This window comes from Schistocerca serialis, chromosome 2 (genome assembly GCF_023864345.2).
Source record: "Schistocerca serialis cubense isolate TAMUIC-IGC-003099 chromosome 2, iqSchSeri2.2, whole genome shotgun sequence".
Taxonomy (NCBI): domain Eukaryota; kingdom Metazoa; phylum Arthropoda; class Insecta; order Orthoptera; family Acrididae; genus Schistocerca; species Schistocerca serialis.
The window spans coordinates 681,116,559-681,244,549 of NC_064639.1; the positions used below are offsets into that span (position 1 = coordinate 681,116,559).

The window sequence follows — 127,991 nt, forward strand, 5'->3', positions numbered from 1 at the left end:
TTAAAAAATAATTCGAATAACTGATAAAAGAATATTTCCTAGATACATGCTGCTGCGTTGTAAGGCTTACAGTTGGTGGCATCCCCCTAGGAAAATATTCCAGGGTTGAAATAGTCTCCCATTGGTTCTCCAATGGGGAGCTGGTAGAAACCGACCTTGGGAAAGATGAGTTCGGGTTCTGTATACATGTAGGAATATGCGAGGCAGTTTTGACCTGTCGAATGACCCCAGAAGATAGACAGATAAATGACAAATCTACATCTTCATCTAGAAAACCTACATCTAAATCTACAACTTCATACACCTTCAAAAAGCTACCATGTGGTGTGTGGTGGAAGGTACCGTGTTCCACTTGCAAACAGGGCGAGGGAAAAACCATTGTCTATATGTCTTCGATGAACCTTATCTTCATGGATCTTAATGCGAAATGTACGTTGGCAGCAATAGAATCTTTCTACAGGCAGCTTCAAATGTCAGTTCTCTAAATACTGTCAATAGTATTCCTCAGAAAGAAAATCGCCTTCCCTCCAGCGGTTCCCATCTGAGTTGCCCAAGCACCTCCATAATACTTGTATGTTGTTTGAACCTAACAGTAGCAAATCTAGCAGGCCACGTCTGAATTGCTTCAATGTCTTCCTTTAATCCAATCTGGTGCAGATCCCAAACACTGGAGCAGTATTCAAGGGTGGCTAGCATTAGTGGCCCATATGAGTTCTTCTTTAAAGATGAACCACACATTCTTAAAATTTTTCAAATAAACTGAAGTTGGCCATACACCTTCCCTATCACAACCCTTACAAGTTCGTTCTATTTCATACTGCTTTGCAATGCTACATCTTGATATTCAATTGATGTGGCTGTGTCAGACATCACACTATTAATTTTGTATTCAAACATTGTGTTTAGACTATTTGCAAGCTTTTGGAAATGTCGACTGGGTTAAACTCTTTAGAATTCAGAAGGTAGCAGGGGTGAAATACCAGAAGCGAAAATTTTTCCCTGACTTCTACGGAGACCAGGCTGCAGTTTTAAGAGTCAGTGAACATGAAAGAGAAGCGGTTGTCGAAAAGGGAGTGCAACAGAGTTGTAGCCTACTATCAATGTTATTCAGTCAGTGCACTGTGCAAGCAGCAAATGAAACCAAGGAGGAAACTGAAGAGGAAATTAACGTTACAGAGAAATATTAAACACTTTGAGGTTTGCTGATGACATTTTAATTAAGTCCCAGATGATGAATGATTCTGAACGGAACTGATAATGTCTTGAAAAGTTATGAGACTTAACAAAAGTAGAACAAGGATAGTGGAATGTAATACAATTAAATCAGATGATACTGAGAGTATTAGAATAGCAGACACTAAAAGTAGCAGATACGTTTTGCTATTTGGGTGGCAAAATGATGGATGATGACTGAAGTAGAGAGCATGTAAAAACTCTCTTTCAATATTGCCATGTTCCCAATCTCTACTACATAATTCCGCTTTTACATCCTCTCCCGATTGCTTCCAAATTACATATAAGCTACTCTTCTTCTTGTCATATGTACTCACCTCCTCATTCTTACTGATGATAAATACATTTACTTTCTCCTCTTCCGTTGTGCCTATACCATGGTTATAGAATTTGCAGAAGCCTCTGCTTCAGTAATTTCAGAAATTTGCTCTTCTCCTATATTATTTGCCTGCAAACTACCACATAAGAGAAATGCATCTCCTTGTACTCCTTCTTCCTCTTCACTACAACCACTCTCCTCACTTTCTTCTCCCTCACTTTAAACACTTTCAATTTGCATTATATTACCTTCCTTTTCTCCATCTCCCTGTACCCCTTCATAGTCTTTAATTCCTTCATATATATGAGAAAAAATTTAAATACACGAACCTTCTAATTCTACAACATTTCTACCATTAACTTTGAGCATTTTCCTTCCAATCACCAAGTTCTGACTTTCACACCTCTTATCATCATGATTAGCATTATCCATATTATACATCACTAAACATCTTGCCTCATCGTGACAGCTTGCAACATCAGTGGACCCAGACATTCAACCCACCCCAACATGGGCCCTTACTGTTGTGGGGCACCATTTTCTGCATGAGAATTTCCCAACTACCATGACCTCTGTTGTTGTTGTGGTCTTTAGTCCAGAGACTGGTTTGATGCAGCTCCCCTTACTACTCTATCATGTGCAAGTTTCTTCATTTCCAAGTAACTACTCCACTCTAAATCCTTCTGAATCTGCTTAGTGTATTCACCTCTTGGTCTCCCTCTACGATTTTTATCCTCCACACTGCCCTCCAATACTAAACTGGTGATCCCTTGATGCCTCAGAACGTGTCCTACAAACTGATCCCTTCTTCAAGACAAGTTGTGTCACAAATTCACAAATTCTCCACAATTCTATTCGGTACCTCCTCATTAGTTATGTGAGCTAATCAGACATGATGTTCTGTACTTTTCCTCATATGTTGACACTGTGGAATTGTGCTGAAGACTTACTGGAAGTCTGGGAACAGGGTATCTACTGTCTTTCCAAGATAAGATTCCACTTAACAGGTCCTTACACAAACAAATTCCTAAGACTAAACGATTTTACACGTAACAGTACTCTAATTTTAGAACAGGACTGCATCCTATCGCGCTAGAGGAATGTGATGCAATACTTCTGACAGTCCACAGCTGGCATAGCCTAAATGCCTCTCTGCAGGGTGCTATTCTATTGCCATAAGATACACGTTTGGCGCGAGCTAAATACGGTTACTTGATGGTGTCATAGCATTCCAGTGGCTGTATGATGACATACTTAGCGCAGTTTGTGATCTTTGTTGGAATATGGTTAACAGTTTTTACACAGATGAAGCCTGGTTCAGATTCGGTGAAAGTTAACTCCACTAATGACAGATGTCTGTATTATTCTTTAACTATGATTGCGTTTTATTGTATGTGGATAGCACAAGTGAAGATCTGCTTAATAACTTACTTTTACATCGAATATAGCGATGATTCTGAGTGACCCAAGCCTTTTTTTTTGTTCAGGACTATTTGACGAGCATACAAGATTATAATTTCATCTCTCTGTTCGGAGATGGTGATGCAAGAATGTAGTACATCTATTCGGCCTATGATGACTATAAGAACCTATCCATAGTGCTGACAGAATTTTGCCACTTCCTGTTACTGACTCAGAGTCGCTATAGCTATGAAACCGAACGATTTGGCTTATTCCAAACTACCTACAGACATAGACAGAGTAGACTCTTTTAGGAGTCCAGTACGGCTTTTCACGGTAGGACATTCCCTGCAACTCACAGAACACAGCTCATCACAGAGGACTGCAAATGTCCCACATGTCGATGTACATTAGGTATACAGGGTGTTACAAAAAGGTACGGCCAAACGTTCAGGAAACTATCCTCACACACAAAGAAAGAAAATACGTTATGTGAACATGTGTCCGGAAACACTTACTTTCCGTGTTAGAGCTCATTTTATTACTTCTCTTCAAATCACATTAGTCATGGGATGGAAACACACTGCAACAGAACGTACCAGCTTGACTTCAAACACGTTGTTACAGGAAATGTTCAAAATGTCCTCCGTTAGCGAGGATACATGCATCCACCCTCCGTCACATGGAATCCCTGAGCGCTGATGCAGCCCTGGAGAATGGTGTATTGTATCACAGCCGTCCACAATACGAGCACGAAGAGTCTCTACATTTGGTACCGGGGTTGCGTAGACAAGAGCTTTCAAATGCCCCCATAAATGAAAGTCAAGAGGGTTGAGGTCAGGAGAGCGTGGAGGCCATGGAATTGGTCCGCCTCTACCAATCCATCGTTCACCGAATCTGTTGTTGAGAAGCGTACGAACACTTCGACTGAAATGTGCAGGAGCTCCATCGTGCATGAACCACATGTTGTGTCGTACTTGTAAAGGCACAAGTTCTAGAGTATCCCGTATGAAATCATGATAACGTGCTCCATTGAGTGTAGGTGGAAGAACATGGGGCCCAATCAAGACATCACCAACAATGCCTGCCCAAACGTTCACAGAAAATCTGTGTTGATGACGTGATTGCACAATTGCGTGCGGATTCTCGTCAGCCCACACATGTTGATTGTGAAAATTTACAATTTGATCACGTTGGAATGAAACCTCATCCATAAAGAGAACATTTGCACTGAAATGAGGGTTGACACATTGTTGGATGATCCGTTCGCAGAAGTGTACCCGTGGAGGCCAATCGGCTGCTGATAGTGCCTGCACGCGCTGTACATGGTACGGAAACAACTAGTTCTCCTGTAGCACTCTCCATACAGTGACGTGGTCAACGTTACCTCGTACAGCAGCAACTTCTCTGACGCTGACATTAGGATTATCGTCAACTGTATGAAGAATTGCCTCGTCCATTGCAGGTGTCCCGTCGTTCTAGGTCTTCCCCAGTCGCGGGTCATAGGCTGGAATGTTCCGTGCTCCCTAAGACGCCGATCAATTGCTTCGACGTCTTCCTGTCGGGACACCTTCGTTCTGGAAATCTGTCTCGATACAAAAGTACCGCGCCACGGCTATTGCCCCGTGCTAATCCATACATCAAATGGGCATCTGTCAACTCCGCATTTGTAAACATTGCACTGACTGCAAAACCACGTTCGTGATGAACACTAACCTGTTGATGCTACGTACTGATGTGCTCGATGCTAGTAATGTAGAGCAATGAGTCGCATGTCAACACAAGCACCGAAGTCAACATTACCTTCCTTCAATTGGGCCAACTGGCGGTGAATCGAGGAAGTACAGTACATACTGACGAAACTAAAATGAGCTCTAACATGGAAATTAAGCGTTTCCGGACACATGTCCACATAACATCTTTTCTTTATTTGTGTGTGAGGAATGTTTCCTGAAAGTTTGGTCGTACCTTTTTGTAACACCCTGTAGACATAACGTGAAACATTTCCAGGTGATATCTAAATCCTTTCTGACGAGCGCCATCTAAGATCGCTGTTTTGTAGCTTGACAGAAGTAGCGTGAAAGTCTTCTACATACACACAGGGGCTGCAAATAGCACTAGATAGCGGTGGTATGTATAGGGTGCTCAACAGTGGGGTCATCAGCATCAGTACTGAACCAACAGAATACAAAAAAATAACATTAGATTCATTGATGACGTATCTTTCAAGTCTCTGAAAATCTCGAGGATGGTGCTTCATCAGTTATACACACAAAAAGAAGACACATGTAAGGCATCAGCGTCTGACATCCTAACTTAAGCATTATGCTACACTAACGCCGTGAACAATAACAGAAGGCTGGAGTACCTCAATCTCTCTCTCACACAATAAATGTCAAGCAAATGGCTAGCGAAATGGATGCATAGAGCTGACAGAACCTCACTACTTCCTGTCACTGACTTACAGCCTCTACAGCTATGAAACTGAACAGCTCGATTTATATCAGATATTACAGGGAAATGGTGTACTTCACATCATCCCACATACATCTTTGTGAGAGGGACTCTAACATATAGTGGAAATGCAACTTGGTTTATAAGTTTTACGTCAGAAACAAGAAATTTTACCTCGTCATTGGTTTTCCAGTAGTTTCTATCTAACCTAAGGCAGTCACGATCCACATAGACACTTTCCTAAGGTTTCAGTTTCTAGCTTAACAGAAGTAGCATAAATATCTTGTACTTACAAATGTTGGAAATGGTTCTAGACATGACAGCTTGGTTTGGACTGTGAACGTCTTGCATTACAATATTCATCAAGCGTTTCCAAGATATTTTGGAATCATTTCCGATGAACTTCAAGGGGTGCTTGTACAGGAAAATGTGCTGCAATGGTTCATACAGACATTTAGTCAATGCAGCTCGGTTGGTAACTAGTGGTTGTAACAGTATTAGATTCAATAGATTCAAACAGTAGGCCTCATGACGAATTCAGCAGATTTATACAGGCGAGGTTCCCAGCTAACTGTAATAGTAGACTCCTAACCATGGAGTCTCAACTAGCTGTACCACAGTCCTCACACTCTCTTTTGATAGGTGACAGTGTTATTTATTTATCTGACACTGGTTTTAGCTGTACGTACATCTTGGTGTGATTGAAATTTGATATTGATGCAGACAAAACATCAAACTACAACTGTCTTTCCTATAAATAGAATGTGACCTAATTTCAGGCTGGCACTGCATTTTTGAGTCATTCCCCAGATAAATTATAAATGCTTTACGTTGTAAATAAGACATCTAACATCTATAGCAGATTTCTAACTACCACATACCACTAGCGTCCACGCCTACTAACCATCAAGAATATATTAGAGGAGCATGCAAAACTGTTTCCAGACACAAAAAATTAAGCAATGTGAAGTGTCGGACACTGGTGATGGAAGAATACCTGCTTCAAATAGCCTTTACAACATTTTTTTTACTTTGTTTAAATTTTATATTTTGTCTAGTGGAGCATATAATAAAGAAATATTGAATCATAATTTTCTAATGAAAATAGCATAATTTTATTCTCAATTATGGGGCATTTGATACAGACATGTGAAATAAATTATATACATCAGTAACACACTAGAAAGAATTTTCACTCTACAGTGGTATGCGCATTGAAATAAAAGATCCACACAAATTAAAAACAGATTAATCTGCCTAGAAGTTTAATCAATAACACATGTGCATTTTTATGCTCATTTCCCCACAGAACGAAGAGAGAAGAAATTAGTGCATATTAGCAGTAAACATAGGAGATATGATGAGGAACGAATCATTTTACATTCACATCAAAGATTACTTTGTAAATATGGCTACATATAGAACATTTACAAGCTTTTCTTTACAATATGAGTACAGCTGTGAGTAAGTAACTCCTACCCACCACCTTTACACATGAGAATAATACAAATTCTTCTACAGAATAGAAAGAGTTGTCAATGAGAAACTTTTACAGTTTATTTTCAAATTTTACTTTGCTGTCTGTCACTGGATAAGTGATCAAAAATGTTGGTTGAAGCATAGTGCACTCCTGTTTCTGCCAAATACGACCATAACATGGTGTAATGAGCATCATTTTGCATCACATTTGTAAATATGTATACATAATTATTCCTTCTGAATGGCAGTTGATTATTTATTACAAATCTCATGAGGGAATATATGTACTGTGGAGCAGTAGTCAAATTACTGAAGTTCTAGAACAGATGTCTACAAGATGATTGTGGCTGAACATAACATATTATTCTTACAGCACATTTTTGAGCAATGAATACTTTCTTTCTGAAAAGTGAGTGACCATAGAACATTTTTCACATGAAATTATTCAATGAAAATATGCAAAATATGTTAACTTACTGATCTGTCTCACCCTTAGATTTGCAGTGATTTTAAGTTCAAACATCGCTGAACTAAGTTGTTTTAGGAGTTCCAAAACGTGCTTTTCCCAGTTTAAATTCTCATCAATATGGACACACAAGGAGTTTGAAGTTTCCACCCTATTTATTATCCCCTCACCATGTTTTACACTGATCATTGGTATAATACACCTACATGTCCAAAACCGAATATGTTGGTTTTTAAAATTGAGAGTTAGACTATTTGCAGAAAACCTGTCAATGATACCTTTAAAACCATTGTTTACCATTTATTCTGTTGCTATATGTATACCTGGATTGGTTACAATACCAGCGTTATCCACCAAAAGATGAATTTCACTTGTTGTATGTTAGATGGAAGATCATTTGCATATATGAGGAACACTGGCAGACCTAAGATTGAGCCATGGGGAACCCCATACATGATACTTCAGCAGTCAGAGGAATATTCCATGATTACGTTGGAGGAATTACTTACTACAACTTTCGGCATTCCTTTGTTTAGAAATAACATTATCTGCTGCTTGGCTATACCATCGGTTCCCTCAATCTCAGTTTTGTGATTCACACAGTCAAATACCTTAGCTAGGTCCAGCAAATTCCGACTGGTGATATTTTGTCTTTTGATGCTTGTAAAACTTTGAGAGGAATTTGTAAATGGTGCCCTCAATAGAGAAACTCTTCTGGAATCCCAAGTACGATTTACTCAGAATGTTGTCGTTGCACAGATGGGCTCATATTCTAGAATACATCATTTTCTCAAAAATTTTGTCATATTACTCTAGTAGTGGATATTGACATCTCTCCTATCATCATTCAAATGTAGGGATTTAACAACAGAATTTTTCAATCTTTCTGGAAAAATGCTTTGAGATTGGGATGCATTACATATTGCAGATAAGACTTGCCTCATTATATGAGAACAAATCCTTAGTATTCTATTAGGAACACCATCGAATCCAGATGAACTTTATCTTCAAGAGACAATGTAATTTTCTTAATTTCAGAGAGAGAAGTTGGTGAGACATTCATATGATTGAATTGTAGGAAAGTTGATTTCTCAGCATTCTGCTGTGATTTTTCTCTTGAACTGTTTGTCCTTATATTTTTTACTATCTTTAAGAAACGAATATTAGATACTTTTGCTACCTGTCACTTATCATTTATAGTGCTCCCATTTAAAGTAGTAGTGACATATTCTATTCTTTGGTCAGTTGTCCTGTCTCCTGTTTCACTACATTCTTACAGCCCTAAGGCTCTTGTCAGATAACCAGTTTCTGGGATAATGTGCATGTTCCTTGATTTTTAATAAGTTTTCTTAGCAATTTTGAGTAGTTATTGTTGTGTGCAACTCATGTAGGACCTCTACTTGTTCTTGCCAACAGATACATTTCCCTTTTCCTTTCACAAGATACTTTAATCCCTCTAGTAATCCATGATTTTTATATGGCTCTGTTCATTTTCTCTTGTGCTACTCAAGAGTGGAACGGTCGATAAATAGTTTGAAAGGGGTTCTATGAAGCCTCTGCCAGGCACTAGGATGTGAACTGCAGAGTACTGATGTAGAGGCAGAGAGATGGCAATCTGAACATTACCCTCCCATATATGAATTAAGTGTCTTAACCATTGTACCATTTCACTGTTGACTTATATAAATATACAGTAATGTATTTAACTGACTTCATTTTAATTGCAGAGTAGATACTACTACTACTATTAGGGCGAATCAGAAAGTCTTTGCCACTACTTTTTTTTTAGGCAAATTACAGCTGTAAATGCGAAGTCAATACATTCATTTCCAGCAGTGCACCTTTCTTGGGCTGTCCTGGCCTTATCTTCCAGTAGATCTGTGGCTTGGCGCTGCTGCCAGTTGTTGAAGATGGCAGTTGTGTTTCATGTATACATGGTGCATGAGTAACGAAGATTGGTTCATACCCTACAGAGACAAATGCCCACTGAAATCTCCATGTACGGGAAAATCTGTATCGCTTTGAGAAGTGTGAGGCGGTGGTATTGCTGTAAAAGGCTAGGAATTCTTTGATGACAAGGAGCATTAGGGAGGTCCCATTTGTTGCGGACGGACAACATTTATGTGTGGATGTATCGATAAAAGCAGATCAGCGTGTGCACCTCATGGGGCCTTAGTGTACTGGTCAGTTTCTTGTCTGTGGGTCCTTAGCAGTTGGATGATATGATGAAAGACAAGCGAATGATTGCTTCACTGAATCATCTGCAACAGTGCGCTGAGAAGGGTGATGGTTTCTGGGCCACATTGTTACTGGTGATGAAACTGGCATACTGCATTTAATGGCAGAATCGAAACGTCAGAGTGTGTTGTGGAAACATCTGGGTTCAGCTGCGGCAAACAATTTTGCTCAGTACCTTCTGATGGGAAAGTGATAATAATGGTCTTCAGGGATCACCGTGGACCACTCCTGCTAGATTTCATGCCACTAGGGGCAATCATCAATGCTAACAGTTATTGTGCCACACTGTCATACCTGCAGATTGACATAAGGAAGAAGCATCACGAGATTTCCGATTTGGACAACATAGTTATCCTCCTCGAAGTGTAAGGCCATATGTGACAATCAGAACTGCTGACACACTCTGGTCTTTTCAGTGGGAGAGTCTCGACCACCCACCACATAGTCCAGACCTCACGCCTAGTGATTTCCACAGTTTTAGCCCGCTGAAGAAGTTCTTGGCAGGACAGCTATTCATGTGCAATAATGAAGCCAAGGCAGCAGACTGACTGTGGTTTCACAGTCAGCTGGGCAAACTGTACTACAGGGGCATCTCAGATATAGTACTGTGATGGGGTGAATGTCTGAAATGGTATGGGAACTACATAGAAGAATATTGTAAGGTATGTAGAATAGCACAGTCTGTTCACAAGGAAAAGAGAAAATTCTGCGGTGGGTGTGGAGAACAGAGTAAGCAAGCTCCACCCACTGAGTCTCAGCACATAGGGTACCATGGGAAGAGGGGCACATGGAGGGAAGAAGCCACACTAACATCAAGCAGTGCTGGCAATGGACTTGATTCCACATACAATTTGTGCTCCGAGTGGCACTGACATTGCTATTTATTAGCTGCAGCTGTAACAGCTGTCAACTGCTATGTACTGTGCGGCTACAAAAGTAAAAACTGAAACAGGGACGAAATAAAAGATTACAGGATTTGAGAAATCGAAATTGATACTTTCATATTGAATTGTGGTGTTTGTTGCTACTGATTCCGTATCAGTTTTCATAAGCAATTCTAAGTTAAAAAGAACCACTAGTAAAACATACATTGTGGCAATAAAAAGAGGATGCAGAAAATTTTGAACATTTATTCACACATGCAACACTGAACTTCATTTACATATAAATCATTCAGAATCAGTCTCAGTGTGATCCTCTTGTGGGCATAATGCATCATAATGCATTGTTGTTGTTACTGTCTGATTCAGCAGTGTTAATAATGATTTCGTCTATTGCAAGTTCGACGATACCTTCTCACTTCCAGTAATCTTCTCCCAGTTGTTGAACTCTCCTGTAGTACCCTTCCCAGTCATCAGCAGTCATCAATAGAATGATTCCTTTGCAATCATAAATAGATTGCCTTTGAATATGTCCGCTGAAATGTTGCACTCCATAAACAACTGTTTTTCTTTTGCCCATGCCAGTTCTACTGCACTCAAATCACAGTTATACAGTGGTAAGCAGACAACTATGTGGCCTTTCCCGTTTGCAATTTCATCGATCGCACACGTTTTTAACAGGCTATGTTCTTGAATTAAAGCGAACAGGACTGCTCCTTTATGTTCTAATTACAGGAAACTCCCCCCCCCCCCCCACCCTTGGGAAGACATTCCAACACCCCCACTTTGGTATCATACTATGTGGGTGTTTTGTCTGTTATGGTATGGAGTATTGTCCATTACAGTGACTAACTTGGGAGGAGGATTTGGGAGAACCATGTTGGCAAACCACCTTTCAAAGTTTCCAGAAATCATTTCACTATGGTAATCACATTTTGTGGATATTGCCCACAATTTTAACTGCAGATTCCTGACAAACCCTTTCCTCAATCCAACACTTCCAATATTAAGTCTTCTAAAGGAGGTTCCCCATCCCATAACGCTGAAAATATCATCCTTCTGCCACCATTAAAAGTGTCATCTTACTGTCTATCCAAGTTTCAAACAATGATTCAAATGGCTCTATGCACTATGGTACTCAACGTCTGAGGTCATCAGTCCCCTAGACTAAGAACTACAAAACCTAACTAACCTAAGGACATCACACACATCCATGCCCGAAGCAGGATTCGAACCTGAGACCGTAGCAGCAGTGCGGTTCCAGACTGAAGCGCCTAGAACCGCTGGGGCACAACGGCCGGCTATCAAAGTTTAATCCACATAAAATATTTCAGTGGCTGCATTCCTAATATGTTCAGCTTCTACAATATAACACGACCACTAATCAATTAACGTTTCCACATTCTAGCAGTAAACTCCTCTCATTCTGATTTTTTTCCCATTTGAATCCCATGGACAACAGAATATGCCAGGGAAATGTATCATCTCCAGTCCAGTCGATCTTTTGCTTGAGCATTGGTCGAAGTTTTCGCACATTGTTAACAATCTTCACTATCAAGCAGAAGTCTTTGATTGTCTATCTCAAGAGACCCCTGTCGAAATTATCCAACTAGATTTTCTCCGTAGATCTTGGCCTAACGGAAAGAGAAGTAAAGAAAATGTTAGAAAGCAGAATTCCCTTTTATGCAGACCATATAGTTAATTACAAATTACAAGATGAGGTCTCCATGAGAAGGATCAACTTTTAAAACCACTTATACAGTAGTGAAGGTTATAGTCCCAGGTACCACGGGGCGCAGCCACAATTAACTGAATAAAAATAATGAGGTATTCATTTCTATTACGATTTAAAAAAAAATTGACACATAACAGGACTTAATGTCCATCACCTTCAGCACACTATCCAAGTCTCCTAACGATTCACTGCATGAGGGTTTCTGAATAACTGACTTTGTTACTGTATTTTCAGCCACCTATTGGGTTACATGACATAAGTTTACACACAAAAACAAAATGATCGCTTTAAAGTAACTCAGACAAAGAAGAAGGCGAGTTCAAAGCTCTGTGGAACAGAAGATTTTGAATTGAAATTTACCTCTTTTTTCCGGGAGTTTCTGTGGAGTTCAGAGAATTATCTTTACAAAACGTGCGAATTCTTTCCACAGGGCTGAAGTTTGCCGCTGCGTGTGTCATTGTTCGTCCTGGTGGTGGAGAGAGAGGTTGAAGTAATTTTTATTTTTGCTCTCCTGTTCGCAACATTCACTCCGTGATGTACTACCCCTCGCCCTCCTGCAAAGAGTGGAAGAAGTATCTGGCGTTGCCTGTGATGGGGCAGGAATCGTTTCGTCACTCATCAAAAGATATAGTACTTTACTACGGAACTCAACAGTCACTTCCCTACATAAGCAAGGTTCTGGGTTAGATCGGAGATGTTGGCAGCGGCCGGACGCAAAACGTAAGCGGATCGAAGTCGAGCGAATCCTATCAACATATGCCAATTCAGATCCAGAGGGCTCTCGCTCTCCTCTTTGTGGACAAACTGTACGTATATTTGCATTTACCTTATTTCGGCTAATAAAAAACAGGGGAAAGACTTTCTGATTCGCCCTCGTACTGCTACCTACATGCTGCTTCCTCTAGTACAGATATGTGTTATTGCATGTGTTTCTTGTTCATTCATTCATCGTGATCCATAGATCCTGTTGCTAAAAACCTTGAGGAATATGAAACAATGCAAAACTACTGTTTGAAAGAGAGCAGTCGCTGACAGAAAATAATTTTAGAGGCTATATTAACAACGAGTTCCTTTGTTACGACAGGTTTTTATTTCTAGGCATATCATATGTGTAATAATTCTTCCATTTTATTATAAGCCTACTATTTATTATGCTGTTATATTTATATTTATTATTTATGAAACTTTTATTAATTATACCGTTTATTAAATTTATATTTTATTATACAGTTTATGATACTGTAGTATTAATTAAACAATTTACTATATTTATATTTTACTATACAATTTCCGTATTTTTTTACACTGCATTCTTATCTGTGGACATCAGTTCATGTTATTGTTGTTCCTATGATACCACTTGTGCGTAATCACCATATAAGATACCCGTCACACACGCACATTACTTATTGCACAATAATGAATATTGTGCAACAATACTGACTGTCTTGAGATAGGTGTTGACACTATATTGAAGAAGACTGCAGAGCTGTAAAAATAAGACGTTCGTTTAATATTGTGTACTTTGTAAGGGTGGTGTAGCGACGCTGCCGCGCGCTAATTCAAGCTCGCCGGTGTGTGTGTGTGCTGTGCGCGTGTGGCAGTGCAGTGGTGTGCGGTCGTAATTACTTTACGCGACGTTTGTGTAGTTCCGCGCCCAACCTCTAGAGGCGCTGTGTTTTCTAGCTTTTATATACGTTCTGTTTATTATTATTCCTTGTTTTTTGAGTTAGTGAGTAGTTCCGTGCCTCCTGACTTGTGTGGACGAGTACTGTTTTCTCTCCTAACTACGGAAGTTTCCGAGGATTAAGGGTCCCCTGTATAGGCCGGAAGCAAATTTTATAGCTCCGATCTGTCCATGCATGCCGGGCGTCGTCAGATACGCGCTCGCAATAAAGTTATTGTTGCTCAACTGAAGGTCTTCATTCTTCTGAATCACGTTAAGCAAAGGTCGGACAGCCACCAGTTTAGCTGAACCCGACAAGTGGTGACCCCGACGCGATTCAAGCAGAGCCTTTGATATAGTACATGGATTGTGCCATCCCGGGGTACGCCCGACATTCCGCCTAGTATCGCAACGTTTCATGTGGCCAGGCATGCAAAAAGACTGCCGCGAGTGGGTCCAATCTTGTCTTCAGTGCCAACGCTGCAAGATTAACCGCCATGTACATGCACCGATCGGCGATTTTCCGGATACCACCGCCCGCTTTGCCCACGTTCATTTAGATGTAGTCGGACTACTTCCACCTTCGAACGGGCAAAGATATCTGTTTACAATGATCGACCGTTTTACGCGTTGGCCGGAGGCAGTGCCGGTGGATAATATCACAGCAGACACATTAGCTTCCGGTCGGCAAGCGGACGGCAATTTGAATCAGACCTGTTCTCACAGCTGGCCAAGTTTTGTGGTTACACCCACCATAAGACCACAAGTTATCACCCAGCAAGCAACGGAATGATCGAACGCTGGCACCGTTGTTTGAAGGCCGCGCTGATGTGCCACGAAGAAACCTGGACAACCGCACTACCAGTGGTCTTGTTAGGCTTACAGACGACTTTCAAACCAGACCTGGGGTCGTCAGCGGCAGAACTGGTTTATGGAGAAACACTGCGCCTTCCTGGTGACTTTGTAGACGCTGATGCCACAGAGACAGTTGCTACTGGCCAGCCGAGGGTCAACAGAAACCTCCGATCTTACTCGTCTGCTTTGACCCGTGACGTAAGCGTGTTGTGGTGTGTGACGTCATTACGGCGCGGAGTTTAGTCTTGTTTTTGTTTGTGGTGCTCTCTGGTGGTGTGTTCATGGTTTTCGTTTGTTTTAATTTAATGCTCATTGCTGTATGTCGGGTGAGCTTGTTATTGAGTGTATTTGGTTGTGGTTTTTTGTTTAGGAATGGATATGAAAGACCGCCTTAATAGTGTTCGGTTGAGGGCGATGATGGGCGAGACAGCGTTAGAACTTATCAAGTTCTTACAACTATTCGGTTTAATCGCCGAAGTTGTTAAGTGCTGTGGGTAAAATGTATAGGCCGAAAGTGGTTAGTTAGGGTGCATTTGTGTGTGATTGTGGTGGCCAATCTAGTTTGTGGGGCTGGAACTTTTTTGAGGTAACTTCCGTTTTTTTTTTGTTTTTGATGTGTGTTTTGTGTCAACAGAAACATCCGATCTCACGCGTCGGCTTTGACCCGTGACGTTAGGGACCTACACATTGATCTGTAGCGTAGGGTCAACAGAAACCTCCGATCTTACTCGTCTGCTTTGACCCGTGACGTATGGTGGCATGACAATAAGGGGAAATATCGGTCCTACTTGTAACAGTCCTAGAATTGACAAATATGATCAGGTCAGTTTTCCTACGAGCCGTTTTCCTGCAATAGTAGTCACAGTGCACACATAAGGACAGTCAAACTTTAAGTCAGCATAATTGTTTAATCTCGTTTGTAGCAGTTGTTACAGTAGAGAACGACATGGAAAACAGCATACGTACGTGATGAATTATGCTGTTCATTTGTTTAATCTTTCTTTAGCTGTTATTGTGTTTTACGAATCAGTTTCCCTGAAAGAGCCTATGGTCCACTAATATAACCACAGAAAGCGGCTCAGGCTTTTACGTGTCATATGTTGTACCTTCCTCATAAAACATCCGCATTGATTTGGCGACTAGACGTTTTGTTGATGGACGTAACAAACAGCTTGGACATGACGGAAGCAGAATCATATCTGCGTGTCACAATGTAGAGATATTTCTTCCCTATGCTGCGTGTCCATGACTTCTTTCCAAGGCGAACATGGAGGTAAGAATAAATTTTCTTACCTCCATGACGGCGAATCACAGGAGGTGGCGTAGCTTGTACTATCGAACAATCATTGGGGCGGCGGTGAAACATGGCTCGTAATACAAAAATTGGAATCTCAGACGCCGGGTGGTATGCATGCCGAAGGTTTTTCCAATGGGGCGAATACAGCAGCTTTCAAAATCCGCAATCGCTTGAAAAAAGAATTCTAATAAATAAAAGTTAATTTCTTTTGGAAAGAGGAAAACACTAATGTATTTGTCCCGTACGCTCTGTTTGTCAGGGTCGTGCTTTATCATTATCACTTGCGACTAGCAAATTCACCTCCTTTTTTATTGCGTAACGATTACATTCTCCATTTTCAGTATAGCATCAAATGATTTTATCGTTCATTAGTGCACTGCAAGATATATACATCGGAAGAAAGATAAGTCACAAAGCGTATGTGCTAATACCCCGATGCCAGCTCCGTGTGTTACATAGAAATAATATATTTAATCGAACGTGAGTACAGCTACATGGTTTATACGTTACCGGTCACTTTACGCTGAATGACCTTCGTTATAGTTTGCAGTGAGGCGTAGCTGGCTATGTTTTTGAAGGTGTAGAATACTGTATGTAAATGGAATATGTTTTGAAACAAGTACATAGCTACAAACTTTTTTTATTCATTTGTCAATCCATTTAGGCCGCATCAGTAAAGAAAACCTCATTTCGAGGTTATGTGGGAAATAAAGCCATCAGGCATTCTTCCGAAGACCCAGCTCAATGTCCGCATTCTTACCTATGAATCAGTCGTTATTGTGATTCAGATTCTCCGCCCAGGACATTAACTATCAAAAGAAATGTAGTAGAAATTATTTTTATCTATTAACTTATATTTTGGTAGGTTGGTCTAAATCTCAATTTCATGCATTGCAGCGAAGCTGAAACATCAGTGTTACACTCTCATGTTCACACGTTCAGTGAAAATGCCCATGGTTTTTACTATATTTTAAAGACAAGGGATCTTTTAGGGTACTTGCAATGAAGACGTGAGCCTGCACGCAAACAGATGCAACCTGGCGCTCCTGCGCCACCAAGAAAAGACACGTGAATTACCATAGGCATTCAAAGTTGCTAGTAAACCACAAAATAAAGTACTTATTCATTGCCAGGTTCTGTGTACATTATATTTCGTTAAAATAAATTAAACGAATTATTGTCTTGAATTACGTCACAAAAGCCTCATTTGCAAAGTTATCAATAGGCATTTTTTCATTATAGTTCGTTAGGCACATCACAGAACCTTTCTGCCTGTGACATTTCAAATTCTCAGTGATAAAAATGTGTGCGTTTATATTGGATAAACAGACAGTGATATTCACTGTAAACCGTGTGTTGTGCAGCAGAACAAAAATTGTAATATAATTTATGAACAGCTGTAAAATGCCGCTGAATCATCCCATAAAATCTCCGTCATAAATGAACTTTTTCTCTCTAAATACATGTGTGTATTTATATACATTTACTTGTATTAAGGTGACAGATCCTGTATCATACAGTTATTATTGGACAAATAAATTACAAGTACTAACAGCAATCACAAAGTGAAATTTCCAATTAAAAAAAAATGGGAATGGTGCTGGGCTCAGAGGTACTGTGTATGTGCTGTTTTCAGTTACTAGCATCTACACATGTTGGTGGAGCTGGGAAATTCATCATTTATGATGATGGATATAATACTTCTCTTATACTGTACAATGCTCCCCCAAAATTTCCATTCTAAGCCTAAATTTCCCTTTTGTTAATATACTAACTGAACAGAAGGCATGTCTTTCATGCTGAATTAGAACATGAGAAATTCGAACTATATAGGTGGAAGGGAAAAAAGATTTATGGAAACTGAGTAAAGGTAACAAGCAGTGGGCAAAAGGGGGAACATCTCTTCAACTTCTTCATCTATATTTGAGCTTTTATTATTGAGTAAGTTTGACTTTTTACCTGAAATAGGAGGTGAAGTGCCTCATCCATATGTACATCACAATAGACTATAGCAGAGAATCTATGTGTAGTTTGATACCAAAAAAGAGTAGGAGGAAAAGATTATTACTGCTAGGTAGTGGCCATGACCAAACAGTACAAGACAAATTAGAAACATGGTACCAGGTTGCAAGTATTGTGAAGCCAGGTGCAAGCCTTAGCCAGATGACAGAAGGCATAGAGAATTTGTGCAAAGATTTTGACAAGGAGGATCAGGTTATTGTAGTAGCTAGAATGAGGAACAGCATTAGGGGTGACCTGGATGAAACAGGAGTAGCAACTACACACATAAGTGGAGTTTTGAGGAAGTCCTGCAGCACCATGACAAACCTTGGATTAACACAGTTGTGAGCTGTGTGAACACTAAAATGAGCAAGCTGTTGCTGATTGAAATGTAACCTCATATGGGTGCAGTGCCTGTTTCTGCAATTGGGTGGTGGGGTTGTACTGCAGATAATATATGGGGGTGCCACCATCACACATAGCAAGATCCCTGTGGTTACTAGTGTCAGAGATGTATCTAATTTTTAGTTTAGAATCAGAATTTAACCATCCTGTTTTGAAAGAAGTCAAAATAACAGAAGAGCCCCCCAAAATACTTAAGAATGCACATGAAAGTAACTTTAGATTATTTCATCAGAATATTAGAGGAATGAGTAATAAGATAGAGGAGCTTGTTGTCTGTTCGGTGAATTTAGTGAGCTCTGAAAAGGTAGACATACTGTGCTTATTTGAGCACTAGATGACCACAAGGTTAGATAAGTTACATGTAAAAGATTACTGGTGCACTTTAACATTCTACTCCTTTGAACTATTATGGGACAAGGAGGAGTTATATATATTAAGACAAAACATGAGGTCAAAATCATCGAGAAAAGTAGATTTTGTAGTAATCAGCACATAGAAGTGTATGCTTGTGAATTAATAGTGGACAATAATTCACTTTTAATTGTAACTGTATATAGATCCCCCGTGGGAAGTTTTGTACTATTTATGAGGAATTTGGAGTCCTTAATGTGCTAGCTGTCAGACAGCAGCAAGCAGTTAATATTCTGTTGTGACTACAGTGTAGATTTTTTAAAGGATTATTGTAGAGAAAATTATGTGGACACCTTGGAAACTACAATTTAATCTCAATAATAAACTTAACACAGGTGGATAAAGACACTAGGAGCCTAATTGATAAGTTTTCCTATGGTGAAGGTTAAAGTAAGAAAATAACTGTTCACCCAGTAACAAATGTTCTCTCTAATCATGATATAAATTTAATTAGGATAGATGATATAGCACCTTACAGTGTACATACTCCTCAGTGGAAGTCAGTCAGAATAATTAATGACCCTAGCACAAATGGTTGTAAGAATAGTTTACAAGATATTAGTTGGGATGAAATTTATAGTGAACCAAATGATTACAAAAAATCTAATCTATTCCATGATAAATTCACACCATTATTTGAAAACAGGTTTCTGCATAACCTAATCACAAAGGACATTAAATAGCCATGTAAAAAATCATGTATCACTAGAGGAGTCAAAATATGTTGTGAAAGAAAAACGTATCTGTTGGCTCGTACAGATCCTGCAGTTGTTGCACACTATAAATAGTACTCCAAATTACCAAGAAAAGTTATTAAAATTCAAGGAACATGAGCATAATGACAGAAATCTATAATTCCAACAGCAGACTCAAGACTATATGGAATGTTGTCTAATGAGAAATAGGACAACCAGCCACAGAATAGGATAACATCACCACCAAACTGAATGGAAGGACAATAAATGATGTGTCACAGCAAATATATTCAATAATCTTTCCTTGAATATAGTAGAAAATAAAGGGACAAACATATCAAGAGAAAGATGACAGTTGTATGTTGAAAAAGCAATTCTCATAAAATTCAGTCATATGAATGTATCACCAGCTTCTCCCTCTGAAATTAAGAAAATTCATATTGTCGTGTAAATAAAACCTCATCTAGATTTGATGGTGTTTCCAACAGAGTACTAAAGATTTGTTCCTATATAATAAGCCCTATCTTATCTGGAATATGTAAGGCACCACTAACTCAAGGCATTGTTCCACATAGGCAGAAATATGCTGTTGTTAAATCCTTCTTTAAGAAACATGATAGGAAAGTGGTCAATACTGACCTGCTTCTCTACTGGCATCATTTTCCAGAAATTTTGAGAAGGTGATGTATTCTAGAATAGTATCTCATCTGAGCAGCAATGGTATCCTCAGTAAATCACAGTTTGGATTTCAGAAGATTCACTACTGTACTGAGAATGCCATTTATATGTCCACTAACCAAATTTTGTAAGCATTAAATAATAAAATAGCATCAGCTGGTATTTTCTGGACCTAGTTGAGGCATTTGACTGTGTGAATCACAATATGCTGCTAGATAACCTGAGGTTATATATAATTGATGGTATTGCCGACCAATCACATATGTCACACCTAAATAAAGGAATGCAGGAAGTTGTACATAGTGATTCTACCAATGTAATCAGAGGAGGTTCTTCTTTTTTTTTTTTTTTTAAAAAAAAAAAAAAAAAAAAAAAACATGCGGAGTTCCCGAGGCTGTCTTATGTCTGCCACTGTTCCACTTATATGTAAATGGTCTGCCATCCAATATACAGTGAGCAAAAGTAGTTCTTTGGCGGATGACACTATTATTGTAATCAATCCAGGCATACATACAGCAACAGTAGAAATACTAAACTGTGTTCTTGGTGTTGATTGGTTTCCTGTGGATGGTCTCACTCTCAGTTTTATTCTGCGCATGTAGAGGTATTACACCAATGTGAAGTGTAACGTGGTGAGGAAATAATAAACGGGATTGAAACATCAAAATTTGTAGGTGACTGTATTAATGAGAATTTAAACTGGAAAAAAATATTTTGGAACTCTTAAAACAACTTAGTTCAGCCAAAACTGCACCTTTGTTAGAATTATTACATATCTTAGGGATAGACAAATCAGTAATTTGACATATTTTGCATATTTTCATTCAGTAATGTCATATGGAATAATGTTCTGAAGTAATTCATCTTTAAGAAAAGAAGTCTTCATTGCTCAAAAATGTGCTGTAAGAATAATGTATGGTGTTCACCCACAATCATCTTGTAGATGTCTGTTTAAGAAGCTAAACAATGGAAACTCCAGGTTGTTTGGAGAGGTATTTTGACTACTACTTCTTGGTAAATTTATTCCCTCATGAAGTTTGTTGTAAATAATTCACTGCAGTTCAAAATGAACAATGATGTACATGATTACAATACCAGAAGAAAAAAAGATATGTGTTTGCACCACATTAAAATTGTCTGTAGCACAGGAAGGTGTGCACAGTGCTTCAACCAAAATTTTTGATCAGTTGGCCAGTGATATAAAATGTCTGATAGACAGCAAAGTAAAAATGGAAAATAAACTGAAAAAGTTTCTCCTTGACAACTCCTTCCATTCTGCAGAAGAACTCTATTATTGTAATGTGTGACACATGGTGGGCATGGCTATATATCTCCTTTTTAATTTATATCTGTATGTCTCCTTTTTTATTAAAAAAAGAAAAAAAAACATTGTCAATTATAAGCATTTAGGTGGATTTACAATATAATTTGTTATGTAAATATAAAATGACTTGTTCCACAGCTTCACAATTTATTGTGCAAATGAATGTTGAAACATCAAACTAAGTAAATATGACTGCAAACATGAGAAGTACTTACTATGTAGAGTAACAGATAGAGAGACCGTTGGAAGCATTTTCCTGCTTCTTGTTGTGTAGCCATGCTATCACTGATAAATTGTAAAGTAGCTCAACTAATATTTTTCTTTGTTGTTTGAGTCTTTTATGTACATATCTTTCCTTCCCATGGTTTGTGGTCAGAGTATTTTCTGTAACTTTTGAAGCATATCCTAGAACCAGTTCTGCTTTCTGAAAGCTATACCAATTAAAATGGTAGTGCCAACTCTTCTCAGGTGAGGTATAATCTTACCTCCTAATTCACCAGTTAAAGTTAAATACTTACCATTTTTACCATTTTCAGCTACCTTTTCTTGAATGCTGTACCAAATAGTTTTACCATTTCTTCTTTTTGTTGTGCTTTGATAGACATCATTCAGTCGTCAACTACCTCTCTATACACTGTTATCAGTTAACATTTCCTTGGTTCTTCACTTCAACATTTTCCTGTTTTGTGTTTTATTTTCCAATCACTGTCAGTTTAATTCACTGACAGCGAGAAGAATAGAGAAGAGAGGTAATTAAGTTCGTTGTGATCACATTCAGTACAATCGTATACAACTATATAATTTACCGAAGCAAGAGCTTGGTAGTGTTCCTCTGACTTGCAGAAAAGAAATATTTCCTAACGCATTGATATGACTTCAGGAAAAGTATCAAGCTGATTGTATTCTGATGTGATTTGTGCCTGGTCTTTGGTAATATACTAAATGATTCTTTCTGACTGGACAGAAAAGTTTACCAGACTGATTATGCTGTGCACCATACACTTTTTTCTCAGTTTCCAAATTCACTTAGGAGAGTCAGATAGACTACATATCTCAGAAGCTTTCACAAGTTACCTGTGTGCTGAAAAAGTTACACACATCTGTTCCAGAAACACAGCTGAGTAACTCCTATAAAGCCTTCTTTCATTGCCGTCTAAGATATGGCATTCTACTGTGGGCTAATTCTCCAGAAGCCACGAAAAAAATTTTTTGGCAGAAGAAAGCCATCAGGAGGATATCTGCATATACCAAAAACAATATATCATGTAGGGGCCAGGCCTTATTTTAAAGAGGTAAACAATTGAAATTCCAGATTGGAATATTAACAATATTAGGAAAAGGATAGATTACTACTCATCTTACAGATGACCTGTTGAGTTGCAGACAGGCACATGAAAAGGCTGTTATGCATTATAGCTTTTGGCCAAAGCCTTCTTCAGCAAAGAAAACACACAAACATTCACGAAGCAAACACACCTCATACACACATGACCGCTGCCACTGCCAGCTCTGACTAGAATGTGATTGTCATTTGGATAGAAATCTGGAGTGGGACAGGGAAGGGGGAGGAATAGCAGGGTATGGGGGGGGGGGGGGGGGGGAGATAAGAGCACTGTCTGGCAAAAAAGCAGGGAGTGGAAAAGGAAAAGAACAGGGAAGGGGAAAGGATGGGAGCCACACAATTAGAATTGGAGTGGTGAAAAGGGAGGAGGTAATAGGACATAGGGGTGGAAACTGTTGGGTGTAGGGTAGGGGGATGGTAGGTTACTGTAGGTTTAGGCTGGAATAATTCTGAGAGCAGAAAATGTGTTATAAGGATCCCTGGCTCAACCTATGGTAACTTACTATACCCACACCCTCCACCCAACAGTTTCTGCCACCTCTGTCCTGTCACAACCTTCTTTTTCATGTCTCCCACCCTTGTGTGTGGCCCAGCCTTTTCCCTTCCCTGCTCTTTTCCTTTTCACTCCCTGCTTTTTTCCCCACACCGCACCTCCCTATGCTGCACCTGGCAGTCTCGTCAGGCCATGATCTAATCCCTGCATGCCCTGCCAGACAGCTCTCTTCTCTGCCCCCCACCCTTGTATCCTGCTATTACCTCCCTCCCTCCCACTGCAGATTGCTCTTCAAGTGACATTCGCATTCCGGTCAGAGCTCTCGGTGGTAGCAGTCGTGCATGTATGAGGTGTGCTTGCTTGTGTGAATGTGTGTGTGATTTCTTTTCTGAAGAAGGCTTGGGCCAAAAGCTATAAAGTGTTAATAGTCTTTTTGTAGTGCCTGTCCGACGGGTCATCTTTACAGTGAGTAGCAGTCAATCCTTTCCCTAAAATTGTGGCTATTTCAAAGAACTACAGATAATGATAGTCCCATCTCTTTTTACATACAGTTGCCTTTTGTGCATAAAGGGAAACATTAATAGTTACAATGTTGGACTTTGTCTTCTTAATCATAATACTCTTAAGACATTATGGTAATATAGACATACTTACACTCAAAACAAGGCAGTTATGAATACATATTAATATTTATAAAAATAAGACATAAAACTGGCTGAAAGAGAAAGTGTTTTACACTTAAAATAATTTGAAAACTGTTCAAAAGTTGACTTGCTCTACTAAATAACTCTTAATTCTATTAGTTTATTTGTTCTTTATACACATTTTTGTCTCTTTGGGGTCTTGACTTATGCATATGATTATGCAAGTAACTAAATTATGATCAGCTCATATTTTACTATTAACTACATTGGGAAATTTTTGTGTATGCCCTCTATTCTTTTATTTATTAATTTCTTTGGCCAGGGATCGTCTTACAATGATAGATTTGTCATCACAATGCAATGAAAATAAATGATTCAAAAAAATATATAAACACAAAATATATAAGTGTGTTTTTATAGTGATAGGAGAAGTGGTCAGTTGTGGTCTTGATAAAGGAACCTTCCTGATATTTGCCTGAAATGATGAGGAAAATCTAAATCAAGATGGCCAGATGGAGCAAACTCTATACGAGGTCAGTGTCTTAACAACTGCACTGCCTCACTCTGTTGCTCCCTATTGTACACTGTTGTTTGATATAAAATACAGTTTTGCTCTTCATTGCTGCACCCATCAAGGAAACTTGCTGGTGACTCCAGAATCATGAACATGCTGCTATGCCCCTTGCACTAACTCCATGATATTTGGGAAACAGCCTGTATACATCCATTATTCCCCATATATCTCTTCGTGTCCTCCTCTCAGTCCCCTGGAAAACAGAGTCAGCATCCCCGGACCCCACCCCCATGATGAATGAGAGATTGGACTCAGGAAAATGACAAGACTGTGACAAACTAATGATAGAATCCTAAGAATAAAAGATGCTGATGACATTCTTTTGCCAGCATTTTTGTGTGTTTGTTTAATGTTAATTGACAGTCAGTGTTCATCTCTAAAAACTTTGTGTTTGTTACACAATCTGTAAATTTATCATCTATGCTTAATGTGACAGAATTATGTTCCCTCTTTATGCTGAAGTTCATACTGTTTGTTTTTCTCTTTATAGTCAGTGTTAACTCACTGCACACTGTCAGTTTACTCAAGCCATTGTTTCCCATTTGTGGTAGATGCTGCGGTAATTGACAATAAACAATTGTGCCTGTTTTAGCAAACGACCACTTGTTGCTATTGATGTTCAAACATTACTTGAGTGTTCCTAATGTGATTGTACAATACACATAATATGGCTACACATTGACATTTCTGGCAAAAAAGCTACTTGTGTGGTAACGTAATTTCTGTTCCCTAAGAGATTGATTGTGATGAGTCCCAAAACCATTGGAATGTTTGATTTCAGTGGCCACCCACAAATCCTACCATCAGAGTGACTGATTTCAGCATGTGTTTCCACCTAACCACCACAAGTCTCATGCTGGCCGCGAATAGGGTTTCAAATGAAAAATGACCTATATATACCAAATTTTAAAGTTGCGGTCATGTACGCCACCATGCCCCTTTATTTCTGTTACAGAAATCAGTATTATTTTGAAAAGAACTGTGAACTTTCTGTTTCCATTGATTATACGTATGATACATTGTATATGTTGGTAACAGTGCAGGTTTCTAGCGTCCGTAAATGATTATCTTAGCTTGTATTTACTTTTGTTTCGCTGAAGCAGTTTGTTCAAATTGTTCAAATGGCTCTGAGCACTATGGGACTTAACATCTGTGGTCATCAATCTCCTAGAACTTAGAACTACTTAAACCTAACTAACCTAAGGACATCACACACATCCATGCCCGAGGCAGGATTCGAACCTGCGACCGTAGCAGTCGCGCGGTTCTGGACTGAGCGCCTAGAACTGCTAGACCACCGCGGCTGGCGCAGTTTGTTCATGTGTTACTGAATGTTTGTTGCCCAAGTGCTACATATATTTGTGGAAGTGCTTATCCTTTAGTGTGCAATAAATACAAACTATGCCACACATCAAGAAACTCAATAAAAGGGAATTCCTGTTCACAAGCAAAGCAAGCCACACTGTTGAAAGTAACCTATGTATCAATTCTTCAGGGAAGAAACTCCCACATGGCACACCTCCTGGTGATTCAAATTTTTGTGTTAACAATGACACTGTTTGTAGTGGATTTGTTGTTGTTGGTGTGGGCATCTTATCTTATTTGATAAAGGAAGTGGCAAAATGTAAGCAATGTGACGATGTAGGCTGTTTGGAAACAACTGAACAACATAGTAGAAGGAAGGGTTTAGCATCAAAATTAGTTGTTCTGTGTAGATCCTGCAATAAACCTACCTCAGAAATGACTTCGAACATTGTGCATAATTCATATAATGTGAATTTGAAGTTAGTGTATGCAACGCATGCAATAGGAAAAGGAAAAAAAGGCTGCTCAAACGTTTTGTAGCTTGATGGACCTTCCTCCTCCTCCCAGTAGGTTCAGCAAGTACATGAAAATACTTTTAGGTGCCTTGATGGTTGTGTCTAAAGCATCTATGAAACGTGCAGTAAGGGAAACTGTAAATATGAGTGGAACCAGAGATATTGCTGTTGTACTTGATGGGACATGGCAATGTTGAGGACATCGTTCCTTGAATGGTGTTGTAAGTGCTACTTCTCTGGAGAATGGAAAAGTTGTTGATGTTGAGTGCTTTTCTAAGTACTGCCACACCTGCTATAGCAACACTGAAGGACATATTGAACATCAGTCTTCTAAGAATTATGATGGTTACAGTGAAGGTATGGAGTGTAATGGAGCTCTACAAATATTTCAGAGGTTGATGCCCGTTTATAACATTAGATATACGAAGTACCTGGGCGATGGGGACTCTGAAGCTTTCAATAAAATTAATAAGTTCAATGTTTATGGTATTACCTTGGTAACAAACCTGGAGTGTTGTGGATAAGATCAAAAGAGGATGGCTGCTAGATTGGGGAAGCTATGAAGAGAAATGAAAGGAAAGTTGCTGTCTGATGGAAAATCTCTGTCTAGCCGAAGCAGATTGACAGAAACTGAAACAGACTTTCTTCAGAGTTATTATGGATTGGCCATTAGATGAACTGCACCTCTGAATGATGTTACAGTAATGAGAAAAGCTGTATGGGCCACATACTTTCATAAGTCATCCACAATGACCACCCTGTTCACGGATTTTGCTCTAAAGGAGCAGATTCTTGGTGTGGTTACCAAAAAGCAAAAGAAAGGGGTCAAATATACCATCATAAGCGTCCTCTTCCTGAGCCTGTTATGAATGAAATAAAACCAATTTCTAGAGACCTGAGTGACCCTGTTTTGCGTAGTAAATGTCTTCATGAAAGTTTCAACCATTGCATATGGGAAAGATTACCCAAGAATGTTTTTGTGAGACTAAATACATGCAAAGTTGGTGTACTAGATGCAGTGATATGTTTCAATGATTGAGTGATAGGAAGGTTGGAAGTCCTGAGAAATTTAGGGATAAAATATGGCTCTAATATGGAAGATCAATTGCTTGTGTGTGACAGACAATGGACACATGACGATGAAAGGTTCACTCTTCATGTTACCAAAGAAGCAAGAAGTGCTAAAAGGAATGCCAAGAGGAAGCTTGAAGATGAAGAAATGCTGCAGGAAGAAAACTATGCTTCGGGGATATTCTGAGGCACAGTTTAATTGGATTCATATCTTCATTCACAATTTCCCGCAAGTTGTATTTTTCAGAATTCAGGTACAAATATTTCCTAAAGTTTATAAAGCATTGCTCTAATTTTCTTCTGTAACTTGCAATAGTCCATACGTATGTAGTAGACCTAAGCCTTATTGCACCGAGCGAGGTGGCACAGTGGTTAGACACTGGACTCGCATTCGGGAGGATGACGGTTCAATCCCGCGTCTAGCCATCCCGATTTAGGTTTTCCGTGATTTCCCTACATCGCTCCAGGCAAATGCCGGGATGGTTCCTTTGAAAGGGCACGGCCGACTTCCTTCCCCGTCCTTCTCTACTCCAATGAGACCGATGACCTCGCTGTCTGGTCTCCTTCCCCAAACAACCCCCAACCCTTTATTGCAGAATCAACTAAATTATAGAAAAAATAACATTTTTATTAGGAAAAAATTATAAAAATTAAAATGTAAGATATGATATTTTTTATCATTGTAATGTACATAATAGATGGAATTAAATAGGTCTAGTACCTCAGCCATCATGTCTTGCATATCTGGTAAAAATTTGGTCGCCTTCAAATGTATAACCTTGGGTTAAATGGTACCTCAATTTGAGGAAGCATTTTGGAAAAAAATTGCATCAATTTCTTTGTAATTTTTTTAATCTCCCTCATCAGGTTCAAAAATATTCAAAATACTTCTAATTTGTTTAGAAAATGTGCTGCATTACCTGATATCAACAAAAAATCTGTAAAACATATACATTATAAACAGTGCCTGAAAGAAATAGGTGTTGATTTTTACGTTAATATAGAGCTAGAAAAGTACCCTGTATCTAAGTGGGAAACAGTACGAACCCCGGTAGTTAGGCATTTTCACTCATGACAACAATGGTGGAGATAACCATCAAGAGCTTGAGTATTTTATTCGATTTGGGACAGCTTAAAAACCAAGAATATTTTATCCAACGTACATTGATATAAGCATAATATGGAAAATATTTCATATAGCATGTGGTTTCCACATCAACAGACTGGGAAAGGCATTATTTTAGTTGTAAGATCTCAGATGTAGTTCATATGAAATCAAACATGCAGTAGGGTGTTACACAAGTTATACCTTTGAAAAATGCAAGTGAAGTGTGTCTAGAATTAAACTTACAATGTGACGAAACAGTAGTGATTTTTATCAAGATGAAGAGTGATGCTGGAAATGCTTTTTTTAGCAGAAGTAAAAATTCCAATAGCTCCAACATAGACAATTAGTGTGTGTAATGCAGATATGCCACATGAGTGCTCGCTTGAGAAAGGGAATAGTTATAAAATATTTATGTTCCTGCAAGTTAATATGTACTGTTGTTGTTGTGGTCTTCAGTCCTGAGACTGGTTTGATGCAGCTCTCCATGCTACTCTATCCTGTGCAAGCTTTTTCATCTCCCAGTACCTACTGCAACCTACATCCTTCTGAATCTGCTTAGTGTATTCATCTCTTGGTCTCCCTCTACGATTTTTACCCTCCACGCTGCCCTCCAATACTAAATTGGTGATCCCTTGATGCCTCAGAACATGTCCTACCAACCGATCCCTTCTTCTGGTCAAGTTGTGCCACAAACTTCTCTTCTCCCCAATCCTATTCAATACTTCCTCATTAGTTATGTGATCTACCCATCTAATCTTCAGCATTCTTCTGTAGCACCACATTTCGAAAGCTTCTATTCTCTTCTTGTCCAAACTATTTATCGTCCATGTTTCACTTCCATACATGGCTACACTCCATACGAATACTTTCAGAAATGACTTCCTGACACTTAAATCAATACTGGATGTTAACAAATTTCTCTTCTTCAGAAACGCTTTCCTTGCCATTGCCAGCCTACATTTTATATCCTCTCTACTTCGACCATCATCAGTTATTTTGCTCCCCAAACAGCAAAACTCCTTTACTACTTTAAGTGCCTCATTTCCTAATCTAATTCCCTCAGCATCACCCGACTTAATTAGACTACATTCCATTATCCTTGTTTTGCTTTTGTTGATGTTCATCTTATATCCTCCTTTCAAGACACTGTCCATTCCATTCAACTGCTCTTCCAAGTCCTTTGCTGTCTCTGACAGAATTACAATGTCATCGGCGAACCTCAAAGTTTTTATTTCTTCTCCATGAATTTTAATACCTACCCCGAATTTTTGTTTTGTTTCCTTTACTGCTTGCTCAATATACAGATTGAACAACATCGGGGATAGGCTACAACCCTGTCTTACTCCCTTCCCAGCCACTGCTTCCCTTTCATGTCCCTCGACTCTTATAACTGCCATCTGGTTTCTGTACAAATTGTAAATAGCCTTTCGCTCCCTGTATTTTACCCCTGCCACCTTTAGAATTTGAAAGAGAGTATTCCAGTCAACATTGTCAAAAGCTTTCTCTAAGTCTACAAATGCTAGAAACGTAGGTTTGCCTTTCCTTAATCTTTCTTCTAAGATAAGTCGTAAGGTCAGTATTGCCTCACGTGTTCCAGTGTTTCTACGGAATCCAAACTGATCTTCCCCGAGGTTGGCTTCTACTAGTTTTTCCATTCGTCTGTAAAGAATTCGTGTTAGTATTTTGCAGCTGTGACTTATTAAGCTGATAGTTCGGTAATTTTCACATCTGTCAACACCTGCTTTCTTCGGGATTGGAATTATTATATTCTTCTTGAAGTCTGAGGGTATTTCGCCTGTTCCATACATCTTGCTCACCAGATGGTAGAGTTTTGTCAGGACTGGCTCTCCCACGGCCGTCAGTAGTTCCAATGGAATATTGTCTACTCCGGGGGCCTTGTTTCGACTCAGGTCTTTCAGTGCTCTGTCAAACTCTTCACGCAGTATCGTATCTCCCATTTCACCTTCATCTACATCCTCTTCCATTTCCATAATATTGTCCTCAAGTACATCGCCCTTGTATAGACCCTCTATATACTCCTTCCATCTTTCTGCTTTCCCTTCTTTGCTTAGAACTGGGTTTCCATCTGAGCTCTTGATATTCATACAAGTCGTTCTCTGATCTCCAAAGGTCTCTTTAATTTTCCTGTAGGCGGTATCTATCTTACCCCTAGTGAGATAGGCCTCTACATCCTTACATTTGTCCTCTAGCCATCCCTCCTTAGCCATTTTGCACTTCCTGGCGATCTCATTTTTGAGACGTTTGTATTCCTTTTTGCCTGTTTCACTTACTGCATTTTTATATTTTCTCCTTTCATCAATTAAATTCAATATTTCTTCTGTTACCCAAGGATTTCTACTAGCCCTCGTCTTTTTACCTACTTGATCCTCTGCTGCCTTCACTACTTCATCCCTCAAAGCTACCCATTCTTCTTCTACTGTATTTATTTCCCCCATTCCTGTCAATTGCTCCCTTATGCTCTCCCTGAATCTCTGTACAACCTCTGGTTCTTTCAGTTTATCCAGGTCCCATCTCCTTAAATTCCCACCTTTTTGCAGTTTCTTCAGTTTTAATCTACAGGTCATAACCAATAGATTGTGGTCAGAGTCCACATCTGCCCCTGGAAATGTCTTACAATTTAAAACCTGGTTCCTAAATCTCTGTCTTACCATTATATAATCTATCTGATACCTTTTAGTATCTCCAGGGTATATGTACTGTATGAAAAATAAACTATTAGAACTGGAATGTTTTTGTAGCATTAAGGATGTAGATGTGATATGTGTGTCAGAACAATGGCTAACAGAAAATAAAGTTGACACTTTTGTTCCTCAAGAATATGTTGTAGCTGACATAATGTGAAGGAAACACAGAAAAATGGTGGTGCTGAAATTAAAATCAAGCATGATCTAAAAGTTTCAAAATTAGACATGACACTATATTGTTCAGAAATAAATTCTGACATTAGTAGTATAAGACTGATAGAAGAAAATATAATAATCATTAGCCTATATAGGTCTCCAAATGGAGATATAAATGTATTTTTTGAACAGTTGTAGTTAGTAGCTAAGTGTCTTTTTAAAGTTTAAAACGAAACTTGTTATCTCTGTGGATTTTGATACTGAAATGGAAGATTCAAAGCAACAAGAGTCCAGAATGTTTCTTAATATATGAAGATCCTTAAAAATGAATAAGTGTCCTATTCGTTTGATGCATGTCTAGACAGTATTATTGTTAAATTACATAGAGAGGAAATGTGGCTAGTGGAGGTTTTGCAGATGATGGTCCATTGCTTTTAACACTTTATCATAAGCAACCAACTTATTCCAATGAATTGAATGTGGCGTGTGTAATGGTCAAAGAGAGAGGAGCACAATCTGTTATTTATTGACAAGCTAAAGAATGCAAATTGGGATTCTCTACATGTGTGTAAAGAGGTAAAACTGCAGTTGTAAATTATTTTGATGACTTTAAAAAAAATAAAAATATGGAGACTTATGGTATTCATGTTAAGGTTAATTCCTCATTTAAATGTAAAAATACAAAAAATAGCTGAGGATCTCACAGAAATTACAGAAAACATGCTTATAAATAAAAGTGAGGATAATTGAAGGGCTGAGCAAAGGGATTTTGTTTACAGTGCTTACCTTAGAAGTAAAAGTATTACAAAGTTAAGCTCATACAAGCCAGCTTGTGAAAGGTACATAGAAGGTGCTCCAAATAAGTATGAGACAGCATGGGAAATTATTAGTGTCAACCTCTGCTTGATCCAGGAGAATTGAATGACTGCTTTGTCACATCTGCTTGGTCCCCAGCTGTTGGAAGAGCATTTATTTCATTGGGATAAATCCAAGCCAGATGAAGTCTGTAAAACTGTTTCCGAATTATCTAGTTCCAAAATTATGGACTGCTATTGGATGTCTCACTAAGTCATTAAAAGAACAGTTCACTTGATAAATAAGCTACTAAGTTTTATTTTTAATAAATGTTTAGAATATGGAGTTTTTCCAGATTCATTCAAAATCTCATAAATTATCCACATTTTCAATAAGGATGGTAAAGAACCCCTCCCCCATCCCCAGAAGTACTGACCAGTTTCTGTTGTGCCAATACTCTCAAAGCTATATGAATTACTCATGTGATATGTGGTAGATGGTGCTGTAATCGACAAATATCAATTGTGCCTGTTTTTGCAACTAACATATTGTTGCTATTGATGTTCAAACATTACTTGAGTATTGCTAATGTGATTGTACAATACACATGATATGGCTACACATTGACATTTCTGGCAAAAATCTACTTGTATGGTAACGTGATTTCTGTTCCCTAAGGGATTGATTGTGATGAGTCCCAAAACCATTGGAATGTTTGATTTCAGTGGCCACCCACAAATCCTGCCATCAGAGCGACTGATTTCAGCATGTGTTTCCATCTAACCACCACAAGTCTCATGCTGGCTGCGACACAGCTACCAGCAGAATACATACCACAACCATTGTGATAAGGTAAAATGTCCATAAGTGTTGATGACAGGTACAATTGCCATGGATACTCACTAAAATCTAGCACCCAAGCGGTGAGAGGCAAGGGGACCCACTGATATCAAGCATCCCCACGAAAACAGAAAACCGTTACATCAATGCTGTTATTCATGTATCACGCTAAACTTACACAGATGGAAAAAAGTTGCAACACCAAGAAGGAAATGTACAACATAAATGAAAGTTGGTAGCTCCGTTTCTACGTCTGCAAGATGTGATCTATATAAAAATTTTGCATTGCATAAGAGTGGTGTAGTAACTCCACTTTGAAGGTTTGCTTTAAATACACAGCGTAACGGTAATTGAGCATTAGTTACCTTTAAGATTGGACATAGTGAGTTGATGTTAATCAAGAATGCCTTTAAGGCGACAAAGACACCATTATCTATACCTCACTGATTTTGAACGAGGTCATGCAGTAGGGCTAAGAGAAGCTGGATGTTCCTTGTATGATATAGCAGAAAGACTTGGCAGGAATGTAGCCACAGTACATGACTGCTGGCAGCAGTCATTATGAGAATGTGTGTCTGCAAGAAGACTGGGCTCTGGATGGCCACATAGCACTAGTGATACAACAAATTGTTACAAATTGGTAGCTTCAAGAATAAATTTCTTTACTTCCATTTGTGATCACAAACTTGTTAAGTCCTCAGGCAACCAATTTTGGTCAGCAGTGACCATCTTCAGATCTGTTTAAAACACATACTAATATTACGAAGCCAAAATGATTTTGTCAAAAGATGAACACAATATTTTGATGATGCCACTATAGCTTCATTATATTAGGACATATTTTTAAAACAGATCTGAAGATGGCCATTGCTGACCAAAACAGGTATTCTATCACAGACAGAAATAAAGAAATTTATTCTACATTTTGTGAATCACTGTTCTGCTCGCGGCCACATCACAGCTTGTGGTTACTTTCAGGACAGTTCTGCACTAGACATTTTGCATGGTGCATTCCAATGACCCTAAACCACCACCATTTGTGACTTTAGTCATGTCAAGCAAGAGCCTGTTGGAGGGCTGTTTTGTTTTCTGATGAAAGCTGGTTTTGCATCAGTGCCAGTGGTTGCCATGTGTTAGTTAGGGGGCCAGTTGAGGGCCTGCAACCAACCTGTCTGTGTGCTAGATAGACTGGTCCTACACCTGGATTTATGGTCTGGGTTGTGACTTTGTGTGACAGCAGTTGCACTCTTGTGGTTATCCATGCACCGTGACTGCAAAATTGTACGTCAGTTTGGTGATTGAAACTGTTGTGCTACTGTTCATGAACAGCATTCCATGGGATGGTTTCCAACAGCATAACAACTGTGCACATACTGCTGTTGTAACCTAACATGCTCTACATAGTGTCAACATGTTGCCTGTGCCTTCATGATTACCAGATCTGCCTCCAATCGAGCAAATAAGGGACTTCATCAGATGACAAGTCCAGCATCATCGACAAATAGTATTAACTATCCCTGTATTGACTGACCAAGTGTAATAGGCGTGGAACTCCATTCCACAAACTGCCATCCGGCACCTGTAAAACACAATGCAGGCACATTTGGATGGTTGCATTTAACATTCTGGCAGTTACTCCAGTTATTAAAGTACCACCATTTAACATTTGCTATGTCTTATCTCACAATTAAAATTAATGTGTGATCTTTCAATGTTAATCACTTAAATATGCACCTAGACAAATTTATTCCCAAAATTTCATTACTGTATGTTAATTATTTTGTGATATTGTGATTTTTTCTCCATCAGTGTAGTTTCTAACTAGACATTGAAGTGAGTAACCGTATTGTAGTGTACAATCATATTTGCAACATTAAATTAAATTTTGAACATAAATATCACCCTTTAGAAAACAAAGGTTTACATTTACAACATAAAAAAAAGTAGAATCAGATGCATCAGTTGCCAATCACAAAAACAGGCACACTTGATATTTGTCAATTATTGCACCTTCTACCACAATGATTTGAGTAAACTGAGTATGTATTTTGGTGTAGAATCTGAATATGCAATAAAAAGTGGTTCTCATTTGAAAATACAAAATTGACTCCATCCACAAATGAAGGCTGTGTAGGAGGTGATCAGCTGTAGCACAGACAGGTACCCTCTTTATGAACTATTCGCCTAGAACATTATTTTCATACGATGCATCTTTTTTGAGATATTTAGTTGTCTCAAGCGAGGAACAAAATTGGACCCAATACATTACCATTACGAATGCCTATGTTTATAAGTTTCTTCTCTGAAGATTGTTTTACTAAGACTTTATCATCAACAAGTGTGTGAACTGTCTCTACATTTAGCATCCTGTTTCCCAAGTAAGACTGGAACCACTTGTTTGCTATTCATCTTGCATCTAGTGCTTGTAGCTTGTTTAGTTATATTGTGTGGTCAACAGTGTTAAAAGCCCTGGAAACATCTAAGAATGTGTCTGAAACACAGTCATCATTGTCAAGAGCTGAAAGTACTACTTTTATCTCTGTAATGGCTTATATTACACATCCCCTGCTTTCGGAACAAATGTGTGCTTTGATAGAAAGATTGTATTTATTCATGTGACTCATTAGTCTATCTTTCATGATTGATTCAGTTATTTTTGATAATGCAGACAGTAGTGAAACTGACCTATAGTTTTGAATACACTTTGCATTTCCTTTCTTTATCAAGAGCACAACTTGTGCAAACTTTAGGTACTCTGGAAGAATACCTGGACTGAGTGACTCATATATTGTGTTTGTCAATGGTTTCTTTATCAAGAGCACAACTTGTGAAACTTTAGGTACTCTGGAAGAATACCTGGACTGAGTGACTCATATATTGTGTTTGTCAATGGTTCTTGTATTCTGTCTGTGCACATCTCAGAACAAAGACTGTAACCTCATCAACCCCTGCTGCTGACTTATTATTATTATTTTTTTTTTAATTTCTGCATTGTCATCCTGATTTCAAGCTCTATTGTGGGAAACATAACACAGGTCCGCAAAAAAATATTTTTTTAAAGGTGCTTGAAATTTTATAACTGAACTTTATGTACTTTTCAGTCATGTAGTCATGCAATCCATTTTTTTCTATCGCGTCAGGTTTTCTCACAAAAAAGGGAGTATTTTTGGGTATAACAACAACATTTAGGCAATTTATCACATTTTTTCCAACGTTGATGAACCATGGACCTTGCCATCAATGGGGAGGCTTACGTGCCTCAACGATACAGATAGCCGTACCATAGGTGCAACCACAATGGAGGGGTATCTGTTGAGAGGCCAGAAGAGGGGCAGCAGCCTTTTCAGTAGTTGCAGGGGCAACAGCCTGGATCATTGACTGATCTGGCTTTGTAACACTAACCAAAACGGCCTTACTATGCTGGTACTGCGAAGGGCTGAAAGCAGGGGGAAACTGCAGCTGTAATTTTTCCCGAGGGTATGCAGCTTTACTGTATGGTTAAATGATGATGGCGTCCTCATGGGTAAAATATTCCGGAGGTAAAATAGTCCCCCAATCGGATCTCTGGGCGGGGATTACTCAGGGGGACGTCATTATCAGGAGAAAGAAAACGGCATTCCATGGATCGGAGTGTGGAATGTCATATCCCTTAATCGGACAGGTAGGTTAGAAGGGAAATGGATAGGTTAAAGTTAGATATAGTGGGAATTGGTGAAGTTTGGTGGCAGGAGGAACAAGACTTTTGGTCAGGTGAATACAGGGTTATAAATACAAAATCAAATAGGCATAATGAAAAAAAAAATAGGAATGTGGGTAAGCTACTACAAACAGCATAGTGAACGCATTATTGTGGCCAAGATAGGTACAAAGCCCACGCCTACCACAGTAGTACAAGTCTATATGCCAACTAGCTCCATAGATGAGGAAGAGATTGATGAAATGTATGATGAGATAAAAGAAATTATTCAGATAGTGAAGGGAGAAGAAAATTTAATATTTATGGATGACTGGAATTCAATAGTAGGAAAAGAAAGAGAAGGAAATGTAGTAGATGAATATGGAATGAGGGTAAGGAATGAAAGAGGAAGCCGCCTGGTAGAATTTTGCACAGAGCATAACTTAATCATAGCTAACACTTGATTCAAGAATCATGAAAAAAGGTTGTATATGTAGATTATATAATGGTAAGACAGAGATGTAGGAACCAGGTTTTAAATTGTAAGACATTGCCAGGGCAGATGTGGACTCTGACCATAATCTATTGGTTATGAACTGTAGATTAAAACTGAAGAAATTACAAAAAGGTGGGAATTTAAGGAGATGCCACCTGGATAAACTGACAGAACCAGAGGTTGTAGAGAGTTTCAGGGAGAGCATTGGGGAACGATTGACAAGAATGGTGGAAAGAAATACAGTAGAAGAATAATGGGCAGCTTTGAGAGATGAAATAGTGAAGGCAACAGAGGATCAATTAGGTAAAAAGACGAGGGTAGTATAAATCCTTGGGTAACAGGAGATATATCGAATTTAATTGATGAAAGGAGAAAATATAAAAATGCAGTAAATGAAGCAGGCAAAAAGGAATACAAACGTCTCAAAAATGAAATTGACAGTTATAAGAGTCGAGGGGCATGAAAGGGAAGCAGTGGTTGGGAAGGGAGTGAGACAGGGTTGTAGCCTATCCCTGATGTTATTAAATCTGTACATTGAGCAAGCAGTGAAGGAAACAAAAGAAAAATTCGGAATAGGAATTAAAATCCATGGAGAAGAGATAAAAACTTTGAGGTTTGCTGAGAACATTGTAATTCTGTCAGAGACAGCAAAGGACCTGGAAGAGAAGTTGAATGGAATGGACAGTGTCTTGAAAGGAGGATATAAGATGAACATCAACAAAAGCAAAATGAGGATAATGGAATGTAGTCGAATTAAATCGGGTGATGCTTAGGGAATTAGATTAGGAAATGAGTCACTTAAAGTAGTAAAGGAGTTTTGCTGTTTGGGTAGAAAAATAACTGATGATGGTCTAAGTAGAGAGGATATAAAATGTAGACAGGCAATGGCAAGGAAAGTGTTTCTGAAGAAGAGAAATTTGTTAACATTGAGTGTAGATTTAAGTGTCAGGAAGTTGTTTCTGAAAGTATTTGTATGGAGTGTAGCCATGTATGGAATTGAAACATGGACGATAAGTAGTTTAGCCAAGAAGAGAAAAGAAGCTTTTGAAACGTGGTGCTACAGAAGAATGCTGGAGATTAGGTGGGTAGATCACATAACTAATGAGGAGGTATTGAATAGAATTGGGGAGAAGAGGAGTTTGTGGCACAACTTGACTAGAAGAAGGGATCGGTTGGTAGGACATGTTCTGAGGCAAACAAGGGATCACCAATTTAGTATTGGAGGGCAGCGTGGAGGGTAAAAATCATAGAGGGAGACCAAGAGATGAATACACTAAGCAGATTCAGAAGGATGTAGGTTGCAGTAGGTACAGGGAGATGAAGAAGCATGCACAGGATAGAGTAGCATGGAGAGCTGCATCAAACCAGTCTCAGGACTGCAGACCACAACAACAACAACAACAACAACAACAACATAAAATTTTATTTTATTTATAAATTATTTTCTAAACTACATTTCCAGTACATTTCTCCATTTATCTTTAAGCTCATAAGTCCTTACAATAACACTCACTTTCTGTCGAAGCTTCTTTTATTGCTTTTCCAGCTGTGGACTCGTTGAGGTTCATCTCTTTTTATCATCCAGCAGTAGTCCACTATCATGTTGATGTTCCATCTTCCTTGATATCTTATTTCCAATTCTTTGATGTCTTGGTGGAATCTTTCACCCTGCTCTTCACTTACATCACCAAGGTTTGCAGGGAAGTAGTCAAGATGTGAGTGGAGAAAATGAACTTTAATGCTCATGTTTACAGCCCAGCTTCTTAAAGCTGTCGAGCATGTCTGTGACGATTGTCTTGTAGTTTGGATCTCTTTTGTTTCCTAGGAAACCGGTAACAACTAATTTAAAAGAAGTCCATGCTTCCTTTTCTTTTGTTTCTATTTTGTCCACAAAGTTGGGATCTGTCATTAGTTTTCTAATGTCTGGTCCAACAAAGATTCCTTCCTTTAGCTTTGCCTCGGATAAACTAGGAAACTGTCCACAAAGATATCTGAAACACTCCCCTTCTTTTGGCAATGCCTTAACAAATTATTTCGTCAGCCCCAACTTAATGTGAAGTGGTGGAAGTAACACCTTTTTGGGATCCACAAGGCTTTTCCTCTCAACATTTTTAAGCCCTACCTGTAAGGTTTTTCTCAAGGGCCAAGCTTTTTTTATGTAGTGTTGCTTTCTGTCTCTACTGTCCCATTCACAGAGAAAGCAAGCGAACTTTGTATAGCCACTTTGTTGATCAAGCAGCATTGCAATCAATTTTAAATCATCACATAGTGTCCATTTGTGGTCTGAATACAGAATTTGCTTAAAACCAGTTCAAAGTTTTCATAACATTCTTTTAAGTGAACTGAGTGTCCAACTGGTATAGAACATGCTTATTGCCATTGTGTAGAAGTACTACTTTAAGGCTACTTTTTGAAGAATCAATAAAAAGTCTCCACTCATCAGGAGCATATTCTATTTTGAAAAGTGCTGTAAGTTCAGGAACATCACTGCAAAACACCAGGTCACCTTCTTGAGAGAAGAAAGATACAAACTCCTTTTCCCTCAATCAATACCAAGAAAGGGATGTGCCTGGAGCCAACATTTGTTTATCTTTCAATCTAGACCCTAAAACCTCTGCCAATTCTTTAGAAAGGCCTAGGTCTCTAACTAAATTGTTCACTTCAGGTTGTGAGAATGGAATGGGATCGGTTGTGCAAGGATCGTAGCAATCTCTGTCTTCTTCACTATCACCTTGGTGAGCCAATGGCTCATGACCATCTATATCATCCAAAGAATCTGGATGAGAGGATATTGGTACTTCAGGTACATGTTGAACAGGGCAAATGGCTGATTGAATGTTAGGGTAAGAAATATCCTTTTTGTTTTTCAAATTGAAACCTCGTATGTTTCAAAAACGAAAATAGCAGTCATCACTATGATTTTTGGGATTCCTCCAAACCATTGGTATTCCAAAACATAAGAACTGCTTTATACATTGAAACCATTGTCTCATTTCTTAAACACACACTGAACAAATTTTGTGTGGGGCCCAAGGCTTATCTTGATCACTTAACTTTATACCAAAATAGGTGAAGTATACTTTTCCAACAAAATCGGAAATGTTTCTTTGTTGCTTTTTAATGGTATAATTACCACAAGTGTAGCAGAAGCAATCTGGCAAGTTTATACATCCTCTGATAGCCATTGTCCATAAAACAACTTCACAACACAAGAAAACAGTCACTACTTTAAAGCACTAGTAACAACAACACATGGACAGCACAGAGTGAAGAGGTACTGTGAACTGAAGGACAATAGCAGAATTTCACTGCTTGGTGATGGTGGGGAAGGGGCAGTGTGACAAACAGGCACTGACATGAAAATACTGCTGATTTCCCCTAATTACTCTTTATTTTACATGTATCTAGTATACAAATGGCTAAATAACAGTTTATGGAGATCCTAAAAACCAAAATTTAAACTCATTAGAGTGCTGAAAAATTGAAAAAAGCTAAAACTAGACAATCAGTTTGTGAAATAACTGTACATGATGGAATTTTCTCAATATTTTTCGTGAAATCAACTTTGAAAACACTATAAAAATCACTTAATAAATTTGAAAAAAAAATTTATGTAGCAGACCTGTGTAATCATTATACTTCCTGTGTGTATTATTGTAGGTTTTACATGTGTTTTAGGAAGATTTTCTTATATTTTCTCTGCAATCCCAGAGAAATAGTCATTTGCAATATTTGCCAATTATATATTATTTTACCAATGAATGATGGTTTTGCAGCAAACAGCACCCTCCTGTATATTTTTATACTAGTAACAGTAATCAAGGAACTGTGGGTTAGTGCAGTACTTTCATAAAGAAGTTAGAAATTTAAGTGTCTGGGTGGACTTTCTAATACACAGAGCTATCTATCTTTTTTCTGTAGCTGCTGTTGTGGGAATGGCTACTTTTAATAATTTCTTCTAAAAAATTTATTCAAACAATGTCCAGGATTTAGAGATTGTAGCACTTACATTGTTTTCCATTTACACTTCATTCCTGGTTTCATTTGACAGTGCCCTACAAGAAAGATGTTTTTTACAGTCTGAGAGGATCCTTTTGTGGGTGCAGGTTTTGCCAAGCCTGTCTTTAGCTTTGTTATCTGGCAGTAATGATCATGAAGGTGAGATTTATTATAAATCCAATTTCTCCTGACAATATCTGTAAGTGCATGGTCTAAAACAGATGTTGAATTTTTTGATACCCTAGTTGCTTTGTACCTCCTAGGAGACAACAGCTGGCAAACGTGCAACACACTTACGTCTTGTGGGTGGCCACATTTCAGGTACTATCTGCTGTGACAGGCACACACACTTGCTAACCAAACAATGATCCCTGCTCAGCCTGCATGTTGGTAACTGTCCCAGATAATAACATCAACAATAATAGCAACATACCAATTTGTTGTCACCAGAGCCTCTAGTAGAAGCACATCAAGCCTGCTGCCAACAGAGTGTGCTGCTACAACCACAGTACTGTAATTGTGGGCACTGTTTTCCTATGATGTGTCATATTCTCACCAGCAGCTCGCACCGTATCCGTGCGCCACGACATTATTTAGGCCGGCGCTCAACCACTGATTGGCTATTCAGTCTCAGCTGTTGTGCCAGTTATCCCTTTGACCTCTCTGGACCAGGTGCCAGCTGCTGCATTGCTACATCCACAGCCCACCGATCAGAAGCTCACTAAGGAATTGTCATCAGGCAGTCACTGGGCTTTTTTATCTTCCAGTCCTTCCAAGTGACTTTACTTCTTCAGACTTCAGCCTTTTGCCAACTAAGTACTGATATTGTGATTAACTTCAGAACATTTCTAAGTTACAATCAGCACTGAATTTATAAATTTCCAACTTAGTGAATTTAAACTAGAACATTTGTTTCCCATCTTCTCATCTCAGCCTCCATCTACTAATTCATTATTGGCTTTCCTCATAAACAACTGACACCATGAAGGAGCTTTTTTCATGTTTTTTAATATTCTAATAAAACTATTCTTCACTGTTTACCCTTTCATTGTTTTCACTGCACCTCCAGCAGCGCACAACACATCACTAGTAGCAGCTTTTAACATTTGTGCCATGCCAAAAGTGCTCAAAATGTTTAGGAATTTATGACTAATTTCAACCTAAACACATGTGTTAATATTCATGTCTCTTCGTATTATTACACAAGTTTCGGGGGCTGAGACTGTTACTAGAACTTTAGTTAATTTGATTAAGAAAGTCTCCAATAACCACAAAGTGAGTGGTGCACAAACAGAATTTTTAAATTCTTATAGACATCTCGCTTTGTTAGTTCAGTGACTACCAGTTGAAAAAGTTGATTTTCACTAAATGTGTGTACTAAGTAACTTAACAGTGTTTAGTTCCAAGTTTAACAAAATAGATAAATCTTTGAGTATCACCTATGTTATTTTATTAGGCGTGTTATTATATTATGTGTGCTCAGGTTCTGTGTAGTACCATAATTTATGTCGCATGGCAGAGGATACATTGTTCCACCACTAGTCAAATTTTCCTTTCCTGTTATTTCATTCGAAAATGGAGCGAGGGACTGTATGCCTTTGTACAAGCCCTAATTTCCCTTATCTTTATGGTCTGTGGAACCGGTAGAATCATTCTGGAGTCAGCTTCAAATGCTGCTTTTAATTTTCTCAGTAGTGTTTAATGAAAAGAATCCCATCTTCTGTCCAGTGATTTCCATTTGATTTCATGAAGCATCTCCATAATACTTGTAAGTTGATTGAACCTCCCAGTGACAAATCTAGTAGCATACCTATGAATTGCTTTGAAGTCTTTCTTTAATCCATGGTTGGTTGGGATCCCAAACACTCTAGTACTACCGCCTCAAGTGTGGGGTGCACTAGAGTTCTGCATGTGGTCTACTTTACACACTTTCCTAAAATTCTCCCAACAAACAGAAATGGACCATTCACCTTCCCAACTACACTCATTACACGCTTGTTCCATTTCATATCACTTTGCACTTTTAAACAGAAGTTTAATTTACCTGACTGTGTCAAGTAGCACACTACTTATGCTGTTTTCAAACATTACGAGATTGTTTTTCCTACTCATATGAATTAACTTACATTTTTCTACATTTAGAGCTATCTGCCACTCATCACACCAACTAGAAATTTTGTTTAAGTCATCTTGTATCCTCCTACAGTGATTCAGCAATGACACCTTCCTGTATGCCACAGCATCATCAGTAAACAGCTGTAAATTGCTGCTCACCCTGTCCATCAGATCATTTATGTATATAGAGAATAAGAGCAGCCCCATCACACTTCACTGGGGCACTCTTGACAATGCTTTTGTCTCTGATGAACACTCACTATGAAGGACAATGTACTAAGTCCTATTACTTAAGAACTCTTCAAGCCACTCACATATCTGGGAACCTATTCCATATCCTCGTACCTCCATTAACAGTTTGCAGTGGGACACCACATGAAACACTTTTTGGAAATATAAGAATAAGGAATCTGTCTGTTGCCCTACATCCATGGTTCACAGGCTGTCATTTAAGAGAAGAGCACAAACAATGCTTTCTAAAACCATCCTGATTCATGGACAGAAGCTTTTCCATCTCAGGGAACTTCATTATACTCTAACTGAGAATATGTTCAAGAATTTTGCAGTGGACTGATATTAATACTGGTCTACTATTTTGCATGCCTGTCCTTTTAACCCTTCTTATATGCAGGAGTTGCCTCCACACTTTTCAGCTGCCTCGGACTTTGTGCTGGGTGAGAGATTGGCAACAAATGCAAACAAAGTGAGGGGCCAGTGCCATAGATCACTCTTTGTACTCTACGGCATTGGCTCCTCACTTTGTAAAACCAAATTGAGATTCCATCTGGACCGTGTGACTTATTTGTTTTCAACTCTTTTTAGTTGTTTCACAACGCCAGGAATGACTAATTCCTATATCCTCCAAGTGGGAGTCTGCGATGGTCAAACAACAGTATGTTCTAATGATCCTCATGTGTAAATGACCTCTTAAAAGTTAAACTTAAAACTTCAGTTTTCCAGTTGCTATCATTCATTACCACACCAGAGTAATCAACGAGTGTCTGGATTGGAATCTTCAACTTGCTTAGTGATTTTGCATGTGACCAAAATTTTCTTATGTTTCTGAAAGACCTTTCGGAATGTAACAATACCAGAGAAGGAAAGTTGCTACTCACCATATAGCGGAGATGCTGAGTCATGATGTGATAGGTACAATAAAAAAATTCACACAACCATAGCTTTCGGCCATTAAGGCCTTGTCAGTAGTATACACACACACACACACACACACACACACACACACACACACACACACACACACACACACGCGCGCGCGTGCAACTTGCACACACATCTGCACACACATCTGCAGTCTCAGAGAGCTGAAACTACACTGACAGTGTAGTTTCAGCTCTCTGAGACTGCAGACGTGTGTGCAAGTTGCATTTGCGTGAGTGTGTGTGTGCGTGTGTGTATGTGTATCTACTACTGACAAAGGCCTTAATGGCCGAAAGCTATGATTGTGTGCATCTTTTTTTGTGCCTATTGTGACTCAGCATCTCTGCTATATGGTGAGTACCAACTTTCCTTCTCTGGTATTGAAAGGCCTTTTGCTAACATATGATGTTGCTACTAGCTGCATGCTTCACACATCGATCTTTTTACAAATGCACGAATCTCTGCTGACTTTTGGCTGTCATCATTTGCACTTTCTCTTTTGAACCGAGAGTGCAACAGTCTTTGTTTCCTAGTTAACTAGATGCCAAGACAGTAGGTGTACTTGGTTGAGTGCTATTTTCTTCCTTTATATGAAGATAGATTTGGTCATAATACTTTCAGTGTTTGAAATCTACCGCATTAATGATGATTAGTGGGTAGTGTCAAATAATCAGAAAGGCTACAGACAGTTCAACTACATTATCATCTTAAGATTGAAAATGACATTCGACCGAACACACATACTGCCTTTGCATCCCCCAGATCATCTGAGTCACTCACATTTTTAATACAAAAATATCTTTTCCTACATCACTTAACCTTTTCTGCAGTTGAAAGAAAGATCCAGGGTACCTGTAGCATATTACCAACTCAATCAGGTTAGCCAGACTGAAGGCCCATAGATCACAATTGTGACTTGTCACTATGATGTGGAATGAGTCAGTTTCATAATAATTACAGTAAACTTTTTTCACAATACTTTCTCAGTGAAAACTATGGCAACACACTGACCATGTATATGATCTTTTTAAGTTATACACTGTATTTTTTAAATACATACAGTGATTTATGTACTGGATATTCAGTAATACTTGTATGGGTAGAAAGAGCTTTGAAGCAGATATGATTTCACATTGTGTTTGAAGTTAATTTCATTATCTGTTAAATTCCTTATATCACTGGATAAGTGGTCAAAGAGTTTTTTGGGTGAATACGTAATTCCTGTCTGTGCTGCACTAAGGCTGAGTGATGGATAGTGTAAATCATTTCTCCTTCTAGTATTATATTTGCAAATGTTACTGTTGTTTTCAAACTATGATTGTTAGCAACAAAGATCATAAGGAAGTAAATGTACTGTGGGGCTGTTGGCCAGTACACACAACTGTTTTAAGAGCTATCTACATGAGTTATTAAAGTGCAAACACATATTATCCTTGTTACATGCTTCTTTGCAACAAATACTTTTCTCCCTAATGATGATTTACTCCAGAATAGGATGCTGTAAGACATTGAAGAATGAAAGTAGCAAAAGTCAACTTTTTGCCAGTCTATAGCCCAAAATCTGATATTATCCATAATTCAAAAGTTGCAGAGCTTCTAGTTTCTGTCTTAATCAACATAAACTGTGAACAGTGTGGAACCATGTCGCTAGATCAAAGATGGTGCAAACAAGATGAGAGAGAAGAATTTCACCGTGATGAAATAACCAACATAACATGAATGTAGACAGTATTCATTTACCAGCTGTTAGAAGTTTTCCCCAGGTATCACCATCCCTTGTTGATAAAAATAATGACATATAACTTGTGAATGACATATAACATGTACCTGTAGTGATTATAGACCACATAACAGTGATCTTCACACAACAGGTATGTGTAAAATTGACATTTATGCTGATACCCAAGGGCAAGGGATAGCCTCTGAACTACAAAGTGTATGTAGACATGAGATCAACAGCATGGTAAAACCAGGCACAAATTTCAAGGCAGCAGTTGTACTCAGTCATGATAAAATTTCAGGGCTAAACAGTAGTGACTTTTCTGTCTGTCTTGTGGGGACAAACAGCGTAGCAAAGAATAGTGCGAAAGATTTCATGATTTCCCTTAAACAAAGGCTGCACATACTCAGAAATACGAATGCGATCGTTTTTTCTATGTCTCATCATCACAAACTATGTAATTAGTCCCATCTGAATAAGGAAATAGAAAAAAGGAATAATCTGTGGAAAGTGTGTGCAGGGAATTTAAAAAATGCAACATACGTTTATGTCCTCGGAGCCTTTTGGCTTTTCAGCATCTGGTACACAAGAAAGCAGCCTTGAACACATTAGTACACAGTCCAAAGATTATTTCTAATGACAATCACCTACAGTCTGAATGCAGGATTTGAGATGCATGTTGAGAGAGAATGGTTACAGGAAGGGATACATTAAAAATACTTTCAGGTGCCAGTGATGAAGGACCGCTTGTGAATCAAGAGAAGAGGCAAAGCCAGCTGTTTTCCAGCCATACTGTGGACCAACGAGCAGCAAGTTATGACATATACTACAGAGACATGGACTGAGATCAGTGTTCCAACTCGTCTCCAAAACATGAGATATGCTGTAACCTGTTTAAGATAACATCGCTCTTAGTGCGCCTAGTGTGTATGGCATCCCTTGAAAATGTGAAAGCAGCTATGTGGGTTAATATGTTTGCACAGTTTCAAAGTGTTGTACTGAGCACAAGTGGCATATGAAACAAAGGGAGCTTGACAAGTCAGTCATAGCTGACCGTTGCCTGCTAAATAGATGCAAAATATAGTTTGAAAAGATGAGAGTCTTGGCACATTTATCAACATATTGGGATTCCATTGCAAAGGAGGCAGCTGAGATTAGAATAAACAGCAGCAATTTTAAGAGAGACCATAGGTACACTCTAATACACATTTAGTAGGCATGGGCACAGCATTGGATATAAAAAGAAAGCAAAGACGGATGATTGACACTTCTAGGGAGGTGGGAGCACCAGTTTCACATGGTGTGCTGGCCCTTTGTGCCACTTGACATTAATCTGCCCCACGGTGGGCCAGAGCTGCTAAGAGTTGCCCATCTCGCCTTCCATGCAGGCGTCATTATGGCCCTCTCTGATTGCTGTTAGATACTGCAATCATGCCCATATTAAGGATACAAGGTACTTATAAATGATGGAACAATCAATTTTTTATGAATTTATTAAATTCTATAGTCTTTCCTGATTGCATTGACATATACATTATAGGGTTTCAAATGAAAAATGTCATATATATATACCAAATTTTAAAGTTACGATCATGTTTGCCACCTCGCCCCTTTATATCTGTTACAGAAACCAGTATTATTTTGAAAAGAACTGTGAACTTTCTGTTTCCAGCAATTATATGCATGATACAGTGTATATGTTGGTAACAGTGCAGGTTTCTAGTGTCTGTAAATGATTATCTTAGCTAGCATTTACTTTTGTTTTGCTGAAGCAGTTTGTTCATTTGTTACTGAATGTTTGTTGCCCAAGTGCTACATATATTTGTTGAAGTGCTTATCCTTTAGTGTGCAATAAATACAAACTATGCCACACATCAAGAAACTCAATAAAAGGGAATTCCTGTTCACAAACAAAGCAAGCCACACTGTTGAAAGTAACATATGTATCAATTCTTCAGGGAAGAAACTCCCAAATGGCACACCTCCTGGTGATTCGAATTTTTGTGTTAACAATAACACTGTTTGTAGTGGATTTGTTGTTGTTGATGTGGGCATCTTATCTTATTTGATAAAGGGAGTGTCAAAATGCAAACAATGTGACGATGTAGGCTGTCTGGAAATAACTGAACAACATAGTAGCAGGAAGGGTTTTGCATCAAAATTAATTGTTCTGTGTAGGTCCTGCAATAAAGTTGGTGTACTAGATGCAGTGATATGTTTCAATGATGGAGTGATAGGAAGGTTGGAAGTCCCGAGAAATTAGGCATAAAATATGGCTCTAATATGGAAGATCAATTGCTTGTGTGTGACAGACAACGGATGCATGACGCTGAAAGATTCGCTCTTCAAGTTACCAAAGAAGCAAGAAATGCTAAAAGGAATGCCAAGAGGAAGCTTGAAGATGAAGAAATGCTGCAGGAAGAAAACTATGCTTCAGGAATGTTCTGAGGCACAGTTTAATTGGACTCATAGAGCTAAGCTTTATTGCAGAATAAACTAAATTATAGAAAAAATAACATTTTTATTAGGAAAAAATTATAACAATTAAAATGTAAGACATGATATTTTTTATCATTGTAATGTACATAATAGATGGAATTAAATAGGTCTGGTACCTCAGCTATCATGTCATGCATATCTGGTAAAAGTTTGGTCTCCTTCAAATGTATAACATTGGGTTAAATGGTACCTCAATTTAAGGAAGCATTTTGGAAAAAAATTGCATCAATTTTGTTGTAATTTTTCAAATCACTCTAATCAGGTTCAAAAATATCAAAAATACTTCTAATTTGTTTAGAAAGTGTGCTGCATTACCTGATATCAACAAAAAAAAAACTGTAAAACATATACATTATAAACAGCGCCTGAAAGATAGGTGTTGATTTTTACGTAATATTGAACCAGAAAAGTACCCTGTATCCTTAAGTGGAGAACAGTACAAGCCCTGGTAGTTAGGCATTTTCACTCGTGACAACAATGGTGGAGATAACCATCAAGAGCCGGACAGAGTGGCCGAGCAGTTCTAGGCGCTACAGTCTGGAACTGCACGACCGCTACGGTCGCAGGTTCGAATCCTGCCTTGGGCATGGATGTGTGTGATGTCCTTAGGTTAGTTAGGTTTAAGTAGTTCTAAGTTCTAGGGGACTGATGACCTCAGCAGTTAAGTCCCATAGTGCTCAGAGCCATTTGAACCATTAACCATCAAGAGCTTGAGTATTTTATTCAAATTGGGGCAGCTTAAAAACCAAGAATATTTTATCCAACATACATTGATATAAGCGTAATATGGAACATATTTCATATAGCATGTGGTTTCCACATCAACAGACTGGGAAAGGCATTATTTTAGTTGTAAGATCTCAGATGTAGTTCATATGAAATCAAACATGCAGCAGGGTGTTACACAAGTTATACCTTTGAAAAATGCAAGTGAAGTGTGTCTAGAATTAAACTTACAATGTGACGAAACAGTAGTGATTTTTATCAAGATGAAGAGTGATGCTGGAAATGCTTTTTTTAGCAGAAGTAAAAATTCCAATAGCTCCAACCTAGACAATTAGTGTGTGTAATGCAGATATGCCACATGAGTGCTCGCTTGAGAAAGGGAATAGTTATAAAATATTTATGTTCCTGCAAGTTAATATGTACTGTATGAAAAATAAACTATTAGAACTGGAATGTTTTTGTAGCATTAAGGATGTAGATGTGATATGTGTGTCAGAACAATGGCTAACAGAAAATAAAGTTGACGCTTTTGTTCCTCAAGGGTATGTTGTAGCTGACATAATGTGTAGGAAACACAGAAAAATGGCAGTGCTGAAATTAAAATCAAGCATGATCTAAAAGTTTCAAAATTAGACATGACACTATATTGTTCAGAAATAAATTCTGACATTAGTAGTATAAGACTGATAGAAGAAAATATAATAATCATTAGCCTATATAGGTCTCCAAATGGAGATATAAATGTATTTTTTGAACAGTTGTAGTTAGTAGCTAAGTGTCTTTTTAAAGTTTAAAACGAAACTTGTTATCTCTGTGGATTTTGATACTGAAATGGAAGATTCAAAGCAACAAGAGTCCAGAATGTTTCTTAATATATGAAGATCCTTAAAAATGAATAAGTGTCCTATTCATTTGATGCATGTCTAGACAGTATTATTGTTAACTTACATAGAGTAGTTTGGTTTGCTGAACACTGATTGGATGTGTTTGTTTTTAAGACTGCAAAAATTCTGCCGTAATGATCAGTAGGACCTCGATAATCCAGCATATTTAATAATCTGTCATTCACTGATCCCCGAGCAAGGTTATGCTTAAGAAAACTGGTTTAAAAAGGGATATAAGCAAAAACCTACATTTTTAACGTACAAATACAATCAACTGTATTTATTAAACACAACAGGAGAGATAACACTGTGAAAAAATAAAAGAATGTGTTATTTCTCTGTAAAAACAAAACTTAATTACAGCTCGAATACTGCATGCTGTATTAAATCAATTTGAGAAGTTCAAGAACAAGCTAATTAATAAAATAAAAACTAATACCAAGAATTTGGCACACTTTAATTGTCTTTAGGAGCAGCACAGATATCTGACATTTTTGAGGGTAAAGAATATGTCTGTCTGGTAACTACTATTGATGGTTTAGCTGAAATTTCGTTCTGAGCCCTCTGGAACATTGCAGAAATGGTAACTTGTTTCTTGGATTTATCTCTTTTTTGACAAAAATTATTTTTTATGATATGCAGATTCAGAAATTTAGAAGTGTTGTATTGTTTGCTATACTTAGCGAATTTCACAAAAGTGTTTAAGGTCTCAGTAACCAAACCCAAGAGATGCAAGTTGGAGACATTCCTTCTTCTTTGTCACTGCCAGTTCCTATTGCCTCTTGTGGGTTGAAAGTGCTTTGTAATATTACATTGTCGGTCATTTCTTCTTTGATAGCTTCATTTTTGTCCATGTCTTGTCAACTTCTTCTGCTGATAACACACTTGGTTCATTAACAGAAGCAGAATTTATCATTCGTACAATTTCAGAGTGATCAGTTGTTAAATCATCATCATTTACATCGCTTTCCATCTCAGCTTCTTTGGCAAGTTTAGACCACAGTTTTCTCCAATCTCAGTGCAATGTTGTATTTTTCACAGAGATCCAAGCAACTGCAGCCATGAAAATAGTGTCTGTAATGTTAAAATTGTGTTGGAACTCTTTGACACTGCAATCTCAGTTTTGCAACTTTTACACAACCATTCCTTTATAATATCACTTTAAATTTTGCATGACCCCTTGGCCGGTGGGTTTGATTAGTGGCAGAACATTGGCAGGAAGAAATGTGCAAAAATATTACCTGACACAAGCTCTGATTCTAAGGGGTGAGCCGGCCGCGGTGGTCTCGCGGTTCTAGGCGCGCAGTCCGGAACCGTGCGACTGCTACGGTCGCAGGTTCGAATCCTGCCTCGGGCATGGATGTGTGTGATGTCCTTAGGTTAGTTAGGTTTAAGTAGTTCTAAGTTCTAGGGGACTGATGACCACAGCTGTTAAGTCCCATAGTGCTCAGAGCCATTTTCTAAGGGGTGAGCTTAGCAGTTGTCAAGAATGAGAACCACCTTAGAATTTGCTGGTAGCCCCTTTTTTATGTTTTCTTTCACAACTGGAACAAAATGGTCAAATAACCAGTCTTTGAACAACTCAGCTTTCATCCATGCACTAGCCCATGCACAGTAAATAGCCTGCATATGTGTGCTAAGATGATCATTCTGTCCGTATTCTTTTAAAACCCTGGGCACTGGACTCCTCAGCTCCTGCCAAGATTGAATTGGCAAACACTGCCACAACATGCCAGTCTCATCAGTGTTGTAAATTTTGTGTGGGAACATCTTATGCTCATCAAGAAGCTTTTGAAATGTTGTTTTGTACTCATTAGCAGCAGCCCATCAGCAGATTAAATTTCGCCAGAAATGTCTAGTTTACAGATGCCATGATGAATTTTGAAATTACGAAGCCACACCTTTGAGAATGAAAGAACATCATATGTGAACAGATCTAACTCCCTGTGAAAAAATTTAGCCTTTTTAATTAACGTAGACCCTGTTATTGGCTTCCCCCCTGTTCTCTTTGCACTGAACCATTTACACAAAACTTCATCTAGAGTTTCCAACTTAGGTTTCTCTTTAGGGTTTGCCGGTTGTAACACACATTTTTGAAGCTGCTGTTTCTTTTTTTTTTTTTTAATATCATGTATGGTTGAAGATGTGATATTAAATTCATTCATAATATTGTTTTGATTCTCACCTTTTTCTGGTGTTCGTATGTAGTCCAGTTTTTAGTAGATTGTCAATGTCACATATCTGTGTTGTTTTAGGTGCACTTTTATTCTGCTTGGAAAACATATTCACTGTGCGTACAAACTGTTTGCATGGTGACTTTCTTAAACAAGTACTAAATAAAACTGCACAACACAAATGCAAATATAAATACTGTACATTATTGTCTAGTGAATGAAGAATTGTTGATACTAGCACAATACTAACAATCCAGCTGGCTTATGTTGCCGAGAAAAATCATTCAATGAGGCAGGCAATTATTACTGACCAGGCACCGTACCGAATGGTTCCGATGTTTTTTGAAGGCGTCCAACTGTACTGACAACAGCACTGAGTTAAAAATACGTGAAAATTTCTGATGTGTGCCAGACTATCAGGTCTGTTGTGTTAGCGAGGAATGGATCATTGTGGTCTTACTGTATTAAGGCTGAGTATCTCCTGTCGGCCCATATAGGATAATTTAGGGAAACCATGCTGCCCTGGAAGCTTTACGACTTTCCCTGGCTTGCCAGTTGTGGCTGTTTAAGTGCCAGATCCTGTTTGGGCAGGTTGTGCCATTCCATGGCAGTCCATTTATTAACACGGTGTTGTGTAAAATTTCATTCAATTTCTTTCGTAATGGATTGTCAACATCACATATTTGCGTTTTGCCATTTTAGTACTGCTTGGAGAACATATTCACTGTGTGTATGAACTGTTTGCTCAGCGACTTTGTTGAACAAATACTAAATAAAATTTCCAAATACTAAATAAAATTGCACAACATAGCTGCAAATATAAGTACTGTGCATTATTGTCTAGTGAACAAAGAATTGTTGACACTACTACAAAACTAACAATGCAGCTGGCTCATCTTGATGAGAAAAATCTTTCAGTGAGGTACCGTACTAAATGTTTCCAGTGTTTTTTGAAAGCGGCCAACTGTACTGCCAACAGCACCAAGTTAAAAGTACTTGATAGTTTCCAACACGTGCCGGATGATCAGATTACTGAAGGACAGATCATCGTGGTCTTGCTGTGTTAAGGCTGAGTATTTCCTGCTGGACTGTATAGGATGATTTAGGGCTACCAAGCTGTCCTGCAGGCTTTACAAGTTTCCTTGGCTTGCCAGTTGTTGCTGTTTATGTGCCAGATGGGCCATGGGTGGGGCCATGCATTTATTTACACGATTTTGAGTAAAGTTTTGTGTAATTTCTATGATGATTAATCTACTGTCAATCTTTTTAACTCTTCTATCCATGTGCATACCATGAGCTGTGTACAGTTCCCTGCCTATATTGGTGACATGTACCAGGGACAAATTGTAAAATTTATTACAAATTGTTTTAAACCTATTTTTGTTTTATGCACTTCCAAGATCACAAGAGCATTCTATTCGATCACATGTCTGTGGAATGTTAACAACAATTACTTTAGTTACAATCAACTTACTGAGTGTCACTTTCAGGTGTCTGATGCCACTATTTGATTGATTTTTAGCTACACCATTTGTACCTTCTGGTCACTGGCTAAGGTAGCACATGAGGTTAGGAATTGTGTCTTACGTACTTATCACTGTAATTTTTTTATAGTTTGAACAGTTGTTTTTAGTTTGCACAGAGTTAAACACTGCAACTTCCACTGCTTCGTCAAGAATCTGATGCCTATTTTGTGTAATAATGGCTGGAAAGCTTTCCTTGGTTTTTTGATTTAGACCTTCAGTTATTTTGCAGGCACTGTTGATCAGTTTTGTTCACCTTTTATTTAGTAAAGTAACCTCAGCCTTTAGGCACCAATTTTCACATATTTAATCTTCAACTAATGTTGATAATTTGCACTAATAGCCACAATTTTCTGCATTTTTTGTTTTACATGAGGCTCTAGTTAGTATTCCCTGTTGCTTAAAGAGATACCTGTAATATGTATGTATGTGAATCCCACATATTGTAATTACTTTGTTTCACGCAATAAATACTTTTTGCCTAAGTGAGGAGTAATCTGCAAGACATCACTGGATGAAAATATGCAAAATATGTAAACCTGCTGACTTCTATATCCCCAAAACTGACAACTATTCTTATGGCAAAAGTAGCCAAATCTAAATGTTTTAGCACATGTAGTATATGATTCTTCCACTTTAAGTTTTCATCAGTATAGACACCTAAGAACTTAAAACTTTCTGCAGAGTTTTTTTTATATATTGTTGGTATACTAGGTTACTAGCAGGAGGAATATTTTTGACAGTACAAACTGTATGAGCTGTGTTTTTTTGGAGTTTAAAGCTAAACCATTCAGTAACTTCCACAAAAAAGTAATTTACTATTTTCTCTGTTAATTTTTCTTTACTTGGCTTCATAACAATGCTTGTATCATCTGCAAACAGGACTAATTCTGCCTCCTGATTCAAATAAAGTCACAGATAATTAACAGAAAGCAAGAACAGTAGTATGCCAATGATTGCACACTGTGGGACTTCCATTGTAATTTCTCGCCGGGAAGATTTTATGGTGTCCCCCTTTGTATTATTCATTCGTCCTGCATTCTGTTTCTTAAATAAGAACTAAACCAGACATGTGCTGAAGTATGTATTCCACAAAACAAAATTCTTTATGACTGATACAGTAAGAATTTAGAATATTATGTTCTATTTACTAGTATTCATTTTCTGCCATGCATTATTTCTAAAGGTGTGGTATAGTCTGGCTTTGTGCAGCACTAGATTAGATTAGATTAGATTTACTTACTACATTGCATATATTGTATTATATCTAAATTCAATGACAGTCCATTTGTAGATAACTAGTTATTAATTCTCAATAAATTTTTATTTACATTTTCAAGTGTTGAATTTACTGATCACAGTACTTTCATCATCAGAAAAAAGAACTATTTCTACTTCTTGGCAGCTCCCATTAAGGTCCTTGTGGTACACCTTTAGTAATTATTCCTCTTTCCAAAGATACTGTTTCATTGTGCACACTCCCTTAGTCGAGGGGCCTGAAGTGAATGTTAGTGGGGTGATTTACATCATCACACTGCAGTCTCATGCTCAGATAGATAACTTATTTAACATCAGTTGTAGAAGAACTCTGCTTTTCAACTAGTAGAACCTTTTTCCTTCTACCCCCCCCCCCCCCCCCCCCCCCCAAAGGAATATTTCAGTATTCCTGTCTGATATTAATAAAGATTTTGCAGAATACATATAGTCATAGCTAAGTTGTGTTTCAATCATGTTAATGACTGTCTCGTATTATAAGTTTTGGAGAATTTCAGCTTCTTTCACTTTGGCCAGCCAACAGTGTTTTCTATTCGCATGGTTTTAGTGGTTATACTGCCTGCACTCTATTCATGCTGTAGTTAAATGGTATGATCCTATTACACAAACCTAATGACAACATACTGTACTTATATGTATTAACTATCTCACTTTATGATTTTAAGAGTATTGTAATACATCCACACACATTAATCTGTCTTAATAGATTTAGTAATAATTCTTTAAAAACATCCACAAAAATGTGTTTAATAAAATAGTTTTTCATAGTTACTTTTGATTTTCTTACACATGTGCAATCAGACACTTAACACTTAACACCTGGAGGAAACATAAGATTTAAAATAATGAGTGGAAACATTTATTTTGTTCTATTTCCAGTCCTCATATATTGGCAGTTTATTTTTGCAGGGAACTTCAGACAAAATATTGTAAGAAGACAGGAACAACAGTAAGGAAAATGAGCCTTCCAGATTCATCTACAGTTACTTGCAATCTTTTTAAAGGCAAGAAGGATCGGTTTGGTGGCATAATTGTTGATTCAGAAGTGGAGAGTTCTGATGATAACTTCAGCACCAAACTCTTAAGTAAGCAAAAAAGACTTAAGTCCTCAGTTGTAGTAGTATGTTTCTATAATAGGAAGACAAAAACACCTCTTTGCCTGTAGAAGATTTTTTTATTAAAACGGTGACCAGTTTCACCCCAATTTAGGTGCATCCTCAGGTCATATAAATTATGTCTACAACATTATTTTATGCTATCCTGAAGCTTCTCCCAGGCCTTCATAACTGATAAATTAAAACCTGCTAGAAGTGTTTGTCAGATTGATAAAAGGTGGGTGTCCCATATATCAGCTGGAGGCGATGTGGGCATGGCCTCAAGAGATCCCTGATATTAACTTTATTGTTAGTCTCGCCATAACTCACCTGAAATAGTAACTTTTCTGAAATCTTACTGACTTTGTGCAATGTTTCATTTACATATATTAAAAACTGCAGATTCTATGAATAGTGCCAAGTGGTTCTTTAACACTAGAACAGTGAAAGGGGTCAAAATAGCCTGTGTCCTACCTTCTACTTCAATGTCATATCCAAGGATTTTCAAATTATTTACATTTTCTTGGACATTTCATTTTATATAGCTTAGCAAACAGTAAAAAGAGCATATGACTTCAGTGTATAAGAAAGGTAAAAGAACGGATCTGAAAACATTACAGATCAATACCTCTACCTTATGACTACTGCAGAATCCTTGAACAGATTCTCAGTGCGAATATAATAAACTTTCATGAGACTGAGAAGCTTTTGTGCACAAATCAGCAGGATTTTAGACAGCATCGCTGATGCGAAACTCAGCATGCCCTTTCCTCATACGCTGTACTGAGAACTGTGGATGAAGAGTATCAGGCAGATTCCGTATTTCTAGATTTCTGGAAAACATTTGACATAGTGCCCTACTGCAGGCTATTAACGAAGGTACAAGCCCATGGAATAAGTTCACAGATACATGAGTGGCTTGAAGACATCTTAAATAATAGAACACAGTGCGTTGTCCTTGATGGCAAGTGTTCGTTGGAGACAAGGGTACTGTCAGGATTGCCTCAGGGAAGTGTGATAGGACCGAGAAGAATAGACAAGAGAGGAGGATCAGAAGTATCCAGAAGGCAAAAGAAGTGCCAAATCAGCCCCTGAAAAGGTGTGTAAAGTGTCACAAAACCATGTGCAGAAACTGTGCCTGTAAAAGACAGATCACTTATGCTAAGTGCATCTTGTAGATTTCAGTGACTTGAGTAATAAGTGCAACAAAGCCACATGTAAAACACATGTGAGTACAATATGGACCACATGTACTAAATATGTCTAGAAGGTTCTGCAAATAGTTAATATATGGAAGTCTACAATTTAGGAAACTTATTAGCTGAGGCAACAACAAATTGGCATGACATTTTGTAGTTGAGGTAAGTAAGTAATATATTAATTATTTTGTTAAATAATTATTGTTATAACTCGTAAAATGGTAGGGATTAACACACACTAAAATAAAGTACTTGCTTAAGTCAAATATGAAAGCACTTTTCGGGGTCAAAATGACTTGATCATTTTAGAAATGTCCGATATTCTGCTATTCTAGTGTTAAAGATAGTTGTATATATACCTGTAGCACAAAGCAACAAAAAATGAGCAGCTTGATTACAAAATTTTAATGAATGATAGGCTGCGCCCCACTTACTGTTGGAAGATAAGAAACATACCCACTGTGACTTTGTGACAAGTATTAAAGAGTGATAAGCTGATATGATATCTTCCTGACATTCAGAAAAAAAGATAAATATTGTTCCAATAGATTGTATTATATACTTCATGTATATTCCACAGATTGATACAAGTTAGTGCAACTCTGACTCACATGGCACAAATGATAAAAATGAGTATTCTGGATCCACTTGTTAGAGCTTTAGATTGTTTTCATGGACAGAATTTCTACCAGAATTAGGTGGTACAGATGCAAAGAACATTTCCAATACTTTAAGGAATCTCCCTAACTCTAAATAAAGCCTTTGATCTTATTTATTATAATGTGTTCAATTCAGATTTTGTCTATACTTTTCGATGGTGCAACTACAGAAGTGTGTTGCTGGGGCTTGGGCCTCCTTGTCACTATATTTGATGAGCATCAAGTTTCTGCACAGTGCTCTGCATTTGTGGATTTACTGTACTAACCTAAATGTGTGTCACTCATGACCCTTTCTGCCTTAGCTTAGTGAGAGAGCACCAGGTCAAAGTGTGTGTTGTAGTTTGTTGGTCTTCACCAACCTGTACGAGGCCTGCACTGTGATTGGCACATTAAAAATGTGTTTTAGTCAGTATTTTATGACGTGAACACATCTTTCATAGTAGTACTCAGGGTAGATGCATAATTAAAAATCTGAATTTTACAGAACTGTGAAAGATTTGACACATTTAAAACTCAACTCTTCATAAGCAAGTATAAAAAGTATGCTTATCATGATGGAGATATGGCTCTCTCATATTCAAATCTGTTTATGCCCACCTAGAGGAAACCTTTCTAGCCACCTCATGATCATGCCAGGATGGCCACCCACTGGACACCTTCCTGCATCAGCCTTTTGATGTGCCAGAAGGAGGAAACATTCCTAGCTACCTAAATCCTAAGGAGGTTCACTCATGATATTTTCATTCCTCAACATACTTAACACCTTCTCTCTATTCTGTTTCATTTGCTGTTCAGCTTAGTGTACCAACTTTCTGGCTCTCCTTCTGTATAATGGCTACATGAATCCCACCAACCGTTAATGCTACCTCAATCTTGATAATTGCCTTCTGTTCCACACTAAAGAATCCATCTTATGCCGTCTGGCCACTCACGAACAGGACATATCCAACATCAAACAATCCCCTTCATAGTGAGCTGAAGGTCTTACTGAGGCCCTCACAGACAGGTATTGCCCTTCAAACAGATTGCCTACTTCGTGTCCTCACAAGTCCTTAATTCTTCATCCACCCCCGTCTGCATTACTTAATACCTTCCTACTCCAGAAGAACATAACCAAATCATTCACCAGGACTTCGACTAACTTTCATCATACCCTGAAATGAAGAACATCCTTTCCACAGTCCTTCCCACTCCTCCCAAAGGTGATTATCATGGCTTTTTGGAGCCTATATAATGTAATTCTGATAGAATACTGGGACAAAGGCAGGACTGGAATATTTAAAACATAAAAGAACTGAAGAATGACCCAGGTTGACACACAAGAAAGTGTTCTTTCACCAGAACAAACCTGTGGTCAAGACAGGAGCATTCACGACAACAAGTGCTTCAGCTGGCATGTGAAGAAAATTATTGCTTCAGTAACAGTTTTTTCATTAATTGAAATATTATGAGGAATAAAATGCCGCAGAAAATTATTTAGACACCTGTGATAGTGGCTTGGCTTGCTCGTGAAACACATTCTCCCTGTTACATGCTGTTCTTTATCACATGAAGAATACTTTTTCTAGCAAAAGCACTTGCCAGAAGTGTTGCACACACTGCAATGAAATTGAAATAATAAATGATCTAACAAAATCATTTTAGAAGCCTGCATTTTGATTTGTTCCTTGTCACTGTTTAAGACACTTTATACGAGGTCTGTTCAAAAAATTCCAGAACATTCATAATTTCACGCCAATGGTATTTTGGAGTAAAAAATGGTTGACATCCTTGCACACACCTATGTTTAATGTGTAACTGCTGCAAGTTTTATTGTTGTATGTCTGTTGGTTATTGTTGAGTGCTGTATTGAGCTGAACGTTATGTTCCACAGTTTGCAAAATTCAAGACGGCAGAGTTAGAGGAGCAACGCATCTACATTAAATTTTGCGTGAAGCTCAAGAAAATCTTTACAGAGACACACCAAATGATGCAGGCAACCTATGGTGATGAGTGCGGTGTTATGAATGGCTCACATGGTTTAAAAATAGCCTTACAGAAGTTAAGCATGACCATCATGCAGGGTGCCCTTTGATGCCTACAGACAATGCTCATTTTAGGAACATCTACAAAATTGTGGATGCCAGTCAAAGATTGACTGTCTGAGAGATTGTAGAAGAATCTAATATTTCAGTTGGGTCATGCCATGAAATCTTGAGACAGCATATTGGAGTGTATCGTATTGCCACCAGGTTCGTCCCACGGTTCATGAATAGAGACCAGAAGAGCTTTTGGATTGCGCAAATAAGAATGAGATGTTCTTTAAGAGAATCATGCCTAGTGATGAGATGTGTGTCTATGGTTACAATGTTGAGGCCAAGGTTCAATCTTCACCGTGGGTCAGGGGAGGTTCTCCAATATCGAAAAAAGCTTGTCAGGCCAGGTCAAATGTCAAAGCATTGCAGGTAGTTTTCTTTGACTTTGAAGGATTAGTTCACCATAAATTGATGCTTGCAAGAAAATGTGAGAAGGAAATGGCCTGAAACGTGGCGAGACAATTCATGGCTCTTGCATTACGATAATGTACCTGCATATTCATCCCTGTTAGTGCATGACTATTACACAAAAAACGAAATAGCTGTGGTGCCTCATCCTTCGTACTCCACAGATGTGGCCCCTGTGGACTTTTTTTATTTACAAAGTTGAAAACTCCATTGAAAGGACGAATATTTGCAATGATGGACAAGATAAAAAGAAAATTTGCAGACAGTGTTTCGCGCAGTCCAGCAGGAGGTATAACAAAAGTGCTTCCGGAAGTGGAAACGGCAGTGGGAAGGGTGCATCAATAGCGGAGGATGGAGACCATGCACAGTACATAAAAGATAAGTGCAGAAAAATTTTGCAGACAAAAGTTCTACAATGTTTTGAACAGACCTCATAAGTCAGAAAGGGCAAAGGTATACTAAATTAAATTGGTGTAACAGTTAGTTCCTTCATATACAGCAATTTCTGGGATTGCAGCCTCTCACCTGTAGCTGACTAATGTGTTGTTCATAGACACATGTAATGTCTCAGAGAAGTTACTAGCTTTCATGGTAGTGCTCTTTCTCTAGTTCAAGCGTACACACACACACACACACACACACACACACACACACACACACACACACACACAAAACCTCTCTGACCCAAATTCAGTGATACATACTGTTTATGAGTAATTGCTCAGGCTGGCACAAGTGAGGGTGAGGGTAGGCATGTGGCAACTGAAAGGGGGTAAGATGTATAGGGGAAGGCAGAGAGTGAGGAGAGGCAGATAGCTCTCAGAAGCATAAGAATGAGGACTAAAACAGGTGGCATTCACAAAGTGGGGGGGGGGGGGGGGGGGGGGAATAAGGGGAATTTCATGGAAAGATAAGTCCAGGGTTTGGGCAACGGAGAAGTGGTATGGTAAATTATAGGAGCGGAAAAATGAGGGCAAGGGTAATGAAGAGAGTAAGGAACTAAGGTATATTAGACCAGGAGGACTGCAAGAACAGAGAATATGCTGACTGGGCATTTCCCATCTACTTAATTTAGAGTAACTGGTGCAGTGAGCACTTTTCGGGGGGGGGGGGGGGGGGGGGGAGACACAGCTATTGAGATCACCGGTGCAGTGGTATAGTATATTTTTCTGTACTAGGTGGTTGAGTTCACAGTTAGCCACAGACATTGGTCATCCTTGCATGGAGACAAGTGGTTAATTGTTATCCCCACATGGCACATGGAATTTCAACACAGTCAGTGCATAATTTGGCTGGTTTGAGATGTTATCCTTCCTTTTACAGGATAGCAATCACCTGTGCAAGCACTGCCGCAGGAGGTGATAAATGTGTGTAAAGGACAGATCTCATACCTAGATTGCTTACAGGGGTAAGACCCATGTGCTGTTAGGTTACGAGTAAGATCGGCATAAAGATAGTCTAGTCTAGGATATTGTCTAGGTTTGGTTGATTACAAAATTCTTGTTTCAGTTATGATGTTAGGGTTTTCGATGAATGTCCCATATATCAGGGCATGATGACAGGCAGCCAGAGCCTGAAACAGGAAGTGGGAGAGTTTTTCAAGACCTGGTTGATAAGAGGAGTGCTGATCAGTGAGTGATTAACACTGTTAGTGTGAAACTTCCTGGCAGATTAAAACTGTGTGCCCGAACGAGACTCGAACTCGGGACCTTTGCCTTTCGCGGGCAAGTGCTGTACCAACTGAGCTACCGAAGCACGACTCACGCCCGGTACTCACAGCTTTACTTCTGCCAGTATCTCGTCTCCTACCTTCCAAACTTTACAGAAGCTCTTCTGTGAACTGCTGCAGAGTGAAAATCTCATTCTGGAATGTTAGTGTGTTGTTTGGTGTCACAGGAAGAAACTTCATGAGAAATCTGATTCTGGACTAGCTGAGCAGAATATTGTCTGTCTGTCAAGGCTTTCGCAAGATTATCAGCTCGCTTTGTTAACACCAGTCTCCCACTGCAGATGTGACTCCCATAGATGTTAAGGCTATGTGGGACTTTTTATTGAGGAATGGATGATACTGTCAAAATGGAGATACTGTTGGTTGTTGGTGCATGTTATATGAACAGAGGTATTGATGGAGCTTTGTGAAAACTGAAGTTCAACATTTAAGACTGTAGTTGATTGAAATGAAAAGGACCAGTAACGCTGAGTTGAAAATAGATGTTGGGATTGAGTGGTTAGGAAGTGGCCCATAAACTGGTTAGTGTATAAAGATGCCCTGTGGGAGTGCTCACGGCAGTTGGACAGATCAGTTTGTATAACTAGGCTCCCTCCCCCTTACCCCTTCCTCATCACTCCATCTCTCTCTCTCTCTCTGTCTTATTTTTCTAATGCCACCATTTTCAGTCTTCATTTTACAATGCCCACTGCAAGCCAGCTGTCTCCCTGTCTATCATGCCCCCCTTAACTCTCTTTATCTGCTCACCACTCCTTGCTCCATACATTGTACCCCCTCCTACTTGCAACATCCTATTCCTCACTCCCCACTCTTGTCAGCCTGAGAAATCACCATTTAATAGTGAGTGTCACCATGAGCAGGTGCAAGTGAGTGCTTGTCTGTGTATGTAAATAGAAAGAGAACAGTAATTTATAAGGTAATAATATCTGTCCTGTAAAAAACGTGTCTAATAACCATGCATTAATCAGCAACAGGTAAGTGATTTCCATTTCTCATTTTCTTTTTTCTTCATGCTGGTATTTCTGTTAGTGTTGTATCTTGTGGGAAACATAGATACAGCATTCATAAGACATTATGGCTGCTGGTCTCTGGTTTGAGAGAGATTATGGTAAGAAATATTTGTGGAGTAGACTCACTGAACGTGGACTCCTGCATTCATTCACGAGTCCAGCTGCTCATAAATCTGATTCATGGAATCTTTCTTCTCACATTATGCTGTGATCCATTGATGAGCCAAAGCATTATGAGCACCTGCTTAATGACACTTTTGCCCAGCTTTGAAATGTAATGTGTGACATGGATTTGACAAGTCACAGTAGGTTTCTGGAGTTATGTGTCACCAGATATCTACGCACAGGTCACCAAATTCCGATAAACTAAGGGCCATTGGTTTGTGGATGTGGAGCTTGTGCCTGATAGCATCCCAGATGTCTTCCATTGGTTTCAGACCAGGCAAATTTGGGGGCCAAGACATCAGCGTGAATTCACTATCGTGCTCATCAAACCAATGATTTATGATTCTGCCTTCATGACATGAATAGTTATCCTGCAGGAAGATGCCATTGCCATTGGGGAAGGCATCAAGCTTGAAGGGATGCAGGTAGCCTGCAATAATGTTCACATAGTCCACAGCTGGCATAGGTCCCATGGAAGCCGCACTGAATATCTTGAGCAGCCATTTGCATGGAAGACGGCGTGTTTGGATACACTCGTGAACATGGTACAACGAGGGACATGATTCATCCAATCAAGTGATATGTTTCCATTGTTCCACAGTGTAGTCTTGATAATCCTGTGCCCATCGCAGTCGTAATTGATTGTGTCATTGGATCAGCATGGGATCACCTGAGGGTCGTCTGCCAGGGAGCCCCATGTTTGACAGCATGCTCTGCAACACTTGTGCTTGCATCAGCGTTGACCACTGTCATCAAATCTACCATAGATTACCACTTGTTCTAATTTACAGACCATCGCTCCATGTTCCATGATGGGGTGTATATGTCCAACACCTTGTTGTCTTCATGTGTTTTCACTGTCCCTCAATGCCTGCTAATAGATGCTTACTGTAGTAGCAGATGTATGACTGACCAGCTTCACTGGTTCTTAGATTCTTGTTTTCAGGGGCTGGGCCATAAATCTGTCACTTTTCCTTATCTACTTAGTGCAACACATGTGCAAACCCTCCCCCCCCCCCCCCCTCTTATCCCCCCAGAGGGCATTCAGTCTCTGGGCTCTTCAGTGTATATGCTATGTTGATGTTAAATACTCACCATGTGCATAATAATGAGAAGTTGTACTTTTGCCACTAACAAAGGGGTGATCCAACAACACATTATTGTAATGTGATATAATGATTAAAAAATTACAACACAATGAGCAGAAAGGAGGTTCCTACTAGAGTCACTATCGTTAGATCATGATTATCATTAAGGTAGTTACTCAGCATACTTTCTCACCCTTCCAGACACTGGGAATCTATAATACAGACAGCCATGACTCAACACGCCGACAATGAAAATCTTGTGTCCTGCATTAATGCTATGTTTTCTGCTTTGTTCCAAGTCTGACTTTTAGCAGGAATATGATATACTTTGTGCAGAAACCTGTATGAAAATCAATGTTAAAGGTCATGATAATGTCAAAGAAAACTTAAAATGCAGGAAATGCTATAACACAGAATCATTAATGGTGGGAAAGCATTGTATTGAATGCATAGGACTTCTGTAGGGACTACAAAAATGAACATGAAAAGCAGGAAAATATAAAATGTGGGAATGTGAAAATGAGGTTTTACAATATGTACATTAAGCTCCGCAAGCACCCAGTAGGATTGAGGTGTGGTCTGTCTGCGACCCATTCAAAAATTCAGGAAGTTCACAATATGTCAAGTGTTATTCAACAAGTAAGTGGATAATTTTTGCACACATACATACGTATAACAAACTATCTGAGAAACCTAGCATTCCCAGAATATTCATTTTGGCAGTTTTCTACTAGAAATGGACACACAAAATGAACTGTGTTGCTATTGTAATATTGAAAAAATTTCATTTCCATGTCTATGTGAAAATACCTTTGAAATTATGAACAGTCATACAAAGAAATATGCATAATGTACAAATTTGTAAGTACAGCTTCTACATATGTCTACAATGCCATTTTGTAAAAGTCTTTATGGCAACACCTCTGCATAGCTGTATAGATGGCTATTGTTTTCACCTACATCTGTTTGCACTTCGCAGTTGAAAGCTCTCAAAAGTACTGCCAGGTGTCAGGGATTTTTGTAAGTTGACTCAGCTGTAGGAGTGTCTTAGTAATAAAGAATAAATGTATTAAAATTTCACGCATGATCCGGTATTTTTTCATACATTGGCGTGTTTATGACATCATATTCCGTGAACTGTGTGTCTTACAAAGATGTATTTGTATAGTTACATTTAGCACCATATTGAGATACTGTCTGAAAAATATGTCGCGAATAGAGCTAGTAGCAAAGAAGTAATCAATTTAAACATCATGGTCAGTGCAACAGTTTTTCATGCATCTCAGTATTTATGATGTCATACCTCATGAGCTATGTTTGGCACCATGATATGATTTTATAGGTGCAGTTAGTGGCATAATTGGATGCTATCTGAAAAAATTAAGTGAAAGTAGAGGTAATATCACAGAAATAATAAATTTAAGTATCATGCATGATGTGGCAGTTTTTCATGCATCTCGTTGTTTATGATGTCATGTTTCCTAAACTATGATAGGTAGATGGCTCTTACCCCCACAGCAATTTTTGCCTGACTGTGAGGGATACGTATACCAAGTTTTATTGAAATCAGTCCAGTGGTTTAGGAGGATTTGCGAAAACAAGCACACACACACACACACACACACACACACACACACACACACACACACACACACACACAAAAAATCCACTTTTATAATGTGTACGGATTTTTCATTTCCCTGTGTTGATGCAATTCTAGTAAACTTCTAATCTCAGAGGTTGCAAGATCAAGCACCATCACTAACGCTCTATAGCCTCCCACAGTCTGCCCATTCACAAGTACTGACAAATCTTCTTGCTTCCTCATGCTCCAAGAAACGGTACCTATCAGTTGGTAAGACTTATCACTGTACTCAAAAAATTGGACGATCCTTCATTGTACATATCGAATAGCCAGATGACTGAATTTGCAGGTTTATGACATGATCAGTTAGTACATATAAAACATTGTGACCAAGAAATTTGTGTTTATACTGTTGCCATATGTCTTGTATCAATACACCTGACATAATACACTGATGAGGCAAAACATTATAACTAACTGCTTAATAGTGTGTTTTGAATCGCAGTTCAGGAGGGATTAAGCATAGCATGGATTTGACAAGTCCTTGGTACACTTCCAGAGATATATGACTCTAGATGTGTTTGCATAGGTCATACCATAAATTATGAGTGAGGGATTTGTGGATGCAGAGCTGGCACCTGAGAGTGTCACAGGTGCATTTCATCAGGTTCAGATCAGTCAAATTTGCTGGCAAAGATTGTGAGTTCACTATCATGATCGTCAGACCACTGTAGTACCATTCTGGCATTGTGACAAGGCCAGTTATCTTGCTGGAAGATGCTGTCGCCATTGAGGGAAACATAAAGCTTGAAGGGAGGCAGATGATATGCAATAATGTGCGTGTAGTCCACAGCTGTCATGGTGCCTTTGATTACTACTGCAGGTCCCATGGAAGCCTAGGTGAAGGTCCCTCATAACATGAAACTGCCCCTGCCAGCCTGTGTCTGTCTGGGTGATGGCGCATCCTGACACACCCGTTTATCTGGTGTAACCAGAAATGTGATTCATCAGACTAGGTGACATGTTTCCATTGTTCCACAGTCCAATCTGGAAGATCCTGCATCCTCTGCAATCATAATTGATGATGATGATGTCGATGCAAACACATAGATGTTGTCTGCTGTGGAGCACTAAACAGTGTGTTATAAACACTTGTGTTTGTATAAGCACCAAACTCTGTTGTCAGATCTGCCACAGACCAACACCTACCCTTCTTCGGAGAGAGACTAGCCTCCAACCTGTGATGAGGTGTAGACATCCAACACCTTGTCTGCTAATGACTTCACTCTCCTTCAACCACTTTTCTTAGCTGCTTGTGACAGTAGCATGCAAACAGCTGACCAGCTTCACCATTTATGAGATGCTTGTTCCAGGACCTGGGCCATAATGATCTGTACTTTGTCAGAGTCACTTATGTCAGTGGATTTCCCCATTTGTGGCTCCTATCATTGTTGAAATGATTCTGCATTCGGCTCTGCTCCTCTTATTTACTTCTTTAACTCATCACCTTCCTGCAGCGCCATCAGGTGCATTCAGTCTCATGGTGGGCAGTGGTCTCAGTGTCTTGGGTCATCAGTTTAGGTCTCTCTGAACACTGATAATTAACTGAAACCCTCAGCTGCCGACAGGTGTTGTTGATATACCTCGATGGGGACAGCTGAAAATATGTTCCCCGACTGGGACTCGAACCCGGGATCTTCTGCTTACGTGGCAGATGCTCTATCAATCTGCATGCTTCCCGTGAGACCCACATTCCCAACTGTCCACAATCTACATATGTAATGTCCCTAATAGATATTTGCCCATCCACTCATTACTCGCATCCACTAAAGTGATGATTCCCGTAAGAGTTCGGGCAACCTGCGCACATTCACACAGATGAAGGTTGATGGCCTGGTAGCCTTTCAACTATATATGAAGATAGCAACTGTTCCCGAGTGTGAATATGCACAGGTTTCTCGAACTCTTACGGGAATCGTCACCTTAGTGGGCGCGAGTAATGAGTGGATGGGCAAATATCTATTAGGAACATTACATAGGTAGATTGTGGTCAGTTGGGAATGTGGGTTTCACGGGAAGCGTGCAAGGGATAAGTCCCTGCAGTCGTGCTATTCATCTGTGTCCTCAGTGGCTCAGATGGATAGAGCGTCTGCCATGTAAGCAGGAGATCCCGGGTTCAAGTCCCGGTCGGGGAACACATTTTCAGCTGTTCCCATCGAGGTATATCAACAACACCTGTCGGCAGCTGAGGGTTTCAATTAATTATCATCTATTCTAGAAAAGTTGCACGGTCAATGGTATCTGTTCTGTTGGGAACAATTACTATCTTCATATATCTCTGAACACTGCCTAGAACCACAATGATACCCTTGGGAGCACTTACATGACCAACATCTACTTCTGGTATTTATATCTTTCTGCCCTCAGTTAATAAATAACAACTCATGCAGATATATGTTTCAGGCACACTGTTAAACTTTGTACAAAATTTTGATCTCTTATGTTTAAATAGAAAGGTACAGTGTAGTTTTCTTCAGCATTATATGATATGAGTTTGTTTGTGTGGAGGCTTTGGCAGATGAAAGTACTAACCTGCAGGAGTAATACAAAAAATAAGGAAATGGCAGACACTCGCCTATAGTGGAGCGATGCATGGAGCACAGAAACACATAACAGAAAACAGCATTCACAATAGCTCTTTTTCTAGCAATAGCACACACATTTACATGCACACAACCACACAGACACCCAAAACCGCAGCCCATGGCCACGGCAAGAGTGTATTTCAAGGTATGACATTTTAAATGTTTGAATAATTTCAAAGATAAAACCACAAATACAGTAGGATAAAGCAGTTCATGTAACAGGCAGGACTACTTAAAGGTACATATTGAGCTACTTGTTCTGAGCTTGCAAAGAACTTGGCAAAAAATGATCAGACTAATGTTTAGTAAATGGAAGATTAGGTCTTTCTTCCAATGACCCATTCATTTGTCATCGAGAATGATGGTATGTCTTGAGATCCCTCCAGACTATTAATGGATCACTCAATATAAATATACTTACATCCAGCAAGGTCGCTAGCACAGCACGGTAGGATACATCTGCCAGCACCAGTTCACATGTCAAAACACCCGTGGCAGATTTAAGGCTGCTAGGGGCCACCATGGCCTCACTTGTCTGCCAGCTGATATTTCTAGTAAGCACTCTGGTGGATCTATAGATGACAACCATGCACCACGCGGTTTTCTCCTGGGCACTGATTTACGACATTGTTACCTACTAATGACATTTGGTTAGCGCAAGGATTCGGCTGTCTGCCTAATGCGGTACAATCTTCGTGCACCATTCAAACAAACCTTGAGTTTTCAGTGAACAAACTGATGACATAGGAGTGCACCAAAAGTGTGGTTTGTATCCAAGCATTTCCCAGTCAAACCTGCAAACAGTGTTCTCCACCACTGATTTGTGAGTTATTTAACAATCATTCAGAGTACCGTGTTCACCATGAGGTATTTACATCCAGAAGCGTTTTGTTGTTTGCATTTCTGGAAGAGTCAGGAACTGTTAATTTCTGTGATTTGACTGTAAATAATCTGTGCCTAATAAAATCTGTGTTGTTGAAGAAACAAACTTACAACAGTATGTGCAAGTGTACATGAAAACTTTGAAGCCTATCTTTACATGTAAACTCCATTTCAGTTCATGTGTCATACTCCTTGAAATTCCTCTTTTTTGAATATATTATGATCAACTTATTTCATTTACTATTTTGTGTTTACTGTATGTTTTATATACAAGGTGTACAACTTTGCTTCCGCTGTTTGCCAATAGGTGGCGACAACGGTAAGTATCGGTTGAAAGAAACAGATCGCAGATTTGAGGCAGTTAGCTTGGACCTCAGTCAACATAACCTCATTCAAACATTAGTCAATATGTGTCTGGATCATAAAGGTGTTCTTCGCTGAAGATGTCAGTTTACAAGCCTAATTATCGTCATTTGTGGGAGGTGCTACTGATTTGTTTCAATATGAAGAAAACAGCGGCTGAGTCTCAATGAATGTTCTCAAGTACGTATGGTAAGGATGCTATTACTGAAAGAACATGTCATGAGTGGTTTCAACGCTTCAATAATGGTGATTTTAACGTCATAGACTGGCATAGTGGTGGAAGAGAGAATGTTTTCAAAGATGCAGAATTGGAGACATTGCAGAGTGAAGACTCACATCAAACTCAAGAAGAATTGGCGCGTATAGTGAGAGTGACACAGCAAGCCATTTCAAAATGTCTCAGGGCTATGGGCATGATTCAGTAAGAAGGAACTTGGGTCCCTTGTGAGCTGAAAGCAAGAGACATTGAACGGCATTTGTGTGTTTGTGAATAGTTGCTACAGAGGCAAAAACAGAAGGGATTTCTGCATCGCATTATAGGTTCATTACGATAACCATTAACGCAAAAAAACGTGGGCATATCCTGGCCATGCTTCCACGTCAATGGTCAAACCAAATATTCACAGCTCCAAGATCATGTCTGCATTTGGTGGGACCAGCTCGGCGTTGTGTACTATGAGGTGTTAAAACCAAGTGAAACAATCACAGGTGCTCATAATCGAACACAATTAATGTGTCTGAGCAGAGCATTAAAAGACAAGCGGCTGCAATACAGTGAGAGGCACAATAAAGTGATTTTGCAGCACGACAACGCTGAACCCCACGTTGAAAAAGAGGTCAAAACGTACTTGGAGATGTTAAAATGGGAAGTCCTACCCCACCCGCCATATTATCCAGACATTGCTCCCTCTGACTATCACCTGTTCAGATCAGTGGCACATGGCTTGGCTGACCAGCACTTCCGATCTCATGAAGAAGTCACAAATTGGATCGATTCGTGGATCGCTTCAAAAGATGAATAATTTTTTTGGCGTGGGATTCGTACACTGCCCAAAAGATGAGAGAAAGTAGTGGCCAGCGATGGAAAATACTTTGAATGATACGTGTGTAGCCAATTTGTTTTATTAAAGCCTCAAATGTTTGGGAAAAAATGGTGGAAGCAAAGATGTACACCTTGTAGCAATTTTTTTTTCCATCTGCCATTCTGACACTTCTTGTATGTCACTTGTTTCCTTAAGGATAGTTGTTTACTTATTCAAATTACTTTTGTTTTCATTTAGAGTCCCTTGAACACTGGTCAGAACAGAATGTTCGAGCAGTCTGGTTCAGAGTAGCCTTACATCATGCAGAGTGGATTCCAGTGTTAGCAAAGGTATGTACTAATTGTTCTCATTCAATAAATACTATATTTTTGCTCTTGCATAGTTATGTATTTCCTTATTATTGATTACTTGATAAAATTAGGATGTATGGAAACAGTTTAACTTGCTTGTTAGATTTTTCAACACTTTTGATTGAATATCACAGTACACATTTTTGAAACTAGTGCATAATCTACATTTTGCCACTCTGTGTGTATATTTTATTGGCAGTAGGTAAGCACTGCATTTTTATGACATACAGTAGATCATACTGTGGAGTTCTCTGTGAAGGCAGGTCACTGCTTACCAAACTGAAGAGAGCAGCAGCCAGGCTAAGTATATTATAATCTGTCATATTACCTTGCTGTTTCTCAGAGCTGAGGAGCATGCCTCCCCTCCCTGTCCCCCATTTCACTCTCTCTCTCTCTCTCTCTCTCTCTCTCTCTCTCTCTCTCTCTCTCTCTCTCTCTATCTGTGTGTGTGTGTGTGTGTGTGTGTGTGTGTGTGTGTGTGAGAGAGAGAGAGAGAGAGAGAGAGAGAGAGACTGTTGTTTCCTGACATATCTGCATACTACAGCATGCGATGTTAGTGATAGGAGAAAACTGGAAGGGGTGTAGGGTGCTGACAGAGAGAAAGAGGATGGGAGGGCAATGTGGAACTTATAGATGGGTGGAGGGGAGGATATGGAACCACTAAGAAAAACTTTGAGAAAAAAGAAGAGTGTAGGGGAAAGTAAAGTTTCCATTGAACAAGAAGGAAATAAATAGACAAGTAAAGCGTACATTCAGTGATATAAGTGTGGTAGAAAAATGACTGAGGATTGTGAGACTAGTCTGGAGGAAGCTGGATGTAATGAAATGCAAAGTGGGAGGGAGGAGAATATGGAGACCAGGGCTAACAGATATTGACAACAGGAGGGTTGTGTGAATGAAGAATCTCTTTTGGGAGTAGAGCTCATGATATGGCAGAGGATCCAGATGTTATAGGTTGTGAAGCAACCATTGAAGTCAGCCACACTATATTGCACGTCATGTTCTGCAGCTAGGTGGTCTAGTTCGCACTTGGTCAGTGTGTTAATGGTGTTATCCACATAGAAAGCTGCATAGTGGTCACAGCTAAGTTGATGTAAAATGTGACACTTTTCTGTCTCTAAGAGGGTAGGAAGTGCCAGTGACAAGGCCCAAGTAGACTTGGATAGGCAGAAATATAGGACAGGTTGTGTGCCTGCTTTCTCAGGGATATGAGCCATGGGGCAGGTAGTAGGGAGTAGGAAAGATGTCAAGACAAGCAAGGGTGTATCATAGGTTTGGTGGGTGGTGAAATATTACTTTTGGCTGGATGAAAAGTATGGTGTGAGTGACATTGCTTGTTTCAACTGGACAACCCATTTGCTGCAACATAATTTGGTTGATTTCAACCCCCTGGAGTTTTACCAGTCAATGCAGCTTTTCTTAAATGTGAAGGTGGAAACTCTCCCTAAAGCATATCCTCATTAATGCAACCTTCTCAAGTATTAATCTCAATTAGCCCTGAGTACCATCTGCCTCCACCCATCATCACATAGTCATCTCATTCCATTCTCCTGCTCTGAAGGCAGCCTGATAATCCCCCAGTTACTTATCCACCAAGGCCTGGCTCACCAATTGTAACTTCCCATTCTCCACCTCCACTTTGTACTCTCCTTTTCTCTCCTTTTTCTTGGTGTTTCTTGTTTCTACCAGTCATCTCTATCCTTTCCTCTGCACACACTAGCATGATCTTTCCTATTCCCCCACCCCCCTCCCCCCTGTTCTGTTGGCCCATCTGGCTACTGCACATCTCTTCCATTTCCCCACCAATCTCCTCAGGCAAGGTCACTATGTGCCACTGTCTGGTAGCAGCATTGTGACACAACAGTGGCTTTGTGTGTGTGTCTGTGTGTGTGTGTGTGTGTGTGTGTGTGTGTGTGTGTAAGTGTGTTTGTTTTATATCAGTCTTCAACATATAGAAGTGAGGACAAGCATTGGATCACTGTGGCTGACATCACTTTTGTCAGCAGCTACTGCAGTATATTCAGGAAGTAGTTGTAGCTACATTATCATGATTCTGTCATTGGGTAGTCATGAAGCCAAACCATTTCCTGTAGAACCTCATAAAGGTAAAGCTACTTTCAGTCAGGATGACGTTAAACATGAACTATATGGAATTGCTTATGGAACTTGGTACTCCTGCAGTCACGAAAAGGGAGCAGAAAAAGTTGGATGAAATAGAATGTGTCAAAAATTACATAGTAAAGTCAGTCAGGACCCCAGGTCATGGGAGACACAACAGAGCTAAACAAGATAGACATCAACAATGAATTGTCAGCAGTAGGTGAAATCAGGAAACGTGAGAAGGTATAGATCATAGAAAGGACAATCAGCAACAGAGAGATAAGCTTGCATGAGAAAAAAATTATTCAAAATAGATAAAACAGAAATGAGGTATAAAACATAAAGTACAAGAACATATTGGGAAAAAAAAATAGAATTATAATTTTGAAAATTCATTGTTTGCACATGTTCTCTTAGCAAACTGTTTGGTATGTGGACTTGGTGGGAAATGATTTTCAACTAGTGCTCCATTAGGTAAGAGAGTGAACACATTATTTCAAGTATTTCTTTGAGTATTAGTCATCCCTAGTGAATTGACCATAATAGTTGATCATTAGAACCAAAATAAATTAATACTGTTTTGCAGAGGATATGTTAAAGATTCGAGGTTACAATAGCTAAAAAACAACAGGAGATGACAGTGGTGGTTTCAGTACTAACACTGTTATAGCTGCCTCAGATAAGCTGTACCCATTGCTGCACAGAGAACAGGAAGATCTGCTCTAGTTGGCTGTCTGATTATAACAAATTTAATTAAAACCTTTGGAGTTTATGTTACATTACGTAAGTTGTGTTCTGTGGCTCCCACAGAAGCATTCTCTGGGATGTGGAAAGAAGTAAAAGATGTACATTACTTTGATTTAAGAAATATACAGTGAAATGACTTTACATTGTTGTATTACAATTCTAATTATAAATTAAGCAAAACCATTAAATTTAAGACTTTTAATTAAGCGTAATTAATAAAAGCATCAGAAAGTTTTAAAAAAGCATATTTGTACCATCATCTGTACAATTGTATATTCATTCGTAATAGTTTCGATTATTACAGTCTTCTCCACAGGAGAAAAAAAGTGTACATCAATAGATAAAACATACATTTATGTCAAATATGTCCCAGCCAAATGTAGAACATATAAGATTGTCACAACAGTTTGTCTTAATGCAGTCCATATAAATATGTTGTGCCTTGGCACAATTACAGTAGTGCACATTTGGTGATAACTCCACACAGTAGTGGTTGGCATTCCTACCATGTAGCTGTTCAGATGTCGACAGTTTCCGCTGACATGCAGTGATTGGAGCTCTTGCAGTGACTGGCCCCCGACTGCATGTTATACTATGTGATCAAAAGTATTTGGATCTCCCCCCCCCCCCTCCCCAAAAATAATAATAATAATAAAAAGAACCATACGTCATACGTTTCTCATATTAGGTGCATTGTACTGCCACCTACTGCCAGGTACTTCATATCAGCGATCGATCTCAGTAGTCATTAGATATCGTGAGAGAGCAGAATGGGGCACTTTGCAGAACTCATGTACTTCGAACATGGTCAGGTGATTGGGTGTCATGAGATTTCTACACTCCTAAACATCCCTTGGTCCTCTGTTTCCAACGAGATAGTGAAGTGGAAACCTGAAGGGAAAGGATATGTACAGCACATGATCGAGCACCTGTTCATAATGTACAGCCTGTGGCAGAATGGTTACACGACAATAACATCCCTGTGATGGACTGGCCTGCACAGAGTCCTGACCTGAATCCTTTAGAACACCTTTGGGATGTTTTGGAACGCCAACTTCGTGCCAGGCCTCACTGACCGACATCGATACCTCTCCGCAGTGCGGCACTCCGTGAAGAATGGGCTGCCATTCCCCAAGAAGCCTTCCAGCACCTGATTGAACATATGCCTGTGGGAGTAGAAGCTGTCATCAAGGCTAAGGATGGGCCGACATCCAGCCCTGAACTTGTAAGACATTTTCAGCCAGGTGTCGAGATAGTTTTGATCACATAGTGTATGTATTACTAAGTACAATAACTTCATAACCTAAAGATGGGATTTTAAAATCCTGACTAGTCATGGTTTGAATAAATATTAGTACAACTGAAGCGGATCTCTCTAAATCTACTGTCAGACCTATTAGTTGCGAGTGTCCTACATACCAAATCTTGTGCAGTCTCAAATGTAGCTTCAATTTCTATCTTGGTGGATTTGAGCATCTTGTCTATTGTGACAAATATGCCTCTTCTATTTCCCATTAGCCTATCCCTTTGATATACCCTAAATTTTTTGCAAAAATCTCACTGTTGTTGGCTTTTGGCTTTAACCAATGTATGCCACAGACAACTGTGACCCACTACCAGGCTTCATCAAAGTATTTGGTACCATCAGTTTTGACACGAAGCATATAAAAATTCAACAGCAAAAAGTTGTGGATGGTTTGCTGAAAGATTCTGAAAGTCACATGACAAACAAAAAGCAGGCTGTTACCTGTGGGGTGGAAAAGCATTATGGAAGAAAGTTGTCTCAAAGAATGCCACAAGATGTGCCTTCGGCCCACTGTTTTTCCTTATGTCAGTGACATCTCATTGGTAATGTCCTGAAAATTTTGTTTCTATGCTAATGACTCCAGCTTTACTGAACTACGTGACCTGTAGAAATCAGCAGTGCTATTATCCACATGACTAATGACCTGCCTTCGTTGCTGTGGTAGGTACAGAACCGGGGCCTAAAACTGTCTGCAAAGAAGTCACAAGTAACGAATGATTTCGGAATAAAGGAGACGACTCAGTGAAAGGCAGAAACGCTGCGTCGTCAATAGGTACACAAGCAAAGGGCACAGAGCTGTGCTAGCTTTTGGAATGAACTTCCTTTTTCAAGCTTGTAGGAAAACACACACACACACACACACACACACACACACACACACACACACACACACACTCACTCTCCCACTCACTCACATGCACACGTCTGTCTCTCTAAATTGTGCTCAGTTGGCTGCCAGCTCTTTCCTGACCCACAGTAAGTGCACTGGGGTGAGGTGGGAGTGTAGGCTGGGGTGGGGTGGGGTGAGGGATGGAGAGAGATGGGAAGCAGGGAGGGGTTTGGGGCGGAAGCGTCTAGCGGCTTGTGGGTGAGTGGGGAGCCGTCTGTGGGCTAGCTAGTGGTGTAGGTAGAGGGGAAAGGTGGCAGATGGACTAGGCTATTGTGGAGATTAGGTGGGTAGCCGAATACCACTTCGGAAGGGTTGGAAGTATCTTGGGTAGGATGTCCCTCATACCTGCTCACAAGTCACAAGTAAATTCAGTATCTCGTAACAGCTTATTCATTCCTGAATTCTGTGAACACGTGCCCCTATTCTTTTTATTGGTGCTGCAATTCTGTATCAGAAAATCCTGAAGAATCTGGATATAAGTTTGGATGAGTAAATTAGGTGGCAAAGCAGTGTCACTATGTGCAGGAAAACTTCTACTTGTCTCTAAGTCCCCAAAAAAATTATAAACATATTTTCACAGAATGTGAAATGAAACTTGTGCAGCTACTTATTCTGCAGGAAATTCGCTATTGCGTTGTAGTCCAACATAACACAAAGAGTGAAAATTCTGGCAGTTACAACTAACAATGAATGCTTGTGGATATTATGACTTCAACATCAGCTTGTTTGATTGTGTCATGCCCTCATATTCCAGTTATGACGGTTGTTAGCAGATGAGTTAGAGGCTACCATATGCTGTGTGTACTTTATCTCCTTCTCAGTGTATGTGTCACTTAGTTTTATGGATCAACTACCTATCATTTTATTATAATCTCAATAATGGAAGTTACATAGTATCCCATTCTTGCATCTGTTTTTTCATATATAAAATATATATTTTGCTGTATAAATATCGTACAATAGAAATCAATGTAATATACCCGAAGAGATAATAGAAACCAAAGTACCTGTATCTAAACAACAGCAAATAACCTTTGTTTTTGGTCTATAAAAAGTATAACATTATAAAGGTTGAGCTCTCTCTCTCTCTCTCTCTCTCTCTCTCTCTCTCTCTCTGTGTGTGTGTGTGTGTGTGTGTGTGTGTGTGTGTGTGTGTGTGTGTATGTGTGTCTGGCTTTGACTCTGACTGTGAAGCTGATTAACTCTTGTATTGTCTTGGGTGTCATCCTTTGTCTAAGTTATTAATATTAGTGAAATAATAATGAAGTTGGTTTAAATGTGTGCTGTGTTACTGATTTAAAGTTACCATCTCCATCAGTACAATGATTTATGAATAAATGTAAATGTGGCTGTCTTTCGTAAGTGTATCGATTTGTAATATTAACAAAGTCATTGTTGAGTGCCATTTTGTTCCCTTTTCATTTTCTTAGTATTTCTGAAATAGAACCTGGAGAATTTTGTAAAAGAATTCCGATTGCTTTTCAGCTTAAATTCATTTGCATAGATTATCATTTTGTAATTGCATGTGTGCACACTTTCTAAATGATTCAAAACCAAACAGATGATGAGCCAAGCTATAAATAAGAATAGTCACTAAAAGTAAACTTCAAGTAAATAAAGACTGTATTAAAATAATTAAATGCATATGGAAGCCACTGTACATTGGCTTGAAGCAAAAGCAGAGGGGAACATTTTTTTTTTTTTTAAATCTATTGTTGGCTAATCATCTCAGTGTGAATTGCAATTATAAGAGGGTGGGAACTACAGATTTTGTAGCATACATGACAAACAATAGACCAGCTGTGCCCATCCATAAAACAAAAACATTCAAAAGCTTCTTATTCATTATTGACGTCCACCTGGAGCATGCTACCCTGCTCTCTACATGCTGTTTTATGCCTTGTTGCATTTAAGGAAAAGTTGAGGCACTATACTTTGACATCCTCATGATTTTTCCTCCAAAAGTTGGTCATATCTGTGTGTCAAACAATGAAGCAAATATGCACTTTTTCTTCCAGTCACCCTTCTTTCTCTCAATCATGTCATTTCTTTCTTTTTCCTTCTTCTCTTCATTACATGTATCCTGCTATTTCCCCATGTCCTTATATCTCTCCCTTCTCTTTTGCTACATCCATTGCTGCCACAGCCCAGAGTCTACATCTACCTGCCTATAAATTGTCTAATCATGTCGCACAATGAATATAATTATAAAACATGAACATGCTTGATTAGAAATAAGAGAGGATATGATGGAGCTAACCTTGCCAGGATAAATGTATAATAAAATAAATATAAAAATTTATTTCATCATACACTCTTAATAATTGGCAAGGAAAGAAAGGTGTGGTCATGGCATATTAGTACGAACCATTCTGCAGCAGTTGGGAAACCATGAGGATCCAACTTCAGGATGACTGGATCATGTAAGCAAGCTTGTATCTTCTTTACATGTACAGCTCTCATACCTCTCAGTGTATTTTAGTGACTTAACAATTCTACAATCCAGCAACAGTTAATCCAGCCTTATTATAGATGTGTACGCTAGTTTATGGGATAAAATCAGCCATTGCTTTCCAAAAGACCAACCTCAGGATTTATCTTAGGTGATGTAAAAAAATGTAGGAAACTTGATTCAGGATGACTAGATGATATATGAGACCTGTTTGTCCTGAATGCAAGCTCAGTGTGCTAACCACTTGACAGCTATGCTCAGTCACAATTCCCAGCTATATCTCATAGTTTGATTAAAAGCTACTTCTCTCTAACTTTCATATTTTACAGTGTCTTTCTTTCTGCATATGTATCTGGACTGTCACCCTCAGGAGAAAGGTCATGTCGGAAAATCACATATCCACAGCCTATAAACTGTTTCCATGAAGAATGTCTTGGGGCTCAGGTTTGTTTTACTCAAAGTAGATGTCACAGAAATACTGTAAAATCTGAGCTGCAACCCCTGAAGTTATATATCAGCTGTCCTACAAAAGCCTACTTAAACAGTTTCAAGTTACAATATTAAGGGAGGAGTCTAGTAATACATTACAGCCCCTGACAGTGGCTCCTGTGTAGGGACAATGAAGAGAACACTAAACTAATTACAACTTCTCATATATAATGAATCATCTGTTATTTCTGTGTTTTTATTTATATTACTAAGAGGTTTTCATTTGTGTTGGGAATATCTTTGAAAAGATTACATGTAAAAAAAATGTTGTTTCAGAATGGTTTCGTGTTTCACCATGCAGAACCAATGAGTGTTTCCATGGTCAAGTGGCTGCCAATCACAGAAATATGCAATATTCCTCAATATGCACATACAATGATAGGAGTAGGTGCTGTTGTTGTAAACAAGGACCAAGAACTATTGGTTGTTCGGGAACGCTTTCATACAGTACCTCACTGGAAACTGCCCGGTGGATATTTAGAACCAGGTGTGTACTCTATACTCTTTGGTACTAGGCTTACACAAATTGTAAGGATGTCCTTTACCTTAGGTGCACGGTGTTACTTTTCGAACAAAACTAGTATAGAATACTTATTAGTATGCAATCAGTTTAAATAACAGCTATCTACATATTTTTATGAAAAAAAAATGTGAAGCATATGATCAAATCTTGGTGTTCAAGAGGCTTAATATTTTGGCAAATGGCAATGTTGTCATCATTAGTTGTGCCAATGAACTAACTGCTGAGAGGCTAGCATGTGTCTCGTGGCACACTCACCTTTTGCAACCTATGGCAGGTCAATGATTGCTTCACTTGAAATTCACATCTTCTGGTGTGTCCAGTGCACAATATACCTGTTGGTGCTGTACATAGACTTGAGGTCAGATCATTGTTCTTGTAAGGTAGTTCTTTTCCTATTTTAACTGATTTAAGTGAGGGTTCTCACCTTTGTTAAGGTAGTAACTGCTTTTGTTGTTGATTAACTTGTCCTTCACGCATATCACAATCAGCTTGTTTATGGTACCATCCAATAATTCAATATTTGTGCCAGAATCTTTGTATGGTTGTGATTCATCCTGTGTAACTGAAAAATATTGCTCTAGAACTGCAGATTTGCATGGTTTCAGTAATTGAGTATGCTGTTGGTGTTCACAGCAATGTTAAGTTGCACACAACACCTGCACTATACATGTCATGTTGCACTCACTTGCAGTCTGATATCACTAAGTTCTATAGTCAAAGGACATAATTGATTCAACCATACATAAGAATGGTTACGCATAATGACAGAATTGGTAAGCACTAAGCCAAACACAAACAGTAAAACTGAAAACAGAAAAAGCTCAGAAAATCATTGATGCTATGTTTCTCACAAATGCTGGTGCATACAAGGTGTGCAACTTTGCTTCTGCTATTTACTGATCGGTGGCAACAACGGTAAATAGCGGTCAAAAGAAACAGATCGCAGACATCAGGCAGTTAGCTTGGACCTCAGTCAACATAACCTCATCCAAACATTAGTCAATTTGTGTATGCATCATAAAGTTGTTCTAGATTGAAAATGTCAGTTTAGGAGCCAAATTCTCGCCATTTGCAGGAGGTGTTACTGTTTTGTTTCAATACGAAGAAAACAGCAGCTGAGTCTGATCGAATGCTCTCAAGTACGTGTGGACGCTATTAGTGAAAGAACGTGTCATGAGTGGTTTCAACACTTCAATAATGGTGATTTTAACGCCGTAGACTGGCATAGTGGTGGAAGAGAGAATGTTTTTGAAGGTGCAGAATTGGAGACATTGCTGAGCGAAGACTCGTGTCAAACTCAAGAAGAATTGGCATGATTAGTGGGAGTGACACAGCAAGACATTTCAAAACGTCTCAAGGCTATGGACATGATTCAGTAAGAAGGAACTTCGGTCCTGTGTGAGCTGAAACCAAGAGACGTTGAACGGCATTTGTGTGTTTGTGAACAGTTGCTTTAGAGGCAAAAACAGAAGGGATTTCTGCATCACATTGTGACTGGGGACAAAAAATGGATTCATTACGATAACCATTAATGCAAAAAATCATGGGGGTATCCCGGCTATTCTTCCACGTCAATGGCCAAACCGGATATTCATGACTCCAAGATCAAGCTCTGCATTTGGTGGGACCATCTTGGTGTGTTGTCTTATGAGGTGTTAAAACCAAGTGAAACAATCACAGGTGCTCATTACCTAATGCTATTAATGCGTTTGAGCAGAGCATTGAAACACAAATGGCCACAATAGAGGCACAATAAAGTGATTTTGCAGCACGACAACGCTTGACCCCATGTTCCAAAAGAGGTGAAAACATACTTGGAAATGTTAAAATGGGAAGTCCTACCCCACCTGCCGTATTCTCCAGACATTGCTCCCTCTGACTATCATGTGTTTAGATAAGTGGCACATGGCTTGGCTGACCAACACTTCCGATCTCATGAAGAAGTCACAAATTGGATCGATTCGTGGATCACTTCAAAAGATCAACAATTTTTTCGACGCAGAATTCGTGCACTGCCTGAAAGGTGGAAGAAAGTAGTGGCCAGCGATGGAAAATACTTTGAATGATATGTGTGTAACCAATTGATTCATTAAAGCCACAATTGTTGGGGAGAAAATAGTGGAAGCAAAGTTGTACACCTTTTAATTAAAAAAAAAATGACAGAATTTTAAAGAGAAATGGAATTAGATTGTTCTCTTCCTACCTATGAGGGCATGCTGAAAAGAATGCCTCCAAATTTTTTACGTGAAAACTCGTAAAGTTTTTTGAATAAAACAAACATTATTAACATTCTACATCTCATTTATGTTTCTAAACATAGTCACCCTAGCAATGAAGACATTTCTCCCAATGCGAGACCAGTCTGTTGAGACCATCACTGTATTATGTTAGACTGTGTTGGAGCCACAGCCTCACTTCTACTTGCATCACTTCATTACTGTCCAAGCGAGTCCTCAAAGGTTTTCTTTAAGTTTTGTAAACTGACAAAAAATGGATGAGGCCAAGTTGGAACTGTCTGGAAGATGATTAACAACAGTGAACCAAAGGCAGCGGATTGTGACGGATGTCACAGTGCTCATGTGTGGTCTGCAGGGTGTATACGCTCCAGGACATCAGGGAATTTTTTCATCTGGAAGAAAACCAGGAAAAACCCAGGAATTTTTAAGAATACTGGATTTTTTTTTGTTTTAGCTTTTAGTTAATTTTTTGTAGTTTTGACTGGTAAGAACTCATCTCTAACAAAGAATTTTACTTTAGCCCATTACTGCAATGTAATATTGCAGCAATAAAACATAAACGAGGAAAAAAATAAAAATAAAATGTAAGTTGCAAAAGAAATGCACCATTTACAGCAATAAAACTCACCGCACATACAAGCGTCTGCGAACAGCAAAATTTGTAGAAGGCTTTAGGGCAAAGACTATGCAATACTTCTTCATAACAACAAGCTCAAACAAGAAATGGGATCAATTCTATGAAACAGTTTTGAGACATTTCAATCATTGTTGCCCAGTTAAAGATGTAAAAAGGACTCTAAAACACATAAAGAAACCAAAGCTGAAACTACCAAGTAGTTTGATTAAACTCAAGCAGAATGTTCATGACCTCTTCTTTCTTTGTAAATCAAAAGAGTATATCATCCTTAAGGAAAAGTATTGTAAAGCCAAGAAAATGTTTAAGGCAGAGCTTTCAAATTTCAGGAAAAAGGTGCACGGTGATACAGTCATTAAATCTGACAATGTGAGTAAAGCATCTTGGAAGCTCATCAATCAATACCGGAAAGCACCATCAAATATGAATACAAAAGAAATAAGCATATTGCATGAGGGAAAATTAATAGAAGATCTGAGACATTTTTAATAAATATTTCATCACTTTATGTAGCATTCCAACTCAACCTGTTGACCACAACAGCAAGATAAACATTTGCTCACCCCAATGTACAAACTTTGAATTCAGAACTGTGAGTGAACATGAAATTAGTTGAATAATCTGCACATTAAAGACCAAGCACTCAGCTGCATGGGATAAGCAATGTTTGCTCTCATGTACAGGTTGGAAACCCTAGGGACAGTTAAAAACTATTCAATGAAATCTGAACATGATCTGAAGCAGAAAAGGGTACTTATGCTTTTTCAGCCCTCCTGTGGCTTGATACATGGGAGTGCAACATTAACAAGTGCATGAGTAAATTGGCAGAGGGTTCCTCTAAGACTACCACCTCCCCCCCCCCCCTAACCCCCCCCCCCCCCCCCCCCCCTGTTCACCAGCACCCCAGTGCTGCCTACACAACTTTGCTGAGCATGTTACAAATGTACATGTCAGAAAGTATCACACCAGTTCAGTCTGCCATGTGCTCTAGCAACTGAAGGTAGGCAAACTGCACTCTAGGGGTGTCGAAATGGTTGCCTATTCCTTAGGTGCTATAGTGCCCACCAGGCTGCCGAATGTGGCACTGGTGAGCTTGTCCTTGCTCAGGCAGGGAAAATTGCGTATAGCACATGGTAAGGTGGAGGACTGGGTTGGGAGGGGGAGGATGGTACATAGAACAGAGGAAAGGTATGACTTGGGAGTGAAAAATTTGGATGTAGATTGTAATTTATGGAATCAAGTGGGAGACAGTGGGTAAATGGGGGATTGTTGTGGGACAGGGAGATGGGCAACTGCATCATACAGCACACCTCTGTAAACTTGATTTAACATATTTCATTTTATTCTGTTTAGATTGGACACATTTAAGCTGAATGTTTGTTGGAGCGCTTAAAACGTACTGGTGGAATGTGCATCCCACAACAGGCTCATGAATTGCAAGGCCCCAGTTCTGACAAGTTGCATGACGACATCTTGGGTTGTCGGGTGTTCTGCCAGACATCAGCATTGTACTTGTATGATATTTCGGTAACATAGCTCGCAACCTTCATCAGGTGTGACCTGAGACTGATCCTCGAGTGGACCTGGTCCAGTATGTCTGTGGCCTCCCCCCTCCACCAGCAGTTGAAGGTGTTCCCTTGGCAGTCCAAGCCTGATTGCTGTGATCTTCTGGAATGATGCCATTTTGTTCTTGGTTTGCTGCAGTACAGGGTGTTCCCTCTGCGGTCCATGCCTGTCAGCACCCACATCATTTGTTACCTCAGTTGTATCAGTTCTGAAACAGCCTACAGTTAACATTAGAGTTTCAGCATGAATACAGTAAGTAACTACTGTCACACCATGTTGTTGCACATGCCAATTTACAATCTCTGGCAAGCCATCGACTGCCAGAGAGCCAGTTCTGCAGACTTCATTGCTGACATTGTGACATCCTTACTCCAAAAAGAAAACATCTCACTCGCAATATTTGGTTTACTCAGTCTCAGGGCATCTCTCATTGCTTCCCGATAATAAGGAAAATTTACAGGAAAGAACTGCATCAGAATGGAGACTAAAGCATCATGGGTAAAATTTTTCTTTGACGCTGAGGCCCTTGAGCTCTCCTCCTGTGATCTTGGACTCCTAACCAAGGTACAATGAGGAAGAGAAGAGAAACCTCATCACTAGGTAATGGACATACTCCAGTGGAGTCTAAATGGCTTCAGAAATTGTGTTTAAGAAATAAACCTCCTAAGACAGGATAGACCTGTTTTCAAGTATGGACCTGTCACCTACATAGAAAGAGTGTTCGTCACAGACTCACTTTACTATTTACCTGTCAGCTGAATTGCCAAACCACAACTTTAATTTATTTGAGGAATATGCAGTGCAAACATGCACGCTCTGCTCCAAATGTCAGTCTCAAAATACTGTCCCTCTTACAACACCCTATGCTGCATATACTTTCATAACAATCGTCCATTATAACAAAATCAGTTATGTTTTCTAACAGTGAATCATACATCTTTAGTACAGCATTTTTCACTAATGTAATAAAAAAAATTTAATCAAAAATTGTCTGTCTAGAGCACACTTTATTTCTTCAGATGGATGGTGCACTTTGATAAACTGCCATCATCAGATCAGTCACAAAACAAAACAAGGGTTATCCTTTATTTCACATATCACTAAAAATAAGATGTGCTCGCTAACTCATGAAAGAGAAATACAATATACAGATATGAAAGATACATACCAAAAACTTAGAGAATCAAGAGATCATATTACATCAAATAGTTCATGATCATACCATGCATAAACACATGCTGGTGGTAATAAAGCTACAGGTGAAAAAGTATATTGTACATTGGGGAAAAAAAAGCATTGAGTCATCAACAGGCAGGCAAAAGAGAGCTATAAAAGAACTTGCTAGCTTTTGGAATAAATCCCTTCTCGAGCTAGAGTAAAAAAAAAAAAAAAACCACACACACACACAAGGGAGAGAGATGTGGAAGGCAGGAGAAGGATTTGGGGATGGGTAGATAGTGACTTGTAGCGGGGCAGCTGATTTGCTGCTGTTAATGTGGAAGTGTGGGGTGGCAGGTTCACAGGCCAGGCATGTGGTACACAGGTCCCAGAGCCAGGAGCCAGTGGAGAGTGGTGCATGATGAGGTGATGTGGAGACATGAATTGGGAGGAAGTAACTGGACAGAGGAAGGGAAGGAAAAGCGGTTGGGTGGAGGATGATGGGACAGTGGGTTAATGGAGGTTGAGGCCAGGAGGGTTACGAGAGCGAAGGGTGTGTTGCAAAAATAACTACCAACAGCGTAGTGTAGAAAAGCTGGTGGTGGAGGAAGATCCAAATGGCCTGGGTTGTGACGTTTTCATTGAAATTGAGTATGGTGCTGTCAGCTGCATGTTGTGCCACTGGATGGTTAACTTTATTATTCTTGGCCACAGTTTGGCAGTGGCCATTCGTTCTGGTGAACAGCTGGCAGCAGAGTTAATGTGGCCGCTTTCACAAGTGGCGTGGCCTCTTATGGGGTAGGATAAGCCTGTGACAGGATTGCAGTAGGAAGTGCTTTTGGGTGGATTGGGCAGGTCTTGCACCTGGGTCTCCCACAGTGATATAATCAGTGTGGCAGGTAGGTTTGGAGTGGGAGTGGCATTGGGATGGACAAAGATATTGTGTAGGTTGTAGGTTGAGGGTTGAGTGGGCGATGGAACGTCACTTTAGGAGTGGTGGGAATTTATTAATTTATATATTTACTTTTTTGTTCCATGACATTTTCCCCTATGTCAGTAATATGCTGTTCAAATTTCACATAATTCTGAGTGTCAGTTCTCTTTCTACAGTGTTTTGAAACTGGAACTTTAGTTATAGATACCCTGTATTTATGAGCACAAACCAGAGAACCCTATTGGTTATTCTATCATTTTTTCTGACTCTAGCCTCAGGATACATCTCTCCAATGAATGTAATGTGTTTCATGCTGAGTTCTATGTGATTCAGATAGCTTTGGATCTGATAAAATGTGACCAGGGGTTGACAGTGCTTTTTTGCAGTGGCAGTCCAAATGAAATTGAGCCTGCAGAAAATAGTTCTGGTAAAAATGGTGATACAGTTAAATCATTGGAAATCAAATTCACTGATTACTTCCTCACCCATGGTAACAGACACGGCAACAACTAATAAACTGGCAAATACAGATGCATTATATTTACTTTAACAGACACTCAGTACACCACAGACAGACATTAGTCTCAAGAATAGAACCCCTAAGGAGATTTTAAAAATGATCAAATCACTAGAATATGTAATTCTACTGTCTATGATGCTGTTTGTAGCAGAATATTGATATCTGACTTGAAAGGACTAACTGTACGCTATGTTTGCAATCATTTAATGACTCAAGGCATATTTCCTGAAGACTTGGTTATGTAGTAGCTACATCCATCTATGAAACAGTAGTTAAGCAAACTATCCGTAATTACTGATGCTTCTCACTCCTTCATTCCTTTTAAAATTTTTGGAGTAATTTGCCTATGACAGAATGTAGAATCATTTATCTGAGCAGAATGTGATAACCATCAGAAACACAAGGCTTCACAAATGATGTCATAACAGCGCTAAACAACAAAAATTATCTGAGTGGTGTACTTTGTGATTTCACAAAAGCCTTTGATTTTGTGTGTCAAAAAACTCTAATAGGTAGACTAAAGTGTTATGGCATTATTGACACCATGTTTGTTTGGATGAAGTCTCACTTTCGTAACAAAGTGGGTGTCACATTGACAAACTGTGTCACAGGCATGAAACTACCATCAGAATGAGGGAACACAACATGTATGGTTCCACAAGGTTTGATACTGGACCCACTCTTTATTTTTAATGTACATAAATGATTGTCCAATGATTTTAAAGCAGCGTCAGCCACAGTGTGCAGAGCTTCTTGAGAGCACACTGTGCTGCGTGCATGCTGTCCGGGGCTTAGCCTGTCTCAGCACTATGCAGTACATCTCGTGTTGGTTGCGTCTGTCTCAGCTTTGCGTGATCCTTCTTAGAACTCCTTGCTGTGGTGCAACATTTCATTTAGCATTGTGATGCAGCACTGTTTCTTCCCGTATTTGGTGCTGCATTTTTTGTCATGTCTATTATGCAATTGCATATTCACCAGACACAACAGATTTGCTATGGAATGCATTGCGACACCATGGACAAAGAATTTAAAGATTTAATTTGTGAAGATAGAATAAACAAGTTAGCAGACCTAAAAACAAGCAGTGCAGTACAGTAAGCCACTCTCAATGTACATACCCCATGCAAATCATTGTGTTTGTATTTGTACATGTATGCTTGTAGAATGCCATTGTATTTATAGCCAATTCCATTATTTTTTGTTTTTAGTCAGTAACAGGTTGTTGCAGCCCGTCTTTAAAAATGAGCTACAAAAAAGTGCTCAGAATTGCCACATCAGATAAATCTTTCAGCAGTGGTGAGTAGATTATTGAGGCAGCAGAACTTGTGATACCATTGAAGGTACAGAAGTTTTGCAAAATTAGTCTTTTATGACAATCACTCACTCACTACATAGTTGTCATGGCAGCGGATGTTTACAGGCAGCTAATTGATGATGCCAGCAAGTTCCTTGCATTCTTGATTCCTTTGGACAAGTCAACTGACATATTGTACACAGCACAACTTGCGGCTTATGTTTGTGCACATGTGCGAAGCTCGGGCATACATGTGTGATCTCACTTGTCTGTCTGCACATTAAACCCACTGACACGCCATGCTGTCTGAGCAGAAAGATGCATTCCGTTACATCATTGTTTCCTGACCTGTGGTTCGTGAACCTCCAGGGGTTTGCAAAATGTTGCAAGGTGTTCACCATACCTCTTTTTCCATAATGGTGGATTTTGAGGTTAGCGCTATTACTGTTTCCTAATTTTCTGTGGCATTGCCATAATAATAATAATAATAATAATAATAATAGTAGTTATTGTTATTATTAGTACTTTAAAATTAAATTAACCCATAATGCCCCTTGTTAAATATGTGCAACATCAGAAATTTATCACATTATTTGAGCAATAAATTAATATTTACCATGAATACTAGATTTACAGTTATATATTAGGAATGCATTTGATATCCATACAATGGAAATTTAGTCTGCAAGCTTCTCTGTGTTCCAAAAATATTGACCACAGTACTGTGAACGCAATAAGGAACAGTTACACGACAGTCACGCCTTCGATTTTCAACAGTAGCCTACTTCTTCTTTCATTGTGATACATACAGTAAGTTTTCAGTTGCACATCAGAATCATTTCCATTCATATTAAAATGGATAACTGGTTGAAAAGTGGAAGTTTGAAAGGGAAACAGGGTTTAAAAAAAATTGCAAGTTGCTGTTGTGTCAAGAATTATGTGTAAAGAAAAGAAAGTATGGTGGTACAATGGAAAAAACACACACACACACACACACACACACACACACACACAGATTCACACAAATGCAGCTCACACACATAATTGCATTACAACAGCAATATTGTGTGCACTTCCATTCCATACTCCCTCTCCCGTCCCCACCCAACTGTCTTCTGAGTGGATTGATGAAGCATGCCACAATATCCTCTCTTGTCCCAACCTTTTCATCTCATACGGAGTAGCATTTGCACCGTATATTCTCAATTATTTGTTGGATGAATTCCAATCTCTGTTTTCCCCTGTGGTTTTTACCCTCTAGAGCTCCCAGTAGTACCATGGAGGTTACCCCCCAGTGCCTTAATTCATGGCTTACAATCTTGTACCTTCTGCTTGTCAATATTTTTCATATATTTTTTTGTTTGTCAGTTCTGTGGAGAACCACCTCATTCCTTATCATATATTATCAGTCCACTTAATTTTCAAAACCTTCTATAGCAACACATGTGAAACACTTCAGTTCTCTTCTTTTCTGGTTCTCCCACAGTCCATAGTTGACTAGCACACAGTACTGTCCTCCAAACATATATTCTCAGATATTTATTCCTCATATTAAGGGCAATGTTTGATATTATCAGACTTCTGTTGCTTAGGAATGCTCTATTTGCCTGTGCTAGTCTGCTTTTTATGTTCTTGAGTCAGAAGGCAGTTAACAAAAAAAGGTGATGGACACAATGTTGCTGTTGTTATGCAGTTGTAAACCCAATTTTTTAAATTTTTATAAGTCTGCTCTATTGCACCAACAGTTGGTAACAGTATAATATTGCTCTTCACGAAGTATTGTGCAGACATTCAGATTTTCAAATATTAATGCAGCATAATACAAATATAAAACGAAGCTGCTTACAAGCAGTTCAGTGTTCATTGCATGACTGCACTACCACCTAATGCAGTGTATCAACTGTTTCTGCCTTTCTCCACTCAGACAGCGTGGTGTGGTAGTGGGGATAATGTTCAGTCAGATGAGAGATCTGCATGCATGTGAGCACTGTGTACATTTGCAAAGTTCTTGGCATTCCCTGCTTTAAATACTCATTAAAAAATTCTATGTTTGCCGATGACTCATGCACAATAATAAAGAATCCAAATTCAAACCTAAGAGACACAATTCAGATAAGATCCAAACAGGCCTACAACTGGATCACAGGCAATAGTTGAAGTCTAATTTCACAAAGACTCATATTATGTGAGTTCAAGTAAGCAAAAATGACTTGCTCTTACCAGAAGTATACAACAGTCCTACACTAAATGTAAGATTCCATGTGATCTAGCTAGATGACAAGTTAAAGTGGAGTCAATACATACATAAAGTTATCCAGAAGCTCAATTCAGCATGATTTGCCCTTAGCCGTAGCTCTCATTGTTTTGATCTAAATGCAAAAGTGTTGGATAATTCTGTGCATTTTCAGTCCATGTTGTCTAATGGCACTATCTTCCAGGGCAGTGCGCCTCAAATAATTAATAAATAAATAAAGTATTAATTCAGCATTAATTAATAGTAAGAATATTGTGTGAAGTTGATAGCTGCACCTCTTGGAGTGACCCTTTAAAGGATTTTGGAATTTTTTACTCTCACACTGTAATATATTTGCATGTTAATGGCTTTTGTTGCTAACGATAAAAATCAGTTTCAGTTGAACTGTGCTCTACACAATCTACAACACACAAAAATAATTTTCATGTAGGCTTTGCAACCTCATCTAGGTTTCAGAGTGGAGTTATGTGCTCTGGGTGAAAGGTATTCAACAAGCATCTATCAAACACAGAGCAAGAAATAGAGAATCCATACCAATTAAAAAGAAAATGAAAAACATCATTTTTCTACAAATTTTTGATAATCTAGATTGAAGAATTGAAAAGCTCAATTAGCTACATGGCAAATAGCAGTGTTCATCATAAAGCTGAATAACAAGCGGAAATACATTGTAAATATGTCTCTGTATTTACAGGTTAAGTTACTATTTTCCTTGAAAATACCATTGAAATCAAGTGAATATTAAGCTCCCAATCATAGGAGATAAACAGCAACTTTTTAATGAAACTGAGAAAGCAGCAACTTGCTTTTTAATTTACTGTGTTAAATTTAACTAGGTTAAGCACTAATCAGTAAACTGATAGTTTATCATTAATACTGAGCACAAACTAAGTTTCTGTGGTTTGGTTATCTCTTTTTTCTAATGTATACTTTGACTCATTCCACATCCTTAAAGGTTCGTCTTCTTTGTGGGATCTGCTGAACATGAGGAACTAATTCAAAATGGTTGAAATGGCTCTGAACACTATGGGACTTAACTTCTAAGGGCACAAGTCCCCTAGAACTTAGAACTACTTAAACCTAACTAACCTAAGGACATCACACACATCCATGCCCGAGGCAGGATTCGAACCTGCAACCGTAGTGGTCGCGCGGTTCCAGACTATAGCGCCTAGAACCGCTCGGCCAACCCGGCCGGCAGGAACTAATTAATTAATTAATAGAAGACATGGATTTTTTTACTATTGGTTTGCACTTTGTACTTTAGAATTTGTCTGTCCCTTTCGGTTAATTTCTGATATCTATGATGTTGATCCACTGAGACTGATATCAGCATTTTAAAACTTAGTTTTCTGTGCACAATCACTGGCTTTCTATCAGCTAACATGTCAGTGCAGATTTTTGTGTATACTGATCTGATAAGAAACATTGCATCTGTGATGGCACTGTAGTTCAATAAAGAGAAAGGAGGAGAATTTCCAGAGAAGCATCTAGGCAACAGTTTAAACATATAGATAACAATAAAAGAAGAAAGAACATGTCTGTTTCAATGTCTATATTTAACTTGGTGAACAAGATAAAGGAAAAGGGTAATTAAGAATTAATACTAAACAATAAATTACTTCACTTCCAACTACATATCACAAGCATCACCACTACCTTTGTGCTTTAGTATTTGGTATATGATTGTACTAGCTATGTAAACTGAAAATAAGTATGTTTGTGGTGGTTTGTATCACGATTTCTAAAGAATTTACTTATTTTATTTTACAGGTGAAGATATTCCAGATGCTGCAATAAGAGAAGTCCTGGAAGAAACTAATGTCCAAACAGAATTCAGATATCTTATTTGTTTCCGACATACTCATGGTGCTAATTTTGCCTGCTCAGATATTTATTTTATTGTCTGCCTGACTCCTATTTCTGAATCAATAACAAAATGTGACCGTGAGATTGCAGATTGTCGGTGGATGAAGGTATGCACATTCAATAAAAAAATTCCTGCATAAAGATATCAGTAGTGTGGTGATTAAACTACAAAAGAATATCATTTCTTTCATTTTAATATTCTAGCTCTATTTCAGTTCTCATCTTTTTCTGGGTTAGTTAGCAATACTGCTTCATGCACAGAGTATATTAAATTACAATATTATGAAAAGGATAGTTGCTGTTCACCATATAGTGGAGATGCTGATTTGCAGATAGGCACACATTATGTCTGTGCAAGTTGTGTTTGTGTTTTTTGTCTAATTCTGATGAAGGCTTGTTGGGCCGAAAGCTTTGTTTGACAATCCTTTTGTTGTGCCTGTCTGCAACTCAGCATCTCCACTGTATGGTAAGTAGCAAGTATCCTTTTCATAGTACTGTCATTATTCCATCCTGGATTTCCATTGTTTGTGTATATTAAATTAGTGTACAAATCTGATGCTATTCAATCTATGGTCAACAAATTGTCAAATATGAGAAATCTCAATACCATATAGGCTGAAATAAGTCACTTACAGATACCAGTGACACAGTCAGAGAAAAAACATTAATCGCTCACTTAATTTTGACCTTCATTGTCATAGCTAACAATTTTTTTGGTTAGAAAGATGGGAAATACCATGTCTCTGTTGCACTTTTCCCTCCATTAATTAGAGTTACACATTCTTTTAAAGCTTTTTACAGCATTTTTGTATCCATAACAATTATTGTTAGTGTTTAGGAGTGTTGCATATTTCATGGAGTATTTTTGTGAGAAGTAGCTGAAAACATGATGTGATAATACCCTTCTTTGTCCATTTAACTGGTTAAAATCATCTGCACACATGCTTCTATTTTATGTACCTTTCATGCATATACTGCTGCATTTAAATGACTGCTCTGAATTTGCCATTAGGATTACAGTTCAACTTAACTGGTAGGAGGAAGTCAGGAGCATTTCCCTCAGCATAATACCATGCTCAGAACTGTAGTGTGGAGTTGAAGCCAACATGCAGGTTTAGAACTGGTTTAATACAAATTCATTGCTGTGACTGAAAATGTAAGATTGAAACAACAAACTATAAATAAGGTCTGGTAACCATGGAGTATACCTCCTGAAATTCAGCTGTCCTCATGTTAAACCCGATGGGTAGTCATAAAGTTTTTAGTATCACCTAAAAAAAGAAAAAAAAAATCTGTGACCATGAAACCTGCTGATGGTGTATTCATGTTTCAGTGTAACACATTTTTCCAGTCATAGATGACTTGGCAAAGATCTTGGCTATAGTAGTCTTCATTCTGTCTCTTCAGGAAACATTCTAGCTCAAAGATCACCTTGTCACTATTGTGAAAATGCCTGCCACACTGTGGTTCCTTCATCCAAGGAAAGAAGAAGAAGTCACTGAGTACCACATCAGGAGAATATAGGTGGTGAGACAAAATTTGATAGCTAAAGGAAGCAGCATATGTGATTGTGCCCTATGCAGGAAGATCTGGGGCATTCTTATGGAGCAAAAACATCCTCTTGATTAGCTTCCCATGACACTTTGCCTCTACAGCCATGTGATACCACATTAGGAGATGTTATTAGTGTGCTCTGCTGACGGTTTGCCCCTTACAAGCATAATCTGTTAGCGCAATGCAATGTTATGTAAGGGATATTCTGCTGAGTAGTAGCTTCTCTAACCAGTGTCCCACATGATCAAACAAATTGTGACTTTATCTGATGTCACTCGTACCTTAGGTAATTGGGGTATGAACAGCTCTGTTTAAGAAGAATAGCTTAATAATGTCACAGGGTCAAGCCGCACACGTCTGCTCTCATGCTCAACAGTCAACTCACCACAAATAATAACCTTAGCAGTGATCCTGCACTCAAAAGTCAATGCACTGGCTGGAATTGCAAGTTAATAAAATAAACAGAAATATTAAACAAAAGATATATGAATAATTAATAAAAAGGGATCTGTTCTAACATCTATATTGATGTAGATGACATCAGAGAATTGTGTTGAATAATGTTTATTCAATAAGATATAACTCAAATTTACAGAAAGTGGTCCTTCAATAATCACTTATAATGCTGACAGAAAATAACCTTATTAAATGCAGAAAGTTGCATTGAGAGTGTTACAAAAATGGTAGCAAAGTCCCCAAGCTAATAGTCATCAAAGGTGCTCAAAAAATCTAAGTACATTTCATGATCACAATCTATGAAATATTCACCAGCTCACAATAATTCAGAGTTCAGCATGATGATTTACACACAAGAAATAATGAGTAGAAATTCATACTCTGTCTGCTGTCAGTTCCATAATGCAAGCGGTAAAGTTAGTTCTGCACTGGAGCATGTCCAGATCTCGTGAAAGTTAGCTTCTGTTCAAAAGTTAAAGTATTGCAGAGGCTGTTCACCACCCAGAACCAATCACTCACATGACTGGATAACACATGTTACCTTCTTCCAGATCAAACGTAAAAGTGTCTTGTATTGTTCGCCTGAGTGCACCCCCCATGAAGTGTTTGTCTTCACTTGACTGTAGCCATGTCCTGCCACTGTCAACTTTCATTGGCTGAAGGCCATCTCCATCATAAATACATTGTTCTTATGCTCTACAGACATGATTTTGACTCAGCTTGGCCACTTTCAGTACTAATGTAATATAGAGTATGTAATGGCTATAAGAGCAGATATTTTTATAAGTGGTACCATGATATATATATACATCAGTGTGTTTGTCATTTTTTCTCTCTGTGTGACAGTCTCCCACAAACACGTCATATTATTTACTACCTGATGTTTTCTGCACAGTCATAACTACACTGCTAAGTGGACTATGCGTATCAGCATAGATTAACTGATTTGCTCCAAGCATCCACACTTCAGTACCTGACCTGCTGCCCTGAGGAAAATAATCATTAATGGCATGGTCACATGTAGTTGGAGCTATTAACCAACTTAAAAAGGGAATCTTGTAATAGCTATAATTGTTGTCTGTAAATACTGATGTAATGTTGTTCAGTACACTGTGCTCAGTCACCAATAGAAATACCTGCTCTTATACCCATTACACCCTGTATTATAGCAATATTTAATAAAGCACATTATAAACAATTGATCATACTCTGACTGTTGTATATTGCTATTAGTGAGTGTGAGTGGAGTGTGCCGAGTGTGGTTTCACCATGCTTGTGCTTGAATTGGCCAGCAACTGTATCAGTGTGGGCCGGCTGCTTTAGGCCACCTGTGGGAGGTATGCGCACAGTGCTGTCTGGTGGCAACTCATGCATATATATGTGTGGAGCAGTGCTGACATGCCTTGCTCTTTGTTCTTCCACTTGTACCGCTCACATCAGTTGTTCCGCGTTTTTTTATGTGTGAATTCACTAGAGGCTTATTTCTTTTATTGTTTAGAGATTTATGAATAAAGGCATATCTGTGTTACTTGGATCAGTTTTGTGTTTTACTTGGTTACTACGCCAGGCAGTGAGGATAGGATGGTTTCTGCAGGTGCAGTCTTTAAGTGCTGTTCCATCAAGTTATTCATTGTGGACACCATGCTATCGGTATTGACTGGACAGCTTACTTTGGTAGTTACCATATGGTTGGCTTCCAATATTAGGCAGGGTATCGTTCACCAGTCCATCCATCCACTTTTCCTCCATATAATGATAGAGCTGAAGATCAGGAAGCTTACAAAAAAGTCTCAGACAGCATTTTTTGGGTTTCGGTGTGAGAGACTCGAATTGTTGCAAAGACTTCTTCCTCTCATGGATTCCAACTAAAATCCATAAATTACTATGTTAGATTGGTCCCTTTTACAAGAACCAGCAGCTCTTACATTTAATTACATGTGCAGTTTATTGTCCAACTAGCATAGCAAATGACCACATGAAATAGAGGTGCAAGTTGAATTCTACAGATGCCACAAGAAACCAAACCAGTTATACATAGCCTGGGGAGCTGCACTTCATGGCCTTAGCCATAAGGGTCAGTTTGTTACTGATGCCCATAATAACTCATACATACTCTATGATGCACGATGAAATTACCTGTTTAGCTTTGGACAAGGAAGTACGCCAGAAGTCTTTACTCTGTGAAAACCCTCTGTTTTGCAAATAGCACAATCTTTTGAAGTTTTTCAGATAGTGAGTGATCAAATTGAAGTGTGGGGTGATGTGACACTAGTGTCACAATGTGTGCCCACTAGGAGGACAGATAGCCTGCATGAGGAAGCAGCAGTGAAGGTGATAAACATGCAGGACCAGTGCCGAGCAGACCAAGGCCAGCGCAAGCAACCATGACTGCCACAGAACCAGCATCAGTGTTCTCTCTTTCCATCTTGTCCTTTCTGTTTTGTCCAGCATGAATGTTTGGCATGCCCTAAGTGCTGGGCTACTTGTAATGCTTGCCAGAAGAATGGCCACATCGCCTCCATGTGCCATTGGCCAAAAGCTCTGGATATGGAAATGGATGTACACTGTGTGACTTGAATGCTTGTGACTTCTCCCAAGTGGTTCATCAAGTTAAGCATTTTTCGGCAAGTGCTCTGGCTAAAGGTCAATAGAGTTATTGCAATGATGTTATTGAATTCTCAAACATATATGAGTTTAGATTCACCATCATTGACTCCGGTCATGCGGAATCTGGTTGGTCATAATGAACAGATTGTGCTGTTAGGACAATTTATGGCATCTGGCTCTTATAAGTCAGTGGTTCATTCCATTACGTTTTTGGTGGTTCTGATGCCAGTGTAGGGAATTTGTTTGGGATGGACACATTTCAGGCATTTTGGATTTTTTATCACCAAAGCAATTCAGCTTGTGTCTGATCAGGTACCATATTATTTATTGGAAACACTGTGTGAGGAGTTATTGGACTTGTTTTCAGAAGGTATAGGGTGTGCTTTGAATTTTTCTGCTCATATTTGTTTGAAATCCATGGCTCAGCCTTGTTTTTGTCGCGTGCATCCTATTCCTGAAATATCAGGTGAAAGCAGAATTGGACAGACTTCATTCTCTAGAAAAGTGCAAGCTGATATGGCTAGTGAACTGTCGTCTCTGCTGTTTATAGTTCGCAAGCTGTTAGGGAAACTTTGCCTCTGTGGCGATGTCAGTACTACTGTCAATATGCAGTCAATCATGGATGCATATCCTTCCCCACACCAGGAGGAACTGTTGGCGTAAATATCAGGTGGCCAGTACTTTTCTAAAATTGATTTGTTTGAAGTGTAAGTGCAGGTACCAGTGGATGAAGAATCTCAGTGAGTTCTTGTTTTGAATACTCCCTTTGGTCTCTATCAGTATTTGCACATTCCTTCTGGTGTGGTTAGTGCCCTTACCATTTTCCAATGATTTTTAGAGCGACTGACTATGCATGTCCTGGGTTGTGTTAATTATCTGGAGGTTATTGTTGTCATGGGCTGCTGTATGGCCTATCATTTGAAAAAATTATGCACTTTGTTTTCAGCCTTACAGTCTGTAGGTTTACCTTGTAACCTCGCGAAATCTTAGTGCTTTCAAACTTATGTTGTTTATTTTGGGTTAGAGGTCATAAGGGATCTGGTTCCCCCTCTGTCAGACCACAACTCTGTGGTTATATCTGTCCTCACCCCTCGTCCATGAAGAAATTTCAAGCCTTTCTAGGGAAGATACCCTACTACCATAAATTCCTGCCAGGTATGGCCACATTGGCTCATCCCTTGGATAGTTTGTTACACATGAATGTACCTTTTTTCTGGAGTCCAGATTGTGAACCTGCTTTTCAAATGTTGAAAACCAAACTGCTCTTGGCCCCTTGTTTAGCTATGTTCTCTCCAGTTCAGCACATAGTTTTGGTGACCGATGCCTCGCAGTATGGCCTTCGCATAGTCCTCGTGCACTGATAGGCAGACGGCCCTGAACGACTTGTTGTGTTCACCTCTAAATCTCTCACTCTGGTCCAGGAGCATTACTGTCAGGTGTAAAAAGAGATTGTTGCAATAGTCTGTGCTCTCTGGAAATTTCATGTTTTTTTGTAAGATTCCAAGTTTCAATTTATTACTGACCATAGATCCTCAGTTTCTTTGTTTGTCCCTCACAATTATTTGCCTGACAAGGTAGTGCACTGCCTACAATGCTGGGTGCTTGTTTTGCTTTTGTCCACAGAAGACCTCTCTTCCAGAATAGTCATTCCCACCACATTATGGTGTGAGGTACTATGCCTTCTCCACCAGGGCCATTGGGAAGTTTCACGCTCTAAACTGTGAGCTAGGAGACATGTTTTTTGGCCAATGATTGACGGTGAAGACATCAGTTTTGCCACAGCTTGTGAGCAGTTTGCCCAAAAACAATCAGCTCCCACCATGGCATCCCTGTCCCCCTTGTCTGCTCTCGTTAGCCATAAGAATGCATTCAGATAGACTTTGTGGGTCCCTTCTTGAATTCCTATCGGCTCTTGGTTGTGCATGCATTTTCCAGTTTCCTTTTAGTCTCCTTTGCGCATCAACATCAGCTGAGGTCACAATTTGTAGTCTTTGAGTGTTTTTCCTATTGAGAGATTACATTGTACCTTAATTCCGATAATGGGCTCCAATTTGTTTCTCATACCTTTCAATTGTTTATTCCCATCACAGCATTCATCATATTACAGCTCTGCCATTCCACTCTCAATCAAATGGCGAGGCACGACTAGTACGTACATTCAAGTTCCAAATGAAAAAATTTGTTGTGGAGTCTTCGCCAGATGACTCCCTTCTTCATTTTCTAAGCACCTATCACTTCATACGTATGGGGGAGTGGAGCCAAGCAGAGTTGCTTCACAGCTGGCAGCCACACACGCTTCTCCACCTTCTGTAGCCTGTGCCATTCCTGCCACAGTTGGGTTTGTCCAACCACTTTGTGCCAGGATTGCTGATGCAGGTGTGAGAATTTAGTCACCAGCCCAAATGGATACCGGCTGCTGTTGTCCACCACTGGGGGTGCTATCTTTGTGACATCCGTATGGCCAATGGGCTGGTGGCATGCCACAATCATCAGTTGCCCCCGTGCTTGCTACCAGAAGCTACTGGTTTGTATGTTGCAGCCCTTGTAACTGCAGCCCACCCTGCCACCCTCCACCTCGAGTCTGTCATCATCTGCTGCAGAGGTGCCCCCGTCCCATCGGCTGCCTCCTCCATGTACTGTGCCCTGGGGTTGCAGCTTCTGGGTGCTGAACACCAGTCCATCTTTGGCCCTGGGTCTGTTGCCATAGTTTGCTGTTCCCGTCAGATCACCTCCACTGGGCTCTTCATCATCATCGCCTCAGCCACCCTTGCCAGTAGGCCCAGCTCCATCTTCTCCACACTGGGATCGGACTGCTGCTGATGACACTGAAATGGCAGTGACACCCCCCTCTCCAGTGCTGTTGTCAGGTGCTGCACAGGCCCACCACACTCCAGCATGTCCACACCCCTGTGCATTCCAGCCCTATGCTCCGGTGCCCACCCAGGACATCGTCCCACTCCCTCTGTCAGCCCCAGCTGCCGCCACCGCTCCGGATTCGATGGATGTGTCTCTCCTCCATAGTCTGGGTGCCCACTTCGCACAAGCGAGAGATGTGCTGTATCCTGCTACAAGTGCATGTGAGTGTGAGTGCACTGGGTGTAGTGTCACCATGCACATGTGCTTGAATTGGCTGCCAACTGTATCAGCTCAGGCCGGCCGCTGGAGGCCGCCTGTGGGAGGCATGCATGCAGTGCGGTCTACACCGTGCTGCTTGCCAGTGACTCACTCACATATGTGCGTGAAGCAGCATTGACTGGACTTGCTCTGTGTTCTACCAGATATACCTGTCACATCAGTTCTGTGTCCTGTTATGTGTGGATTCATGAGAAGTTTATTTCCATTATTGTTCAGAGGTTTATGATAAAGTCATATTTGTGTTACTTGGATTGGGTTCATGTATTACTTGGTTACTTCACAGACATTCGCAATAAATGTAAATAATGTTTGTTCATAAATAAATAAGACAGCATTCATGCTTATATGTGTTCGTATTAACTGACAAACAAATGTCAAGTGTCTTTAGGCACTCTCTTCGTTGGTGATGTCAGCTAACACATGCAGTTGATCACTTTTAAATTACATTGTTTTTTTTTTTTTCTTACTATAATCATGTTTAAAGGAAGTTATTGTCAAAATTAGTAACATATTTCATAAATAACTATACAAGTGTGATAAGATATGAGGTATTCAAAATGCATTTAGTTGCTGTGTTATTGTGGAGAGTATGATGTTCTGTCAATCATTTGCATAATGAAAAGATATGAGTATATAATAAATCAGTAAATAAAACAGTTACACATACTAGCTTTCCGGAATGGTAGGGGCAGTTCAGCAATATTATCTGAGGTATTTGGTCAATGTATAATATTAACCTTTGTAGTTTTTAAATTATTGAAAATATTATTGTTTCATTAGATGCACCTCTGAGATTGCCAATGTATTCAGATTTGCTTTGTTATGGAACTGTGTTTTATTACTGTATTTTATGGAATATAAGATGCACCTTTTCCTTCAAAAAATTGTTTCCAAAATTCAGGTGTGTCTTATACTCTAAATCAATATAAAAATGTGCAGTCGCAACAAACTGTTGCCTCATCAGGAAAGAGGGAAGGAGAGGGGAAGACGAAAGGAAGTGGGTTTTAAGGGAGAGGGTAAGGAGTCATTCCAATCCCGGGAGCGGAAAGACTTACCTTAGGGGGAAAAAAGGACAGGTATACACTCATATCCATCCACACATACAGACACAAGCAGACATATTTAAATATGTCTGCTTGTGTCTGTATGTGTGGATGGATATGTGCGTGTGTGCGAGTGTATACCTGTCCTTTTTTCCCCCTAAGGTAAGTCTTTCCGCTCCCGGGATTGGAATGACTCCTTACCCTCTCCCTTAAAACCCACTTCCTTTCGTCTTCCCCTCTCCTTCCCTCTTTCCTGATGAGGCAACAGTTTGTTGCGAAAGCTTGAATTTTGTGTGTGTGTTTGTGTTTGTTTGTGTGTCTATCGACCTGCCAGCGCTTTTGTTCGGTAAGTCACCTCATCTTTGTTTTTATATATAATTTTTCCCACGTGGAATGTTTCCTTCCATTATATAAAAATGTGCAGTGTTTGATTTAAAATTCCTGCCAGTCTTAAAATTGGCCATATATGGTCCGTGCCATGGGAAACCTATCTCTTTCTTGCAACATTGGATTCAACTGGCAGCAGCAGTGCACCGATGCCACAAATATGAGCTGCGAGGATTCACAAGCTTGTTAACACTGTCTCCCTCCCGCACCACCATCACAAACCCAGAACACTGTCTAGCTATGACATGTCATTGCAGTCTACAGCGCCAGTAAACTTGAATTTGTGAATAGGGATATTGGTAACAGTACAATATTTTTGTTAGCAGCTAGTTTTTTAATGGAAAAAAATAAAATGTATTCATATGATGTGGGCCATATATTGGAGAAGGATGTGAAAACAGAGCATGTGAGCAGCATTTTGGCCTACCACCAACAGAAAAAAACCATTTGCGATTAGCTGGATAGTGAAGAAGAACTGAAAAAAATGAGGAAGACTAAATGCAAAATAATCGAAATTGGAAGATGACGTATTTAAACAAATTCAAGGATACCATCAAAATGGCATTGGAATTAACACAAAAATGATTCAAATACATGCTCATAAGCTAGCACTACATTGGAAGTTAAGGGACTTGATTGGTGAAGTTGGTTGGTGCTACAGGTTTTGCGAATCGTCATGGTCATAAATGTGAACCAAAACCAAAATATCCCAGGAAATGCCACAAGGGTATGAAGAGGAAATATTACCTTTCCATCACTTCATTATTCAATGTCAAAAGAAAATGAGTGTGGAACTTAGTCAAACAACGAATATGGATGAAACTCCTTTGACATTTGATATGTCGAGTAACAGAATTATTGCCATGAAAGGTGCTTAAACTGTAACTACAAAAAAGGGACATGAAAAAATGCACTACACTATTGTCCATTCAAGTTGTCCTGATGGTACTGAATGAACTTAATCCAGTCATCATTTGCAAGTGCAAAACAATGCTGAAACCTTCTGAAATACCACCAGGTGTTGCTGTTCACATACATAACAAGCAGTGGATGGACAAAGGTGGTATGAAATTATGGATTAACAGAGTATGGGCAAGAAGGAAAGGTGCTTTATTGAAGAAGGGTTCATTTCTTGTGCTCGGTCAGTTTAGTAGTAATTCGAAAAATTCAGTAAAAGAAAAATATTATGAGAAGGAAAGTTGCTACTCACCATATAGCAGAGAACCTGTGTAGCAGATAGGCACAACAAAAAGATTTTCACACTTAAAGCTTTCAGCCAATGGCCTTTGTCAACAATAGACACAAATATGCACACACACACACACTCATGCAAACACAACTTGCACACAAGAGTCATGTGTGAGTTGTGTTTGCATGAATGTGTGTGTGCGTATGTGTTTGTATTGTTGACGAAGACCATTGCCCAAAAGCTTTAAGTGTCAAAATCTTTTTGTTGTTCCTATCTGCAACTCAGTATCTCTGCTATACGGTGAGTAGCAACTTTCCTTCTTATGATATTGTTACATTCCATCCTGGATTTTCCATTGTTTGATTTCAATGAAAGAAAAATTGAGACAGGGAAATAAAGAGCTTGCAGTTATTGTGGGAGGACTTACTTCACAATTGCAACCTCTTGGTGTCTTGATAAATAGACCATTTGAAGTATGTATGAGAGAGAAATGGAACAAATGGATGATGGATTAAAGCCAACATGAATTCATGCCGTCTGGAGCTTCAAAATGACCTACAATCAAACAAGTGTGTCAGCAGATAAAACAGTCATGGTCTAGAATGAGAGAGGACACTATTGTTAAATCTTTCAAGAACTGCAGCATAAGTAACGCTCTAGATGGCAGTGAAGACCATCTTATATGTGATGAGTACAATGATGATCATGAACAGGATGAAGAAGAATAAGAAGAAGAAAGTTCAGATGACAATTTTCAGGAATATTAAAGGTGAGTATGGTTTTATAAACTAAGATTTTTTTTAGTCTGGCTTTGAAATCTAATAATAAAAATGGTAAAAATATTACTTTTTTCAAAATCTGCTTAAAAACTAAGGTACATAGTATAGTTCGTAGTGTCTTATGGTTCGTAAAATATGGTATAGAATTTCTAAGATCTGTAGGTAGCCATATTTCAGTCTGTCTTGCACTTTGCCACTTCTAGTGCATTGTCTGTCCTGTGTCTAATTGAGCAACAATTTAAACAAATTCAAGGATACCATCAAAATGGCATTGGAATTAACACAAAAATGATTCAAATACATGCTCATAAGCTAGCACTACATTGGAAGTTAAGGGACTTGATTGGTGAAGTTGGTTGGTGCTACAGGTTTTGCGAATCGTCATGGTCATAAATGTGAACCAAAACCAAAATATCCCAGGAAATGCCACAAGGGTATGAAGAGGAAATATTACCTTTCCATCACTTCATTATTCAATGTCAAAAGAAAATGAGTGTGGAACTTAGTCAAACAACGAATATGGATGAAACTCCTTTGACATTTGATATGTCGAGTAACAGAATTATTGCCATGAAAGGTGCTTAAACTGTAACTACAAAAAAGGGACATGAAAAAATGCACTACACTATTGTCCATTCAAGTTGTCCTGATGGTACTGAATGAACTTAATCCAGTCATCATTTGCAAGTGCAAAACAATGCTGAAACCTTCTGAAATACCACCAGGTGTTGCTGTTCACATACATAACAAGCAGTGGATGGACAAAGGTGGTATGAAATTATGGATTAACAGAGTATGGGCAAGAAGGAAAGGTGCTTTATTGAAGAAGGGTTCATTTCTTGTGCTCGGTCAGTTTAGTAGTAATTCGAAAAATTCAGTAAAAGAAAAATATTATGAGAAGGAAAGTTGCTACTCACCATATAGCAGAGAACCTGTGTAGCAGATAGGCACAACAAAAAGATTTTCACACTTAAAGCTTTCAGCCAATGGCCTTTGTCAACAATAGACACAAATATGCACACACACACACACTCATGCAAACACAACTTGCACACAAGAGTCATGTGTGAGTTGTGTTTGCATGAATGTGTGTGTGCGTATGTGTTTGTATTGTTGACGAAGACCATTGCCCAAAAGCTTTAAGTGTCAAAATCTTTTTGTTGTTCCTATCTGCAACTCAGTATCTCTGCTATACGGTGAGTAGCAACTTTCCTTCTTATGATATTGTTACATTCCATCCTGGATTTTCCATTGTTTGATTTCAATGAAAGAAAAATTGAGACAGGGAAATAAAGAGCTTGCAGTTATTGTGGGAGGACTTACTTCACAATTGCAACCTCTTGGTGTCTTGATAAATAGACCATTTGAAGTATGTATGAGAGAGAAATGGAACAAATGGATGATGGATTAAAGCCAACATGAATTCATGCCGTCTGGAGCTTCAAAATGACCTACAATCAAACAAGTGTGTCAGCAGATAAAACAGTCATGGTCTAGAATGAGAGAGGACACTATTGTTAAATCTTTCAAGAACTGCAGCATAAGTAACGCTCTAGATGGCAGTGAAGACCATCTTATATGTGATGAGTACAATGATGATCATGAACAGGATGAAGAAGAATAAGAAGAAGAAAGTTCAGATGACAATTTTCAGGAATATTAAAGGTGAGTATGGTTTTATAAACTAAGATTTTTTTTAGTCTGGCTTTGAAATCTAATAATAAAAATGGTAAAAATATTACTTTTTTCAAAATCTGCTTAAAAACTAAGGTACATAGTATAGTTCGTAGTGTCTTATGGTTCGTAAAATATGGTATAGAATTTCTAAGATCTGTAGGTAGCCATATTTCAGTCTGTCTTGCACTTTGCCACTTCTAGTGCATTGTCTGTCCTGTGTCTAATTGAGCTCTGCCATCCACATTCTCCCTGCACTGGGTTTGACTCATTTCCGGCCAAGCACTGCACCCCTTCATACATGGGCTGACCAGCTGAGGTTGCTTGGCCTGAACTGGCCGTGCTGTTCCTGGGCACATTGGCTTGCATTCATTCACAAAACAAATTCCCCTCACCTCATACCAATTCTAGGAAGCCAAAAAATTTACCTACGTACACGTAACATTACAACCACACAAAGGCAGGCTTAATAAAATGTTCAGCATCACCGTGTCCAATGCTGGTTGGGTCTTTTTCGGCAGTGGTGGATTCACACGTTTCCACTGCTTGCTTTTCTCATTTGTCTCATGGACATAGTGATACATGCAGCAATCATCCATGGTGATTAGGCAGTTAAAGAAGTTACCTGGATTAGACTGACACATTTGTAACATTTTTACTTATGTTCGCTTTTTCCACCACTGCCTCAATTGTGAAATGCAGTTTTCAAGCACCAGGACTTTCACTTCTCTTAGAGTTCTCGATTCTTTATAGAAGGACAGTCTGTCACTTCAATCTTCGTCATTCGGACTTGTTTGACCATGGTGAAAGTGTCTATGCTCACAACCACTGTGTCATACAATGGTGCATTGTTGCCATACACTTCCACGAACTCAATGTGAATTGTTGCAGCTTCATTCCTTCCAAATGCAGAAAACAGATTACCACAGTACATTCCACTTTGTCGATGGGTTGCACCATTTTGGATTGGCTCCTGTAATGGCATGCTACGGCACACTGGTGCAAGGATTTGAGTGTGTGCAAACACGTTGTGCGACAACGGGTTTGTCACATTGTCATTGTTGCTGTGACTACTACGCCATCAGGGCTTATTAACTACTTTGATCAATATCTAGAAAATGCCTGAAACCTGATCTCGTAACCTACATTCTTCTTTTATACATTTCAGCTTGTCTAGACATGAAAATAAAGTTCTTGCTACTTTGAAAAGAGTAAGGAAAGAATGACAGTAACTTAATAGTTATTGTTTTAAATAATAATGTGTATTCAAAAAATCTATTGTTTTTCAAGTGATGAAAAACAGCAGCCAGTCATCCTTTTCTTGCAGGTTTTATTCGGCAAATCTAGATTTCGTCTAAAGCTTAGCCATTATTGATTATCAGTCATTGATAATGGCTAGGGACTAGCTGAAATCTAGATTTTCTGAATAAAATCTGCAGGAAAAGGATGACTGATTGCTGTGCTATATCATTTGAAAGTCATAAAACAGTCATTGAGTGCACCCAAGTTCCTAATGGAAGGTAACCTGATGAAATCAATTGTTTAACATACAAAATCTTTTATAATATGCATCATTTGTTGTATTCTAACCAGTACTTGGTACAGCTCAGAGCCAAAATCTCCACAAAATTGCATTCTTGTTCTGAAACAAGTTGTTTGGGTAATTCAGAGTACTGTTTGTTGTGTACCTAAAAGTTATAAATTTTTACACCACTTGCCTAACAGATTTATAAAGCAGTGTGTAGCTCACAAAACAAAAGAAACATTTCATCAATTGAGTTCAAGCAAAAGCTCACTATTATCAGTTCTGTAAATGCAAAGTCTTAAAGTTTCTCAGTATCACTCAAAGATGTCCATACACAGCCATTCGATGGCTCGCATTTCCGGTTGCAGATTAAACTACAGTGAACTTCATCAAGGAGCTTGGCACCATCCAAAAGTGACACACATTGGTGAAATTCTTTGAGCAAATAAATGGTGAGGCAGCATGGATGTAGCATTGTTGCCGTAAGGAATGCTTGTTACTAAAACATCAGCACTCTTTCCTTCATGTTTAAAGAAGCTCCCTCTCTGCATACTTAAACTTCTCCAATAGAGCTCATATTGTCTCTGTAACTTTTCCTATTGTAAATCTGTACTGCAACATTTCATATTAATTTTGCTATCATATTTTATACAGCTATCATATCTTATACAGCTGTATTGAGTTTTCAATCGAACCTTGAGCAGATTCTACCTTCTGGACTGTCTCTGTTGTTACTGCTGTAACTTTGTAAGATCCATTAAGTACACTGTCATTACTTCTTATATAGAATATAATGCTGTATTTTCTACACTCCAGCTTTTATCCAACTTTGGGATAATCCATTAAGTTTTATGTCTTTTAGTTCAAAATTCACATTTCTGTAAAAATAACAAAACATATTGAAGATAATTTTACCAATCCTTCTAGATCATATTTGTATATCAAAACTAATATACCATCAAAATTTCAGTTTTATATCTCTGTTCCTTGCCAGGTGTACCATTATCAAATATAGCAATGTTTGTCACAAATGCATATTGGCATTTGCTCAAACTTAGTATTTCTTACATGTACATTATTCTACACTACAGGGCTATTACAAATGATTGAAGCGATTTCATAAATTCACTGTAGCTCCATTCATTGACATATGGTCATGAGACACTACAGATACGTAGAAAAACTCATAAAGTTTTGTTTGGCTGAAGCCGCACTTCAGGTTTCTGCCACCAGAGCGCTCGAAAGCGCAGTGAGACAAAATGGCGACAGGAGCCGAGAAACCGTATGTCGTGCTTGAAATGCACTCACATCAGTCAATCATAACTTCAGGACGAAGTTCAACAAAGATCCACCAACTGCTAACTCCATTCGGCGATGGTATGCGCAGTTTAAAGCTTCTGGATGCCTCTGTAAGGGGAAATCAACGGATCGGCCTGCAGTGAGCGAAGAAACGGTTGAACGCGTGCGGGCAAGTTTCATGCGTAGCCCGCGGAAGTCGACGAATAAAGCAAGCAGGGAGCTAAACGTACCACAGCCGACGGTTTGGAAAATTTTATGGAAAAGGCTAAAGCAGAAGCATTTCTTAAACAGGAGATTGGAAAACCGATGGATCGGTCGTGGTGGAGATCATGATCAACAATTCATGTCATGGCCTCCACGCTCTCCCGACTTAACCCCATGCGATTTCTTTCTGTCAACACACTGAGCTTCCCTACCCTCATTAGGTGAAGTGTTTCATATAACAGAGCTTTGGGGATGGCTCTCATCAATTTCATAACCAAGTAGAAAATACTGTAAATCTTCAAATGGTTCATGCTAGAACTGATTGTGTATGTTACAGTGCCTGATCACCTTACACTTTTTTTTTTTTTTTAACTTTATATTGACCAACTAGAACTATGTAAGAACTTCACTTCCTCTCCTTTCTTTCTTGCTGTGTCCTGTTTTCCTGTTTTTCCAGCAGTCCTTCATCTTCTCCCCATGTTATCTTTTGCTTTCTTTTTTCTGTCCATGTTGTTCCCAATTTCTTGTTTCTTCTGCCTTGAAAGCCTTCTAAATTTAGAATTTTATGCTTAGAAAGGTTTATTTGTGTTATTGCTTATTCCCTAAGGGTTTCTTTCTAGTTCGTATTTCTGTAATCCATGCTATTGTCAATTTCTCTTTCGAGAAATACAGGAATATAGTTTTTTCTCACATGTTCTCTTTATTCAGTAGATGTGTCCTCTAAGATGAATCTTCACTTTGCCATTACTTCTGATGTGTTCATAGGTCTCCTCATTTCTTCTCATTTTCCAAACATCTGTAGTTTTTATTTGCATTCATTATATTTCTAATAATCCGTCTTTCCAGTATCTCTATTCTGTAGGCCTATAGCTTACAGTTTGTCATTAAGCATTCACATGCATATAAGCATTTTGGTCTTGCCACAAAAGGTATAGTGTTTTAGTTCAGCTTTCCTTGACATGCATTTCTTGTTGTAGATTCTTTTGCCAGCCATATGCTCTATCTATTCTATTAACTGTAACATCTATTGCAATTTTTTCTAGTTCGTTCTGCCGCATGATTTCTGCAAGATACTGAAATCCATAAAACTCTTTCTATAACATAGTTAAACAGCAAATGTGATGAGCTGTCTCTTTTTTTTCTAATGCCAGTTTTTGTTTTAAATGGCTGAAATACTTCTCCCATAAATTTAAGTTTCAGATATTGTATTGGTTACAGTTTGATGAAATGTTTGCTAATTTTGCTTTAATACCAAATTCTCTAATAATTTTATCTATTGTTTCTCTGGCTGCCAAATCAGATGCTTTCTTGAAATAAATAAATTGTACTATTATAAGTTTTCCGGTTAACGTTCTGTGGCAATTATTGATTTTAAGTTAAAAAGTCTGTTCGTACAACTTTTCCACCTATTACTTTTTCTCCTTTTGTGGTTCATTTTTCATCTTGTCTTTCCCAGAGTCTAATGTGTCACATATTTTCACAGCACTTTTGTGAAAACTATAACGTTATCATCGATTTTGGTATAATATTCAAGTGTCATCATTGTCTACACAGGCCCATAGACAAAGTGAGTTGTTAATAATGTCTGCAAAAAGCTGATTGTTTTCAAAAAGCTCTCTGTGTTATACACTTTCACACAAGGATGTAGTCATCCCATAGGCTTACATCATATCCATATAGAAGAGATCAGTGCTTTTTTTCTTAAAAAAAAGTTTGAGAGTACTCCAGCATTCGATATAATGCAGTGGAAATTACTTATAACTGAAGCATGGGATACCACCCGTCTGCTTTTAGCCATGACGTCATCAGCATCGTCATGGTAGTGGGACCGTAGAGACACCTATCGGTGGCTCGGCATTCGAGTGTACGCATATCCGTTTAGCACTACCATCGCCCACTATTAGCAGACGAGGGCTCTACATGCTTGTCAGACTGGCTGCCAGCAATTCAGTTGTTGAGAATGGTTGCTGCAGCTTCGAAATGCTTGAAACAGTCAACGACATCACTTTTCCCACCAAAAACTGCACTGGCATCATTCGTATTGCAATTACCAACACGGAAAAATGAAATAAAAAATTTATGTCCGTGAAATAAATCTTTGACACTCTTCCAAGTTCTCAACATCCTAAAAAAATTACTTTGTCGACAGAAAAGTTTTGGGGTATGCATCCCCCAACATTCCCCCAGAAAAACAGCACTGGTAGAGATAATGCAAATATCTGCCTCCTTTTTAAGATGAATGGTTCTGTAAATGCACTTTAAGCACTTTATTGGATTGTCTGTCAGATAATTTTGAAAACTCGTTTAACTGAAGGAATAAGAAGCACATATCCATGTTTTGATATACAGTTAGAAAGTTTTCCCGAGAGTGAACAAAGCAAATATAGTGGCTTATGCAGGGGTTGTGGTCTGGTGGACCTCTGTGCAGTTGACTGGTTCTTGCATTATGCATTCATTGGGTTAGTGTTGGTTACAAGCTTTTCTATCGAAGATTCATCTTCCAATAGTATGTTTTCATTTTTAAATGGATTCTTAATATAGTTTTTTAAATTGTGGTTTTAATAATACTGCTGTTGTGTTAGTGATCTACACGGGCTGTTGTATTAGTGATCTACATGGGCTGTTGTGTTAGTGATCTACATGAAATCTAAATTTTCTTTTAACATTTGAGTCCAAGAGATATTAGTTTATCTTGTCTGTGCTGTCACATGGTGATATCTTACTTTGTAAGTGGCTTTGTAGGAGGTATGTCCATTTACTTCATTTTGGTTGCACCTGTGCATCTTGTAACTGGTGTTCTGCAGGTGTCTCTCTTGTACATGATCAGTGTTAGTGTGTTGGTAATAGTGTTATCTTGTGATGTTTTAGATGTAATGATAACAGGGATATCAGATTATCACTTAGCTATGAGTGTCTTGAAAGGAGGACATAAGATGAACATCAACAAAAGCAAAACGAGGATAATGGAATGTAGTCAGATTAAGTCAAGTGATGCTGAGGGAATTAGATTATGAAATGAGACACTTAAAGTAGTAAAGGAGTTTTGCTATTTGGGGAGCAAAATAATTGATGATGGTTTAAGTAGAGAGGATATAAAATGTAGACTGGCAATGGGAAGGAAAGCGTTTCTGAAGAAGAGAAATTTGTTAACATCGAGTATAGATTTAAGTGTCAGGAAGTCGTTTCTGAAAGTATTTGTATGGAGTGTAGCCATGTATGGAAGTGAAACATGGACGATAAATAGTTTGGACAAGAAGAGAATAGAAGCTTTCGAAATGTGGTGCTACAGAATAATGCTGAAGATTAGATGGGTAGATCACATAACTAATTAGGAGGTATTGAATAGAATTAGGGAGAAGAGGAGTTTGTGGCACAACTTGACAAGAAGAAGGGTCCGGTTGGTAGGACATGTTCTGAGGCACCAAGAGTTCACAAATTAATCATTGGAGGGCAGCATGGAGGGTAAAAATTGTAGAGGGAGACCAAGAGATGAATACATTAAGCAGATTCAGAAGGATGTAGGTTGCAGTAGATACTGGGAGATGAAGAATCTTGCACAGGACAGAGTAGCATGGAGAGCTGCATCAAACCAGTCTCAGGACTGAAGACAACAACAACAACAACAACAACAACAACAACGAGATGGTGCCTGTGATTGCTTTCATTTATGTGGCTGGGACATGGGTTGTCACCTGGAATTTTAACATCAGTGTGGACTTAGTACTGTACTCATTAAGTGTGTATGTGTAATAGGAAAGTCAGAATCTTTAGATAAAGAGGACAGATCACACATGTATTGATGCCTGGAGGTGCACAGACTTTCTATTACTTCTTTTCCTGGTTTCACTTTGCGAAAGTCTGGTTTCTCCACTTCATATGGCCATATGTTAGTGACAAGCTTAAGCGAGGACCATTGTAAGTTTACATTGATTTCATGGGTTCTTTATGTTTTATTTCATTCAATGTGGTTATGCTCTTTTATGTATGGGAACCTATTGTGTTTTATGTAGGCCCAATTATTTTAGAGGTTTACTGTGTGGCCGTAGAATATATAAGATGAATTTTCTGCTTACATGCTGTGTGCCAGAGAATCACTGTGTTACTCTCTTTTAGTTGACTTACATGGATATTCTGTACGTGTTGTGTTATCCTTTCTAAAATGTTACTACAAGATTTATTGGTTTTCTTAAAGTTTGAGAACACATATAGTCATCACATTTAACTGTAATTTTTCAGATGCGCCTGAAGATTGTACTGTTGTTCTGAATCCTGGTTGTGCTGCCCTTTTATTGAAAAATAAAATTTAATACAACTAGATGCGGATTTTATCAATCATGAATAACCATTAATTTAGATTTTTACTGCTTCTGGTACCAGTGTCACTTTTTTGGTTGCTTCTGATTTTTCTTCAGCATATACTGCTGTCTTATTGAGTTGAGCAGTGGCTACCAAAGAGTCTTAATTTTTTCATTTACTGGGAGTCTTTTATAATAAACATGCAAACAAACTCTTGTAATTGTGTTGCAAACAATGGGGAGCTTTATTGTCAGGATATACAGAAACATATTTCTTGAAACTACATAAGTGTCACAATTATGTCCCTAAATCTATAGTATTCAGTATTTGGTAGCCTGAAAAAAATTGTGCATTTTATCTTAGCACTGATGTTCTTAACTTGCTAATTTTATGTTACTTTACAAGGCCAGCTGTAGTCTCAGCCAAAGTAGCAGCACTGTTGTGTTTACACTGATGAAACAGAGTTATAAACAGTTGCATTTTGGAGTGCCACCATGTGCTAGTTGACGAAACGATCACTGAAGTAAGTGCCTACTTTCTAAAAGAACACAAACACAATTTACACATTGTAACTGAGTTTTGGTTGCACTGTCCATTAAAGGATGTGTTGTCTAATGATCTTCATCATTTTCTTTATACAACTGTACCTCTTTCGATTATTTGTGTAAAGAGGAAAAGTGCAAGCTGCTGTCTCTCTTCCTTCTCTATTATGTTTTCTAAGATGTGACAGAGGAAATGAAATAAACTATCTAAAGTCCCTCTTATTTATGTGTGGATGACATAGCGATTGTCAAATGTATTAAAACAGTTCTTGCATATTTTTGTTTACTGAACACCTGTATACATAGGAGGAGATGCTGTCATTCAGCAATAACACTGTTCATTTCACTTTGCCAGCATTGATTGAGTATGTAATGCGTGTATTTCAGGTCTCATGTAAAGTCCCTAAAATGTTAAAAAGTAAAGAACATAATTAATTTGTGGTTATTTGCAGTATTTGTCCTTGATCAATTATGTATTTAGGTGTATTTCAAAGTGAAGTTGATTCATTGATTTTTATTTGGTCGCATTTGATTTCATTTTGTACAAAGTGTGTACTTGTAATATAGGACAACTTAAATCTATTTTCTTGCAGTATTTAACCTATTCATTACAATTTAATACACCAAAGTGGCAATACTTATTATAATGTTGCATATATTTTTCACCCATTTTATAGGTCCTGAGAATTATTTACATACTATGTTATACTGGTATTTACATTTTTCTCTTAATATTCATGTTCTCATGTTATTTACGTATCATAATGTGTTCAAATATATCTAAAAATAAAGATGATGTGAATTACCAAACGAAAGCGATGGCATGTTGATAGACACACAAACAAACACAAACATACACACAAAATTCAAGCTTTCGCAACCAACGGTTGCTTTGTCAGGAAAGAGGGAAGGAGAGGGAAAGATGAAAGGATGTGGGTTTTAAGGGAGAGGGTAAGGAGTCATTCCAATCCCGGGAGCGGAAAGACTTACCTTAGGGGGAAAAAAGGACAGGTATACACTCGCGCGCACACACACACACACACACCACACACACACACACACACACACACACATATCCATCCGCACATACACAGACACAAGCAGACATGTCTGCTTGTGTCTGTGTATGTGCAGATGGATATGCGTGTGTGTGCGAGTGTATACCTATCCTTTTTTCCCCCCTAAGGTAAGTCTTTCCGCTCCCGGGATTGGAATGACTCCTTACCCTCTCCCTTAAAACCCACATCCTTTCGTCTTTCCCTCTCCTTCCCTCTTTCCTGACGAAGCAACCGTTGGTTGCGAAAGCTTGAATTTTGTGTGTATGTTTGTGTTTGTTTGTGTGTCTATCGACATGCCAACGCTTTCGTTTGGTAAGTCACATCATCTTTATTTTTAGATATATTTTTCCCACGTGGAATGTTTCCCTCTGTTATATTCATAATGTGTTCATTTAGTTACAGCACTTCTATAACAGTAATAGTACCATTTTTCATTCATTGATACATATACTATTCTACACTACAAAAATTCTTTTTCCATTAAATGATCCTTTAAAAGTTTTTGGAATGTCTTTTTTTTGTTAATGTATAGAGATGGAAATGTCAGTATTTTTAGACTATGGAAAACAGTACTGCATGAGCCTTCTTGTTCATGATGGCCGTAAAAGCTTTTTTTGCAATGTAAATATTCTTTTTGTATTTTTGCTGCTGGAATTTCCCCAAACAATAATTCCATATTGTAGGTATGGCTCAAATAGAGTGTGGTGCACTGTACATGGAAGCTTCTTGTTGGCATAATGTACAAGCTGTTTCATAACAAATATTGCAGTGCTTAATTTACAGCCAACATTATCTATATGTTGACTCCATTGGAGCTTATTGTCAACTGTAATCCCCAAAAATTTAATAGTGGTAACCTCTTCCAGTCTTGTTTCATCTATGAATATATTTGTGTGTTCTTCCTTTTCTCCATTTGTGAACACCATGAACATTGTCTCTTTCAGATTTAAAATTAAGTCATTTTGTATAAGCCACTGTGCTGTGTTTCTTTGACATAAACACACTTCTTTCCAGTGATTTCAGATTTTTTTTCCTACATTCATTAGTGTCATTTCATCTGCATATAGTATTTTTTGTCTTTATGACTAACATCGATACTGTTGAACAGAAGTGGGCCAAGTGCAGATCCTTGAGGCACTCTGTACTTAATGTTTCTGATTTCAGATTTGCATCCAGTTTCTGTTTCCACTTACTGCTTTCTGTTGCTGATGTATGATTTTATCCACTTGGCTGCAAGTCTATGAATGCCATAGCTTTCAAGTTTTTCAGTAAGTGTGGTATGGGGTATTGTGTCAAACACTTTAGACAAATCCAGAAACATAGCAGACAGAGTTTGTTTTGTCTAATGCATCTATAATGGATTCTGTGAGGCTTGAGATGGCGGTTTCTGGTAGATTTCAGCTTTTGGAAACCATGTTATGCTGGAATCGGAATACTGTGTTTCTTCAGGAATGTGGTCAACCTACTATGCATGAGCATCTCTAGTATTTTTGAGAAACCAGAGATTAAAGACACTGGTCTTGTAGTTATTTGGATCATTTTTGTCTCCTTTCTTATATATTGGTACTACTTTATTTACTTTTAATTTTTCTGGAATACCCCTTCTCTAAATTAGCAATTTGCAATATCCAAAAGAGGTTTGATTATTTCTTCATTCACATGTTTTATTAAATAATTTAATACTTCATCATCTCCTGTGGATTTTTTGGGTTTTAATTTCTGGATTATTTTTATGACTTCTGTTTTTGTCACTGGTTCCAGGAACATTGAGTGGGATGGTTGGCATGCTTTGACCACTGATGATTTGTTTCCCCTTTTAAATTTTGTATGGCATCTCTGAAGTTGTTGTTCAGTACATTAGCAATTAACTATGTTGTCATCAATTTTCAATGACTTAATAAAATTACTGTTTTTTAAATTTTTGGCTATATCTTTCACAGTTGATTGTATCCCATGTTGTTTTACCTTTTTGAAGTCTGCCACACAAAATAATTTATTTCATTTTTGCTTATAATTGAAATCAGTCACACCAGTTCAAGCAGCATGCGTCTGATTATTTTCTATGCTTTTACTGAGAAATAACAACACACACCATTTTACACTTGGACTCTGCTACTCACTGTCACATGACCAAGATTAGTTCATGTAAGGCAAGAAACTACACTTTCCTGTGCAGGGCAAAACATATTCTCCGTTAACGAATATTGTGTTGAGTGTTTTGACAGTGTTCACCTAATCTCCATAACTTAAATAATTTATTATAACTTAATAAAATTGGTTGGTAACTTGAAGAAAAGGTAATTGATGACATCTACCTAACATACGTTTAAAAAAGTAGTAAGAAAGCTACATGTTTTTATTAATTTATATTCCGTTCAGACATATACATCAAGCTTGGATATAGTCATCAAGCTTGGATGCTAATGGCCTTCTTCAGACTCACACATATGTCTTCATGACACTCATGAAGATAGCACTAAATGTAAATGTAATTTAACTGGGTGGATAAAAAAGCTACTCATAAAGCAACGAGAGGAAAATACATATATACAAGTATTGAAATTTCCAAGCTTTTGGAGCCACTGGCTTCTTCTTCTGGCAGAAATGTTGAAGGGGAGAAAAAGGGATGAAGGAAAAGGACTGGTGAGGTTTAGTAAAACGATTATAAACTTATGAGAACATACTCTCTCAGAAAATTTCACTGGTGAAATCTTCTTGAATTACCAGCCAAGTGGCATCGTTATCTTGAAGCAACAGTCTGACAAGTAACCTACTTGACACCTTAAGCCTGAAGATGATGAGTAACAATACTTATTGAAATGTTGCTTTGAACTGACACTGCTATGTTGACGATAACCTGAAAAGATTGCATCAGAGTATAAACATGCCTCCCTGCTAACTTGTAACACACTTCTGAGTTGCGTAAATAAACTGAAAGTACTTTGTTATGGAGTTGGAAATCATTATTTCACAATTACATTGTTCAGGATTTGCCATGTGGTTGCAGTCATGTTTTCTGTGTCAGTAATGTGTGAACCTTCCTCTCCAGCACTGTGTTGAGGAAAACATCTGTTGATGTTTGGATACTGACATGTTAATCCTTAGCATTTAGGAAATATCAGTTGATTTTATAGATCATTGTTGTTATTCTACATTGAATTTTTCATGAATAACATTCTTTGTAGAGTAAATAAACACTGTAATGAAAGTTTCTTTGGTGGACGTGGAATCACTCAACTGGAAGAAATTTGTCATTGTAATAAAGGCATCCACATTAAGACCAAATTATGGTATTTTACTGTTGCAAAAATTTGTGATAATGTTAACAGCTGTACTTATTTTCACTGTTATAGAAATACACATAATTGCATGTGTAAATATATCTGAATATGTCTGTATATGTGCTGATGGATATGTGTGTGTGTATGAGTGTATACCTGTCCGTTTTTCCCCCTAAGGTAAGTCTTTCCGCTCCCGGGATTGGAATGACTCCTTACCCTCTCCCTTAAAACCCACATCCTTTCGTCTTTCCCTCTCCTTCCCTCTTTCCCTCTCCTTCCCTCTTTCCTGATGAAGCAACTGTAGGTTGCGAAAGCTTGAATTTTGTGTGTGTGTTTGTGTTTGTTAGTGTCTCTATCAACGTACCAACACTTTCGTTTGGTAAGTTACATCATCTTTGTTTTTAGATATATATCTGAAATGTGTTACAGTAATAGATATAAACATTTTGAAGATATAGTACTGCACTATTTGTTCTATTGTCTTTTGTAATATAGAATTTTCAAACAGATTTCAGATTATTTGACTGATCCTGGAGTCATTGAAACCAACCGATTTTTCCTGAGAAAATATCTTGAATATGAGAAGTCGGGAAGCATTGTGGGATGTGTTAAAAATATTCATCCACTTCTTAAGAAACCTCAATGTTTATATAGTATAGATAATATGAAGGATGCATCCAAAATATAGGAAACAAATCACTGAATGTATGTAGCAAAAGTAACAGTATGGTGGTCATTACTTCTCAGTTGACAAAAATGGTTAATGAAATATATCCAAACATATAATCATTACTATGTTGCATTTGTTAATATTCATCCACTTCTTAAGAATCCTCAATGTTTATATAGTATAGATAATATGAAGGATGCATCCAAAATATAGGAAACAAATCACTAAATGTATGTAGCAAAAGTAACAGTATGGTGGTCGTTCCTTCTCAGTTGACAAAAATAGTTAATGAAATATATCCAAACATATAATCATTACTATGTTGCATTTGTATTACACACTGATGTCATATTAACCAATTATGATGAAATGGCTGGAATTGTTGCAGTGTAATACATATTATTATTTAATTCAAGATATAACTATTACTTCATTATTTGAATGACTGTGATGTTAGTTTTATTTTACCATAATTTATTCTGTAATTAATTGTGATACAGTTGGTTTCATTTTATTGTATCAGCCAACAATAAAATAAGTTTCACTAATAACATTAAGCTTGTTTCTTTCCTAGATATATATATATATATGGAGATTTCATGGCATGTTGATGCAATAAAATGTTCAGAAGTTACTAACTACATCAATCAATAAGGTGTATGTGACATTCTAGGCAGCATACTGTCTTCACATGTTCTAGTGAAATACCCATGTGATGCAGCCTGTTTTCCAATACAGGGTGATTAAAAAAAGTGTCCCACATTATTACAGGAAACACTGCTGACCAAAATTAGAAAAAATCTAGAAATATATTCCCAGAAACAAATACTCATTGAGATATGGACCATTTTTCTTGCGACAAGAACAGTTAGTACTCAGTAGTGCACACTTTCTTCCTTTTGACATTCGTTGCTCATTTCCTATTCGTTTCTGTCTGTGTACTTGGCCCTCATTTGTACATCATGTCCCATGAATGAATGAAGGATAGTTTTCAGGGATATGGAATGAGTCAACTTAGACATTAACAGGCAGATGCAGCCACTATGGCTATTTATGAAAGTTAACCAACAAATTATGACTAGTGCTAATCTGCTCACACTGATAATTATGGAAATTACTTCTAATTTACTTTATATATGTGTATTTGGAGAAAAACTGCTACTTTGAAAAAAAAAAAAGCTGATTTTTATCCTCTTACACTACTCAACTACTTTTTTATGTATTCAGACAAAGCATTTATTTACACTGTATATTATTTGCTATCCATACACTGACAAAGTATATGCTCACATTAGTATAATATTAACATTAACATTTTGCAGAATTTACATCCCTGAATATTCTGATATGTTGTGAAGGTGTGACTAATGACAATGAGACATTTTTTTTATTTTGTTTTTTAATATTTGGGAATTTTTAATTTTATGCTTGATGTGTACAAGCAATGTGTTATAGATTTTTGTGCCAGAGTACAACACTCCCATCTGAACCCTAGACAGGGATGCATAATCTGTATGGAAATAATTTTTACTCCTATTATTTTGGTTGTGAATTAGTGTGCACTGTAAATTCTCTCTTGTTATTAATTGCAAATGCCTTTTGGGAGTATATGTATTGGCATATAAGTCTAAGAATCCCTATGTATGTGAAGAGGCTTCTTAGAGATGTTCAGTTATTTCCTTGACTCAATTACACAACTCTGGAGAATTAATATTTTTTGTACCTGAAATAAAGTTATGCAATGTACACTTGTCAACTACATCAGCCATTCCATAAGCATTATTTTGAGGCTGTGCTGGCATCAGACCAAGATTAGTGACTCCATGGAGAATGAACAACTTAAGCATTGAAAGGAAGTGCTACTATTCTGTGTTGGTAATGGCAGATGTGGTATTCTGCTGTGGTTTAGTTTGTGCTCATCTTTGACAAGGCATCAATTCTTACTCTTCTTTCCTTTTTCCTTAAATAATCTCCCTCAATATGTCTCAGACCGAGCAGCTGAAGACCCTTAATCTTCTTTTCTTTCTTTTTAAATAATCTGCCTCAGTCTGTCTCATCTTAAATATGCCGGCCTGAGTGGCCAGAAATAGTGGTCATGTGTGTGTATGTGAGGTGTGCTTGCGTATGAAGACTTTGGCCAAAAGCTGAATGTATAACAGTCTTTTGTTTTGTACCTGTCTTCAACTCAGCATGTCATCTTCACGGTGAGTAGACATCTATCCTTTTCATAATATTGTTGATATTTCAGCTTGGACTTTCCATTGTGACATTTCATCTTAAATGCAATACATTTGAGCATGGGATATTTAACACATTAACAGTTGTGTGATGAAATGTTTTGTGTTACAGGAAATAAATATTGTTTTGGAGAATACTATGGTTGAAACAAAATTATTTGTTCTTATTTTCTTTAACTGTATGACAATTACTGGGCTTGTTTCTACTGTGTGATAGTGTGACCTAGAGTCATCTTCAGATGACATTAAAGTTTCCAATGTAAGACCTAGAATCACCTTCAACTTCTTCCTCCCCTCTACTCCCAGCATGATGCACCCTTTTTCCCCTCATTTTGTAGTTGGTGAAGGAAGTGCTGTATGTCCTAGACTGTTTTCTCTGCTAGATAAATTTGCTGGAAGGCCTGAAGAACACTAAGGGTATAGGGCTTATGAGAAACTTCTTATTTCGCTTGTATCTCATCTGCCTCAGTACCCTCAGGATCACATACAGGTACAACTAATCACTGTGATCACATATGTGATACCGCTCACAGTTCAGTCGTATGCTCATTTCTAGACGAATTTGAAACATTGCTGAGCAGGTTACAGTCAGAAAAACTGTTAAAAAGGTCATAATTTGTGGTGACTTTGACATAGAAGATGCAACCCAGGAAACCCAAGGAACAGCTTAAGGAATTACCTTGTACTGAGCAGTGAAATTGTAGTGCTTATCTTAAGTATTACGAGACAAAGTTCTCAAAATCGTACTTTATTTACTTCCTTTCCTGAAATTTGTCAAATCTAAAACAGTTCTGAGTTTTTTTTAATAAGCCAGGTGGTGATTTATATAAAAGACAAGTATTTGTATGAATCCCAAAAGGCTTTGTCTTTCAGAAGTAACTACCACAAAGATGCTCTTGGGTGGACAAGCAGTGAAATGATATGCATGTTTCTCTGGTACAAAGTAAATTTTGTATGTGCCATGAAGAGATGCCATATGATGTAATGTTCGCTAGGCTTAGGACAGTAGCTGGCAATTGGGCTGCTACGAAGCATCCTTGTGGCCAGTGTATGAGTAATACAGTTATGGATGGAAAATATATATGTCCGAATACCTTCAGGTAAGGCTGGCATATTGAAATCAGTGCATCCACAATAAAGCTAGAGCAGTATAAAATGGAGTACACAAACTTGGTCTGCCCCTTGCACTCAGTGCACAATAGGTTTTAAAATATTAGGTGCTTTGAGGGACCAAATGTTCAGGTCCATCAGATACAGAAATAAGTTATGAAAGATGAGAAACATAATGTGGATATTTAAAATGAACACACACATTTTTCACGGGAAAATTTTAATTGTCTTTACTGTGCACCCATCTAGCTTCCAAACAACCATCTGTATGTGTTTTGCAATTGCTGTAAGCAGAGCTAAAAATGGTAAAACATTTCATGAATAGAGACCACTGATTGAGGGTGCTTGACATGGAAGTACATAATGCAGTTAATAGCTACACAGCTATTGCAAACATTGTTGCACTTAAAATACTACTTTGAGAGATGATATTCTCGTATACAAACTGATAAGACAGGTCATCACCAGATTAAAATCCAGAGTAACGTAGGAAAAGGAAGTACCCCCCGTTAGGTATTCCTGGAAGAGATATTATGCTTCCAAGTAATAATCAGAGGTCTTCTTAAGGTGGAAGAAAACGTGTAGGTGCTACACGTGCATGAACGCATGTTGTACAGCTGCTTATAAAAGAGTCAGGATATCAGTAGTGCAGCAATATGCCTGAACCAATACTAAAAGCAACTAATATCCATACTGGTGGCAGCTAATTTAGCTAATGAAAGCAACTCTTTGAGATCTATCATGTATAGTTTCTCTAGGTTTGACAAGGGAAATTAAAATTTCATCCACGTGCTGGGAAATAGTGCTGTCTCCCAAGTTGAGGTGCAAAGATCACGCAGAATAAATTTTGTATTCTCAGCTATTTGCTGTAACATGCTCTAATAGAATTTGTCATGACTAAGGAATTTGGTCGAAAAGTGACAAAATAATGCAGTCTAGAAATACAGACCAATGCAGATACCAGAAATGTTGACCAATTTAATGATTCTGTGCTTGATTTAGTTTGTGGAGATAATTTCATAATGCATTAAATCATAGATGGACTATCAACAGGGATGATGAATGAAGCATATGAACTGGAAGTATTTCTAGAAAACAAAAATTCTGTAAAAGTTATATGCTCAAATGAACACTGGCTTAAAAATGACAGTAACACCTTGATAAATACCACGAGACTGCTACGGTCGCAGGTTCGAATCCTGCCTCGGGCATGGATGTGTGTGATGTCCTTAGGTTAGTTAGGTTTAAGTAGTTCTAAGTTCTAGGGGACTGATGACCTAAGATGTTAAGTCCCATAGTTCTCAGAGCCATTTGAACCATTTTTGAACCTTGATAAATTCACTTTTAGGTTACAGTTTACCAATGAGTTTTTATGGAAAAACAGATTTGGAGGATCATGTATTGTGCTCTGATGTCAGACAAATTTTTATTGCTTGAACAAGAAACTATTATTTGAAAGCTACTACATTGAACTTTTGGAACACGACACATTAATTATTAGCATATGTGATACCGCTCACAGTTCAGTTGTATGCTCATTTCTAGACGAATTTGAAACATTGCTGAGCAGGTTACAGTCAGAAAAACTGTTAAAAAGGTCATCATTTGTGTGACTTTGACATAGATATAAGAATGGATAACAGATGTGTAATTTCCCTGAAGGACATGTTATATACAAATTTTTCCTAACTCTAAATTTTAGAGAATACTCTAAAGTAACAGAATATTGGCAACAGGTAGAGAAAATATTGTGAACTGTATTAATTATGGCATTACATAGAAGTATATGCCCATTCAGCCCTTTTTGTCAGTGAAAAGGCCCTACAGGGTAGTCAGCAAAATGCAGATGTATTTGTTTCAAAACTTAATGAAACTTGAATAGTGGCAGAATAGGTGGACTGATAAATAATGGAAACTGATTAATAATTGCTGCCTGAATAATTAAAAAAAATAATTGGAAAGAAATTGGAAGGCATACATATTTTGGGTGAACTTTAACTGGCACTAATGTCAACAGGCCTTCAATGTCAATACATTTAAGATCAATATTTATCATTTAAGTTACATACTTCTTCACATTAATTCCATTGCGCATACTCCTGATTATAACAATGCCGATGCAGGATTGCTCCTTCACTGCTCGTGCAAATTCCTCTTGTCTGCTCAGAACATCCAGATGCAGGATTCTCAGTGAGGGCGAAATGAAGGACAGACAGGTGCAGTCGATGTGAATATATGAATGAAACTTTACTTTCCCAATAACTTTTTCTAACGCTTTCAATTTATGCTTGAAATACACATTTTTAAACAATATAGGTATGACAGATCTTGTCAAACGTCTGCCCACTCGTAGAATCAAACGGGTGAAGGTACAGAAATTAATCAATTGAAGAGTGGATTTCTTCTATTTTTTGAATCGAAACATTGTCTCTGCCACAAAGCAGCTTGTTATTTTATCTTTGGCTTTGTGTATCTATAGCTTCCATCTATAAAAGGAAAAGACTGAAGAAAGAAAAAGTAATACGATCTATTATAATTGCCACCTGCACTGACATCATATGGAGGTGCACAGTGTCTGAGCTTATTTCCCTTTTTGAGGGTTGATAACCCTGACCAGTATGGGGAATGTCTTTATTTTTGGCCACTGCAGTTATCCTGTTTGGTTATCAATTTATATGGGGATGTCAGCTTCTTTTAACACATACACTACTGGCCATTAAAACTGCTACACCAAGAAGAAATGTAGATGATAAATGGGTATTCATTGGACAAATATATTATACTAGAACTGACATGTGATTACATTTTCACCCAATTTGGGTGCATAGATCTTGAGAAATCAGTACCCAGAACAACCACCTCTGGCTGTAATAACAGCCTTGATACGCCTGGGCATTGAGTCAAACAGAGCTTGGATGGCATGTACAGGTACAGCTGCCCATGCAGCTTCAACACGATACCACAGTTCATCAAGAGTAGTGACTGGCGTATTGTGACAAGCCAGTTGCTCGGCCACCATTGACCAGACATTTTCAATTGGTGGGAGATCTGGAGAATGTGCTGGCCTGGGCAGCAGTCGAACATTTTCTGTTTCCAGAAAGGCCCTTACTGGACCTGCAACATGTGGTTGTGCATTATCCTGCTGAAATATAGGGTTTCACGGGAATTGAATGAAGGGTAGAGCCACGGGTCGTAACACATCTGAAATGTAACATCCACTGTTCAAAGTGCCATCAATGCGAACAAGAGGTGACAGAGACGTGTAACCAATGGCACCCCATGCCATCACGCCAGGTGATATGCCAGTATGGCGATGACGAATACACGCTTCCAATATGCGTTCACCGTGATGTCGGATGCGACCATCATGATGCTGTGAACAGAACTTGGATTCATGCGTAAAAACGATGTTGAATACACCATCGCAGGCCCTCCTGTCTGTGATGCAGTGTCAAGGGTAACCGCAGCCATGGTCTCCGAGCTGATAGTCCAAGTTGCTGCAAACGTCGTCAAACTGTTCGTGCAGATGGTTGTTGTCTTGCAAACATCCCCATCTGTTGACTCAGGGATCGAGATGTGGCTGCACGATCTGTTACAGCCATGCAGATAAGTTGCCTGTCATCTCGAGGCCGTTGGGATCCAGTGCGGCGTTCTGTATTACCCTCCTGAACCCACCGATTCCATATTCTCCTAACAGTCATTGGATCTCGACCAACGTGAGCAGCAATGTCATGATATGATAAACCGCAATTGCGATAGACTACAATCCGACCTTTATCAAAGTCAGAAACATGATGGTACGCATTTCTCCTCCTTACATGAGGCATCACAACAACGTTTCACCAGGCAACGCCGATCAACTGCTGTTTGTGTATGAGAAATCGGTTGGAAACCTTCCTCATGTCAGCACATTGTAGGTGTTGCCACCAGAGCCAACCTTGTGTGAATGCTCTGAAAAGTTAATCATTTATCACAGCATCTTCTTCCTGTCGGTTAAATTTCGCGTCTGTAGCACGTCATCTTCGTGGTGTAGCAATTTTAATGGCCAGTAGTGTACAGACACAAGTTTTCTCTCCTAATAAAGTGCTTGCTGTAACTGCATAGCCCCATTGTAAATCAGCATCTGCACAGTGTTTAGCTTACGAAGCATGCATATGCAGCTCAATGTCCGTTATCATCCCAGTTCACACTCACATGTTCAATGTGAGGCCAGAGTGTCCATGTCGTCCATTTACAGTAGCTTTCACTGCACAAATTCATAAAGCTCGTGTTCAGTGGCATGATCCTTTGTGAAATCTTCAATGTGGTGACAACTGGTTTCCATATCGGTGGCCTGAGGAATTTATTTCACCTCGACGCTCTCACTTATTTAGTAGGGACACCAGCTGTACATCTGACATCTGTCGACAAGGTAATTTTCTTGCAGCTTATACGACATTTTCAAACACAGAAAATTCTTGTCTTTATGACATTGTCGAGCACAGAAACTTCATGTTTTTACAGGGTTGTCGAGCACAGAAAATTCATGTTACATGAAGTATTGCCATCTTTAGTTTATAGTGCACACACACATATATCACATGCACACTGAACACTTTGCAGCCAGTTCTTTTTTTATCTTTTTGCACTTTGTTTTGGAGCATCTTTCATTCAGTTGCATTACATAAAGTTTGTGTAGTGTCCTTTCCACATACCATACACATAATAAAAAAAATTACAGATACAATTACAAAATACACTTGTCCTATTCATTTGCTGACATGCCATTATCGTCGCCTATATACATTATAGTCTGTAACATATTCTGTCCCCTTTTTATATACATATTTTCATTGGTTGTCATTTTGTTTTAGTGTATTTTATTAAATTTCAATTTTGTTACATTATTTGATTCAAATTATACGAGTACACGTATTACTCTCATTTGGTTATACATTCTTCATATAACATTCATACAATAGTAGATTCTGCTTTCCGTTATGGCATGAATTGACATACATTTCATTTCAGTTTACAATGATTTCTTGTTGGAGCATATTTGTCAATTCCAAAGAATTAAAGAACCAAACAATACTCACTACAATAGATACTACGCGCAGCTCAAATAACTATGCATTGCCTCGCCCCTCTAACATTCTCCAGAAAGGATCAAGTGTTGGGGAATCTTCACAGAAAGGCATTTATGTGCTGTTACGTTAATAGACTTAGCTGTGATCCCAAGAACAAAATAGGTGGTTGTTTATAAACACAATTCAAAGTGCAGCTCAATATCTACTTGTTATATTCATTGTATAAAGGATAACCATTTCATATGCTGAGCTATACAGAGTTGTATCATCAATATGACATGTTACATGCAATGAGTGTAAAACAGTGATTACATAAGTAACAAACGTGCATAAAAATTTCAATGTAAACCAGGTGTTTGACACTTTCATGAGTAGTCGGCGCTGACGGTAATTAGGGTACAGCCCCTTAATTATTTCGTAGTGCTCGTTAGTTGAGCGTCATAATATGTGACGTAATGCAACTGTTTTCTTTGTCACACACTTTCACACTACCACATTCATGTGTATCATAAACTTATAACTATATTTATCTGTCAATGCAGTCCTTTCTTGTGTTTATGTGGTACCCAACACTCTATAAGCATTTATCTTTCTTCACTCTCTTTCCATGCATCATTCCCTGGAAAAGAAAAACTTTATACCAACTTAAAACCAAGTCTTCATAGAAAAGTGTATAGTGGATTGGTGGCTACTAATACCTTTTTGACATATTTAGCCATATATTCATTCACTTCAGTATGCAGTCAGCGGCGTGATCCTTCTTGAAATCTTCGATGTATTTTATGTTGTGTGCGTCTCTGCTTACCTTATAAATCTGAAAGATAGACCTTTTATTCAGTTTGCCGCTTTAATGCACTCGCTTGTTTACCTGCAGCAAGACTTTTCTCGTCCATCAAGTATAATAGGTGTGTGCACTTCCAACACTTAAATTTGTAAATATTGTACATATATAGATATAATGTATATGGTAGCATAGCTGAAGTAAATATCTCGATGTTTAGTGACCCTTCCCTGTGTATATAATTCCTTAACATATGTTTGTATGTGTTTATTGTGCAGATAGTCGTAGTTGTAGCACAGACTCATCCTTAATTTTCTATGTCCCTGTTTATGCAATAGGCTTTACTAATGCTAGTGCGGGCTGTAGCTTGTGAAGTTAGTTTGTTTTGGGGGCTCCAACACTTCCAGCTGCACCTGTCTGGTGTGCACGTGCTTGCAGTTTGTTGACTAGCTTGCTCCCCAATGCACAATCACTGTGTCGCTCTGGTACCACTTATG

General features: G+C 38.5%; 1 protein-coding gene and 1 non-coding gene across 7 annotated transcripts; both read left to right on the plus strand.

The window, feature by feature from the left end:
• Positions 1–15,957: 15,957 nt before the first annotated feature.
• On the plus strand, positions 15,958–118,795 carry LOC126457794 (uncharacterized). Of its 6 annotated transcripts, XM_050094386.1 has the most exons (7): positions 16,309–16,504; positions 56,241–56,416; positions 71,514–71,605; positions 79,886–80,096; positions 92,503–92,705; positions 113,152–113,269; positions 118,136–118,274. In XM_050094386.1, the coding sequence occupies exons 1-6, from the start codon at positions 16,377–16,379 to the stop codon at positions 113,251–113,253; spliced, it is 912 nt and encodes a 303-aa protein (XP_049950343.1). In that variant the 5' UTR covers positions 16,309–16,376; the 3' UTR covers positions 113,254–113,269; positions 118,136–118,274. The 6 variants fall into 6 exon arrangements, with proteins under 6 accessions (XP_049950344.1, XP_049950343.1, XP_049950345.1 ...); XM_050094387.1 differs by lacking the exons at positions 16,309–16,504; positions 113,152–113,269 and adding an exon at positions 15,958–16,000 and having other exon boundaries at positions 56,228–56,416; positions 118,136–118,795; XM_050094388.1 differs by lacking the exons at positions 113,152–113,269; positions 118,136–118,274 and adding an exon at positions 107,316–107,345 and having other exon boundaries at positions 16,310–16,504.
• On the plus strand, positions 68,465–68,538 carry Trnat-ugu (transfer RNA threonine (anticodon UGU)). The gene has a single exon. It is a non-coding gene; the product is annotated as a tRNA-Thr (tRNA).
• Positions 118,796–127,991: the final 9,196 nt, after the last annotated feature.

Coding starts and splice junctions, on each gene's coding strand:
- LOC126457794 (XM_050094385.1), top strand. CDS start 16,377: ATGATTTTATCGTTCATTAGTGCACTGCAAGATATATACATCGGAAGA. Junction 56,417..71,513: donor CTTCAGCACCAAACTCTTAA/GTAAGCAAAAAA, acceptor GTTTTCATTTAG/AGTCCCTTGAACACTGGTCA. Junction 92,706..118,135: donor CAGATTGTCGGTGGATGAAG/GTATGCACATTC, acceptor ATTTTCAAACAG/ATTTCAGATTATTTGACTGA.